This window comes from Uloborus diversus, chromosome 7 (genome assembly GCF_026930045.1).
Source record: "Uloborus diversus isolate 005 chromosome 7, Udiv.v.3.1, whole genome shotgun sequence".
Lineage (NCBI taxonomy): Eukaryota > Metazoa > Arthropoda > Arachnida > Araneae > Uloboridae > Uloborus > Uloborus diversus.
Window position 1 is genome coordinate 70,328,645 of NC_072737.1, and position 144,179 is coordinate 70,472,823.

Sequence of the window (144,179 nt, forward strand, 5' to 3'; positions counted from 1 at the left end):
TATACCCGATTCCGATCCTCTCAAACTTTACACAATCTTCTTTGGCCAAAAACCGCATCCAGAGTCGGAATGGGAAGATTGGTAGCCGTTCGAGTCCCTCTAGGGACTCGAGGCGCCGCCAATCAGGCGCGAGGTCTTTTTAACCTTTGACAACATTTGACGACATTTGGGTGCCGTATGTGTTCAAATACATAGCAAGAACTTCATAGGGAAGAGAGGAGACCGAAGTGGGAAAAGTGGGCGCCGCAGATTGGGCGCCGGGAACATTGGGCACCGAGCATTTTGGGCGCCGGGAACTTTGGATGCCGTGCACTTAGGGCGCCGATCACTTTGGGCGCTGGGAACATTTGGCACAATATGTGCTCGGCGCCCAATATGCTCGGTGCCCAATCTTTCTAGACCGGGGTATATTCGGGATTTCTCCATCGTAAATTTTGTGAAATTGATGATGTTCTAAGGAACCAGTTTTAATTTATTTCTGGTGTTTAAACAAACGGGTGGGGCTGAGGGGGGCGGGGCTCTTTTGGGATTTTTCAAAATTGAAGTCTTAAAGGTTCAATTTCAAGCTTTATTTGGCAAGACTGGGAAAGGGCGTGGATATAGGAAACAGGAATGAAAAGATATTCCCCGAAATTTTTACGATCTTTTTAGAAAGATCCTGGAAGGGGGGGGGGGTTAAAAGTTCTTTAGGTGGCGCTTAGCCACCTATTTTTCACGCCAATTGACAGTAACAACAGTGAAGTAATTAATTTTAGTAAATGAATGGTTAAATGTGTTTAAAAAAGTTTTTTTTTTTTTTGTACTTTTAGGAAAGTATTAAGCATATTCTTTCTAAAAATATTATTATCAGACACAATTAGAGGTAAATCAGACCCATGTGCGCCGACAGAACCAAATATAGGGGGAGGGGTGGAGTTCACTTGCATGCAAATCGCGAAAAAAAAAATTTTTTTCCTCAACTTTTTTTTTTTCGTTTATTTTTAACTAGCTGCATTGCCTGACTTTTTGCACGGTCTACCTCGAAAAAAAAAAGTTTTGTCAAGTGACGCATGTTTAACAATAATATGCTTCTATTAGAGAAAAAAATACTACAAAATTTCCCGTCAAAGTACATTCTGAAGGAAAGAAAACGACAAATCAAAAGTTCCTGGAAAAAATTAAACGCAACTCCCCAGAAATACAGCTAAAATCCTTTAAAAAAAAAACGAAGATAAGTCGCTAAATAATAATCAAAGGGGGGAGGGGGATATTAAGTCACAAAAGAGAAAAAAAAAAGTGGCAACCTTCTGAACGCTAATTGAAACTCGAAGGAAATGATGGAACTCTATGGGTGTTTTTCGCGGACTTTCGAATGGGACCCGAATCAAAGAAATCGGATAATTATTTTGGATGGAAAGAACCATTTAATGCCATTTTTGGGCCTATAAAATTAAAATTCGAACGGTTCAGTCCTTTTTTGGCGTTCAACCCCCGCCCCCCCCCCCCCCCCCCTACGTTCTTTCTCGGGTGCCCAAGTGCCTTCCTGCCAAATTTGGTCGAGATCCGACGTAAACTGTGGTTTTGTATAGAGAACAAACACACATATATACATACACATACACTATATACACACATATTCTTTGTTTTATTTATATAGATTAATTTATTTACTTTAAAGCGAATAAACCAAACCCAGTGAAACGACAGTCCATGAGGGCCCAGGACTAATGTACCCATTTCAGTTTTCCTGACTAAGGGCTGTGGGGTGCAAAAACAGGAGCAGATTTACACTCTATTCAAGGAGGTGGCGGTTGAAAACCGTGAAAGCCCCCCCCCCCTCTCGACCCATCATGTAGAGGGACAAGGAGTCAAATGCCCTCCCCTCTTATCCTGCCTTTTAAATATTAGTCGCCTCTAACGAATTTTCACCCCCTTGTAGTGCCAAATCGCCCCTTTCGGGGCGATCCCCACCAGGGTTGGAAACAACTATTCTAAATCATAGCAATATGTCTTATCATACCGGTATAGTGTAGTCCTGAAAGAAAAAGGTTGAAAAACATATATAGAAGTATAAAAATTATCAAAATTCGAAAAAAGGGGGAAGAGGCGAGCTTAGGTTCAAATTAAAAAATGAGTAACGCTGTCCATCCTCAAATACACTAACTTTCTAAAATTAATTTAAAGCAAATTTGTGGAATGTACTTGATTAAAATTAGTAGCGATTGCTAGTAATTCTTTAAATTCTATATTATTGGTTTCAGAAATTGATGGTCATGGAGGGAGCGGTCGCCCCCACCGCCCCCCTATCCGCCACTGCAAGAGCAGATGCTCAGGTTAAGTGGTCAGCCTATAACGTGGGACCCCCAGTGTTTAGTTCCCAAGCACGCTTGGTACTCATTTTATCAACCAACTGAAGGGATGAACGGCTGAGTCGACCAAGTAAACCCAGGAATCAAACCCTAACCTGTAGCGTGAAAGCGCTAAGCGTTAGAGCCACTGGGCTTCTTTAAAGCAAATAGTGAGTTGTATTTTTATCTTTGTTGAAACTATTCAGCGAAGAGAGTTAAGTAAAGGAAAGGTTTGCAATAAGTAAAAAATAAATAAAAGGAATTTAATATTAAAAAAGTCTAAAAGTGATATTACTTTTTAAAATCAACTAATTTTATTTTTAAAATCCAAGGGTTGAAAGTGCACTCTCTTGAAGCAGCCCACTACCGGTGCTCATGGACATAGTCCAGTCAATAAAGTTTCGTGTCGCAACTAATTTAGTGAAAGCTAAATTTTTGCAGGTTGTTAATATATAAAGTATACACTAAAAAAATACGAAGTCCCGACCCCCACCCCTCTTGCGTCATCTCCCACTCCCTCCGAAACATTGCAAGAGCAGTACTATGATTATACGCTTTTCGTGTCGCAACTAATTAGGGGAAAGCTAAATTTTGGCAGGATGTTAGTACATAAAGTACACACTAAAAAGCCACAAAGTCCCGACCCCCACCCCTCTTGCTTTCCCCTCACCCCCTCCGAAACATTGCAATAGCGGTACTATGATTATACGCTTTTTGTGTCGCAACTAATTAGGGGAAAGCTGAATTTTGGCAGAATGTTAGTATATAATGTATTCTTTAAAAAAGTCCCAAGTCCCGACCCCCACCACTCTTTCTCCCCCCCCCCCTCCGAAACACTGCAAGAACAGTACTATGATTGTACGCTTTTCGTGTCGCAACTAATTTGGGGAAAGCGGATGTTTTTTCAAGATGTTAGTACAAAAGGTATACACTAAAGTAAGACAAAGTCCTGACCCCCCCCCCCTTTCTCCCCCCCCTCCAAACATTGCAAGAACAGTACTATGATTATACGCTTTTCGTGTACCAACTAAATAGGGGAAAGCTGATTTTTTTTTTTTTTCAAGATGTTGATATACTAAGTATACACTAAAAAAAACACAAAGTCCCTACCCCTATTGCTATGTTGCAACTGGTTTCTGAAAAACAGGTTGCATTCAAAAAAAAAAAGGCATCAAGTTATTATAACTACAATTTTTCTTTTTTAAAGGGTCATTTAACAGTTTGTTGGCTTAATCTGAAATATTGTTACAATGCATTCCACTACAGTGTTCACACATAGACGTACAAATCGAACCCAGTTTTACGACAGCTACAGTTTGTAACACAATGTTTTACAGTTGCAAGATATTAGTAGGAGAATTTCACTTGGAGCAGAGAGGTAATTGTCATGATCTTAGGAATCAGTCTGTTGCTTGAAATATATTTCCAAACCCATTCTTCTGCTGGAAGTTTAAAACCTAACCAAGTTTGAATAAAAGTTTGTAAAGAGCAAGTAATCACAAAAATGTCCCTAAAGTCCACTTTTGATTTATCAAAACTTCCATCAACTTCAGACGACGTCACTCATCAACATCTTTTTAAGGTTTCCACCACAGTTTTTAGGGTCAACACCAGATTCAAACTTGGTTAGGTTTCAAACTTCCCCCAGAAGAGTGGGGTTGGCATTATTTCATGCAACAGACTGATTCCTAATTTCATGAAGATTACCTCTGCTTCAAGAGAACTTCTCCAATTAGTATCTTGCAATTGAAAAGATTTATGTGTTTCAAACTGTATCTGTCGTAAAGCTAGGTTCGATTGCACGTCTATGTGTGGACACTGTAGTGGAATGCACTGTAACAATATTTCGGACTAAATCAACAAAATATTAGAAGATGGCCCTTTATTACATTGCTGATCCATTTCAAGAAAATGACTATTATCATATTATTATCTATAGATTTTGTTCAAACATTTCTTTCCAAGATGTAATAATAAAAAGCTATTAATTTATTAAAGTTACTTTTTGGTTTTTGTTGTGAGATTTCTGCATATGATTAAGTTGGTAAAATGGTGGAACTGAGCTATATACATAAAAAGTGTATGTTTCATAATTTGTGTATAACAGTGGTCCCCAACAATGTTTTCAGAAACCAATTTCTAAATATTTGGCTAACAATTTGTAACATTGTCATTAATCGTGCTCTTCGAGTTCTAACATTTCACAAAACAACGGGCAACACGGATCAGCTTCCCGGGCCGGATACGGCACCCGGGCCTTAGGTTGGGCACCACTGGTTTATAATATTGTTGGAAATTAAATAAAAAAGGAAGACCCCGGTAACATCATAAATTTTCAAGCTATGCGCGTATAATCATAGTAGTGAACTGATCAGTGTGCAATGTTTCGGAAGGAGGGGGGAGCAGCAAGAGGGGTTGGGGTCGGGACTGTCTAGGTTTTAGTGTACACATTATGCACTAACATCGCGCAAAAAGTCAGCTTTCTCTTTATTCGCTTTTCTTTTCGCAGCTAATTATCATAGCACTGCTCCTGATGGTCTAAGTGTTTCGGAGAGGGTGTGGGGGGGGGGGGGGAAGCAACAGGGGGAGGGGTCGGGACTTTGTGTTTTTTTTAGTGTTTTCTTTATTTACTAACGTCCTGCCAAAATTCAGCTTTCCCCTAATTAGTTGCGACACAAAAAGCATATAATAATAATACTGCTATTGCAATGTTTCGGACGGGGATGGGGGAGAAAGCAAGAGGGGTGGGGTTCGGGACTTTATTTTTTTAGTGTATACTTTATTTGCTAATATCCTGCAAAAATTCAGCTTTCCCTAAATTAGTTGCGACAAAGCCTATTTTTTTACCTTCATTGACTGGGCTAACATGAAAGTGAACTATATTTTCCTTGATGTATTTTGTAGTTTTCCCTAAGTATTTGTAGACCTTGTTTAATTAATTTCATTTTATTGTTTAAAGTCAACGGGAGTGAGAATGCTCTCGTTGCTGGCGCTCATAGACATGAGCCTGAGTTTAGTAATTTTTGTGATGTATTTTGTAGTTTTGTAGTTATGATTCTGATCCTTCCCCATGCTTGACGAGGAAGCAATAGTCCCCTCCGCGTTAAAAAAAAAAAAAATACATACGCCAAAACTTGACGACCATCCCCATTCCCGATTTATCTCAAAAGCAAAGCAAAAAATGAAAATTGAAAATTATTTTAAAAGCTTTGCTTAAAATAATTACAAACATTTATTTGTTAACAAACACAAGGTGGCATGGTGGCAACAGTTAAAAAATTTAAATCATCGCGATTTCTGGTCATTTTCCAACAATTAAAATCACGAACGGCACGCTTAGATACTACTATGTTAAATTAACTTTCACATTTAGAGTGGAAAATACGGAGATGTTATTTGTATACACTAACAAAGCGATGATTCGACGGTGTAGGAGTCTTCCCACCTTAGTGATTCTGAGAGGATGAAGTCCATTCGCGAAATCAATACTTAGTAGGCCAATAATTCCTTAACGAAAATTTTCTTGTTGCAGGCGAGGAATTCACGTTAGCTCGAAAAATCGTTACTCGGAAAAAAACTCGCGTTATAGCCGTTTCGCGTAAGTCGAATCGCGTTATAGCGCGAGTCGACTGTACAAGTTTTCTGGTTCAATTACACCATGTTTCTTGTCTTAAAGGACATTTTTAAAATTCCATTTTGTGGTGAGAAGTCTAGTGGACATATATTGCTTGTGGCTATAAATAAAAAACAAACTTTTGAAGTTCACCAAACTTCCTCCTCATATTTGAGGAAACGCACCGTCATAGCAGTACTTTTAAAACCAGAAAAGGCAAATCTTGGCATAAGAGAACATCTTTTCTTTTCGTACATTAAATAGGGTCTTCACCTTTCAATATGTGAAATTTCAAAAAGGCCTGCAACCTACAGAAACTTCCTCTAAAACTTTACAATTGTCACTGACACTTCTCAAGTAAAAATAAACTCCTCTTCAATAACGCACTGGCCCCTTCCTCTAAAAAAAAATCACACACACACACACACGCAAGCACAAATTATTGGGGGGGGGGGGGAGAGACTCGAGCCTCCTCAAGCCCCATGGAGTCGGCGCTAGTGCCCTATGTGCCTTTTTTTTTTTTGTCGTCGTGGAAAATTTTAATTTTTATTATATTTTATTTGTGCCCTCGAAGGTGTGCACCTTCGTTCTTTTTTTCTTTTTTCTCTCTCCCTTGTTTCTTTTTGCGCCCTCCAACCTGTGTAACTCAGATCTTTTTTTTTGCGCCGCAAACCTGAGCGTCTTCATTTTTTTCTTTTGTGTCCTCGACCCGTGCATCTTGTCCCCCCCCCCCTGTGCTCGAACCTTTTTTATTTTAATTCTATTTTATTTTACTTTATTTGCGTCCTCCGACGTTTTTTCTTCTTTTTTATGCGCCCTCAAACCTGTGCGAGTTCGTATTTCTTTATTTATGCATCCTCATACTTGCACACTTTCGTTTTTAATTTCTTTTTTAACCGACTTCAAAAAGGAGGCGGTTATCAGTTCATACCGTATGCATGTTTTTTTTTTTTTTTTTTTGAGCAATCACGATTGCTTACTGTTCTCATTTGACTGTTTTGATGTCCTATCTTTTTATTTTCCCACCGCCACCCTCCGCACCCTGTCACCGTCGACCGGCTCCTCACGATGCTGCTCCTCTAGCGAAAGCCGTCTCCAGGTTGCATCCATGTCCTACGCACACGCACATACATACGCAGCTACACACACACCCGCACGCACACACACATACACACAACTACCCACACATTCATGCCTGCACACTGACACAAACACATATGTCTACACACACATACACATAACCCCCCACACACACATACACACATTCATATACACAACTACCCACACACTTATGCCAGCACACAGACAAACACACATGCCTACACACATACACATACCCCTACACACAAACACACATACCCCCACACACAAACACATACACACACTCGTGATTGCGAAAAACATAATTTGAATTCAAGATATCAAAATTCAAATTAATTTTTTTTGTTTTTGTTTACTCACAGCGTCTTACCTAGTGAACCGATTTTGATGATTAATTTTTTTAATGGATAGGGGATGGCTCAACTTAGGTCCCATTGCTTTGTTTGACCATATTTGATCTTTAGAAAAAAAGTTATGGGCAAAAAACAGTAAATTTTATGCAATTTCCCTATTAGATGATTAAAATATGAAACCCATTTTTATAAAAGATGCCATATAACAGTAACATTAATAGTAATTGTAATGGTAATTTTGAATAAAGGCTTCTCTGACGCAATACAGTGATATAGAGCCGAACTTCTTATTAAGTAACTTCTTTCTTTTACTGAAATACGTATCTACATTTACACTAAAAAGAATGAAAGAAAAAAATTTTGAAGAAAAAAATAGAACCGACTTCAAAATTGCTCTAAAAAGTGAAAAATAATCTTATTCTTTAAACACCATCGATAATACTTTTAAACATAATTTTTGAAGTTGGCGCAAAAACGATAGATACGATCATTCATAGCCATAACTCAACTACACCTGTAAATTTAACCAGGCCTAGTTTCTTCACTACCACATACATTATGCATTGATAACAGCATATCTGAGTAAAGATATAAATGTTTCGTTCCTAACTTTTGGATGATTTTCTGAAAAAAATATGAACGAAGCATCGTTACACTGGGTTTTACTTTTTGTTTTTGCGCCAACTTCAAAAATTATGTTTAAAAGTATTATCGATGGTGTTTAAAGACTAAGATTATTTTTCACTTTTTAGAGCAATTTTGAAGTCGGTTCTATTTTTTTCTTCAAAATTTTTTTTGCGCTTTCGAGCTTGTGCGCCTTTGTGTCGTCGTCGTTCCCCCCCCCCTCTCCTCTTCGCCTTCGTTTTTTTTTTATATTTTTATTTATTTTTTTGCTTTTTAGGAGTCAAGGTTAGCATCCTCTTGGGGTACAAAGTCTGCTCCTGGAAACTAATAGTTACTTATTTATATATTTATTTATTTCAAATATTAAATTCTTGAATTATGGCAATCGGTTTGTTTTGGGATGTCCCTTTAAGTGAAGGCCCGAAGCAATTGCTCCATTTGCTCTCAAGCACTATATATTATTTCATACGAATCAATCTCAAAATAAAACGCTCTGGAATATCTTTAAACACCATTTTCAAGTTTGTCGTGCTCAAAATAACCCATCATAGATTATCTTAAACAACTAACTGCCCACGCGATAGCGGGAAAAGAAATATCCAGCCGGAAACCAGTTCTTCCTCTTGCAGATAATTCTTTAATAGCGATGACATCAACTTTGATACTTAGAGAGATGTGTTACTTCGCGCTAAGAAGGATATAGGTCATTCATCTTGATCATCAGAATAATTTACTCTTCTCCGTTTAACATTAAAAGCGCTACTGAAAAAGAAACATTTGTTGGAATCATAATGATGTTAAAAAACAAATAAATAAACAAATTAACTGGAATTTGCAGGTAGCCTAATGAGGTTTGGATTTTTATGATGAAGGAACACACATTGATTTTGTGCTATTACCCATTATCAGCGTTTCTCAACATTTTTTGACGCGTGGTAAGGCAAAAATTTGGAAAAAAAAAATCGCGGACCGGGATGAATGTTTTTTTTTTTTTAAATTAGGAAAGAGGGGTGAAAAAAACTTTGCAACACATAAAATATCTGTTTCACAAGATAAAAAAGAGATTTTCACAATGAATAACTCACAATTTTTAAATTTAAAAAGTTTAAAGATAAGACCCTATTTAGACATTCATTGAAAAGTTTTCAAATCCTGCTGTATAACAGCACCTACCAGGGCTACTAGTACTACTTGCACCAAGACAGAGGAGAGGTTCTTCTACCAATTGTACTGGTTATCTCCAAATTTTCAATTTTGCCACTTATATCCCTTTGCTTCTCACTGCCTCAAATAATGTCATGCTTTGGTTCGTGACATGATGGGGGCGGTGGTTCGTGAAATTGAGACAGAATGTGACAAGGAGGAAGGAGGAGGAAACTAGAAGAGTGACATTGCACATTTTTCAAACAAGAATGTGTCTAAGACAAAATATTTTTGAAAAAAAAAAAAAAAAAAAAAAGAACCGACTTCAAAACTGTATACTTCAAACTGCAAAAAACTTTTAAACTTAATTTTTGATGTCAGAGCAAAAACGATAAGAATAATGATCAGAGTTGGTTGGGGTAAGTGGGACACCCCTTTTGAGATCAATTCGTTTCTGAAACCTTATACAAAAGTTTTGAAACAAAAAAATTTAAACTTATTGTCTTATTTTACCTTAAACATTATTGATTAACAAAAGTTTATCATTATTTTCTAAAATAATGCTTCAAATATTCTTAACGGTTAAATTTTTTAAAATATCAGATGGGTGTCCCACTTATCCCATAATAAGGGGTAAGAAAGTCACCCCCTTTTATTTAGATTTAAACCATCTAAAAAGAAGGGGTAAGGGGGTTTAACTTGATAAATTACGTAAATTTTTAGTATGAATTATTTTTTTGTAAACGCATCTATTTATGAGATATTTACTATCTGTTAAATCTATATGATGGAAAATTTCAAAACAAAACAATTACGTCTGTAAAATTCATTGAAAGCCTCTAGGTTAAAAAAGAAGTTTTGTAACTTGTGATTAGTCGAAGACCAGCCTATTTTTTTGATTGTCAATAATATGAGGTTATTCTAACACCATCCACCTACAAACTACGATAGTCATTTCGTTTGTTTCTTTTCTTAAATTTAAGGTTATAATCATTGAAATAAACGAGCTGATGTGTGCATCACATGACTTCATTTTACTCCAATTTAATGTCATTTCCCCATTCTTGGCAATTTTAATGAGAGTCAGTATTTTACTCTCTAAATATCATCAACAGTGGCCAAATTGAAACCAGATTTAAAAAAAAAAATCGTCGAATTTGTCGCCAACTTGGCAACAAAACGTGGCGACCAAAAAACTGGCGATATATCGCCAAGTGTCCGCCAAATTATAACACCACTTGAGTTTACAGCGAAATTAACAATGACTTCCCCCCAAAAAGGGGGCAAAAGACCCCTTTAGAAACATCCGAATGCAACCAAAAGGGCAAGTGCACAACTAGACCCCACTAGGAGTCTACGTACCAAATTTCAACTTTCTAGGACATACCGTTCTTGAATTATGCGACATACATACATACATACATACATACGTATATACAGACGTCACGAGAAAACTCGTTGTAATTAACTCGGGAATCGTCAAATTGGATATTTAGCGTGTCTTACGTTCTTAGGCACTTATCCACGTGTGGTCGAACCGAAAGAAAAAACTCAACTTTCATTCGGGGGTGAGCAAAATTGAAATTAAAGTTGATTTTTGACTGAAAATTTTTTCCTCGAATACAATACCTTTTTTTACTTCCTTTTACAAAAAGGGAAGTATTGTATTCGCGAAAAAATTTTCACTCAAAAATCGGCCTTAATTTCCATTTTTCTCACCTCCGAATGAATGTTGAGTTTTTTTTTTTTTTTTTTTCGACCCGGCCACACGTCGATATGTGCCTAGGAACCTACAGACACTCAAAATATCCATTTTGACAACCCCCGAGTTAATTACAACGAATTTTCTCGTGACGTCTGTATGTACGTATGTATGTGTGTATGTGCGCATGTGTGTATGTGTGTATGTATCTCGCATAACTCAAAAACGGTATGTCCTAGAAAGTTGAAATTTGGTACGTAGACTCCTAGTGGGACCTAGTTGTGCACCTTAAATTTTGGTTGCATTCGGATGTTTCTAAGGGGGTCTTTTGCCATTTTTTGGGGGAAAATCATTGTTAATTTCGATGTAAACTCAAGTAGTGTTATAATTTGTCGGACACTTGGCGATATATCGCCAGTCTTTAGGTCGCCAACTTGGCGACAAATTTGGCAATTTTTTAAAATTTTAAATTTGATTTTAATTTGGCCACTGTTGGTGATATTTAGAGAGTAAACAATTGAATCACATTAAAATTGCCAATGATGGGGAAATGGCATTAAATTGAAGTAAAAGGAAGTCATGTGATGTGCACATCAGCTCGTTTGTAAAAGGAAGTAAAAACGTGTCTTCGAGCAAAGCAGGTATAGGATTTAATCATATATTTATTTATAATTTCTTGACTCGTGTGCTGACTTAGATTCTCTATTTCAATATATAAGTATAACTTTTAAAAGTTATTTTTTAGGATGGCAATTAATTTGTCTATATTTCTTTATGTTTTGTAAGCAAATGTGCTGATTTTAAATAGGATAAGTAAAACTATTTTATGTATTTTATTTATAATGGCAGATAGCTAGTCAATGAGTTTAATTATTTATATCTTCATATTTGATTGGCAAATGTACTAAATCACAATTAGCTACGCTTACCCGCTTTGGGTTCTCTGGTAGGGCAAAGCGAGTTTTTCAAATGTTTGTAAAGTTTGATGATAATTAAATATTGGGTTTGAAACAATACAAAAATAACTTTTATTTTGAAGTTCAAGAACCCTGCTAGGAAATAAAACCGAAATCGTTGCGATAAAAATCCAAAAACTACAATTTTCGAGCGTTCTTCGAAAACCCACCAGCATTAGGACACCCTCCCCTACAGTTGATCAAGATCAATTTTGGTAAATTAGCCAAAACTATAAGTTGAAAAAGAAATTGGAAGCACTAAATGGCTGCGTCAATTTAAAGTTGATTACAGAAGAATAATCATCACTTCATCCTCAGTAATAATTCCAAAATCATCTGCAACAAGCCAATAAAATGTGTTACTATTTCTACTCGTTCTTGCAAATTCAGCAATATTTTTAAAAAATTGTATCATCAACTTCCAACATTAGACCTATATAATACTTTATGGTTTTCTTTGATGTAAGTTTCACAGATACATAATCGCCAGCTTTATTAGCTTTGTAGCTGAACTATCAATTCTACTAGGTCACCATAGTTGTCTGGTATTTCACTAATACAAATTTTTCTTCAGAGTTGTTTTTGATTTCAAAATTCTCACTATTATGGGGGGATGCACTTACCCCATAGTAAGAGGACCCGCTTCCCCCTTATAGAAAAAATTACGGGGTAAGTGGAACCCCGCCTCTTAAACACCTTTTAAATAATATTTTATGCAAAAATTCTCGTTGTAATATACACTTTAAGTTAAACTATGCATGAAAGTTTAATGATCATAAAAATTAATAACTAACCTGGAAAACACTTCTTTGAAAAATGTTGCTTGAACACGCAAAAAAATACTTTTCAGAAATGTTTTTTAACTAAATTCTATGACCTAGAAAAAAAATCCCACGAAACCGAAGCATATGCAAAATTAATCACTGTGATGAAATATGACATGATCAGTGTAAAAAAGTAAAAAAATCATATTCATATTTCAGTTTTACGGGGGTGACCAGTGTGACCCACTTACCGCAGTGACCCACTTCCCCCCACCAACCATATATCCATTTTTTAACCGACTTCAAGGGAGGTTTTGATTCGTTTGCGGCTTTTTATCTGTATCTTCTGATTTCTCCAAGAAGCCTGGATCGATTTCAAAAAAAAAAAAAAAAAAAATGTTTGAAAGGGTTCACTTTCCAGATGGTCCCAGTGGTAATTTTGTCTGGATCTGATGAGGGGTCCCGGAGAAATCTAAGAAAATTTAAATTTCATACGCTGTGGCTACGTAATTCAATTTGCGTCAGCCGAGTGATACGTCACAGGTCACGTGGTTTTACAGTGAACGATGCATTTTCTCGGTCTTGTGTTGAACAATATTTAATTCTCCAGCCATCGGAATGTTTGTTTTGCACGGCACCGCCTGTAAATTTTAATTATATTCTTACTAATGTATCTATTACTCCTGTAGCAAATCAGTAAATTAAATGTCTTTTGCTACGAAAATAGTTTAATTAATAAATTTACCATACATATATATTTTTTTGCTAATAAATAACTTTATTTCGTCATTAAAGTTTTTTGTTTTTTAAATATTTCAGTTTTTAAATACATTTGGTAATCAATTCCAGGGGAATTGAAGGCAAAAAACCCCTTTCCCCTCTGCCGACGATTGAATTTATGTTCCTTAATAAATATATCGTAACTGGTGTCCGATTTCTGAAGTTTGACAAGTATTCTAGATTTAATATTTCATGACGCCGTCAGTTTAATTTACAGTTATGGCAATACTAATTAAGAGACTACGAAGGAATTTTTTAAGTACTATGCTTCCCGATTACTAGAAGACGCATGGACCGATGAGGAAAATTCTTTTTCTGTTTGAAACGGTATACTTCTCCAGGTTGTCTAATGGTCATCAAGTTCGGGTATAAGGGATCCTGGAGAAATCGAGGGAACTCTTCAAATTTCATACTCGCGCTTTGTTGTTCGTAAATTCATAACGTCTCACTTAGTGAAACTATTTAATGTTTTTTTTTTCGTTTAATCGATAGGGGTGGTCTAACTTAGGTCCCAAACCTTTGCTTCACCATATTTGTTCTTTAGAAAAAAGTTAAGGGTAAAAAAACAATAAAGTTCATTTAATTTCCGTATGAAACGATTAAATATGAAACCCATTGTTTAAGAAAGTTCCATTAAACAAAGGTATTTTCCTTATTCAGTGTTAAGAAAAGTACCATAAAACATTAATATTAATCAGGGGTGCCCATCTAGGGACTGGGAGGGGGGTTTGAGGAGTATTTTCCTTTTTTAGGGGGGTGTTCTTACTTTGGTGAGTCTTCGAGCGACTTTGGGGGAAGGGTAATATTTAAATATCGCCCCTGTATTGATCATTATTAGTCATATCACAAATTTTGAATAAAGATTCTCTAAAAGCAAACTGGAGATTCATTTAGTATCATTGCTCTAGTAGTATTTTGATCTTCATGCATACAACATCACAGTAGATACCCCGTTTTTAGTGCGGTGTTGATCTATAACGGGGCCAAGTAAAGAGAAATGTGACTTTTATCACGAGTGACGTGACACAAATTATTGTGAAATGTAAATTAGTTTGGGAAACCATTAACATTTAAATGTTTCTAATTAAATTAGCACACAAATTCCTGAAGAGGAACAAGTATTAGTTTTTAGTGCCAATCGTATAAAATTTTATGCGCTTTAAGAGTTTTTCTTTTAGTTTCAATAAAGACGTTCTCAATTCGTCGGAATCCTTTTATGTATACCCCCCTCCCTATAACTCAAACACGAATAGAACAATTTGGAAAATTCTTTTTCTTTTTTTTTTTTTGAAGAAATATTCTTTCCAGGTGTCTACTCTTCAAATTTTATGTGCAATGTTAAAGCAATTTCTGTTGTTTTTTAGCTACTCGTGCATTTGCCTTCGGAAACATACTCTGATAAAGTCGAACTGATGATGAAGACGATTTTCTTTGTAAATAATTGCGTATTTGAAAAACCATTTCTTCGCAATCTTCCGAAGTCTCCGAGACGCGGAGCTCTATTTCTTTCTCGGTTGTGCTCATCTTAGCTGTTTTTAGAATCCTGTGCTCGACGCTTTCTTACTCGAGATGTACAAGGACTCTCTGTCATGCACCATACTCTACCCTACGTAATACTCATTTTATATTTACACCACTAAAAAGCAAAAAATAAATTATTTTCAAATAAAAAAAGAACCGATTTCAAAAAACAAAGAGGAACTAAAAAGTAAAAAACAATTGGTCATACTTACATAGGATTTCCTACCCAAACGTATAAATCAAATTTATTTTACAATTCCAGTACAAAAATCATCTAAACTAAACACCCAATTATTAAGTAAACACTGATTTTAATTACTATACTATCAATTGTTTTAATACCTAACTAATTATATACGATCTCTTAATTTTTAATAACCTTTTGAAGTCGGGACCTCCTATAAACTACTACCTAACGTAACTGACAACCCACCGAATCCTGAGTTAAACACTAATTTAACTAAACGCGAAATCTCTACTAATAATAAAGCTGAAAGTCTCTCTGTCCGGATCTCTGTGACGCGCATCGCACTTAAATCATTCTTCCGATTTTCGCGAAATTTGGCACAGAATTAGATTTTAGCATAAGGGTGTGAACCTCGAAGCGATTTTTCAAAAACTTGATTTTGTTCTTTTTCTATTCCAATTTTAAAAATATTTTATCCTGCAAATTATCATAACGTGGAAGAGTAAATTACCAAAATATCATAACGTGGAATCGTAACGTAGGCGAGCAAATGAACATAGCCATATTAGTGAGAAATTCATCATCCATTATTTGTAAATATACAGGCGAACCAAATGACCTTTTAACTTTCTACTACGGGCAAAGCCGTGCTGGTATCGCTAGTTAGTTTTTAAAGCTAAAACCTTTTCAATTACGTTAGATTTTAGTTTATAGGAGGCCCCGACTTCAAAAGGTTATAAAATATTAAGAGATCGTATATAATTAGTTATGTATTAAAATAATTCATCTTATTGTAATTAAAATCATTTTATAATTGGGTGTTTAGTTTAGTTGACTTTTGCACCGGAATTGTAAAATAAATTTGATTTGTAGGTTTGTGTAGGAAATCGTATGTAAGTATGACCAATTATTTTTTACTTCTTAGTTCCTCTTTGTTTTTTGAAGTCGATTCTTTTTTTATTTAAAAATGATTTTCGTTCAAACGTTTTATGGAAACCAGTCAAAATTAAGAGCGAGCATTTATAATACCGTCACACAGATATGTTGATATCACTTTAACGTATAAAAATTCTATTGAAGAACCTGTATCCATTAAAATTAAATTTGTAGTTAAACTGTGGTTGAACATGATTTTAAGTTATGGCTGTGAATGATCGTATCTATAGTTTTTGCTCCGACTTCAAGAATCATGTTTAAAAGTAATATTGATGGTTCTCAAAGAATAATAATAAAAACTTTTTAGAGCAATTTCCAGCTGTAGTTTTGAAGGCAGTTCTATTTTTTTTCCCAAACAAATTTTGTTTTATTCTTTTTAGTGTATTTCAGAAATGGTATGATGTTAACATCACGAAACTTGACCCTATTTTTAGGCAAATGCTATTTATTTGAAAAGAAAAAAAAAATATTAACGCGTCTAAAATTTTGAGCGATTGGCACTAAAAGCTAATCCTTGTTTCTCGCTGGGCTTTATTTGTGAGCTAATTTATTTGAATCATTTAAATATTGACGACTGACGGTTCCCCCCCCCCCCCAAACAATTTTATAACACATACCATACTTACATGTCCCCCCCCCTTCTCCTACCTATTTGTACATAACTGTAATTTATGATTTGGCAGATTGAGAATTTTTTTCCACAGAAAATTTAATTTTGGGGCGTTCCTGCTTTTTAATAACAGTCATCTTGATGCACCCGAGATAGACGGCTGATGCACCAAAAAAGTGGGGAGACAAAAGCATGTGGGTTGGGGGACGTGGCTTCTGAAGATGATTTTTTTTTTTTTTGAAAATTGGGCTATACTAGTGGTTTTTAATATTATTGATAAAATACCTTCTTAAAATGTGAAGCATGGTATCAAAAATCAGGACGGATGGTCACCGTAGACATTCCACTTCCATTTTAGAGTTTCATTCTTACGAAATAAGATGGGAAAAGAATATTTGTTTGAAATTTTTAATTTTTACTTTCGTGAAATAAATAAATTTACTATATACAATTCATTTCACAATCGATCATTAAGTTTTAACTCTGAAAAGTAAGGGCCCTACTTGTGGAAGTGAGGGGGCAGTTGCCTCCCTTGCCCTCCCGTATGAGCCGCCTATATTACCCGATATGAAAACAATGATCAGCTGTTTGACGAAGCTGTGCCTGCTAAGGAGTATCAGCATAGGTTCTAGGAACAGTTACAACCAAACTAGAAACAGTTTAAGCAAGGAAGAGATGTGACACAGATGTGATTACGTGCTTTAAGAGAAGAAAAATGTCTCAGGCTGTTTGGTAACTTCAAGAAGAACCACACAGCAGTCCTCAATCTCTTCAAGATTGTTAAGTATGCCTTCTGCTCACCTGGGACACCAGCAACAGCTGAAAGAGTATTTTGTTCGATGCGCAACGCCTGGACTGCTGATAGGTGTTTAATGAAAGAATGTTCGGTTGAAGGCTTGATGACATAGGTAAAATTAATATCGGATTAGCTTGAGAAGACTTTTACAAGAAAATTTGTAAAAAAAAAAAACTTACAACGAAAAGTACATGTAGATACATTTTTCCAATTATTTCTTCCTTATTCAAAGTTTCTTCCCACTTAAGTAACTAATAAATATCAACAAGAAATAAATTATTCAACTTTAAATGCCTCAGTCATTCCTTGGTCTTTTGGTTGATAATTAGGAACCATTTATTCTTGGCATTAAAAATTAACTACCCTCTAAAACACTCTAAAAACCAGTTTGACACTCTAAAAACCACCCTTGAATGTTCGCAACGGAAGGGGGCATTCCGATGTCCCGTGAACATTTCAGAAATTTGGTCCACCTTTATCCAAAAACTAAATTTGTTTTCTGGTTTTAATAAAAGCCATGCATGAGTTTTACGATTACAAGACGTTGCTCTTGCTTTTGTAACAAACACGGATATAAATTTTCATTATTACACTAAGCAGGATGTAAGTTTTCTTTCGTCGTCCGACCTTCGGAGCTTTTTTATGTTTCTTCCCATGTGACAGAAAATGAAACAGATAACAGTGAGTGAGAAGCCCAAAGCGGGTTCTAGTATAGCTTTTACTTTGAAGAAGTCAAAAGTGGAGATAATTCAAGTTAAATTACATGTAACAAGTTTTCCCAATTCTTGCCAAAATATACGGAGTTAAAAGTTAGTTCTAATGGAAACTGTAATTCTTGCATACAGTGGAGGACTAGATACTTCATGCATTTTGGTTTGGTTAATAGAGAAAGGATACGACGTTGTAGCGTTCTTGGTAACTATTTTTCTTTGCTTTCACAATCCGTATTTTGTTTCTTATTATGTCCAACAAATCGTTTGTTCTCGTGGCATTTCACAACTGAATATCAGACCTGTTGGGTCAGTTGAAGAGTTTCATTAATCATCTGGCCATATGAAAAGAAAGAAAGAAAATTTGTGTTCCGCGAATGTGTAAAGATAGAAAAGTGGTAAACATTCAGATCCATCACTCGAGAGCAATTGTCTCTTGGGTTTGAAGAATGGAATGTATTTATATATTTTTGTGTATGTAGGGTAGACGGGGCACGTTTACGCAGTGCCCCTTTCTCAAAACGAATTATAACTGGAGAGCCAACAGTCATAACAGATTGATGCTGCTCCCTAGCAAATATTCTCACAAGTTTTTGATCTCCAGTCGAGCTTCGGTCTAGCATGCGAAAAAGAAAAAATTTTTTTTTTTTTTTTTTTTTTTTTTTTTTTTACGAAGCAGAGTAAATTTTGTGTTGGACGTTTTGAAGCTTATTGTGAACAAATAATATTTCGTTAAGAAAGAACAAATATATAAAAATGTTCAGAATTTTATCCTCTTTTGAGAATTGTATTTGAATGAACTGAAATGTTAAAATTTTTTGCACGTTAGAAATAAATCCAAACTTGGCGACGGGGCACGTTTAATGCGTTGAGGTCAAAGAATCTTTACGCACGTTCTTACTGTGTCTTACTTAAACATGCCCCTGACACTTTTTAAGCTCAAAACTGTTTCAAACGTTTTTTTGTATTTTCAGGCTTTTAAGTTTTGAAAATCACCATTTCATTTTTAATTAAGTTACAAATTCGTATCTTATAGCTAATAATCATATGTTGTTTTCATGCCCCTATATAAGCTATAACTTTATAAACTATTCAATCTGTAATAAAATTGCTTTATTTTAACGAGGGTAAAACATTATGTTCAAAACTCTAACAAAACCAGTTTAAGTGTCAAAATAAATATGCGTAAACGTACCTCGTGTCCGGGGCAAGTTTATGTAACCGACTTGGGTTCAAAAATATTTTTAATGGTTAAAAACACAAACTGAGAAACAACTAAATATACCAATTTTGACTCCATTAACTGCTTCATAAAACCGCAATGTCTAAAATTTCCTAAAAATGAAAACATAAAAATCAGAAAATTCATTGAAAAAGAATCCTTGTAAACGTGCTCTGGTCTACCCGTTATTTTTAAAATGATATCCACTAAATATATATCCTATGCATACGGGAGGGGGGGGGAATAAATGATGGTCCTGGAGACATTGGCAACGGGCCTTGATTGATCCCAATTAACAATTGAGACATTCAGGGGCGTAGCTATGGGGGGGGGGGTTTGAGGACAACCCCCCCCCCGAAATGTTTGTCTCAAAAAAAAGGAGAGAGAGAGAGAAAGAAAGAAAAGAGAAGAGAAAGAAAAGAGAAGAGAAAGAAAAGAGAAGAGAAAAGAAAAAGAGATGAAAAAGAAAAAAAAAATCAAAACGACTTTTTTTCTGAATAACAATGGTCAAAAATTCACTTCGCTCCCCCCCCCCCCCCAGTGTCATTGAAAATCAGCTCTATGAGTGACCCTCAAGCGTAAAGACGCCTCACTCCTCACTCTGTTGCGACATTTTTTTGATAATTGAGTGAAATTTCACACTTTGCTGTAGAAATGAGATTGATTAGTTAAATCCACGTATATGTAGCCTTTTTTTTTGTCATAGATTCTGCAAATTGCTAAATATGTTTAATTTTATGAGCGGCGCAGTGGGAATATTACATACAGTTGAATCTATATCTCGACTTTCACAGGAAGGAAAAAAATCGAGATAAAGAGGTTTTAAGATACGGGGCTTTGAGAAACTTTATAGAAATTTGGAATAAGATGCTGAAAATTCGAAATCGATACTAAAGACAATATGGGCTCTTAATCAAAATTCCTCTGTATTAGTTTTGTTAGGTCTTTATTCTGTTATTACATTATTAAGTGCTTTATTGCGAGTTTAAGGAATCATTTTGACAGTAAAAAAAACTTTAAGCATATCTTTTTCAAGAAAAAGTCTTTTATTGCTTTTTGGTGCCTGATTTTTTTTCTTTTTCTTTTCTTTTTTTTTTTTTGATTAATTATTTATCCTCTTGAGGTTAGCAATTGCTGCAAATATAACCTGGCCAATAATCTAGGATTTTCCCTTTTTCTTTACTTGAAAAAATCTTAAACTTTCTTTTCACTCCTATCATCTCAGTTTTCTATAAGGAATCATAATTTTAAGAAAGAGAGCTACCAAAGAACAGTACTAAGCCAGATAACAGAGCAAAATGGCTTTTAACTTGAATGACCTTTAACCATGAACTTGAAATACTCATCCATAATGCAACTAATACTCAACCTGTGAATTTCACCCCTTTACTCTTCTTCCAACAAAGTGCTCGAAACGACTGTCCTTTTGTTAATATTCCTAGAAAATTTCTCCCTTTTTTGCCCCCTCAGCCTGTTTCGAGTTGAAGAAAATGCTTTTGCTTGCTGCTTTAAAGATCATTGGGCTTCGAATCCGAAAATGATAGCATAGCCAGAATTCGAGACATAAGGTTTTTGTTGGCGTTGTGCTGTCATAGTCCAAACGATCTTTGCTAACCAGAGTATCCACCGCAATCACATCGATTTGTCGAAAATGTCAGCCAGTATTTACTGCGTATTCTTTTAAAAACGTACGGTCTGAACTATTTAGAATAGAATGATCTAAGCGAACGTTGTTGTATAATGAAGCGAGCAAAACCGATAACAAGCTTTTTAAAACCCAAAGAAAAAAATGTAAATGACGAAAATGGTTGCTCTAAAAAGAAAGTTAACGTCGTCTGAAGAAAACGAAGTACAGTCTGCTGAAGCAGCATTAATCCCATCGAACCCTTCTGAAGGGAATTTTATTTTAATTTAAAAGAAAAACTGCATAGCATTACAGGAATAAAATGTTCAAAAACGAAATGAATCTAGACTGTTCTGTATTATTTCTGTTAACTTAGTTCGCATTAAAAAGTAGAAAATAAACAAGACTTCTGTTTATAACACTAGAAATTGCTGTTACTCTCTCAAATAGATATTTTTGAAAATTCTAAAGTAGCTAATAAAATTTTAAATAAAAACTTGAGAGGAGAACAGATGGTATGCAGCTTTGTGCAAATAACTTTCTACCGCCTATATTTCTTCCCTGTTTTTTTAATTCAAATTTTATTAACTGCTTTAAAATTAGCATAAATGTAAATACATATAAAAAGCAACATATATATATAACAATATGAAAAGCCTTTTCATTTTTTGTAGGTTATAATCAAGAAGTTTTTTTATTTTATTTCATGCTTTTAGTGCGAACAAAGTTAGTAAAAATAGTCTGACCACCGATGAGATTGAAAGTCAAACATCCAGTTTACAGGCGGAAATGGATGCATCTATTAGCTTTCAGGGATGCCAGCTTTTGTAGATGTGTGTTAGCCTCTAAATTAAGCAGTCACACTGAAATGAACGGAACACGCTCATCAGATATTTGATTTTCCCCCTGATCTGGATAGACTAGTTTTGACAAGACCCGTTGCTAGAAAGTTTTACTTTAAATGAAATGGAGGAAAAAGAAAAAAAAAAGTTAAATTTTCTAAAACATTAAAATAAATAAATAAAAATTCTTTGCTTTTGTTTTGTTTGACACAAGTATCGAACTTGGGGCACCCCATTCCAAAGTATATAAGATTCACCTCCCTCTTATTATTATTTTTTAATACTAAAAAAAGTTTACACACACACACACACACACACACACACACATATATATATATATATATATATATATATATATATATAATAAAAGAAGTAACCCCCCCCCCCCCCGAAACTCGGGTCTAGCTACGCCTCTGGAGACATTGCACAAGTTGTAAATCGTTTACAAATTGAAAAAGTTTACAAATTGTAGAAACCTTAGCATTAACTGCAATGCTAATGTCAGACCACAAGAGCAGGTTGCGTAGAATTTAACTTCTGGGAGGAAGCGGAAATCCATCATAACAGTTATTTTCCTTACATGTATATAAAACTCCATACAAGGAATAATGTGGCTTAAAACCAAGTACTCTGGTAGTTGACTCCACCAACTTCATTGCGTTCTTGTTTCATACTGACTGCAACAATGATCAAAGTTTTGCTGCAAACCTTGTCATTTAATAAATGCACTCTCGTACTTACTCATTGAACTGCATTTATTCTATCACCAGCAAAAATATTTGACGTTACCTGGGTCAATAATATTTGTGCGAAACAATCGCTACTTTCATTCGTTTTTTTGTTTTAACTGAAAGAACTCAAACCACACCGCTTTGACGGGATTAAAAATCGATTTTCTTCCTTACCCATAAAAGTAAAATAGCAATAAGTACAAAGAACAAAATAGTATTCAATTAGAAACAAAGGAACAACGTTTAAGCATATAACAATTTGAAGAATTTATAAAATATAAAATTAGAATTTATCGGTGAGTAAGTATATATTCCCCCCCCCCTTGTTTTTTTTTTTTTTTTTTTTTTTGAACATAGTCTAAAACTTTTTCCATATGGTTATTGAAATACCAACGGTTTTAAAAAATGTAGCCGCCCGTAATCCCAATAGGAAATTTCAATTATTGTGGGTTCTTGGTGTGTCTTAAAAATGTTACCAAATTTGCGGAAATCATTTAAAGATACCTTGGATAATACTCCTCTTTCTTGCTTTGTAAAACTGTCTGTTATTAATTTTCGTCAAAGATATACTGTCGACAAATACTGAGATATTTTTAATGATCATAAAATGATGCTAAACTTTTCCATCCGAAATGTCTCTGAAATAAGTAGTAAAATTTGGCGAGTGTTTGAAATTGTGCACAAAGACAAATTAAAACAAGTTTTCGTCATGGTTATGGATTTGCCTAATTTAGTTAGCGGATTTTTTTACATTTTAACAAAAGTTTTAAAGATTCTTTTAATGGCGATATTTTGATCACATGGTGAAAGTCGAGAAACATTATTACGAACTCTTTGGCTTCAAAAACAGCGCCATAGTTGAATAAATTGCCTTACGTTATAATTGAATCATTATGATTTAATAATTGGTTACTGTTCTAATTACGATGAAATTAATGTGTATATTTAGTAACTGATATCCAATTGTATGTTTGATGCATAAACTCGTTTGCAAGTAATAAACTTAGAAATATTTTCAAAAGACTTAAAAATACGCTTTTCTGCTCTATGTTAAAGCCCCAATTGGTGAAAATCTCTCATGTGATTGAGAAAAATTGATGTCTTACTTGAAATTAGTGTATTTAGTAGAATAAAAGTCACTCATTATACTGTACAATAGGGTGGAGTGAAAAAATTTTTTTTTCGAATTTTGAAACGCCTGGGGTCTCCAAAGTCGCATTTTAGTACCAATAGATCACTCCTAAAATTTTAACCTTCTAGGATAATATCTTTAGGTCCCAAAATCGTGCCAAAAATGTAAAAAAATCGATTTTTAAAAATTTTGTTTACAAAATTTAAAATTTTTTTGCGGGACAATGTTAACTTTTGGCAACATTAATATATCAGAAAAGTTTTACTTCAATAGAGTAATTTCTTGAAATTTCTAAAAAGCAGCAAAATAAACCAAAAATAAGCCTGTTTTTCTCCCTATTTACAGGACCTTACAAAACAAAAATAGGTTAAATGCACAAAATATAAATATTTAAAGACAAAATCTAAACATTTTTACAAGTTAAATGCTTAATTTTTTATTTAGATAATTTATTATAACATAAAGGGGGAAAATAGTATTTTGGAATTAAAAACATACTATTGCATTATCTCACTTCCCACGAAATTGGGTGCTTCATAATTCATGAATATATGTTCGTAAAGTACCTAACAAAAACTTAGCAAACACCCAAAATAAACAATAGATTAAGCATGAAAGTCTGATTTAGTGTCAAACTTTTTGATTTTGGTGCATTTTTGACCTAGACTCGAGTTTGCTCAAGATGAAACCATCACGTTTTTCTTCACCACAACAGCTTCTGAATCCTCTGTTACCAGTCTAACGCAGCGTTCCGTCGCTTGGCTGTGACATGGATATTTATGGTATTTTGAAAATACTTTCTTTCTCTCAGAATAGGAAAAAAAATAGTCATTTTTGCCTATATGTTGATGCCAATTGGTGGAAATCTCTTATGTGATTGCACAAAAGGATGTCATATTTGAAATCAGCGCACCTAATAGAATAAAAGTTTCTCATTACCGTACAATCACTTATTCATGGCTCGAATTTTTCAGGTCTGTGTGATTTTAGACTACAAACAATTTCTACCTTCTAACTATTGCCAAACTCAAATGTCTTTTTACTTAGCACTGTTATCGATTATTGGCATAGATGAGGAAAAAAATCCTAACACAGGAATAAATTTCATGCTTGCTCCAGAGAAGCCTTGGTTCAAAAATTTCTTTATGATAATTCTAATAATACTGCTGTTTTAAGGCAACAAATTGTTGTATTCAATCAATTGATGGGGAAATCACACGAAATTTACTGTTTTCCATAATAACTGTTTTAAACTAAGTTTTTTTAGAAATAAATTATAGCTTATGTTTCTTCTTGATAATGTAGCTATCTATGGTGAAAAAATGGTTAAAATTGGTCCGGTAGTTTTGAAACTTACCCCGGACGATCATACGTGCAGAACAGAAGTAGCAATTTATCTACAGTAGACCCTCGTTTTACGCGGGTTCGTTTTACGCGGTTTCGATTATACGCGGTTTAAGATTTGACACCGTTATTTTATTTTAAGCTGAAGAGTTTCGGTTTTACGCGGATTCGGCAATGCAAACAGATAAAATGTCCCCTCTTTCAAAATCCAAACTCCTAAAGATTGCAGTTTACACGTAATCAACTGCATTTTGGCGTGCTAATAATCGAGCTTGGGCCACTGGAGACATTTTATGCGATTGGTTCCAAAGCTCTTTAAAGAAGTAAAGTTATTAAACTCACACAGTTCAGAACTCACTGGAAGAAGAGCTTTTAGGAGTGACAAAAGAGGACAAAAGCAACGAGGATACCGACATCGATGACACAGAACGAAAAACGTTAAAATTGAAAATTTTGAGTCATTCCTTGACAATAGAAATGATGTTTCTGATTTGTTCGTGAAGGTTGATTCCATCATGGAAATGACGAAAGTGATCATGGATGCGTTAATGCTCAGCAAAGAACTACATAGAAAAAATCTTAATGACTGCCAAAAGACTATCATAGCCAGCTCCTTTTTATTAACAGAACACGAAATTAATTTATGTTTTCTTTATACATGTTGGGCATAGAAATCGATATAAGTACACATTAAATTTATTATACAATTAGTCACACTAGAATGAAGGTTTTTTTTATCTACGGAACACAACCCCTATTTTGACACTAATATTAAGTCTCAATTTACGCGGTTTTGACTTACGAAGCATTTCTGTGGAATGTAACCCTCGCGCAAAGCGAGGGTCTGCTGTAGATAAGATATGGCTTAATCATTGGCTGCCATTTATTCCATTATTGTATATTATGTAGTGTTTATAATGTTAAAAAAAAAAAAAAAAAACTACAATTTTTTTTTACTTTGAAAGAATTTAATTTTACAACAAGCCTTACTTAGTTTCCTTTCATACATTGGATTCATTCCGTTTTTTATATATTAAAGCTTTAATTACCTGCAGTTTGTACAGTCATTTTATAATCTATTTTTATGCAAAAAGAAAATATTTTTGATTTTTTTTCCTTTGAGCACGAAAATTTTGGAAACATAAAAGACTTGATTACGCACATTTAGTAAACCGGAGTACAGTAAGAAATAACAACAATGTCAAAAAAATTGCACAAATTGCAGATTATTGCAGACACGTGTTTCAGCGTTGCAAGGAACGCCTTCTTCAATGTAAAAGAAATGAGAAAAAACATCAGACAAAAGCTTTCCTTATGCATTTCCTTATGCACACGAATGAAGTTCATAACATTTTAACACGCAGAAAAAATATCAACGAAAATCATGCTTTTCATGAAAGAAAAATAAAGAGACTCGTGTGAAAATTTAAGGTGCTCAGTGGCGTGACTATGGGGGTCTAGCTTCCTTGGTGACTTTTAAGGATAGCGTCCTCCCCCCATACCGTTGCATAGAAATTCCTTAATGAGAATAACATTAGTAATTCATCATTGAAAATTAGAACCTAATCATAACTAAAGTATTCAATCAGTCATGGGCGACCATATGCAAAATTCTAAGAGGGGGCTCAGAAATTTTCCCAATGGTTTAACCGAATATTTTCCTCATGGAAACTGATTTCAGTAAAGATTAGAGATATCAAAATTTGACATTTTTAATAACTTATTCATTGATGGATAGAAAAGAGATTTTTTTACATTTTTGCTAAGAAAAAAGCACTAAAAGTAAAGAAGTTCTCATCTCAAAGGGGGGGGGGGGCTTGAGCCCCCTTGCCCCCCTATATGGGCGCCCTTGTCAAGCAGTAGTAGGGAGATCCGGGGATCTTCTAGAGTCGAAATTGTAGTTGTAAAACGCAGTTTATTCTTTGATAATCTTAAGTCATGGGGAAGGAGAGGTTACACTGTTAAAACTACAGGATGCATTCGGCACCTTTCAGGGGAGAAACGCTTGTTCACCAGCGGCACCCAATACGGAGCCGAAATCGCACCTCTAAATAGGGTGAAAAACAGGCACCTTTTAAAAACTAGACAGCCGGAGTGAAAAAAAGGAACCTTCGGAGAGAGAAATGGCACCCTTACTATAGATCCTCCTCCCCCCTCCCCCGTATTGTGTGCGTTTTTGAATACAGTTGTATATTTTTTTTTTTTTTAAAGTTTTGTTTTGATTTATGATATTCTACGTTTTGGACATTTTCACATTGAACTCGGTATTGGAAATGATTAAAACATGTAATTACAGCATTTGATCATATTTCAGAGCTTTCAACATAGTTAAGAAGTGCTCATAGCTTTAATTCATCTGATCGTGCTCTAACTCAGTGTTTCTCAACCTCTTTTGACCCACGGGAGCGGTAAAAGCAAATGAAAAACTTTGCGGACCGGTGAAATCTTTATCGTTTTCTTAAAAATTCATAAAATAAATAATATGAATAATAACTCTGGGGCCGTTAAAAAACATGTGAAAAAATTCAGGGTTCTGATGGTTTTTTTTAACAAAAAGTAATGTTAAAAATTAATAAAACAATAAATATCTACCCCTCCACTTGGTATCAAAGATCTGTCACAAATACGTCATAATTTAAAAACGAGTAATTATTTAAAACATGTGAGAAATTATACATTTACTAAAACATGACGTATTCCGAAAATGAAGCATAGCTGTACTTATGGATTATTTACATGATGAGCCAAAAATATTCAGGGATATTACAATTACGGAAGAAAAAAATCGTTTCATAAACGCTAATCAAGAGTAACAAAATCAAATGCACATAAAGTATTTCAACCAGTTAAATAAAAAACCAAAAGGAATTTCTAACGCTATCGAGCGTCAACCGCTAACAGGAAATGATTCTCACACTTGAATGAGAAAGCAAAAAAAAAAAAAGAGCTAGACTGAGAGAGATTTTTTTTTCTCGCTAGCTTTCTGTTATAATTACGAAGCACAAGAAACATTTTTATTAAGGTTCTTTTGGTGATTAATAAAAGCTGCTTATCGAGTATTCAAGAAAGTAATGACAGATATTTTTAGTAGCGTTTTGAATGATGTTAATTTCACGATAGTAACGGTAAACGGGAACTAGAAGACTAACGGTTACTGAAAAGCAATAAATGCACTTTTAAACACTTAACTATGTTTGAAAGCCCTAAAAGCTACAAAGTGATCAAAAGCTGTACTTACTTGTAATTTCGGATAATTAATCCTAGAAAAGTTGTGTTTTAATCCAATAGTGTACTTCATTCAATGTGAGAGACACACAAACGCAATCATTATTTGTCCGCCATATTGAGGTGGTTGAATGTATGTCTAAGGCAAAAAGCGCATGCGCAATGAGTTTTTCTGCGATTGCATGCTGTTTTGGCTCCTCTGCTCTATTTTCTGGCCTGCATTGCTCCTTCAGGCACTATGCTTTCACCTTAGAGGGAATATTTTCACTCGTCTGGAACCCCTGGTTATAACAGTGTATAGGGTTCCCTCTCTTGGCAAATATTTCAATTGAATTTTTAACAATGAAATTGTAGATTACTTGCAGCTGTTTTATAAAAATGGGACTACGGCGGGGGGGGGGGGGTCTCTCCCAGTAATTTTTGAAAGTGCATACAAGGGCCCTCTCTGGAAACGAAACGTAATTTTATCTCCAAAAAGGTTATTTTAGTCGATCTTTGATATTATTAGAGGAGGCGTTTTCAGGGTTCGATCTTTTGTAATATTTATGGTAGAAGTTTGCTCCCCTTTTAGTTTGTAATGTGTATTCTATCTTATTTGAATAATTTTTCAAACACCTCTTTTCCCAATCAGAGTTAAAATGCATTTCCTTTTAGGAAGAGAGGGATTATCCAGGGCGAAAGTTGTCTCTCACCCTTCCGAGATGCACTACTGTAGTCTAGAAGTATTTAGCAGACCCAAGAAATACAAAATTCTTCTCTTTTTTAGGCATTTTTCTTTTGGAGGGCGGCATTAGGAATTGCCGCCCTCCGCTTTTTCCTTTAAGATAGCACTATTGTATCTAATTTCCTTTGAAAAAAAAAAAACATTAAAATATTTAACTTAAAATTCATATTTTTTCGAAATAATCTCAATAAACTACGGATCCTCTTCGTGCTGCACCCATGGTTAGTCTACAATGTTAAACGTATTTTTACTGGGACAGCAAACGCTTATATTTCAAACAAATAAAAATATCAGGCTGGAAAATAAAAATGCCAATATTTAAAACTAAAGCACTCAAATGGTTTTGGAAAAAAAAAAAAAAAAAACTTGGGAAGCTGTTACCATCATATTTTTATCAATAATTAAAACAAAAAAGAAGATAAGGACATAGCAAAGAAAGGGTAGAGAGGGAAGTCCGCAGAACTTATCCCTTCATTTTATGTCACCAAAGGTAGCCTCGAAGAGCGTTTATAAAACTTTGATTTTGAAAGAATCCCGAAGAGGGGCCCAAGCTCCATCCTTTCCACTATCTTCATCAGACATGGCTTACAAGTGCATAGTTAGGACTTCAGTTACGAAAAGCTTTGAGGGTAGCTCTTCCGCTCAAATACGGGGGATGTGAAACCTATTCATGATTAATTATTGTCTAAAATTTTCTTTTCAGGACCTCAATTTTTAAAATTTTCCGGGGATCCCCAAACAAACCCTCAACTTTATATCAGAAGCAATCGTCTAAAACTTCTATTTTTGAGTTTCAATTTCGAAAAAATTCCGAGGTTGCTCACCTGAACTCCACGACAACATCATTGAAGATCATTTGCAATTGCATTTCTGAAATTTCAATTTTGGAAAATACCAACGGAGGATCAAACAAGGGACAAGGGACTCAAACTTTCCGCCCACTTAAATTACGTAAAAACTGCACTCTTAATTCAAAAGAACGAAAAAATAACTCTTAAAAAGAGTGAAATCTATTGCGGGTGCATTCATTCTTTCTGAGTGCTAGCTTTATCGAAAAAAGACGCTTTACGAAAAAAACCAAGACTAAAACTTTTCCTTATTGGCGTGAAATTCGGAAACACTCTTTTGAAGAGCGAAAAATAAAAACATTCTTTAAAAGAAGGACTCAAAAGCATTTTCATTGGTTTGATTCTGTCACGTGATTTTGTTTAGAGAGAATCTTCTATACCTCCACGTTAGGCTTAACTAACATTGGTCGCGAATACCAAGTGGATGTCGCTATCTGAATGTCTTCATTTAATGAATTAAAACACTATTTGTTGCCGAATGAGGATTCTGAAGGAAATGCACAAAAACTGAATGGTAAGTGCGAAGAATTTTCTTTTTTATTAAAACTTGTAACTGTTAATATTTCTTGAACTGCTATATCGTTACAAATCACCCACGTGCAATGTTACGGCGAAATTTTTGTAACTTTTTCTTCCAAATTAATGAAACTGTTATCAACAATTTTATTTCGGTCATCGAATAAAAAATATGACATTTGAAACAGTCGTTACCATCTTTGGTGTGTGTGTACTGTATATATATTTTAGGCAGGTGTTACAGATCCGACCATGCGCAAATCTATAGGTCTGATACCGAATCCGCTCCCGATGGTCGGAGCTCCAACCACTGCGTATATTTTAAATTAATCAAACATTGTTTTTGTGTATAATAAACTTTAAAGAGTATCATAAACTTTGTATAATACACTCATTCATATGTGTAACGGGCCATTCATTATAATTCAGGGTCCTGAGGGGGAGGGGGGGGAATTCTCTACATACCCTTGCTTGGAGAGGGGGGTTGGTGGATCCATTCTTACGTAATATTTTCCAAGCCGACATTTTATATTAGAAATCCGCGGTCAAGTGGTTTGGCAAATATTATATTTCATTTGCTTCAGGAAGGTAAAAGTATATGTATTATAGGATGAGCTGTTTTTTACTTGTGTTTCAAAGAATGAAACGTGTAAAATATAATAAAAGAATCGCACTGTGTTTTGCATGTGTTATTTTTAATTATTATCGCATCATATACAAAAATTATTTGTCGAAAAACATTCGGTCTAGATTCCTTACAGTAAACATTTCTTTACTCAAAAATGTTTTTGAAAAAATTAAAAAAAAAAATGATAGTTAATTTAAGAACAATCCCAGTGATGTAATATTTGTTATTATTGTGAAGAAAAAAAAGAATCTTACGTAAGATGGGGGGGGGGGAGTCTTATATACCCTTACATAGGGGGAAGGGAAGGTCAAAAATTGCCAAAATTGTCCTTACGTAATTAATGAATGGCCTCGAAGAAACAAAATTGAATTCAAACGTATCTTGTCACAATTTATGAGTGACTTTTTAAATTAATTTGAACTGATCTAACTTTTAAACATTATTAATGTTAAAAGGCACACCGAGAATATCAATATAGAGTTTCGAAATTTTAAATCTATTTATTTGGAACTGTGTGGGTTTTTTAGTTTTATTTCAATCTTTAGATTCGGAAATGTACGTAATATTGCACGTGGGTGATTTGTAACGATATACGAGTAGTTCAAGAAATATTACCAGTTAAAGTTTTAATAAAAAAGAAAATTCTTCGTACTTACCATGCAGTTCTTGTGCATCCTCTTCGGAAACACTAAAAACATTTTTTTTTTTTCATTTTTTAAATTGAAAAGCTAATTTTTTTTTTCAAATGAAATAAGTTTTAAAAACAGTTTTAAATTCAAATACACAGCATAAGCTCATGAAAACACGTTTAAAAAACAATTTCACCAAAGGAGAGTGAAATGATTTTACCTATTTTATTCTAAAAAAAGAGTGAAATAGCTGCTTTCCAAAACGGAAAGCAACCACTCATTTAGGATGTTAATTTAGTCTTAAAAAGAGTGAAAAACACTTATCAAAAGGGAGTGAAATTAGCTTATCCAAAAGGAGTGAAAATAACCGCTCCGCAAAAGGAATGAAATTCACTCCTATAAGGAAAGTGCGTTTTCGACACTGGAAAGGAGTGAAAATTTACTCAGTCTGAGTTAAAATCGCTGGAATTTTTAAGAGAGTGCGTTTTAAAAGCTAACTTCAAAAATTTTCCGGGAAGAGCGTCCCCCTATCATCGTCAACATCGGTGAAGACCGTCTTAAACTTCGTTTTAAGTTCTTCGATCAATTTCGAAAACTTTCCGAGAGCCCCTGAATCTTACCCCCCCCCCCCCCCCGCAGCAAAGATCGCTTAAAATTTCATTGTTAGAGCAACAATTTCGAGCAATTTCTGTTAGATAGCCCCTTTCTCAACGTAATCGGAGGTAAAAGCTGCGTTTTCAAAAGTTTCAATTTCGAAAAATGAACGGAGAAAGCGTCCCAGAACCCTTTTCTCCTAAAATTATCAAAGATACTCTAAAATGCATTTTTAAGATTACAATTTCGAAAAAGTCAACCTGAATGAATATTATGCTTCCGATTAAATTCATATTCCTGTTACTTAGATCCAGTTTTGACTCCCTGACTCTATTTTAAACCAGAAGATAAATTATCTCTAAATTTAAGATGCTTAAAAAAAAAAATCTGATGCCACCAGTTTCATATACTCACCTAATTTTTCGGCCTCACCACTGCCCCTTTTTTGGTACCCCCATTACTGAAACTCTGCGCACGCCCCTGTCCTCGATCATCCGCCGTACTCCCCTGATCTGTCATCGTGTGACTATTTTCTATTTCCGAAACGGAAAACTACAATGAAGTAGCAGCATTTACGATGACCACAAGCGCAGCCGCAGGTAAATGCCATGCGCAGGATGTTCCAGCCATTGAAGCAGACGTGATGCAGATGCTAAAAAACATTCCCAAAACCGAATTTTAAAAGTGGATAAATTGTTCGACTGTTCGATAGCTTTCTACGGAGACGTGTGGGAATGGTTCCACCCCTGGGTGGCACCCAAACTGAAACTAAAGATTTATACAAAATATAAATACTTTAATTCTGAAAACTTTCACAACATGTCTTTACACTTAATCTAGCAAATTTTAACGAAAGTAGAGCACAAAATTGCAAGGAGGAGGCCGTTATTTATGCATTTAAGCAAAATTTAACAAAAAATGCATTCGTAAAATATCTTGTCTTTTACTTTGAGCTTTCGTTACACTGTTGCAAAAAATAAAAATGAGTTGTTACTGAAAATTGTACGCAGTCCTGCACAAGCTAAGCAAGCTATAGCTTAGAACCACCGTTTCGCTAGGGGACCCCAACTCTCGGAAATTTGTATGATTCGTTCCAAAAAAAGGACTTGAAAAAATATTTTAATTTCTAGTGCTTTAAAACCTTGAAAATTGGGAAAAGTGTGGCTACAAACAACAAATGGGAGGAGGTAGGAAGAAGGGATGCCAATATATATGTCAAATTCAGCTCCTTGCTTTATCCTGCACAAAAAATGTAAAAACCATGGTTCTTACGTTTCTGAAACGTATTACATATTTTTGTGACACATGTTTCATATCTTGCTATTTATATAACTCCGAATGCAGATTTTTTGGAAATTCTTTTGGTGTTGCTTGCTTTTATCTTACTTCTTCTGCATTTTGTCAATCTATTTAGCTCAGAAATAAAATTACGCTACTACTATTCCTCTTTGTTTTCTATCCCACTTGCAACCGAAGAGAAGTTGTTGTAATGAGAAATCTATAAGTTTTTTTTTTTTTTTTTAAATTTAAAACAGCTGTTTCTTACAAAGTTAGAACAGGAGTTTAAAAATTTACAATCACGTACTAAAATATCAGACTGGAAAGTACAAATGAAGGGAGTTAAATATTTTTAATTGTTCTAGAGTTCTTGAAAATAATTAGTAAGTCTTTGAAAATCGAAAGCAAAGTTGGGCTCCAATTTTATTTCTTATCAAGTGTATAAATTATGAATTGTTCAATCGAGCAGTATGTACTGTCCTGTTACCTATTTTCTAAATCTGTACCATATCTTTTAAAGCATTTTTTTTTACAATTGATCATTTTATATATTTAATTCATTGTATTTGTCGGTGGGTTGGAGGGGTGATTAAAAACTAATTGTACCGAGAGCCAATGTGAGCAAGTAACAATGCATTGCCTTTTCTCTTCCCACGCTCTTTCTCTCTCAACTGCTGTCATTGATTCGTCAAATAAAAAACAATTTTTACTGTGCATTATATTAATTTGCGAAAGAGTACAAAACTTTAAAAAAGTTTTATTTGCCTATTTCTGTCCTGATATACTTGTAGTTCCAACTACATCTCTTAGGCTTCAAACTGCAGAATTTAATATCAATTTTTCAAACTTTCCTCCGGGGGAGAAACACCCGTACCCCCTACAATTGAAGATATTCTATACTCCACTTAAAGGGGAGTCTTGCCGAGACCCACGTGATAACAGGCCAGACAACTCCTCTCCCCCCCCCCCCCCGCTTCGTTACGCCACCAGTCGTAGATCTATGAACTTGGCGCGAAACTTTGAAAGCAGTGCAGTTTACCAGTAAACAGTAGTGCTGCTTGCTCTGGTTGAAATAGATGAAATAGGAAATATGTCACTTCGGATGCACATTTTGAATACAATACTGTTGGATTTATCTCATCCTTTCCACGTACCGGAATGTAGAGGCAATTAATATATATATATATATATATATATATATATATATATATATATATATATATATATATATATATATATATATATATATATATATATATATGTCTTGTAAGTGTCTGAGTGTCTGTTCAGTGAAAGTGAGTCAGCAATTTCCACTTCCGAACAACCTGCATTCAAAGAAAAAAATTGGGCGCCTCATGGAATACATTTTTAAGTTCGGAGGTAAGTACTTTTCTCAGATAAACAAATTTACATTTTATGCATTTGAATTCATGCAGTTAAGGTTACTTAACTTTTCCTCCATTACACAAACAATTGTCAGTTTCCTTTCTGATATCTTTGTCTGTAATTTGTAATTTCAGCATACTGCTTTTAAATATTTGAAACGGTTAACTTGCAACTTTTTATTTCTTCATTTTTTCAACTTTGTACACGCATTTATTCGAAATGGATTTTCCAAGCTGGCAATATACATATGTCAAAATCTTCTGCGAATCCTACTTGTTGCTATCAGAAGCAACGCAACTTGGTGTTGATATTTAGTTAATATGCAAACAAGTTTATTGAAACATGCTTTTAACTGAACTAATCTTATATTTTCGGTTTCGATTAAATTGTTTCATACGCTAGCATGTGTTATTTTGATCAAAAAACATTCCTTGATGGGCTTCCGTTGTTCTGAGGTAGAAGATTAGCTTTGAACGCCGGAGGTCGTGGGTTCGATACTCAAACATTTCCCCCCAACTACGCCCCTGCAATATTATTCAAACAAGCTGGTTCTGTACGCAAATTAAAAAAAAAAGTTTTTTTTTCCACTGTTGTCTTTAAGTTTTATGATATTTATGCACAAATTGTGGTTGAGTTAACGGTATTCATGATTTCAGAGCTTGTGAAAGATTACTTTTGAGCAGTGGATACACAACGTGTTTTTGCCAAATGCTCTATGCTTGTTTGTTATGCTTAAAAAAGTCAAAATTTCTTGAACTATATATTTTTTGAACTACTTGGGTTTTCTGTTAATAAGCTTTCAGGAACTCTGAAATTGTAACATAAATTGAATTAAAGGGCTGTCCATAAAGGATGTTGCAAATTTTTGAACAAATCCTCCCCCCCTTCTTGTTACATGTAACGCTGTTCAACATGAGCATATTGTGATAAACGACGCGTGATGTCACACTTCTTGTTATCCTCTCCCTTCCCCCTGTCACAAAAATGTCACACTGAATTCCTAAAAGAGCCTACTCAGCAAAATGTTGGTCTAAATTTAACATATATGAGGTTTTAAGTATTGAAGAAAGTTGCTAAAATGGTCATTCTATGAGAAGTTTTTTGAAAAAGGTACTTTGTCATCAATTAATGCTTTTTAATTTTTCAAAAGCCTAAAATGATGAACTATGAAAGCCCCCCCCCCCCACACACACAAGAATCATTTGCAGCAGAAAAAGCTAAAAATGGAAAAGTAGCCAAATTCCAAAAAAAATTTAAAAAAAGGCTGCTTAGATACTGAATACATTTTTTTGATGTACAACATACAATATTCATGATGTTGTATAATTCATTCTTTAATTAACGTTTTTCAAGTTGAATTCCTGTATAACTTTTCGAGAGTGCCCACCGAAGGGGGAGGGGGTCGGAATTATAGTCTCATAATAATGATAGCTTTTCAACAGCTATAGTTATAAATAACTGTGCCCTTGAAATTTTAAGGGAGATGGGGAGATGTTTTTGGGGTATTTTTCTTGAAGTTTTCATAATTGAAAGAGGCAGGGCACCGTTTACTTTGGGGAATGGCACCCAAGCATTCATGTCTTTTTAAAAGTATAAATTTGCCCAGCTAAGTTAACATTAATAATCTATTATTATGTACTTCAATTTGATGTTATGTCTTTGAAACATATTACAGTCATGTTTCCCGTTTACTTTAGTAAAAATGTTTATTTATTTTTTAAAATTTCATTTAATTCTTATTCAAATACAATGGTAAAATTTTTCTTTGTTTTGATGTAATTGTAAAATGAAAGTTCATTTATTTATTTGAATACTTCTTAAGACTTAATGCTTCAATACAATATACGAGTTGTTAAAATGCAATTAGCTTTAAAAAAAATTTCAAATGAAAAATAAAACTATGTTTATTTATCACTTCCTTTTAACAAGATTGTAAAATAAAATCGTGTTTAGTTATTTGAATACTTTGTGAGACTTATAAATGTTTTTATGTGAAATACTATGAATTAAGCTTAGTGTATTTTTTAATGTATGATTATTGGTTCCTTTTTATGTTTTCAAATGAAAAAGTAGAAGTTTTAATGCTACTAAAATAATAGAAAGCAATAATAAATAAACCAAATGGTTTAATTAAATCAAAATACTAATCGAAGCGCTCACTTGCCAATATCATTGTGGATCGACGAACGATGACGTCATTTGCTAGTTGGATGGCCTTCCTATCTCGAAGACCTCGGTCTTGCTGGGTCACTCTCTTGATACCATTCCCCTCTTAAGGCCAATCCAAAAAAGGATACCAGGAAAAAAGCGATCAAAAAGCAAAAGTATTACTGTATGTAGCAAAGGAAAGAGGCAAACTTAGTAAAAGGGAGAAAAAATGTCTCTTACACCACCAAGAGGAATTGTTCAAACTACGATAGGGGTCCCCATACCTGAAACAGCTAAGGGCCCCTCTAATTCAAAATCCGGCCCTGATTGTACGAACTTTATGCTTATATAAGGTATGAAACTTTCCTTTTCTTTTGGTGGGTTGGGGGGTGGGGGAGGCTGGTCCCACAAATTACCTTCCCGGATGATACCCGTACTAGGAACGCCGCTATATATATATAATCTTTCCCTTTTTTTTTTGTTTTGTTTTTCGCAGGCTGATGTTGGTCAAGATGAAGACTTTGAAGAAGCCAAGGAAAAGGCAGAAAACCTGGGAGCAAAAAAGGTAAGTAAGACTTATCTCCGGATATTGATATCACTGAAGCATTTTTCACTGTTTTTCAGAATACTATTCTATTGATCAATATAACCTTTGGCAATTTTTACAGCTTCATATTGATGATCATTATGTATTTTCGTAAAATGCCAATTCAACAGTTTATCACTGCATTTGATTAAACTGTACTGTGAGCAAAAAAAAAATAATAATAATAATTTGAATTTTGACATCTTGAATTCAAATTATGTTTTTCGCAATCACGAGTGTGTGTTTGTAGGCATGTGTGTTTGTGTGTGTGTGGGTATGTGTGTGTGTGGGTGTAGACGTGCGTGTTTGTGTCTGTGTGTAGGCATGAGTGTGTGGGCACGTGTCTGTGTGTGGGTTGTGCGTATGTGTTTGTGTATGTGTGGTATGTGCGTGTAGGTTGGTGTATGTATGTATGCGTGTGTGTCTGTGCGCAGGCATGAGTGTGTGTATGTAATGCGTGTGTGTGTAGGAGATGGACGCTCGCTAGAAAGGCAGTATCGTGAAGGGCCGGCCGACAGTGGTACTGCAGAGGGAGGCGGGGGGAAAATAAAATCATAACACATCAAAACCGTCAAGCGAGAACAATAAGCAATGTGATTGCTCAAAAAAGGGGGGGGGGGGCAATTTCGTATTTGTTTCAGAAAGTACCTTCCCTCCTTGCCTAGCTTCGCGGATAGATATTCATTTGATTACTTTCACTTCTGGATTCGCAACGTAAAACGTCTGACGTGACACTATAGGACAGATGAAATAACATTAAAGGTTTATGATGACTAGCAGAGAAAACAATCGGACAATTTATGACATTAGGAATGACTCGCGCGTCTTTATAATCTTATAATGCTGTCACTTTGGAGTTAATTTTGTGTATGTTTGAGAGGAAATGAGACCGTCTGATAGAGTGTGATGTATGTGATGAATGTGTTCCCTAGGAGTTAAATAATAATAAAAATATTTTTTGACATCTTGAATTCAAATTATGTTTTCCCCAATCACGAACGTGTGTGTGTGTGTGTGTGTGTGTGTGTGTGTGTGTGTGTGTGTGCAGGCGTTAATGTGTGCGTTGACGTGTATGTGTATGTAGGCGTGCGTGTTTGTGAATGCAAGCATGTGTGTGTGTAGGCGTGTGTATGGGTGTGTAGGATATAGACTCAACCGCCCAGGAGGAAAGGATCCTGTTGGACAGTGCTGCTGGTGGATGACGAGCACCAGAGGAGCAGCATCTGCAGGGATCCGTCGCATTTCAGCATACCATACTCGATTTTGAACATAGTGAATAATGCGAGCTTATCATTGGTCAGATCGTTTTGTCAATCAATCGCCTTTCGCAGGGGCGTAGCTAAGGGGGGAGTTTTGGGGACAACCCCCCCCCCCCCCCAAAACGTTAGTCTAAAAAAAAGAGAAAAAGAAGAGGGAAGAGAAAGAAAAAAAGAAGAAAAAGAAAAAAAATCACTATGACTTTTTTCTGTGTAACAAAGGTCAAAAATTCACTTCGTCCCCCCCCCCCAATGCCATTGAAAATCTGCTCCATGAGTGACCCTCAAGTATAAAGATGCCTCCTTCTGCTGCGACAATTTTTTGATAATTGAGTGAAATTTGACACTTCGCTTTAGAAATGAGATTGTTTGTTAAATCCACGTATAGGCAGCCTTTCTTTGTTATAGATTCTGCAAATTGTTAAATATGTTTAATTTTATGAGAAGCGCAGTGGGAATATTGCATACAGTCGAATCTGTATATTTCGAATTTCACATTTAAAAAAATCGAGATAAAGAGGTTTTGAATTACGGAGGCTTTAAGAAACTTTTCATAGAAATTTGAAATATGATGGTGAAAATTTGAAATCGATACTAAAGACAATATGGGTTCTTGATTAAAATTCCTCTTTATTAGTTTTGTTAGGTATTTATTCTATTATTACATTATTGAGTGCTTTATTGCGAGTTTAAGGAATCATTTTGACAGTAAAAGAAACTTTAAGCATATCTTTTTCAAGAAAAGTCTTTTATTGCTTTTTGGTCCCTGATTTTTTTTTTTTTTTTTTGGATTCATTATTTGTCCTCTTGAGGTTAGCAATTGCAGCAAATCTAACTTGGCCAGTAGTCTACGATTTTCCTTTTTTCATTACTTGAAAAAAAACTTATACTTTCTTTTCACTCCTATCATTTCGGTTTTCTAAGAAATCACAATTTTAAGAAAGAGAGCAACCAAAGAACAGTACTAATCCAGATAACAGAGCGAAATGGCTTTTAACTTGAATGACTTTTAACCATGAACTTTAATGTTCATCTTAACATGCCAAACCTATGAGTTTCACCCTTTAACTCTTCTTCCAAGAAAGTGCGCGAAACGACTGTCCTTTGGTTAATCTTCCTGGAAAGCGCATTTACTGTCTGAAAATGAAAGCTAATAAGTTATGATTTTTTCCAATCCAGTCTCAGATCAAATCAAAACTAAATTGGTGTTTCTTAAGCTGAACCAAAAGTTAAACTACAGTTTCAGTTTATTCATACGGCCGTGCTAAGCACAGTAGTAAAAGTAGTCATACCAGCACTTTTGAACAAATTTGAGTTATTATAACCAAGTTGTTCTCTGTTTTGAATTTTTCTTAATAAATAAAATGTTTTAGGGTCATTTAATCAAGAACTATTGTTTTGAAAAATTCTTTAAGAAAAAAAAGACATCTGATTCAAATATGTGGAAGAGCCACACTTTAAAACACAATATCTCAGCTCGAGCCCAACTGCAAATTCCCCCTTTTTGCTTAGCACGGCAGTATACAGGGGCAAAAAATATATCGGACAAAAATTGTATCATCGAATGGAAGAAAGGTAATTTCATTTTAATGAGTTCTTAGTTTATTTCTGTTTCTCACTTTATAAGAAAATAATTAACAATATATTACCTAGTTTATGTATTGTTTTTCGATTTTCTTTCAATTTTAAGCAAAATACCCCTGCTATTTTAAGTTGTTTAACCAAGTAGAACGACAGTTCGTTTGCTTGTTGTCCCTAAACAGTATTTGAAACGGCATGCCGTTTCAAGTGGCTTGGAAATGATAGTCGGAAATGTGTACAAAAACGAACAGTGAACATTCCAGTTAATCGTCAGGTCATCCAAAAGTGAGTTCAATGAAATCCTTGGGTTTCCACGAGAGAAGTCGTTTGTAAGATGGGAATTAGTGAACGATAAGTGCGGCTAAGGGAAAAAACACCTCACACAGAAATTTTACGAGTTCCAAAAAGGTCAGGCATTCGTATGACTCCAAAAATGCCAGAAACGTTTGAGACGGGCCGCAAGTTCCGCAGGAAGAGATACCTTTCATTGATTTACCGTTCAACCCGCTCACATCCCCAGAACCATAGGAATTGATCTGTAGACACTCCAAGCACCTTAGAAAGTGTTAAATATCGCCAAAATCCGAAGTCAGGCTTGGTCTGTGATGGAATCAGCACAAGCGAAAAAAATCTCTATTTTTTTGTGGATGATAGCCGTAAAATGAATTAAAAAGTGAACCAGAAGGACATTTTAAAAGTTATTGTACTTCTGTGGGCCTAAGAGCACTTCAGCATTGTAAGCTGGACATTTTCCTTTAACTCCACACCGATTCATATGGCCAAAAAGACAAGAGTGGTGCAAAGCGCATTGTTTTTGACATGATAGACTTTAGAATGGACGCTCTACTCGCTGGACCTCAATCCCATTTGTTACACTGTATGGTCTGTTTCAGAGTCAAAGGTCTACCCTAAACTATACATAAGTTTGGACTTTTTAAACCAATCGCTTTGTAGGGAATAGGATTGATTAATGGACTTCCTGCCCTTGAATGAAAATTTCAATAAGCAGTCACATCTCTGTATTACTGCAAAAGGCTGGCAGTTTGAAACCAATTAAATTTATTGATTGCTAAAGATCTTCTCATATTATTTTTTGTGTTTTGTTAATTTATTTGTTTTTAATAGAGTTTCTTGGGAAATTGCTTGCCCGTTTTTTTTTTTTTTTTTTTTTTTTTTTTTTTTTTTTTTTTGCCGCACCCTGTACATTTGGTTTGCACAGTCAGCAGAAACATAGTTTTATGATTAAAGTTATGCTTGTTTGTTTTATGAAGAAGGAAAATAAATTCTTCACTAAGGTAATTGGTTTAAGCTTTTATGCAAAAAGTATTATTAAACATTTTTTGATCTATATGCAAATTATATTGTCATACAACAACTGGCATTAATATTAAACAGTATTTTAACATAAAACGGAGGGGCGGGGGGAGGAAATTGCATCAGAATTCAAACGTGAGAAATTTCTAATCACTTTTTGCTGAAAATTTCAATTAAAACCCCGAAAAGTTGAAAAATTTATTTTTTTTTTTATTTTTCCGAAGTGGAAATTTACTCCTTCGAAAAAAACGGTTTTTTTCCGTTTTTTTCGGAAATTTTCCGGTTTTTTTCCGACTGTTTTCATCTCTAGTCATAGGTGTCATAGTCAAAACTACCTTTGCTAATCAGAGTATCCATTGCAATCACATTTATTCTTCAGCCAGTATTTACTGCGTATTCTTTTGGAAACGTACAGTCTGTTTAAAGTAGTACATTCTAAGTGAAAGTTGTTGCATAATGAAACGAACAAGACCGATAACAAGCTTTTTTCAACTCAAAGAAAAAAATTAAAATGACGAAAAGGATTGCTCTAAAAAGAGAAAGTTAACGTCGTCTGAAGAAAACGAAGTACAGTCTGCAAAGCAGCGTTAGTCCCATCGGAGCCTTCTGAAGGTAATTTTATTTTAATTCAAAAGAAAAACTGCATAGCGTTTTAATACTGCATAAGTTCATACATGTTCAAAAGAAAAACTGCATAAACGTTATTACATGAATAAAATGTTTAAAAACGAGATGAATCTAGATTATTTCTATTAGCTTGGTTCGGATTAAAAAGTAGAAAATAAAAAATACTTCTGTTTATTATACCCGAAAATTGCTGTTGCTCTCTCAAATAGATATTTATGTAAATTCTAATAGCAGCTAATAAAATTAAAAGTAAATATATTTATAGATATATCTTTATAAATATAATATCTTTATAGTATGACCACCGATGAGATTGAAAGTCAAACACCCAGTTTACAGGCGGAAATGGAAGTATCTATTAGCTTTCAGGGATGCCAGCTTTTGTAGATGTGTGTTAGCCTCTAAATTAAGCAGTCACACTGAAATGAACGGAACACGCTCATCAGATATTTGATTTCCCCCTGATTTGGATAGACTGGTTTTGACAAGACGTTGCTAGAAAATTTCACTTTAAATTAAATGGAGGGAAAAGAAAAAAAAGTTGAATTTTCCATAACATTAAAAAAATAAAAAAATCTTTGCTTTTGTTTTGTTTGACACAAGTATCGGAATTGGGGCACCCCATTCCAAAGTATGTTAGATTCACCTCCCTCTTATTTTTTCTAATACTAAAAAAATTTACACATACACACACACACATACACACACACACACACACATACATACATACATACATATATATATATATATATATATATATATATATATATATATATATACATATATATATATATATATATATATATATATATATAAAGACCCCCCCCCCCCCGAAAGTCGGGTCTAGCTACGCCTCTGGCCTTTCCCCATCCATAGGCTCGGAAGTACCAGAAGTGAGCTGAAAAAGCGAAACCAAATGTCATCAGTTAGGGGGAGGGGCTTACATTACTGCTGAATCAAGGTGTTTTGGGTTCGTAACAATGTTTTAAAAATTAAGCAGTAGTATTAATGATGATCTGAGGAAAAAATATTTATTGCTCGACAAACAGGGAATTGGAGCAGCTGAAAGGGTTCGCTTGACTCCCCGGCAGGTACAAAGACAGGAAAATAGGCAACTACCTTAACATGAAAAAAATAAATAAAGGAACCTTTAAGTAGTAAAATCAAGCTGAAAATTATTTAAGCTGTAAAAGAAAAGCTCTCAGAAATAACTGGTATATAGTCATGGAGCTATCGTGATCCAAAGTAGATCTCAACATACGTAGTAGTACCAGCTATATGTGTAATGCGAAAGGCAATTTAAAAAATGCAAATTTCTCTTTCACTTAAAACCAGTACTAAAAATGTGTTACTGTTCTAGAGAAGTTAGAAAAATGTTCGTGTGTTTTTCTAAAACAGTTAAGAGAGTGCTGCAAAAATACTGTATTATTTTTTTAAATATTTTTTATTGTTAGTTATTTGAAGCAAACGCAACATGTAGTATCTTGCACAAATCATTTTTTAAGTAAAAAAAATCATTTTTAATGTTTAAGGTCTGGATGTTTATTCTTTTATCATTACTCGTATAATATGGTATACCTTTACTAGCATCTGTTTTACAAGTGCAAGAATTATAAATTAACAGATAATTCAAAATGTGCATTACATTTTCCATAAAAAGCAATTTCTATAAAACGTTTTCAGTGTTTGTCCGATTTATTGTTGGATGATTTTCAAAACGATTGACAGTTTGGTGTCCTGACTTTTTCCATTCAATTTAACGTTGATAAAATTATTTATTTATTTATTTATTTATTTATTTATTTGGCATTGCATAAGCATGTTATGATTCATTGTTTTACATTAAATTCATTGCATTCAGTGCTTTTTTTCATGGTTGTAAATTAATAAATCTTTTCTATTACTGTAGTTAACTAGTAATGGAAATTTCCCTGTCCTGACTAGAAAGTTCACATAAACTTTATCTTTTTTGTACGCTTTCAAGAAGCTTTTTATTTATTTATTTATTTATTTATTTTTTACATTAAAGAAAGAAGTAATATTTTTTAGTTAAACACAGCTTAAATGGATTTTACTGAGCTGCTCATCTAAAATTTCAATGCAGTTTGTGTCCTTAAAAGCAACTCATGAGTGTTACCCCATGGAATTAAATGTTTTTTTACGTAAAATATTTCTTTATCGTAGTTAGCAACAGTATTGCGGAAGCCATATTTGTTTCTCCTAGAATGTGTAAGTCTATAAAACATATATATTTATTCCTTATAAATTGTATATTGAAATGTATAACTCAATGTGAAGAGTATTTTAATCGTCTCTCATGAGTGTTACCCATTTATTTTGTAATATATTTTTTAAAGTATAGAAATATACAATTAGGCAGTAATGTATTTTTTGTTAAGAGACCTAATTAAATTTTCAAAAATACCGAGAGAATTTATTTCAGCAAAGAATTCTTCTATAAATCACGAGTGTTACCGGTCACGAGTGTTACTTGGAACAGGTAACATTGATGAGAAGGGAATAACACTCATGATAAAAGAAACCCAAATGATGAGCACATCCATAGTTATAGATATTGTATTACCTTTACGCATACCTTACTAAAAAGTTTTTTTTTCACGCGCATATCTATACTAATATTATAAAGAGAGAGGACGAATTTTTGTGTGTTTATATGTTCGAGGTAATTTCTAGAACTGTTGCAACTACTTGAAAAATTCTTTCACTGTATGAAAGATGCCTTCTTACCTGCCTGAGTAACATAGGCTATAATTCGAAAAAAAAAAAAAAAACGATAAAGTGTTCTTTTTTAATTCCAATTCAGCCCCAAATTTCTCGTAAATTGCCTATTATTGGCTATTAAAGGGTTGAAAAATTACTTGCACATATTAATGTGTTATATCGTTGAAAAGGGTAGAATTTTCCGCTTTCTAAGCAATTTGTTTCAATGCTCTAACTTCATTACGACGACAGCAATTTGCGTTTTTACCTTGAACTTTTTTAGGCTTAGCTGAAATTTTGGTAATACTTTCTTCATTAAATCTATCAATAAAAAGTGAAGGAATTGTCCCACAGTTTTCTTTTTGACACCGTTGGAAAAAGCGACATTTTTTATTCCTGAAATATCTCGACCTTTGGTCGAAAAAATAACTTTCTATCTTCAAAGGAAAAAAAGTTACAAGCTGTTAAAAATAAAGTTCGAATGAAACTAATCTCCATTAAAATTAGTTTTGTTTCGCATTGCCATGGTTACGTCTCTTAGTTCTGTACCTCAGAGCCAGAGGAACGTAAGTCACATTATGATAATTTTGCAGTAGAGAGAAAAAACAGAAAATAATGATTTTGTTGCCTAGTTGCAAAGCTATTATATGAATTACGCTTCACAATATGACTGTTAATAATAAAAAAATGTCTTCTTCATCCCTTGTTACTTAATTTTTGCACCATTTAAAGAAACTGTGATCATCTATAAATTGCAGATGATCTCAAAACATTAGTCCAGAGAATTTGAATCATCTTCAGGAAAGTTTCCTTCGTTTTCTCCGTGTGAAAGATTTTCAAAGTCAGGTCTATAACTCCAGGTAAAGCCTTTGAACCTTCGCCATTCCCTTAAAGCCGCTAAAGATAGCTTAAAATTTCACTTCAAGAAATTTCCGTGGGAGAGCTCCGTAACCCTTTTATCTATCTGCACTATAGCCTAAAATTGATTTCAGTTTCAGAAAAAACTAGTGTTTCTCCCAGACCAAACTAGTATGTTGTGGCCATCACGAAACTTTCTTCTATATTTTTTCTTTTTCTTTTTTTTTTTTTTTTTTCTGATCCCTCCCCATGCTTGACGAGGAAGCAATATTCCCAACAAAAACAAAATTACACATGCAAAAACTTGACCCAATGTCTGAATTATTGCAAAAGCAAAGCAAAGAGCGAAAATTGAAAGTTATTTTAAAAGCCTTGCTTGAATGAATTACAAATATTTTATTTGTTAGCAAACATAAGATGGCAACAGTTAAAAATTTTAAATCATTGAGATAATATTTCCGATCATTTCCATTCAATTAAAATCACGAGAAATACGCAGACGACAATCTATTACGATTTATCTTTCTTATTGTTGCATTAATAAAAATATTTTTATTCGCAAAAAAAAAAAAAAAAAAAAAAAAAAAGAAATCAGCACCTCTTGGAGCGATCGGCGTCAAAATAGAACCAAAGCCTGTTTACATATGGATTCACATATATTCCAAATTTCAACCAGAACGTAGCATTACTTCTTGAGATAGGGCACTCAAAATGGAAAAAAAGAACGGGTGATTGCGCTACCCCCTTTTTAGCTGTTGACACAAAAATAAAATCAGTTCTTATACCCACTAAGGGCTACTTGCCGATAAATTTTTCTTTCATTCCGTTCATTATTTCTTGAGATACAGCAGTCACAATTGACGACAAAAAACGTTCTATAGCTCAACCCCCGTTTGAGTTATTGACACCAAAATTGAATCAGCACCTGTTCCTGTTAATACCAACATATGGACCAAATTTTGTTTGATTCCGCCAGTAACTTCCTGAGGAATAGCAAGCACGCGTAACTCGAAAAACGTCCCATTGCTCCACCCCCCTTGGAGGAATTCGCGCCAAAAACTAATGGGCACAAGTTCACATAGGGGCACATATGTGTACTAAATTTTGTTCGATTTCATGCGGTAGTTTTTGTTGTAGAGCGGCCACAAAAAACTGGTCACACACAGACGTGACACACACACATACACACATACATACACACACACAGACAGACAGACATTTTCCAAAAATGGTCGAAATGGACTCAGCACACCTCAAAACGTTCGAATCCGTCAAAATTCGAAATTCGAAAATTTGCACGAATCCAATACTTTCTTCTATATATTAGATATAGAAGAAAGTAAAAAGGGGCAGTTCGCTTTTAGATAAAAGGGCACTTTTTAATAGAAGTTTTATCATATTAAAAATGTGCTTTTTTTTTACTTTTTGCTATACTAGGTGCATACAAAGTCGAGGTGTTTTCGATAGTAACTATTTTTACTTTCTTCTATATCTAATATATAGAAGAAAGTATTGGATTCGTGCAAATTTTCGAATTTCGAATTTTGACGGATTCGAACGTTTTGAGGTGTGCTGAGTCCATTTCGACCATTTTTGGAAAATGTCTGTCTGTCTGTATGTGTGTGTGTATGTGTGTGTGTATGTGTGTCACGTCTGTGTGTGACCAGTTTTTTGTGGCCACTCTACAACAAAAACTACCGCATGAAATCGAACGAAATTCGGTACACATATGTGCCCCTATGTGAACTTGTGCCCATTAGTTTTTGGCGCGAATTCCTCCAAGGGGGGTGGAGCAATGGGACGTTTTTCGAGTTACGCGTGCTTGCTATTACTCAGGAAGTAACTGGCGGAATCAAACAAAATTTGGTCCATATGTTGGTATTAACAGGAACAGGTGCTGATTCAATTTTGGTGTCAATAACGCAAACGGGGGTTGAGCTATAGAACGTTTTTTGTCGTCAATTGTGACTGCTGTATCTCAAGAAATAATGAACGGAATGAAAGAAAAATTTATCGGCAAGTAGCCCTTAGTGGGTATAAGAACTTTTCTCCGCACACACCCCACCTCTTAGCCGTGGGCCTTAGGTTCCACCGCCCGGGGGGTTCGCATAGCGGGCCCCCCGCACGGCTGGGTGCAGCGGTCGATAGTCGTATCATGCTACGGACGTGCTTGATGCTTATTGCGCCGGGGAAGGTCCCCGTGCTGGGCGTCAGCCCAGCTGGGAGTTTACCCCTTGATGTGTGGGTCTTGCTCACCGTGAGATACGGTATATCTCCCCGTACCTCGTTAGTGTGCCGTGACCCCCAGTGGGTATAAGAACTGATTTTATTTTTGTGTCAACAGCTAAAAAGGGGGTAGCGCAATCACCCGTTCTTTTTTTTTTTTTCCATTTTGAGTGTCCTATCTCAAGAAGTAATGCTACGTTCTGGTTGAAATTTGGAATATATGTGAATCCATGTGTAAACAGGCTTTGGTTCAATTTTGACGCCGATCGCTCCAAGAGGTGTTGATTTTTTTTTTTTTTTTTTTGCGAATAAAAATATTTTTATTAATGCAACAATAAGAAAGATAAATCGTAATAGATTGTCGTCTGCGTATTTCTCGTGATTTTAATTGTATGGAAATGATAGGAAATATTATCTCAATGATTTAAAATTTTTAACTGTTGCTATCTTATGTTTGTTAACAAATAAAATATTTGTAATTAATTCAAGCAAGGCTTTTAAAATAACTTTCAATTTTCGCTCTTTGCTTTGCTTTTGCAATAATTCAGACATGGGGCTGAATTATTGCAAAGGTCAAGTTTTTGCATGTGTAATTTTGTTTTTGTTGGGAATATTGCTTCCTCGTCAAGCATGGGGAGGGATCAGAAAAAAATAAAAAAAAATTAATTTGAATTTTGACATCTTGAATTCAAATTATGTTTTTCGCAATCACGAGTGTGTGTATGTAGGCATGTGTGTTTGTGTGTGTGTGGGGGAGGTGTTTGTGTGTACGGGTATGTGTGTTTGTGTCTGTGTGCTGGCATAAGTGTGGGGGGGTATGTGTATGTGTGTGTGGGGGGTATGTGTATGTGTGTAGGCATTTGTGTTTGTGTCTGTGTGCAGGCAGGAATGTGTGGGTAGTTGTGTGTATGTGTGTGTATGTATGCGTGTGTGTTTGTGTAAGTATGGGTAGGTGTATGTGTGTGTAGATGTATGTGTGTATGTGTTTGTGTGTGTGTATGTGTGCGTGTGTGTGTAGTTGTGTATGTATGCGCGTGTGTGTAGGACATGGATGCAACCTGAAGACGGCTTTCGCTATAGGTGCTGCATCGTGAGGAGCCCGCCTGTCCACGGTGATGGTGCAGAGGGTTGCGGTGGGAAAAATCAAAGGAACGTCAAAAACGGTCAAATGAAAGCAATAAGCAATCGTGATTGCTCAAAAAAAGAAAAATATAGAAGAAAGTTTCGTGATGGCCACAACATACTAGTTTAAATATTGAAAAGCTGTTAGATGTTTAGTTTTAAAAATAATGCAAAAAACATTCAGGTGTGTTCTAATCAGATTCTTGTGGATGAGTGATTGAAATGAGGGAGTGACGTTTCAAGAACAAGCTTGTGTGTGACCTTTCAATTTTTTTTCTTTTTACTTTCTTCTATATCTAATATATAGAAGAAAGTATTGGATTCGTGCAAATTTTCGAATTTCGAATTTTGACGGATTCGAACGTTTTGAGGTGTGCTGAGTCCATTTCGACTATTTTTGGAAAATGTCTGTCTGTCTGTGTGTGTGTGTATGTGTGTGTGTGTGTATGTATGTGTGTGTGTATGTATGTGTGTGTGTATGTGTGTGTGTCACGTCTGTGTGTGACCAGTTTTTTGTGGCCGCTCTACAGCAAAACCTATCGCATGAAATTGAACGAAATTTGGTACACATATGTGACCCTATGTGAACTTGTGCCCATTGGTTTTTGGCGCGAATTCCTCCAAGGGGGGTGGAGCAATGGGACGTTTTTTTAGTTATGCGTGATTGCTATTCCTCACGAAGTAACTGGCGGAATCAAACAAAATTTGGTCCATATGTTGCCCCTAACTGGAGCAGGTGCTGATTCAATTTTGGTGTCAATAGCTCAAAAGGGGGTTGAGTTACAGAACAATTTTTGTCGTGAATTGTGACTGCTGTATCTCAAGAAATAACGAACGGAATCAAACAAAAATTTTTTGACAAGTAGCCCTTAGTGGGTATAAGAGCTGATTTTATTTTGGGGTCAACAGCTAAAAAGGGGGTAGCGCAATCGCCCGTTCTTTTTTTCCATTGTGAGTGCCCTATCTCAAGAAGTAATGCTACGTTCTGTTTGAAATTTGGAATATATGTGAATCCATACGTAAACAGGCTTTGGTTCAATTTTGACTCCAATCGCTCCAAGAGGTATTGATTTTTTTTTTTTTTTTTTTGCGAATAAAAGTAGTTTTATTAATGCAACAATAAGAAAGATAAATCGTAATAGATTGTCGTCTGCGTATTTCTCGTGATTTTAATTGTATGGAAATGATCGGAAATATTATATCAATGAATTAAAATTTTTAACTGTTGCCATCTTATGTTTTTTAATAAATAAAATATTTGTAATTAATTCAAGTAAGGCTTTTAAAGTAACTTTCAATTTTCGCTCTTTGCTTTGCTTTTACAATAATTCAGACATTGGGATGGTCGTCAAGTTTTTGCATGTGTCATTTTGTTTTTGTTAGGAATATTGCTTCCTCATCAAGCATGGGGAGGGATCAGAAAAAGGAAAAATATAGAAGAAAGTTTCGTGATGGCCACAACATACTAGTTTTGCTTTCTTGCCATTGAAAAGTTTAGTTGAAACTTTTCAGCACAGCACCCTCCTAAAAAATCTTAGGGGAAACACTAAGGAAAGCTACCCCCTTTCCTTTTAATGTTTCCAAATATATTATAAGATTATGTTTTTAAAATTTCAATGTCGAGAAGTTTAGAAGCAGAGTCACCGGATTCCTTTCTAGTTACCAAATGAGGCAGCGAGAAGCAAAGGGATGTAAGTGGACATTTTCACGTATCGAGTGAAACGAGTTTAAAGATAACGTCCTAGGTAGACTTTCACTGAAAAGTTTTTCTAAATCATACTGTATAACAGTACCTACCAGGGCTACTAGTACTATCTTTTGCCCCAAGACAGAGGAGAGGCTCACCTACCATTTGCACTGGTTATCTCCAAATTTTTAATTTTGCCACTTACATCCCTTTGCTTCTCACTGCCTCAAATGTACTTTGAAATTGGGTCGAATAGACTTCAGTTTTGAAATATTTCCAAAATGAGATCACTGAGCCTCCTTCTCTCTCTAAGTGACCAAAAATAGTTTTACGTTTTTTAATAGTTCAACGTCGAAACGTTTTCGCAGAGAGCCCCCGATGCTTCCCTGTTCCATTAATTTTACCAAGGGAAGTCTAAAATTACATTTCCAAAACTTCACATCTGGGAGAATTTTCGGGAAGAGCCCCCGACGTTCTACTGTAAACAAAAATAGACAAAAATGGACTTCAATTTTGAAGAAAAAAAAAAGAATAAAAACAAAATCTTGGGGGAACCCCTTCTTTGCCCTTTCCTATAACGTTAACGAAAATTGTTAAATTGCGGTTTTTGACAACAATTGAAACCCCTTCTCTCCTCATTCTTTTCTCATTAAGTCTATATAGATCAAACTATTTCGAAAATTTTCCGGGGAAATTTACCTGATTCCTTCCTTTTCTCGTGTCCTTCCTATGTTGTCAGTATAGAAGTCTAAGGATGTGCCTTTTAAAACTTATAACCATTAGTATCGCTTCTTTCAAGGTAGCAAGGCACATGAAAAATGTGTTAGTGTAAGTTTCATTTTACGTTTCACAATTTTCCTTTAGAAACTTAAAGAAAAATAAGAACTAACGATAGTTTAATGTCTTTGATCGACTTCAGAAGAATCGAGATCTGGCAGTTTAATTTAAGTTTTTTAATTTACAGAAGCGGGCTAAAATATTCTTTAGCCGACTGGGCAAATGCAGCCAGTCCGCCCCCTCCGAGCGAACTGGATATCATAACTTCTTTTCTTTTCCTTTTTTTTTTTTTTTTTTTGGTTGAAAGAGTTTATGGTCCTTTTGCTAGGAAAATGTTTACAGCAGGGTTTTGTTTTTGAGGAGATATGGCTCACCGTGTAAAATTCAGTATTCCTGGATTATTTGAGACATTTCTGCTAAGCCTTTTTTCTGTCAGTCTATTACAGAGTTATTTTATTGCGTTTCTCTTCATTTAGGTGATTATTAAAGATCTGAAGAAAGAGTTCGTGGAAGATTTCATCTGGCCAGCCATCCAAGGAGGAGCAATATATGAAGATAGATATCTGCTAGGAACTGCTCTAGCAAGACCATGCATTGCAAAAGCTCTAGTTTCTGTTGCCTCAGAGGAAAATGCAACGTTCATCTCTCATGGCGCAACAGGAAAAGGAAACGATCAAGTTCGATTTGAGCTGTCTTGTTATGCTTTGAACCCTAAACTGAAAGTGAGAAAGCCTCAAATAATTTCTTATAGTGCTTAATCCTTAGTTTTAAAACAGTTTCAGTTTGGAATTGAAACGCATTTAAATAAGACAATTTTAATAAAAGAATCTAACAAGGTGACTGCGAATGGGAAGGTTCTGGGATCGAATCCCGGTTCCGGGCATGGATATACTTTATCTCTCTTGTGTCCTTGTCCTTTCTTCATGTAATTCTTTTATTGTGCTGTGAACGGTTGCCTACCCTAAAAACGACATGTGTGTGCTGTGGAAGTCGAACTTCACACCAAATCCCGGTACTGTTGGAAATGTGAAGCAGCGCACCCAAACTTATTAGCTGGCACAAGTCAGAAACAACAACCAGGTGTCATGAACAGTTTCTGCACAGAAAATTTTGAACGATAATTTTCTATTACTGATTGAAGTCTTCTGCAGTGCTGGCCAAAATATTAGACTAAGACTGTTTTAAAAGCAAATTCTTTATTGATTACATAACTATAGACACATTAACGAACAGTGAAATAATTATGTAATATTTAGTATGCATTCCCTTGTTCTTGATGAGCATTTTAAGTCTTTTTGGCATACTTTTCACAAGGTTTACACCATTCTTCAGCTTTTTAAAAAAGGAGGTAAAAAATTGTTTATACTCACTATTATATATACTCACATGCACATACTCACCAATTACCTAAAACTAACTTTAAATATAGCAGAAGACACTGATAAAAAGAACTAGTGAACTATTTAAGCTGATTGAGGTTATGTTCCTGGTAGGTAGTTAAACAAAGAACATAAACAAAGCAGACAGTGCTGCCACCTGCAAACATTAAATTATGCTAAAATAACGTAATAATCAGTGTACAGCATGCACCGTACTTTAACAGTAAAATAAATAGTATTTTGGTACAAATAGTGTACAAAAAAAAAACTCTTTAGTCTAATAATTTGGCCAGCACTGTACACAGAATGAAAGTTATAGAATATAAAATGTTTCAGAAACAAAGAACAGTCTCTGTTTTCTTATCTGTACTACTGAACAGTATGGTCTTGCTCTGATAAGTAGACTTTCGATCGGATGAGGCTAAAACGATGCCATTTGTTAAAATAGGAGTGAGGAGAGATTATTATTACTGACGTTGTGCCAATTTAAGAATTTCCAGGGGTGCCCACCTGGGGGGGGGGGGGTCACGGCTTAGACTGCGCCATTGGAATTTTTAGAAGGGTTGTTTTGAGGGGAATTTTTCTTATTTGCGGGGGGGAGAGCTCTTGAATTTGGGGAGTGGTTTTTGCGATATTTTTTTAGGGGGGGGGCGCCCTTGCGCTCAGGAGGTGGGCACAACTGGAATTTCAACCCATGTTTGTAGGTTGCGGTAAATGATCTCGTCCAAGGTCAAGCCTCCAAAGACACACTTTATATTTGCTGTCTGTTTAACGATGCAATACGACTCGTGCATTGTTGAGGTTGAGTAAGTATGAATTCAACACTTTGATGTGCGTTTTCTAGCCCATCAAGCCGTACAACGCTAAGAAAGATTTAGGTTTTGTTGAAGCGAATCCTGGTTTGCATCTATTCTCTTCGAGAAGATTAATACTACTGGGAAGAGGGTTTCGGAAAACTTTGCAGCTATTATTTAGCATTTTGTTTGTAAGATAACTCTGATTACTGTGATTGTGTCATTGGTTTAAAAATGAGCTGTCAATTGGTTCCATTTTTCAGGTTATAGCACCATGGAGAATGGCAGAATTTTATGAACGTTTTCCAGGCAGACAAGATTTGATTTCCTATGCCCAGGTATGAGCAAGAATTGTGCAAATATAGTTTTTTTTTTTTTTTTAAAGATAATTGTGTTATTTTTGATATTTTAAATTCAAACTATGTTTTTCGCACTCACAAGTTGCGACAGGACCCTGTTCGTTGGGTTTCTTGTTTCTACAAATGGCTGCTGTCCCATGGAATCGACTTATTTATACTCGACCCGAGTGGGCAGGCTCTTGTGTGTGTGTGTGTGTGTTTCTGTGGGTAGGATTGTGTAAATAGGCACGCGTGTGTGTATAGGGATGTGTCTTTGATGCTCAGTAATTCAAATAGGGGGAATTTTGCCATAAAATCCGTGAAACGTAGTTTTAACACCTGTTAATAACTGCGACTGAATTTTTGGAATTTTAAAAAACTCCAAAGAGGTCTGGATTTAAATTTTGCGTCATAAACTTACTTTTTTCTGCACATTTAAATTTTGATTTTTTTTCTTTTATTCAAGCCTGATTCTTGAACTTGCGTCGCTTGACACAACCGTTATTTACGAGGTGGACCGTGCAAAGTCAGGCGATGCAACTAGTAATGAATATGAAACCTAACAGCTCTTGAAATTCATGAACTATCTTTTTCTCTATGACGTAAATTAAAATTGTTTTTAAAATAATTTGTTTTTTTTCCTTAGGAAAAGAATATTCCGGTACCAGTGACCCCAAAATCACCATGGAGTATGGATGCTAATCTCATGCATATCAGGTAAGAATTTAATTTCACATTTTGTGTATTAAAAAAGATTAAATAAATTTTTCAGTAAAAATATTAAGAAAATTAATTGTCAACGCTAGTAAAGCATGCAAAACGTCAGTAAAATTCATAACATAATATTCATCTCTATATATTGAAAAAAGGTAACGTCAAAGAAATTCTGAAAGGATGTCTGTGGCGGGCTTGCCTCCACGAAACTCCACAGCACCTACAGTCATGAAATTTTGTACAAAATCCCTTAGAGCCTCGAGGATTTGCTCTGCGGTTTTCAATTTAAATTTCGAATTAGTTTTTTTAGTAATTAATTTTCATACGAAAATTTCACGTAAATTGATTATTAAAGGGATAAAAGATTTCCCACATCCCTTAACATTCTGTGTCGTTCGAAAGAGATTTTTTCTGCATCAAATAAAACTAGTTCCAATTTTCCCAGTTAATTAGAACACTAGATATAGGGGTTTCTATTTTAGCGAAAAGTCCTAGGCTCAACTCAATTCAAGCCCAGAGCTAAAGAGCAAAATACATTATTAGAGACCACGAATTTGAAAGCAACTTTTCAAATGTACAAAACTGCCGTTTTGCAGTGCTCAGGATCTTTGCGGATCAAACAAGATTGCGAAGCAACATTCGGGGGTTGGTGAGCGCCAACGAACACGGAGCGGAGTACACTACACTTTTGAAACAAAACTCAATGCAAGTCTGAAACCATAATAGATGTGCCAACTAGTACCAATATGGGAGTTAAAGTTCGATATACTCTAAATGAAGTTGGACGGGGATTGGTACCACCAATTTAAGTTTTTCTCTCATTAGTTTAAGTCTCTCTCTAAAATTTAAGTCTCTCTCCTCCACTCCCAATATCTTTTTGCTGATAAATTAAGGTTCTTAGGTGATAAACTCTAAGTATACTTGGAAAAACTAAGTGTTGCTTAATGTCAGCTATTTAAAACTGAGATTCAGGCCATGTGCCATCAAACCACGAGTACCTTTTTACTTCCTTTTACAAAAAAGGAAGTATTGTATTCGCAAAAAAAATTTCACTCAAAAATCAATCTAAATTTCCATTTCACTTCCTAAATGAATGTTGAGTTTTTTTTTTCTACTCGACGACACGTGGATAAGTGCTTAAGAACGTATAGACACGCGAAATATCCATTTTGACGATTCCCGAGTTAATAACAACGAGTTTTCTCGTGACGTCTGTATGTGCGTATGTACGTATGTATGTCGCATAACTCAAGAATGGTAAGTCCTAGAAAGTTGAAATTTGGTACGTAGACTCCTAGTGAGATCTAGTTGTGCACCCCCCCCCCCTTTTGGTTGCATTCGGATGTTTCTAAAGGGGTCTTTTGCCCCTTTTTTGGGGGGAAATCATTGTTGATTTCGATGTAAACTCAAGTGGTGTTACAATTTGGCGGACACTTGCCGATATATCGCCAGTCTTTTGGTCACCAAGTTTTGTCGCCGACATGGCGACAAATTTGGCGATTTTTTTTTTAAATCTGGTTTCAATTTGAACCACTGTTGGTGATACTTAGACTTAGAGAGTAAACTATTGAATCACATTAAAGTTACCAATAAAGGGAAAATAACATTAAATTTGAGTAAAAGGAAGTCATGTGAGGCACACATCAGCTCGTTTATTTATTAGTTTAAGAGGAATAAAAAAATAGTCAGCAAAGGTACTGTCATTCAAGGTAACTTTGATCCACAATTTCTTTATTTTTAACTGCTCCACTCATATTTTTAAAGTGTTCTTGCATTTTTTGCATAAAAATCAAGTCCTACTCATTACTTACTGCTTACTGTATGGTTATCCTATAAATGCTAATTTTAAAATTTTCATCCTAAGAAATAATAATAATAAAATCTATTTTAAGTGTATCATCAACCTGGTTCAAAGCAATGCCGCTACTTACTGCCACTTTGAACTATGTGAGACATTTAATGTAAAATACGTTTTTTTGAACACAAAAACGCAATTTTAAACCATTAAAATGAGATATTTTAAGTGCAAAAAACTCCCATTTTAATTTTATTGCAAAACAAGATTTCTATAACTTGTTATCTAGCATATTATGATACAAATAGAAAATCGCCCGACAAGGTATGACGGCTGAAAATTGTTTCTACATTTGAACGAAGCAATTGCCTGTTTGATGATATTTTGATAGTTGAAATTTTAACCCTAACTCCAGTGGATTTACCTTAAACGCCAGTAGATAGCGTTCGTTGTTGACCACTTTTTCGTTTCTTCGTTCTCCTAAAATGACAGTCTTACAGTAAAACAGTTAAGTTGACGAATCCAGTTCAGCCTTATCAAAATAAAGCATTTCTTGCGGTGATTTACAAAATTAAAGAAAAGGTAAAACATTGCGTTCCACGTGTGTCTGTTGATAAACATAGGCAGTTTGTTATGAGTAGTTATTAACACATTCGATGTATCTCAGATTGCTTTCAGCTACAGAAATTGTTTCGTCCCGTTATGGTATTCTCAATCGTCTCAAAATAATGTTAGTTTGCATTATTTCCCTCTAAAAAGCGAGTTGATTTTTGTAAATGGTGAAAGCGTAAACACAAGAAAACTATGGATTAACAAACTTCGCATTATCAACGAACATGCTCGTCTATTTGATGCATTTTTTTCTTTTTTTGAAAGAGGATAACGTTATACCAGGTAAATTTATTTTTATTGTTTTGTGTGAATTTGTAACAATATGGATTTTTTTTAATCTTAAGCTCGAAAGAAGGATTTGATAACATTAGCAGAGGAATTAGGACTTTCATCTTTGCCTAGTTCAAAAATAAGTAATTTAACTAACCTTATTTTACTGCAGCATTCAGTTGGAATGGACACTATGCAAAATATTTTCTTGAATATCTTACGGTAGAACAAAATGAAAAATGCTTAACCAAGACAGAACGTTTAAAATTTGAACTAACAAATACAAAAGGTAAGAATTTTCTTCGCCAAATTGTTTAGAGTTATAGTTTAAGTATTGTGCGAGCAAAGAGCCCTTGGCGAGATTTTGCATGTCAGTTGTAAACCATTTTTATTTTTTATCATGTGTGGTAGAAAGATTACAGAATTCGACAAGTTTAAAGAAATAATCGAAGATCAATTAAAAAGGAAACTACCACCATGTATCCATGAGAATTTTATTGATGATGCTTGACGGAAATTAATTCATAATTCAAAAATTAGAAACATACGAAACAGAGAAAAAATAAAATTAAACGATTCAGCAATTTGAGAAATAACTCAGCTACAAATGTAGAACAAACAGCGTTAGGTAAACTCGACAAAGAAGTATCATCTTCCTCTTTTGATAACACTGGTAAACAAAGGTTTTGTTACATGAAATATTTATAGTGTTCTTATTGCCACAGTGAAAATGTAGTTACATCAAGAATGGATAAATATCGAATTCAACATCGTGGAAATGGCTGTTTACAACTACGAACTGCGAAATTTGTATTAATTTCTAGCGTTTAGTAATGTTTCTTGAATTCTCATTTCTTTCTACGTGAACAAGAATATCCACAAGACTTTAAAACCTAATTTAAAAAGAATAAAACAAAAAAAGTCATGCATACAAGCAAAAATTACTAGGCTTATTAGCATTTTCTACGCTACGGCGTGCGTTTGTTTTACCTTTTTTATCCGTCATTAGACGGTGGCTGCAGTGCCCCCTATAGTTTGTCGGAGTTGCGAATAACTTACTGAATTTTTGGTGCTTCAACAATTAAATAATGCTGTCGCTGTCACGCATGCTATGGCGCTAGTTTCATTGTTGATGACGTCAGAGCATTACTCTATCAGTGAATTTGCAATTATTCTTATGAGGATGTAGGACGAGGGATTTCAAAAACCTCACGTGAGCATTCAAGAAGAGCTTCTGAACATAGAATTATACAATTAGCTGTGCTCAGTTTTACCAACTTAATTTACAAAATAAAAAGTAGAAAACTCGTATGACAACGTCGGCAGGGTGCAGCACTGGGCCTGTTTCAGTTTCTTTTGAAATCGAATATTCTAAAAAAATGAAATGGTGCAAAGTTACCCTGCGTTTTTTAAAGTTACCCCCATTGATCGAAGTTTTGTATAAAAAACTTTAATTTAACTGTTTAATTGAAAGTTAAGTGACGATTCACGATGGGAAAAAGCATTACGGTGGGAGGTTTCCATAAAATGTGGGGAAATATGGTTGTAGCCCCAGATGCTTTTGCAGTATAGTCAGAGCTTTCCGGCTGACGGAGCTCGAGTTCACAGAACTCCGATGAAACGAGTAGCTATGGTAATAACCTGAGTCAACCAACGATGACCGGACTAACTCCTGCTGGGACACATCGACATACAAATTGAATAATGAATCTCTTCGAGTTTTTTAAAGACTTTTTAAGTAGCCGGACACCAAAATTTTCGAGGGGAAAAAAAGAAAAAGAAGTTGATTTTGAAAAATGTAGATAGCTAAAATGTTCTTTCCAAATTCGCAAAAATTATTTTAATCGATAAATTGTTGAAAAAACTATAGTTGGGTCAAATCGTTGACTTTTTTTTGGGGGGGGGGGCAAGTTGTGGAGGACTTTAAATAGCAACAACACACCTTCCACAATCTTAAAACAAAAAATTAGGATTCCTCCCTCCCCCTTTATTTTATAAATAATTCAGAAATGAAAATGAAGAGAATAATGAATGTACTTTTTGAATGGGAGCATAGCTAAACACCATACATTGAATACAAATAATGAAGCTGTTACAGGGGTGCTAAAAATGCGTCCAAAATGACTATTTTAAAGTGAAAACTCTTAATGCATATATAAATGAAAATATAGGCTAAGCGAGCTATGCCTTCAGCTGAATATTTAAAATACAGTAGACCCTCGTCTTTCGCGGGGATTAGGTTCCAAGAAAATGCCGCGTAAATTGAGAGCTAATAGTAGTGTTAAAATAGGGGTTAAGTTCCGTAGATAAAAACCTACTTCATTCTAGTGATGACTAATTGTATAATAAGTTTAATGTGTACTTATATCAATTTTTATGCACAGCATGCGTAAAGAAAACATAAATTAATTTCGTGTTCTGTTTATAAAGAAGAGCTGGCAATGATAGTCTTTTGGCAGTCATTAAGAATTTTTCTCTGTAATTCTTTGCAGAGCATTAACGCATCCATGACCACTTGCGTCATTTCCATGATAGAATCTTCCTTCGCGAGAACAAATCAGAAAGATTATTTCTATTGTCTGGGAATGACTCAAATTTTTCAATGTGAACGATTTTGGCTGTGTGTCACCGATGTCGGTATCCTCGTTGGTTTTGGCAGCCTTTGTCACTCCCAAAAGCTCTTCTTCCAGTGAGTTCTGAACTATGTGAGTTTAATAACTTTACTTCTGGAAAGAGCTTTGGAACCAATTGCTTAAAATCTCCCCAGTGGCACAAGCTCGATTATTAGCAAGCCAAAATGCAGTTTATTACGTGTGATCTGCAATCTTTAGGAGTTTGGATTTTGTAAGAGGGGAAAATTTTTATCTGTTTGCGTTGCCGCATGCGCGTAAAACCGAACCACATCCGCGTAAAAGAAAATAAAGGCGTCAAATCTTAAACCGCGTATAATCGAAACCGCTTAAAATGAACCCGCGTAAAACGATGGTCTACTGTAATAGATAGTTTCTTTCCTTTCTTTTGAGAATGTTTATAACTAATTTGCATGATTTCAAAAGCGAGATATTTTGGGTTGTGAAAGACAAAAGATTTTGAAGAACCTTCCAGTTTCATATGTTCAAATGAAATTGGCTGATTTTAAATGAATGCTATTGCAGTATAAGTGCAGGACTAAACGATGTTTGAACAGAAAAATATTATTAAATATAACAGTTTACACCATACTCAACGACTTTATGCAACAATAAAAAAAAAGAAAAAATGGAAAAATAGTCCAACAATGGGGTTGTTTCCTTCAGTCAAAAGTAATACTTTTAGTCAGTGAAATTGATAGAATAAGAGAAAAAAAAAATAACATGGACCCAGAAAATACTTTCATTTTCCCAACAGTTATTTTTTGATTAATTTTTAAATGTCCGGTTTTTCAAACAAGGCGTGGTCTTCATGACGTCACATGTGATGCAATTTGGCGCATCATTCCACCGCATTTCCACGTTATGATAATCAAGAAGCGAATTAAAATTGCGCTCTACGCTTGCTATCAACCATATCGTTGCCAATACACGTGAGTAAAGATGCGAATTAAATATTTTGCTCCGTGAATGGCACACGAAATGGCATTTCATCGTTTGTGATGTCATCGGCAGAAGCTTAAACAATGAAAGCGCGCCGATTTAAGTAATTTTTTTAAAATATTAAACTTAAACAAATTATTTAAAAATGGTCAGGTCCTACGTTTTTTAGCATGCTCGTTCAGAAAAAAAATACTTTTAAAATTTTGGAAACGACTCCATTGCACAAACAGAAAGTGAAATCATTATGGAATTAAGCGATGTGTAGGTTTTTTAGAAAAGAATAAGGATCTCAACCTCTAGTAGTTCAAAACTAAATTTCAGATTTTCCAGAATCATTCAATGCAGAGAAAACGTCTGTATAAAAGAAAATGTGAGGAAGGATGCATTTCCGGCAAAAAAAATTCGGCACATTTAGTGTAAGATCGCTTTACTACTTGATGAAGTGTTTTTGAAACTGTGTTTTTCTTATTTTTTTAAAGGAGAAAAATATGTAAACGAATTAATAGTTATAGCAGTGATTAATGTGTTCATTTTTTTTTCATTGAGAGAGAGAGAGAAGAAGATTAAGTACTTGGCTATAGCGATCCAAAAATTGCAATAACTTCAAGACTTTCTTACCTATTGTTCTCTCAGCAAACACAATGCTTTACAATGACCTTTTTCTTCAAAATACCCTAGCTTAAGCCATATTTCTTACGTATTGTTACTTAATCAATCAATGTTTTTATCAAGAACATCCAAAGTCAACGGGTTCTGAGACGGGGGGAAATGAATTATTTCTGTAAAAGTTGTTTTTCTGCTAGCACAGTGTCGATTATCTGAGTGTTACGATTAATTGAATAACGGACAAATGAGATTTTATTGTATTTCTTAATTTTAAGATGTTCCACAAGTGTTTTTAGCGAAAGAATTAATAATTCGAACTTTTTTAATGTATGGAAGTAAGTAAACAACATGTTATATGGAAATTAAAATTCCACTTTAACAGCACTCCATTAAATAAATTTAGGTGATATAGCTAATTCTTAATTGAATTTTGTAATAAATGGTGTAATTCCAGAAACTTAAAAACGGCGCTTATAAGATGTTTATGATGACTTCCATTAGCATTATAACTAAAGCTCAAAAGTTTTGAAATTTCTTTTTCAAAATAATGATATTACTCAATATTTTTTTTTAAAAGGTTTTCCTTTTTTTACAAACATTTTTAAAACAAAAGTTTATTCTGAGCGTACCTTCAAATGAATGGTTCAAGCCAAAAATATTCAAGTTGACTTTCTAATACAGTCGAACCCCGTTATAGCGTACGCGTTACATAACGATCCCCCGGTTGTAACGAACCTTCTAATTGGTCCGAACTGAAACCCTATGTCATTAATGCAATTTCAAACGTTTGTAATGATCCATTAACACTTGATAATTGGCTATAGCGATCCAAAAATTGCAATAACTTCAAGACTTTCTTACCTATTGTTCTCTCAGCAAACACAATGCTTTACAATGACCTTTTTCTTCAAAATACCCTAGCTTAAGCCATATTTCTTACGTATTGTTACTTAATCAATCAATGTTTTTATCAAGAACATCCAAAGTCAACGGGTTCTGAGACGGGGGGAAATGAATTATTTCTGTAAAAGTTGTTTTTCTGCTAGCACAGTGTCGATGAAGGAAAAACAGCGTGTCCTTGTCACAGTACAACCTGTGCGACAATGATGGCAAAGCATTGGTGTCAGTAGCGGATTTTAGGGGGGGGGGCAGTGGCCTGTGCACCCCCAAAAGGATGAATTAATTTTACTATTTTATTTATTACTTTTTAATTGACCTTTCTTTTGCATTTTTTTACGTAATCCATCAAAAAGAACACAAAACACACACAGCATATTTTGAATAAAAGCATTTTTGTTTGCTAAAGAAGTATTACTAGAGTCAGATGCCCAGAGTTTCAGAATACATTTAACTTACTGGTTTCGAATTCAAGGGAACGTATTATCGCGATTTGTCCACTTTTTTTTTTTTTTTTGATGGAATCAATAATTAACATTTTTTTTTTTTTAATGTGTAGGAGCACCTAAAAGAGTCATTTTGATCCAGGAACCTTGCGAAATAATAGATTTCTTTTTCAGCTTATAAAAAATGCAAAATGAAAGAAATCATATAGTAGTTTCTTGGGAAAACCATGATTTTTAATGGAACACCATGTGGTATCAGTATGTTATCTCAACTGTATCACGGCTTTAAGAATAAATCAGCAACTGTTTTGAAATTCACACAGAAATAGTTTTTGAATACTTCAGTAAAACTTATATGTTATGAAGTGTGTGTGTTATGATTTTCTTTATAAATTAATTTTAAAAAACTCAAGTGAGCTATAGGTTTATTTAATAACCTTGTCCTTGTGTTATAATTCTTATGACAATGTTCCTAAGTAAAGCCGCTCATTGTCTAGCATTTCGGTGACAATATATTGAGTTTAGTATCTAAATAACTTGAAACGTTAAAGATGTTTCCCGTCCACATTAAAATTATATTAGTGCATAATTTTCACGTACTTAGAAGTAGATTTATTAATCTGAAGAAATCCTTAAAAAAAAAAAAATACCACGTACATTTAAAAATAAAGTTACTAAAACTTTGTTATGAAACATCAAATGAAGGGGAGGAGGGGGGCTATTCAATTTCTCGTACCCCCTCCAAAAGATTTTTCTGTGTCCGCCCTTGATTGGTGTTCAAAATTAAAACATCGATACATCAACCCCAAAACATCGATGTTCTGAAACGTTGATGCTTTTAAGGTAAATATTTAAGCATTGTGAGTAGTGGTACGACATTGATGGTAAAACGTCGATGTGTCAAAACATGGAATGGAAAGGTTAAGAGTCTGGATTGGGCGATTTGTATTTTGCTTAGCTGAGGATTGAAAATAATTCTCATGAATGCCCAATACCCAATCAAGTTTGGTATTTCCATATGATTTCATGGATTACAGGCAAATATTGCACTAAGCTAATTTAGATGAAGTGTTGGAGAAATTCTCCAAATGTCACTTTAGGTGGCATAGCCGAACTTCAAGAGCGTTTTGTCACTAAACAAATTTTGTAAACAAATTTTGTATCATAAAATACTTTTCTCAAAAAAAAAAAAAAAAAACCAAGAGCAGTAAATTTTCCGTCACTACAAGAAAAGAAGCACTTCAGCAGTTGGTGTTAGCGCTTGGTGTCTCAAACTAATTATTACTACCCCCACCCTCATACACAACTCAACTGCAAAAAACTATACAAATCAGACCGAAGAAAGTTTTCCCGTCACCGTTCGTGTCTGTATTACAGTAAAATCCCGATTATGCGTGAGTGGATTATCCATGGGGCGGATTATCTGCAAGCCAGTCAACAATCAGAAACAAGTATTTTCGCAGCAAAAAGCGATAATCAATAGCTTCTTTTTTTTTGACGAAAAATTCTAAATTTAAACTCTTGTTTTTGCATTTTTGTAAAAAATTTATTTGCTTATTTATTTCTTTTTGCGCTTCCTTCGTCGCCATACACTTGTTCTTTATTGAAGCTAAGTTCTGTTGTGCTAAAATACAAAACATTTTTACTGTACTGTATATAAGGGCAAATCAAAAAGTCTTTGCGCCTATTTTTTCCACCCAAAATACGGCTGTGAATACAAAGCGAACATATACATTCCCAACAGTTGAATGTTTCTTGAACCGTACCTGCCGTATCTGCTTTTTGCTCCAATGAGCGGCGCTGCTATCAGTCATTTTAAGATGGCGGTTGTTCTTCTGACGTCCACAGCTTAAGAGCAGCGAAGTGTTACTCGTCTTCAGTGGAGCAAGGAAGGAACGCCCATAACAATTCACAGAGAAATGCACTTCATGTATGTCGAAAAGTGTCTCTCTTTGATTTGGACTACGTGGTTATCTTCCACGACAATGCAATGCCGCATGTGGCAGTCCAGACCGTCAGAAAGCTCCAGTCTTTTCAGTGGGAGAATCTTTAACACCCACCTTACAGTCCAGATCTTGCCTTCAGTGATTTTCACGTTTTCGGTCCACTGAAGAAGTTTCTGGCAGGACAGATATTCACATGTGAAGAAGAAGCCAAGAACGCTGTCCGACGGTGGTTCCACAGGCAGCCGGAAGAATTGTACCACAGGAGAAGCTTTAATTTAGTGCTGCAATGGGACAAATGTCTGAACCGGTGCGGTACCTATGAGGAAAAATAATTCAAGGTACGTAGCACACTACGTATATTTGTAAATACCTGTATGTACCTGATTTTGGCGAATAAAAAATAGGTGCAAAGACTTTGATTTGCCCTCGTATTTTAACTGCTTGCAGAAATTATTGTGTATTAATACAGTCAAGTTTTTGAAGAAGAACAAGTTTTATGTTAACTAGTCCATCATTTCACTTTTTTGCGACGTATCAGCGATTCTTATTATCTGCGGCACTTGTGCCTACCAATTCCATGGATGATCGGGAGTTTAGTGCACGTTGAAAAAAATTGCTTTTTTTAGTTGCATTCATTACTTCGTTGAAGTTGTAATAGTTTTGTAAATTCCATATAATCGAAACAACGGCAACAGCAAACTTTTCTTTTAATTTTCGACATCGATGTTTTGACAGATCGATGTTGTTTCTCTATTATATAGTTTATTAAAAATTTTATTCAAATTTAAAACATCGACATCGAAAAACTATAGGACGCAAAACATCGACCTTAAAACATCGATGTTTCTAAAACATGGACATTGATGTCGCAACACTAGTACAGTCGTCTACAACAGGCCGGAATTGATTTTGACGGTGGAAAATAGTAGTTAGTTCTCGAGAAAAAACATTGAGTTTACTTGACAAGATCATGTTAAAGTTAATTGAGAAAAACTTGTTGAATTTGACTGTGAAAACGGTATTGAATTCGAGTGAGAGAAGAGAACCAAGTTGGATCTAAACGTGAAAAAAGTGTTGACTTTAATGGAGAAAAGCATGTTGAATTTAGTTGAGAAAAACATAAATTTAATTGAAGAAAATCTGTTCTTTATCAACTACAGTAAAAAAATTGTCACCGGTTACAAAAATTTTGCAACGCTACATAACTATCTTTACAGTTCCAAAAAACGTATCGACCATATTTAATTCAAATGTATTTTTCTGAGATTTTTTAAGAAATTTCACCTCACCTTTTAATTATTGAGAAGTTTCTTTTAGTTTGGCCCCTTTTACTCACAATTAACAAGTTTTCTTTCCTATATTTTTTGTTTTTCAAAGTTACGAATCTGGAGTACTGGAAGATCCATGGAGTATTGCTCCTGAAAACTTATTTCGGATGACGAAGGATCCTGCTAAATCGCCTGATGAGCCAGTCACTTTAGATATTGAATTTGAGAAAGGTTACCATTTTCTAAATCATTTATTTTACTGATGTCTTATACCGGCATATGTTGTGTCCTCTAAATCTTTGTAACTTTCAATCATTTTTGAACATATAAGTGAAGCATTTAGTAACAAAAACAGTTTTATCAATTTCAAAAAAAAAAAAAAATATTGGATAGATAAAAAGAACATTTCTCGCTCTGCCCAGTTATTTCCAGTTAATTTTTCCACACGATTTATTTATTTATTTTTTGAAAAACATTTAGTGTACAGCTTCATTCTTGTTTTATTTTCAAATTTGTCTAGTTATTTACAGATAAAAATTTCTTTCATAGATCTGGGTTTGAAGTAAATCGGCACTAATTGAATTATTTATTTATTTATTTATTTACTTTTTTCAAATTTCAGTTAAATCCACGTGGTTTCCCACTTTTATGCCGTGTGCTAGCCTGTACAGCCAAAAATGTGAATTGATTAAACAATATTGTTGCTGATGTTACCCGTTTGTTTTTACAATGGCGACATGTGGTAAAAGTAGATTGAGCAGATTTGGAAGCAAAAGAGGGATTTGGTAGCAGTTTTTTACCTGATTGAAGGGTATTCATTCTAAATCGCTTTTTTGCCGAGGTAACATAGACAAAAAGAGTGAAAAAAAAAGAACACTTTTAAAATTTTAAGAAAAGAGTTGGTTTGGATACTAAATGACTTAAGTCCTCGTATTTACATGTTTTTTACGCGCTTAAAGTTTTAAAATTTTTTTTTTTGTTTTTTTAACATAAAAAAGAAGTTTTCGTCAGATTATAATTATTTGTTTTTATGGGCTATTTTTAAAAATTCGTTGCCATTTGGAAACTGAAGCGAAGTATAAAAATATATATTCCATAAATAAGGTTTTTTTTTCATACTATAAAAACAAACGTTGTTTCTCTCTTTTTTTTTTTTTTTTTTTTTTTTACAAATTATGCTCCTAAGGGATTTTTCTATTAAGATATGATGAAAAATGTCAGGTATGTTCCCGAACATTTATTTATTTGTAATACTACATGCATTTGTCACAAAATAATTCAAAGTGACAATTAAAACGAGTTAAACTGAATACCATTTCTTGTTATACAGGCTGCGGCAAAGCAAAGCAATAACAAAAGCAAATTGAACAACTTCTTCACACTTTTAAACAATAATGGTTACAATTAATGTTACATACTCTGGATCACTTCGTTTTGAAAATAAAACCGTCTGAACGCCCACTTTTATGTCCTAACCATTCCTTAAGTTTCTCGCTGAAGTTCAAGTTCTTCACTATCTTCCTAGCATGTACAATGGATATTGCTGCGATTTATGAGGGATGGCAGCTTTCATTTCTTGTAATGCTCTTTCCTCACGTTACGTTGGTAGACTTGTAAGTCTCCAAGTCTGCAAATATTTCCCCAAGAAAGAAAACGCCAGGAACACGATTGTAGGACCTGGAGTCTCACCTCATAATGACGTCATGTGCGCAGATAACACTTGTCAGAGGAAGGTCGTCGATGCCTATGTTGTGCGTGCAGCAGGGGCGTCCATATGGGAAGTCACTGTGACCTCCCAAAAATTTTCTTATTCGAAATATTTTGTCTGACGATTCGGCAAATTTGGAGACATAACTGCAATGTTGAAATTTTTAAATGTCCGAATATCCCTTTTCATTAAATGCACGTAGATTTCGGGGGCTTGCTGTCACACAAAGATAACTACACCCACCATAAATTTTCAATAACACGAAGTAGTATCATCCGTTACGATTTTGTACCTGTATAAACAAGATAAACATAATACGTAGATTCGCACGCACAAATCAGAACTCGAGACAACTGGACACACGCTCTTGTGACTCTTAAATAGGTTGATATGCCTGTACCCAAAAGTAACGAAAATATTTTTTAAAATGTAGTTACATTTCTGTGACCCTAAGCCCCCGATTTGTATACCCGTATTTTAAAGTTTGGACCGCCCCGATGTGCAGTCACACGGCATTTGGTCACACTACGTAGTTGGGACTACAAATCGAGGACCCCTGTAGTTCGTTGCGTCTTGGTTGCAGGAGGTTCCGTCCCCCCGTCAACGAGAAGGAGGAAGTTACTGTTATGTTCTCCTCTTCAAAAGAGTTTGGGTTCATATCTTCAAAATCAGCATCAGCACATCATACAGTAGCAGATTGGCCGTGAAGAGGTAGATCATGGACCTGTAGGCCCAAGTACCAGAAATGTCGTCAGTTGATTCAACGCAACAAATGAAAAAAAAAAAGGGAACAGGTTTTCATGCCCTGAAAATAGTCGCAAAGTTAAATTTTTGCGTGCAGTTACTCCCAGAGGTGATCAAGTATTGGATATATTGCATGAAAAATCATCTCTCAATTCATCTAAGAGTTGGGGAAGGATATAAAGCTGAAACATTGTTTTTTTTTCCCCTTTTGTTATCCCAATTGATCCTTCAGTTAATGGTATTCATGTATATCAATTGCTCACTCATGCAACCATCACTATTAATATATTAAAAAGATTTCTTTTTCTTCTTTTTTGTATCTGTATTTCGTTTACTATCAAACTTTTCTTATTCAGGTGTCCCTATGAAAGTAACAAATTTAGAAGATGGAATAATAAAAGATACTTCTCTTGAGCTATATCTATATCTGAATCATATAGGGTAACTATCTTTCGTATCCATAATGTATACATATATATTTGTGTTCATATGCAGAAAATATATTCATTACAATAATTAAGATGGAGAATAGCCCATGCCAATTCAGGCAGAAAAAGAAAAAAAATCTTCATAGTCTCGGACGTTTTGAGTTTAACATATGTTAAAATACAGAAAAGTTTAACTTACGGGCTTATTTTCGTTTTTGACCAAAAACATTCCTGGTCCGAGATACAGCCCGCCAAAGATGGCCACCTGGACGCCATTTCTCACTTGCGATTTATGACAAATATTTCCAACTTCATTATCTCCAGGACGGTGCACGATATTTTGTTGCTACAGTTTTGTGAATTTAAAAGATAATTATTTTCTTTTTAACACGATTATGCACCACTTGGTAAAGAGCAGTAATGGCGATCGGGGGGGGGGGGACAAGGGGAGCGACTGCCCCCGCACTTTTTTCATCTTCAAAGATTGCCTCATCGTTAAGATTTCAATTTCAAAAAATTCTGGGTGAGATAACCCGAACATTAACATCATCAAATATTGCTTAAAATTTTAGTTTTAAAGCTAAAATTTTTTAAAAAATTCGGAAGAAATTCCCCGAACGCACTCCCTCCTTCCTTTAAATTCAAAGATGACCTAAATCTGCGTTATAAAGACTGTAGTTTAAGAGGGGGAAATCAGGAAGAGAATACTCCTAGATAGCGTAAAACTGCGTTTTTAAAACCCCAATTTATTAAAAGAAAATACTGGGAAAACCTCCGAACTCTTTCATTTCTCCTAAGTCAATAAAAGAGAAATCGTTTAAAAAAATGTTTTAAGCTCTGCAAAATTTCTGGGAGAGAACCCCAAACCCGTCGCTCTAAGTTTGCAAAAGATGGCTCTTAGTGTTGCATCTTGAAGCCATCAGTTTGAGTTTTTTTTCAGGGATGAGCCTTCCTTACCCTTACGTTACCAAAGACAGTCCAAACTTCTTCGTTTTTAATATTATTATCAATTAGACTTTATTAAAAAAAAAAAAAAAACATTACGGAGACAACCCTTGAAACTCCTCTCCATTCCCCAAACGTTGACAAAACTACTAAAACGGTGTTTTTAAAACTACCAACTCCAAAACATTTTCGCGAGAGAACATCAGAAGTCCCCCCCCCCTTCCTCCCTAGTCACTCAAGATAGCCTAAAATAGTCTCCAACATCCTAAAAAGATTTTGCCCCCGCACTTATAAGCCACACTCGCAGCCTCTGATAATGTGTGTTTAATTTTCTTGCTACAGCGTCTAAAAAAATATTTTGAAGTCAATTTTTGATTTTTTTTTTCAAAAACGCCAATTTCAAAACTTTTGATTTGTTTACTGTTGATCAGTACTATTCAGTACTGCATTTTCGGAAAAGGAGAGCTTTCAAGTTTTGAGTTTAACAGCTTTTAGAGGTATTTGACAAAAAGAGGGGTTTTTTTCAGGAACCCCTTTTAATGTATGTAATGTATGTAAAGGAAATCCCTTTTTAATGAATGTAAAGGTACACTTGAAAATCCAAACTTTTAATTTAGAAGCAAGTGTCCAGTGGACACTTTTAACTAGCCCGTTTTAATTTTATGCAAGAATTTAATTTTCGCTAAAAAACTAGAACGTAGTTTTTAACCCATTCGGAGACCGAAGTGTCTTCTGACCACTTGCTGCTATCCCACATGATGCTAATTTGAAATAAAAGTGACTATTAGAAAAATGCTTGGAATAATTATTTTTAAATGGTTGCAAGCGAAATTATTTTAAAACTATACTTCATTCAACACGATATATTTTATCGAATGAATTGTTTTTCTGATATTTTTTTAGAGAAGATAAGATATTTTTAAAAGAAAGTAGACTTAGTATTTCTTCTCAAAAAGTAATTTCATGAACTAGAAACTATATATCAAACTATGAGTAGTTATAATTTATGTCCTCTCCTTCATTTTCTTTTTTCTAGCACTAAACATACTACTAACCAGTCAATAGACCGGTTATGAACTTCTACGCTAAAAATGCGAATACCGTCTTATCGCTTTTGCGCATTGGACTTCAGGACTTTTTTTTACAAATTATATACAATTAGTATTTTATTGCTTTTGTATTCGTATTTTGTTTATTCTGAGTAATACTTGTCGTGTAGCCAGGGATGTCCACCCCCTAAGGGCAAGGGCGCACCCCCTCAATATCGCAGAAAGCCCCCCAAATGAGAAAAATACCCCAAAACCCCCCTAAAAATTTCAGTGGCGCAGTCTGCGCCATGACCCCCCCCCCCCTAAGTGGGCTCCCCTGCGTGTGCCGTTATCTACCGCAACCAGTCATTTGGCAGGTATTAGTATATGTTTAGTGTTAATTCTCTTCCTTCGTTTCCTGATTTTCCGTTCAGCAAAACTTGTAAAGCTTTCAAAATAGGTCATTCCTCACATAACTTTTTCTTCAAAGAGCCATTCGTCGTATATCACTTTTTTCATTACGGCTGTCACTGCATTTGGTGTAATATTGACTTTTGGAAATTGATATATTTTTTATTTTTCGTTCCTTTTCTCTAGGGCGATACACGGAATTGGAAGAATTGACATCGTAGAAAATCGATTTATTGGCATCAAATCTAGAGGTTCGTAAAGTAAATGTTCAGTATGAATAAAAACATAAATTCGTTGATTTTTTCAAATTTCAACAAATTTTCATTGTTTAAGAGGTGGTGAGAAAATAAAGAAACATTTTGCAAAACGTGGGTCTTTGTTTCTGTATGTAATTGAATGGTTTTTCATGGCAACTCTAAATTAAAATATTACGAATGGAATCAAACAAAATTTTTTACTCATACTTATCCCTCATGTGAATTGGAGCTGATTTTTAGGTCCACCATGCTGCGATGTTTGCTGCGCAACCGAGCGCTATTCAAGAAAAACGTAGCGTATAGCCAGATTCTTTCCAAAAAGTTATTTTTGAAAATTGGTTCGCAGACAATTATTTAAAAGTATCCCGTAAAAGTGGCATTTTTATTTTGTTCTACTTGTAATATGTATTTTAATTTGATTGTTCCCAACAGACAATTTAAATCTTCGCAACCCGAATAAGACTGCGAAGCAATCTTTGGGGGTTGGTGAACGGCAACGAGCAGGAAGCGCAGCCCCCTACTGAACTAAAAAAAGTAACGAGTTGTAAAATTTACTTTGAAATTACCTCTATATTCATTATAAAAGTTAGAAATTTCAGTAAAAGTTGACTAATTAATGTCATTGCCGCTAATCGATAACACAGGTGATGTATGGGAACACGGTGACCGGGTGGTAAAGAGGCCATTTTTTAAAATTATTTATTTAGTCGCTACGTGGCGAATGGTGACCGCTAATCTTGATCTTTACGTTGTGACTGAGTGTTAAAGATTTTGTTGTGGTAAGACGTTTTTTTCAGTAAACCATTATGAAAGTGTATTCAGTCCTCGACTGGAATTGACTGAGCTGGCGGTATATTTCACATTATGAAAGTGGTTTAAAGATTTATGCCTTTCAGTACAATTATAGATCTTTCATAAATTTTAATTGTACGGCAAACGTGATGGCAATCCAATATATGTGGGATTTCTCGATCAAAAACCAAAATGAAAAATTTGTACCTGTATTTTCGAAGAATTAGAATAGCAACAATTTGCAACTAATTTATTACTTCCTTCTACAAAGTAAAGGAAGTATTGCATTAACGAAAAAAATTTTGACCCAAAAATTTGCCTTAGTTTCCATTTTGCTCGCCCCCTAATGAGTGTTGATTTTTACTTTCTTCTATATCTAATATATAGAAGAAAGTATTGGATTCGTGCAAATTTTCGAATTTCGAATTTTGACGGATTCGAACGTTTTGAGGTGTGCTGAGTCCATTTCGACTATTTTTGGAAAATGTCTGTCTGTCTGTGTGTGTGTATGTGTGTGTGTGTGTGTGTGTATGTGTGTGTGTCACGTCTGTGTGTGACCAGTTTTTTGTGGCCGCTCTACAGCAAAAACTACCGCATGAAATCGAACGAAATTTGGTACACATATGTGCTCCTATGTGAACTTGTGCCCATTGGTTTTTGGCGCGAATTCCTCCAAGGGGGGTGGAGCAATGGGACGTTTTTTGAGTTAGGCGTGCTTGCTATTCCTCAGGAAGTAACTGGCGGAATCAAACAAAATTTGGTCCATATGTTGCCATTAACAGGAGCAGGTGCTGATTCAATTTTGGTGTCAATAACTCAAAGGGGGGTTGAGCTATAGAACGTTTTTTGTCGTCAATTGTGACTGCTGTATCTCAAGAAATAACGAACGGAACCAAACAAAAATTTTTTGACAAGTAGCCCTTAGTGGGTATAAGAGCTGATTTTATTTTGGTGTCAACAGCTAAAAAGGGGGTAGCGCAATCGCCCGTTCTTTTTTTCCATTGTGAGTGCCCTATCTCAAGAAGTAATGCTACGTTCTGGTTGAAATTTGGAATATATGTGAATCCATATGTAAACAGGCTTTGGTTCAATTTTGACTCCAATCGCTCCAAGAGGTGTTGATTTTTTTTTTTTTTTTTTTTGCGAATAAAAATAGTTTTATTAATGCAACAATAAGAAAGATAAATCGTAATAGATTGTCGTCTGCGTATTTCTCGTGATTTTAATTGTATGGAAATGATCGGAAATATTATCTCAACTAGCAAAAATACCCGGCGTTGCCTGGGTCAGTAATAATTATGAGAAAAAATCGTTACTTGCTTTTGTTTTCTGGTTTAAGTGAAAGAATTTAAAACACATCTTTTTGACGTGATTAAAAATCGAGTTTCTTCCTTACCCATAAAAGTAAAATAGCAATAAGTATAAAGAACAAAATAGTATTGATTTTGAAACGAAAGCACTATATTTAAGCATATACAAATTTCCAAAACATGAAATTATTCTTCTCATGTTTAAAAAGATTAATCTGTTGATACTTTTTTTTTTGTTACATGGAGTCTAAAACCTTTTCTGTATTGCTATTGAAGTTGCTCGTAATCCCCTTATACTTGCTTTAGTTATTTTGGGAAATTTCAATCATTGTGGGTCCTTGGTGCGATTTTACTGAATTTGCGGGAATCGTTTTGGGATACCTTCGATGATGCTCCCTCCTTCTTTCCTTACTTTGTAAAACGATATGATATTAATTTTCGTTACAAAGATATTATCGCCAGGTGCTGAGATACTTTTGGTCACCATAAAATGGTGCTAAAGAGTTTCATTCGAAATGTTTCCAAAATAAGTAGTAAAATTTGGCGATTGTTTGAAATTGTGCAAAAAGGAAAATTAATGGAAGTTTTTGTGCTGTTTATGGATTTGCCTAATTTAGTTGCTGGATTATTTAACACAGTAAAGAAAGTTTTTTTAAAGATTCTTTGATTGGCGATATTTTGTTTACATGGTGAAAGCTGAGAAACATTATGACGTAGTCTTCGGCTTCAAAAACAGCGACGTTGAAAAAAACTGCCAAATGCATCAGCTACGGAAATCTTTCTGCAAAAATTTTGGCGATCTGCTGGTTGAATGAATAATGAGTAAGTGTTCAATCAGCATAAATAATAATAAAAATCATTAATTACATTAAAGTTCCGTTTAAATGGAAAATGATCAGCCAAATCATATATTATTTGCCAATAATGTGCAAAAATCTTACTTCAAGATTTGACTTGAGAAAAGCCTTGAACAGTCACGAAAAGCAAAGATAGTCAACAATACAACAATTGTCGCTATCGACAGGGAGTTGAGATGATACACTAAATACTGTATTAAGTTTAGGAAAGCCTTCGAACATGGAACTAAAAAGCTCATAACTCGTTTTTTATTCTACTTAAAAATTTCGAATAGGTGCCATCTTCAGCAGAAAAATCAGAGCTTTAGATGGACATATAATGTAAATATGTGCAAGTATTTTTTCATCCCTATATTAGAGAATTTATACGAAAATTGTATTTTATTGCTCCCCTAAGGGGGTTTTGCGCCCCATAACGGGACAAAAACTACCCTATGTGTTATTCTGATGCATAAGCTATATTATTGTAAAGTTTCATCAAAATCCGTTCAGTAGTTTTTGCGTGAAAGAGTAACAAACATCCATACATCCATCCATACATCCATACAGACAAACTTTCGCATATATAATAGTAGTAAGATGATTTAAAATTTTTAACTGTTGCCATCTTATGTTTGTTAATAAATAAAATATTTGTAATTAATTCAAGTAAGGCTTTTAAAGTAACTTTCAATTTTCGCTCTTTGTTTTGTTTTTACAATAATTCAGACATTGGGATGGTCGTCAAGTTTTTGCATGTGTAATTTTGTTTCTGTTAGGAATATTGCTTCCTCGTCAAGCATGGGGAGGGATCAGAAAAAGGAAAAATATAGAAGAAAGTTTCGTGATGGCCACAACATACTAGTTTTTTTTCAACCCAGCCACACATGGATATACAGTCGAGCCCGCTTATTAGAATATCGGTTAAAAGAATATCCCGCTTAATGTAATACATTTTTAACGTACAAAACCGACGTAATGTGTTGTTTTGATCCCGCTTATTAGAATATTTTTTCATGGAAAAATGGCTATTCCATTAAGCGGGTTTGACCGTATGTCTAAGAGCGTATAGACACCCGATCACCCCATTTTGACGATCGACGAAGGAATTAAAAAAGTTTTCTCGTGACGTCTGTATGGACGTATGTATGTGCATATGTGTATATGTGAGTATGTATCTCGCATAACTCAAAAATGGTATGTTCTAGAAAGTTGAAATTTGATACGTAGACTCCTAGAGGGGTCTAGTTGTGCACCTATCCTTTTGGTTGCATTCAGATCTTCAAAAGGAGGTCTTTTACACCTTTCTGGGAAAAATCATTGTTAAATCAATGCAAACTCAAGTGCTATTATAATTTGGCAAACACTTGTCAACGTAACGTCTTTTTTTTTTTTTTTTTTTTTAATTCGGTTTCATTTTGGTCACTATTTGCGACATTTAGAGAGTTAACCATTGAATCATATTAAAACGTCCAATATTGGGAAAATTAACCTGTATAAAAAGTTTTTTTGCTTCAGTTCGCACCAAACTTGGGACAAAAATATTTAAAGTGTTTCTTTGCTTACTCCAAGGCACTACAATTACCATCAAATTGGCGTAAAAGGAAGTCATGTGATGCACACATCAGCTAGTTGTGTGTTTGTATTACCGCGAAGCAGAATCGAAGTGGATGAAATTACAGTAGAACTCCAATTATTCGAACCGAATAGGACGTCACAAGTTGGGATAATTGGAATTTCCGAAAAAAAAAAGGTCTATTTTAATCAATTATTGTACATATGTTGAAAATGAGAAAAAACGAGCTGATGTGTGCATCACATGACTTCCTTTTACTCCAATTTAACGTCATTTCCCCATTACTGGCAATTTTAATGTGATTCAATAGTTTACTTTAAAAATCACCAACAGTAGCCAAATTGAAACCAGATTTTTTTTAAAAAAAATCGCCAAATTTGTCGCCAAGTTGGCGACAAAACTCGACAAAAAAAACACTGGCGATATATTGTCAATTGTCCACCAAATTATAACACCACTTGAGTTTACATCGAAATTAACAATGATTTCCCCCCAAAAAGGGGCAAAAGACCCCTTTAGAAGCACCCGAATGCAACCAAAAGGGCAGGTGCACAACTAGACCCCACTAGAAGTCTACGCACCAAATTTCAACTTTTTAGGACATACCGTTCTTGAGTTACGCGACATACATACGCACATCCGCACATAGAGATGTCACAAGATAACTCGTTGTAATTAGCTCGGGAATCGCTCGTATCCACACGTGTGGTTGAATCGAAAAAAAAAAAATCAACATTCATTTGAGGGTGAGTAAAATCAATGTAAACTAAGGTCGTTTTTTGAGTGAATTTTTTTTCGCGAATACAATATTTCCTTTTTTGTAAAAGGAAGTAAAAATACACATTTTTAAAGAATAAGAGCTTTTCATGCTGAGTGTGTACTGCGACTATTCCATGTGACGGAACGAGACATTTGAAGTAGATTCGTGAAACTAGATTTTGTTTCATAAATTACAAATAAAACAAGCTCGATTTTTTTTTTTTTTTTTCGGATAGCAACAGTAAAGATTGTAGAAATAGCAGATATGTAGAACATTAAAATTTAAACAATTTGAATTGAACGATATGCAATAAAATGCCTGTGACGAGCGAAGAGTCCCGTTCCGTCACGGGCATTTTATTGCATATTCTTCAATTGTTTCATTAAAAAAAAACTTCCTACGAAAATTTAATTTTCTACGAAATACTTATGCCAAATCTTTACTGTTGCTATCAAAAATAAACATTTCTAGCCTCTTTCATTTGTTTATGAAATAAAATCTACTGAGAAAACTACTGTAAATGTCCCGTTCTGTCACATCATGAAATGGCCCACTTACAAGAGCTGTCTGTACGTCTGCAGCTGTACATTAGTACAGTATGTACGAACGAAAAATGAACGTCATTGCTTGCCTAAGATTTCGGTCAAAGTAAGCTATTTGAATAGCTACGCGGAGGAAAAGACAATACGCTCACAAACAGAATCAGTATTGTTACAAATTCTGTAAACAGTAATTATTTTTGTGATTAATTTGTTGTAATCTAGCTAAATTTGGCGTTTATTCCATTATCTTTCATCTAAAATTATCTTAGTAACGTAACCTGTAATTAGTTTCTTGTAATGTACATACAACCCTTAACATTCGACTGAAGAATACGGTCCCCCCCCCCATTTCTGAACGATAAGATTTGTGAATGGAATAAAAAGAAAATATGAGAAATTTGTAGAACTTTGTAGGATTTTCTAGACATTTCTTCGTTTGGAAAAAACGCCGTGCGTCTTGTGAATGAAGGAGTCAGTTTGTTTCTTTTCTAACTGTGGAGTCTCGTTTCCAGCGTTCCGCTGGAAGTGTGTATTAGCCTTTGCGCGGTGTTTTTGCGTATTTTGATGTGAATACGTGTGGGACCGTTGAGTTTACGATGTTAATTGATATTTGCCTAATTGCCATGATTAATTTAGCAGTTGCTAAGGATATTTCTTGTATATAGTTGTAAATAAATCTCCTGTGTTTTCTCAAGAACTGTGTCGTCATTAAAGAATTTCTTGAAGTGGCTGGACTCGTAACAGTATTTTTCGTATCGCTGTACGTCTCGCCTATTTTTGTTTTCTGAAACTTCGGGAAGCCGGAGTTTAGATAATTGGAATTTTATTGCTCTTAATCTCAATTTGATATTGTAGGAGTATACGAAACACCTGCTGGAACGATTTTGCATGCCGCTCATACAGATCTTGAAATCTTCGTTTTGGACAGAGTGAGTATAGCATTTAAGATCTCATAGACAAATTAATTTATTATTCTTCTCTCTCATTCATTTCAACTCTTGAGCTCTTGAGAAAATATTGTTTCTTAAAACCGTTTAATAACCGGAATAACCATCAAATTAATATAAAACTTTAAAAAATTATTTGCTCATTATTTCTTTTCTTTATTATTATTATTGTTGTTATTATTACGATAACTGACTTTTGGGGTAGTGCTGCCGCCATGGGAGAAAAATGTGAGCAAAAATTAAGAAAAAAAAAAGCTATACTTTTTCTCACAAGATTTTTATTTATATATTTTTTTCTTTTCAGGAAGTCTACAAACTGAAAAAATATCTGGCAGTCAAATTCTCCGAGCAGATTTACAACGGTATTTCTTTTCTTCCCCTTTTTTAAAGGAAGTAATAAACTTCGTTTAGTAATTTTAACGTCTTTTAATCACACTGGATATACAGGGTGTTCCGTTTTAACCTGAAAGACCTTTATTTTTGCAATCGTAAGTCCTAGATGTATACTTTCAATTGCAACAAAAATACAAAATTTAACTTTTGATACGGGCCCCAGGTCCCCAAACTTATATTTAGGAAAATAATCTCCATCGAAAAATAATTCCAACACAAAAAGTTTGAAATTAGTACAACCAATATTCACTGAGATATGAAACGCAGCGCTGACTTACATCACTTTTCACTCGCCGTCAATAACACCTTTTAGGGGAAAATATAATGGTTAACAAGTGTTTAAAATTACATGTGTGCATAGAGGGTGTGATTTTTCAAATTAGTTGAGGTTTTGTAGTGTGTTTTTGCGGATCATGGCATAAAATTTGCATTTATTTTTGAATTGCAATGAGAAATATAAATAGTTTCTTTTTCTGACTTTGATGACCTGTCATTCTTCTGAAAGAGCGATAAGTTCCAACCTCATCTTCTGTACGGTCCCTTAAAACTTTAAACTGGAATATATCCTTGAGTTTTGGTCGCAAAAACTTTTTTTGTGCTAGTTATAGTTTTCAATGGAGATTATTTCTCTAAATATTAGTTAGGGGACCTAGGGCCAGTATAAGAAGTTAAATTTCGTATCTTTTTGACTCATTTTTATTTTTGCTTCTAACTTTCAATATTTTGACTCTGCATCTGATTTTGAACATTTTTGCAATTGGAAGTATACATCTAGTACTTACGGTTGAGAATATAAAGGTCTTCCAGGTTAAAACGGAACACCTGTATAATTAGAAAATTCTAAGAACTAGCTGAAACCATGATACTAGTGTCACCTCTTCGGTATCGTAGTAGCTTTAGTAATCAGTGGATTTAGTTGGTCGGAAACCCATTCTCATAATAATTTATCGATTACAGTAAAACCTTTATTATACTTGATTGATTGATTTATTAATCTGAAATCATACAGTATTTAATAAAATTAAAAAATGATCTTGGAATCATATTTTGGTTGATTAAGGGTGACAACAATGCCTTGAAGAAATCACAAGACTACTTTTAGCAATTAAAGTTGATAGAATGAACAAAAAAAAAAAAATGAAACGAGGAAAAACTTTTATTTTCAAAATGTTTGTTTTAAATTAATTTTTTTAAATGTCCGATTTTTCAAACAAGGCGTGGTCTTTACGCCGTCAAAAGTGATGAGCTTTGGCACGCTGCTCCACTGGCGCACTGAATGCTGACGCTTGCTGTCTGCCGCGTTTTGATTAAATGTTGCGCTCTACACTTACTATCAACCATATTGTTGCCGGTACATGTGAATGTGAGTAAAGAATCGAATTAAATATTGCGCTCTGTGCTAATGGCATCAGTGAATGGCATTTCATCACTTGCAGAAGCGTAAAAAATGAAATTGAATCTGCGCACCGATGAAAATAATTGCTAAAAAGTATTAAAATTTGCCAAATTGTTTTAAAAATGGTCCAAACCTATGTTTTTAAGCATGCTCTTTCAGAAAAAAAATACTACTGAAATTTCGGAAACGATCCCATTACCATTGTTCTTTGCGTAAACATTTCACCAGATTTCCTCTTCAAGATCAGCGCTTCTTTTGACCTGCGGACCGGCAAGTACATGTGAAAAAAATTCGCGAAACGCTGTTTTTTCCCCCAAGCGGGGGGGGGGGGCGGAAAAAACGAAAGTAAGTGGGAGCAATGAGGGCTTTCCCCCAATTTTCTTTTCTTTTTTTCCTGCAAAAAAAAAAAAAAGGAACCGCGAAATTCTCGAAAAAAAAAAATAAATAAAAGAAAAATGCGAATGACTAAGGGTTTCTTTCTTTTCTCACAAAATATTGTGATAATAAAAGCCATGTCCCCAACCGGGGAACTATCAATATAGCACAGCAGAGGATAAGGGGCGAGGCCAGTGGTTGGAAATAGCGCGCTACATGTAGCGACGCTACTTTAGTAGCTACATTTTTTTTGTAGTTTGTAGCACACTACGTTTTTTAAAAAGTAGTATAGTGAGTTTTTCGATCCAAAAAAAATGTAGTTTGTATCGATTTCTAGAAATTACTTTTAAATAAATTTTTAAAAAATCAGGAAATTTGAATTTTTGACATTTTGAGTTCAAATTATGCTTTTTGCAATCACGTCGTGTATGTGTGCATGTGTGTGTCGATGTGTAGGCGTGTATTTGTGTGTGTGTGTGTGTGTGTGAGTGTAGACGTGTGTGTGTATGTAGGTGTGCGTGTGTGCGCGCCGGCGTGTGTAAGCGTGTGTTTGTAGGGCGTGAACGCTACCCCCCGAGCGGCTCGCTGAAGGAGCAGCATCGGGAGGGGTCGATCGACGGTGGTGCTGCAGAGGGTAGCAGGGGGAAATAAAATCAAAAGACGTAAAAAACGATCAAATGAGGACAATGAGCAATTCATGATTGCTCAAAAAAAAAAAAAGAATCGAGGTTCAAACGAATTTCACTGGCGCAAATTATACGCAAGTACATCAGCGGATGGAATGAGAAATAAGACTTATAAAACCACGAGCTGACATCAGGCATATCATTTTGACGCCATACGTTCTATTTGAATAAAATATGACAACGTATATAAAGTACAAATTCAGAATGAAAAAAGGTTAAAAAACCAGCAAACAGCTGTTTCGGCACTCTAAAATACAAGTGCCATCATCAGTGCAATTAAAAACGAAGACAGGTTCAACCCGACTAAAACACAGTCGAGGCGAACATTGGAATGAGAGACGAGTTGTAAAAGATATGAGAGCAGTACCGGAAACGATGACGTCAAGGTTACGTCAGAACTACAGAGGACAGTTGCACTCAGGAGAAAACGTCACGGACAAAAAATAAATCAAATAACAGACTTCCAAACATTAGGAAAAGGGGGAGTGCTAGACAAATCATTGACGATTAAATTAGCATTTTTCCATATGTAATATGACTCCCAAAAATCTAAATCATGAATGGACGAACACTCGTGAATAACTTTGGCGGAAGAAAAAATAAAATTATGGCCGCAAGACCAACAATGTTGAGCAATAGAGGAGCGTTTGAGATCCTGTTTTTTGACGTAATTTTCATGTTCTTTTATCCGGAATTTGAGGGATCGTCGAGTCTGCCCAATGTAGGCCAATTTGCACTGGCATGAAACAATATAAATGCCCCATTTGTCAAGGTTCTGAACAGGGTGTTTAAGCTGTGAAAATTTTAATTTATTAACAGGAGAAAAAGTGACGGAAAAATGAAACTTTTTTAAGATTTTGGCAATTTGTAGACTGATTTTAGGAAAAAAGGGTAAGACAACGGAACTCGAATAGTTCACAGGAGCAAGTGATTGATTTTTGTTAGCTGAGCTACATAGCTTCTTATAAATGGTATCAATAATATCTAATGTGAATCCCCGATCAACCGCAATACCTCGTAGGTAATTCAGTTCTGATGAAAGTAAATTGGAATTTGAACAAATGGCTAAAGCACGGTAAATAAAAGATCTAAAAGCAGCCAATTTTTGTTTAGGAGGGTGAACGGATAACTTGTGGGGGGGGAGAGAAACAGCAAAGGGTTTACGGAAAACAGTAGTTGTAAACATATTGTTATGACGAGTGATGGACACATCAAGAAAAGAAAGATGATTTCCAGATTCCAATTCAACAGTAAATTGAATATGTGGGTCAATAGTATTTAGGATGGATAAAAGGTTATCAAGGTCACTGACAGACGAGTCCAAAAGCACAAAAATGTCGTCAACGTACCTGACGTAAAAATCAAATTTACCGTGCTTTAGCCATTTATTCAAATTACAATTTACTTTCATCAGAACTGAATTACCTACGAGGTATTGCGGTTGATCGGGGATTCACATTAGATATTATTGATACCATTTATAAGAAGCTATGTAGCTCAGCTAACAAAAATCAATCACTTGCTCCTGTGAACTATTCGAGTTCCGTTGTCTTACCCTTTTTTCCTAAAATCAGTCTACAAATTGCCAAAATCTTAAAAAAGTTTCATTTTTCCGTCACTTTTTCTCCTGTTAATAAATTAAAATTTTCACAGCTTAAACACCCTGTTCAGAACCTTGACAAATGGGGCATTTGTATTGTTTCATGCCAGTGCAAATTGGCCTACATTGGGCAGACTCGACGATCCCTCAAATTCCGGATAAAAGAACATGAAAATTACGTCAAAAAACAGGATCTCAAACGCTCCTCTATTGCTCAACATTGTTGGTCTTGCGGCCATAATTTTATTTTTTCTTCCGCCAAAGTTATTCACGAGTGTTCGTCCATTCATGATTTAGATTTTTGGGAGTCATATTACATATGGAAAAATGCTAATTTAATCGTCAATGATTTGTCTAGCACTCCCCCTTTTCCTAATGTTTGGAAGTCTGTTATTTGATTTATTTTTTGTCCGTGACGTTTTCTCCTGAGTGCAACTGTCCTCTGTAGTTCTGACGTAACCTTGACGTCATCGTTTCCGGTACTGCTCTCATATCTTTTACAACTCGTCTCTCATTCCAATGTTCGCCTCGACTGTGTTTTAGTCGGGTTGAACCTGTCTTCGTTTTTAATTGCACTGATGATGGCACTTGTATTTTAGAGTGCCGAAACAGCTGTTTGCTGGTTTTTTAACCTTTTTTCATTCTGAATTTGTACTTTATATACGTTGTCATATTTTATTCACTATGCAGTACAAAGTTCTCGACTACTTTTTATGTATACGTTCTATTTGTTTGACGCCATTAATTTCTTTGCCACCGTAATTTTCATATTTTGCCAATATTAGTATTGAATAGAGCTTGACTTGTAATATTCCATGTTCAGATGAGCTAATTAATCAATCTTTTTTCGTCCAATCCTCTAACGGTGTGTGCGCGTGCATCATGGTGTTCCAAAAAATCGAAAGTTGATTTTTCAAGTCGTACACCCTCTTATATTTTTACATTTACGCCAAAATAATTGTATCGAAAGTTTCATATAATTTGAACTACGGCAACCGGTGCCGACTTCCGTATGTAAGTGTGAAACCAGAACTTGTATAATGCTAGGCCAAATCCTTTTTTTTACCCGACTGCGCGTGCGCGACGCAAAGGAGGGTAATGTGTTTATCAGTCTATGTATGTATGTCCGTTTCTATGTGGCGTTCTACAGGCTAAACGCCTTAGCCAATTTTGGTAATTCTTACGTTAATCGATTTGTTTTAACCTTGGGAGTGTCACTAAACACATGACAGTAATCAAAAGTACCATTTGAAAAACCAGTTGCCATTTTGTCAGTTTGGGATCGGCGCACGCTGGGTGTCGCACGCTACCTGCGTGCTAAGCGATTGCTTCTCCCACTTGAGGCGGTGGGTGAAGACACCCTCGCTCCGAATGTACTTCTCTTCTATGTGATGTAAATTCTTTCATGTGTTCTGTATATGTATTCTGTACTGTAATAAAAAATATATCATGCGTAACGAAGGCAAGACACTCAGATTGTAGTCCTCATCAAAATAAACCCATGCAACAAGCACCAAAAAACAGAAAGTCTACTAATTCGATTTTCATCGCTGACATATGTTGCATTTGTTTTTGCCTCGATTCAAAGGATTGAGTTTCGCGACGTGTACTTTCTTGAGAGGCTTTTTTAGTTTTGCGAGAAAGATTTGACTGACGGGGGGGGGGGGGGGACGCTTCCGATTTCGCGTCATCATGAGTTAGACAGACTGTTTATATAACTGTGCTGTGGTTGACTTAAGTTCGCTCATTTTTGCCGAAGGTCAAACACATGTAGCTTTAAGCCTAGTTAGGTCCCTAGAGGGACTAATTATCAGTAGTTTAGACCACCGCAAGTTACTTAATAAACCTCCCGATACAAACTCTCAATGAAATGACAAGGTTGTGAAATGTACCGTCTTATAATCATAATAACTAAGTCAATGAAAATTAACTAAAAAGTGTAAAATAAAAAATTATTAAATAAAAACAAAAAACCCGACTGCGTAAAAACCAAAAAAAAAAAAGAAAAATGTATAAGCCCAGTAGTTTAGAATGTAATAAGTACTACTGAATAACTACACCGTTGAAATAGTTTTATAACCGTACACAGATAAGACAAATCATAAATTCAAAAGCAGAATAGAAGGATCAACAGGGCCGTGGTAGCCCGATCGGTAGAGTGTCGGATTCGGGGGTCGGAGGGTCCTGAGTTCGAACCTCGATGGTCAAAGATCCACCGCCGTCATTAAAGGGGACTGGGCGACGTTAAATATGCTCGTGGTCTCAATGTCCTCCAAATGAAATGATACCAGTGTTGCCAGATTGGGGAAAATTTGCGCATTTTGGGGAAATCTGGTGCTCTCTGGGGAAATTTTGGGAAAATGAGTTTTGAGGGGAGTTCTTTGGGAAAAAAAATTTTTCTTGTGGAAAACCTGGGGAAAAAAAACCTCGGGGGAAAAAAGAATTTTTTTCGTATTTAGATTTGCGTCAAGAAGTAGTAGTTACATAGTTTGTATCAAACAGGGTTGGTTTAGCTTTGCTCAACTTTATGGAATTCGCATTTCGCATTATGTGAAATATTATGCTACGGAATTTGCATTAATGTTCTGTGTGAGTAACTAGTTGATACGTGAAACAGGTAAAAATAAGTGTGATGAAGAATGTTCTTGGATAAATATATACAAAAATCATAGTTTAAATGTACATACAGAAGCAGTAGAGTAGTAAATGCAAGTAGAAAAAACATTTGGTTATTTCTTATCTCTCTGTCAGGTGCTTGTATTTAGGACTAGTGGCACCCACATGGCTTTGCCCATAGTAGAAAATTAAAAGGTCTTTTGGTTCCCCTGTATATTTACAAATAATGCATGATGAATTTCTCGCCAATTGTCTTGCTCACGTTACTATTCCACGTTATGATAGCTTGGTAAATTACTCGTCCATCTTATCATAATTTTGCACGGGAAAATGTTCTTAAAATTGGAATAGAAAAAGAACAAAATCAAATTTTCGAAAAATCGCTTAAAGGTGCACACTCCCATGCTACAAACTAATTCTTTGCCAAATTTCATGAAAATCGGCCGAACGGTCTAGGCGCTATGCTTGTCACAGAGATCCTGACAGACAGAGAGACCTTCAGCTTTATTATTAGTAAAGAAAGATAAAGAAAAATAAAGATAAAGAGGACAAAAAAAAAGCGAAAAAAATTGGGGAATTTTATAAGAAAATTTGGTTATTTGGGGGAAATTTTTTTTTTCAAGAGACAAAAATATTAGAGGAAGTCGATTCATTTTATGAAAATATTAGTGGAAAAATAATTTTTGAATTTGAGGAATTTTGATAGAAAACATTGCTTTTTGGGGAAAAGTTGAAAGGGAATTCTGGATTTGACCACATGGCAACACTGAACGATACCTCTGGGGGTGCTAGCACCAGGTAGCTATTAGCTCCTGGTCTAGTTCTAAATTCTCATTAACTGTTCGATCCGGTGATGGTGTTGCCATCTATCGGTATAAAAAATAATGGAGGCAAGGCACTTAGTATGCAGTCCTCGACATAAATACAGTTGTAGTCAGTTGTGACTCGGAATCGAAATCGAAATCGAAGGATCAACAGTCGGGACCCATTCCTTTCTGATTCAAGGAACCCCGTAAAATTTGAATGGGCCCCGACTGTTGATCCTTCTATTCTGCTTTTGAATTTATGATTTGTCTTATCTGTGTACGGTTATAAAACTATTTCAACAGTGTAGTTATTCAGTAATACTTATTACATTCTAAACAACTGGCTTATACATTTTTCTTTTTAGTTTTTTTTGGTTTTTACGCAGTCGGGTTTTTTTTGTTTCTATTTAATAATTTTTTATTTTAGAAACTCGAAATTTCTGTTGATAATACGTTGCCCCTCAAAAACATTTATTCAAATGAAAAAAACATTTAGTTATCCAACATTTGGCCTTAAGAGTTTATAATTTTCTTCAAACAATTGATTTTTTTTTTTTTTTTTTTGACACATATTTTTAAAAATGTAAAGTAAATTTTACGAAACTATGAAGCTGAAAAATATTAACAGTAACGCAGGTAATTAGCGTTAAATAGAATTTTGTGCTCCTGTGCAGTATTTAAGTCTTCCACATATTACTCAAAGATACATATTTTTTCAAGTTTAAGTTAAATTTTTCATTTTAAATACATTATTTTTTTATTATTCATTTGAAAATGTTGATCTGAAAACGTGTTCGCTAATAATTTGTGAACTTGATATTTTATTTAAATTTATATGAAATTTTTTAAATGATAAATAGAACAAAAAAAAAAAAAAACAAGTTATAAATTTTAGGCCACGTGCGGGATATCTAATCTGAATAAATGCTCTTGTGGTATATGTGAGGTGTGGGGTATAGGGGGCAACGTTTTATCAACAGAAATTTCAAGTTTCTAAAAAAAGTTTTTTTTTTCGATTTGGCCTAGCATACAAGTGCAGGTTTATATTTTCAGACGCAAGTCGGCAGGGGTTGATGACGTTGTTAAAACTTTTGAAACTTTTTTTCACAATTGTTTTGACATAAGAGGAAAAATATAAAAGGGTCTATATGCGACTTGAAAAATCGACTTTCATTTTTTGTGGGACACCCTATGCTTTTTATTACCTATTTTTACTTTCTTCTATATCTAATATATAGAAGAAAGTATTGGATTCGTGCAAATTTTCGAATTTCGAATTTTGACGGATTCGAACGTTTTGAGGTGTGCTGAGTCCATTTCGACCATTTTTGGAAAATGTCTGTCTGTCTGTGTGTGTATGTGTGTGTGTGTATGTATGTATGTGTGTGTGTGTATGTATGTATGTGTGTGTGTGTATGTATGTGTGTCACGTCTGTGTGTGACCAGTTTTTTGTGGCCGCTCTACAACAAAAACTACCGCATGAAATCGAACGAAATTTAGTACACATATGTGCCCCTATGTGAACTTGTGCCCATTAGTTTTTGGCGCGAATTCCTCCAAGGGGGGTGGAGCAATGGGACGTTTTTCGAGTTACGCGTGCTTGCTATTCCTCAGGAAGTAACAGGCGGAATCAAACAAAATTTGGTCCATATGTTGGTATTAACAGGGACAGGTGCTGATTCAATTTTGGTGTCAATAACTCAAACGGGGGTTGAGCTATAGAACGTTTTTTGTCGTCAATTGTGACTGCTGTATCTCAAGAAATAATGAACGGAATGAAAGAAAAATTTATCGGCATGTAACCCTTAGTGGGTATAAGAACTGATTTTATTTTTGTGTCAACAGCTAAAAAGGGGGTAGCGCAATCACCCGTTCTTTTTTTCCATTTTGAGTACCCTATCTCAAGAAGTAATGCTACGTTCTGGTTGAAATTTGGAATATATGTGAATCCATATGTAAACAGGCTTTGGTTCGATTTTGACGCCGATCGCTCCAAGAGGTGTTGATTTTTTTTTTTTTTGCGAATAAAAATATTTTTATTAATGCAACAATAAGAAAGATAAATCGTAATAGATTGTCGTCTGCGTATTTCTCGTGATTTTAATTGTATGGAAATGATAGGAAATATTATCTCAATGATTTAAAATTTTGAACTGTTGCCATCTTATGTTTGTTAATAAATAAAATATTTGTAATTAATTCAAGTTAAGCTTTTAAAGTAACTTTCAATTTTCGCTCTTTGTTTTGTTTTTACAATAATTCAGACATTGGGATGGTCGTCAAGTTTTTGCATGTGTAATTTTGTTTTTGTTAGGAATATTGCTTCCTCGTCAAGCATGGGGAGGGATCAGAAAAAGGAAAAATATAGAAGAAAGTTTCGTGATGGCCACAACATACTAGTTTTGAAAAGTAGCGAAGTAGCTACTACATTTCAAAAGTAGTTTGTAGTTGCTGCATTAAAAAAAGTAGTTATAGTTGTAGTTATAGTAGGTATAGTTACCTTTGTAATAAAATAATTATAGCTGTAGTTCGCTACACTGGTGCCGGTCGCTAGACCACCGGTTGAGAATCGCTGCTCTAGATGAGGACATTATTTTACGGACATTTATTAGGACATTTTTCTTTACCATTTTCGACGACTAATATTTCTGTATATCTGAGAAAGAGTAACTTAAGTCCAGAAACAGTGATTTTCAGATTATAACTACATTTTATGCAGAATCTAATTCGATTGGATCTAATTGGATATGGTATGCAGAATTTTTTGCGCACATTTTTATGCCATAACAACTTTATTCTATAAAAAATATATAAATACTAGCTGTACCCGACGCGCGTTGCTACGCCAACAAAAAAATACATCATTATACTGATTTTCATGACAATCGGTTGAACGGAGCAGAAGTTGCTACTCTGCAGTGCCACGTGCCACCTGGTGGCGAGTGGCTTCAATGAGCATATTATGCACCTTCTCCGTGGAAAAATACATATATATATAGCAATTTTCATAATAATCGGTCCAGGTATCAAGTGAAGCCGTGACTATACTCAAATTTTGTACTCACGCAGTTTGCAAGATCAATCAATAGCTAAAAATATCAAACAGAAAAAGTTTTAAATCCCCCCGTTGCATGAAAAGACATAAAGCAATAAAGAAAGAATTTATTTGTTCAAACTCAAGAAAAATGGCAACAGCTAACTTCTTATCAATGAGATCTTTCACGCGAATTAATTTCTGCAGCCGATAATTTTATTCGTATTTATCCAATGGATTGTGATTTAAATTGGAATAAAAAAGGAACTATCGATCGGATTTTTTTCGAACTGGTCTATAAACTTTCCCAGTACCAAAAATAACAAACGGTGAAAGATTCAGTCAAATCTGCCGGGTAGTTTTTGAGTTCATAGATGACATAAAGACAAACATTCATTTATATATATATAGATGATTATTTACCAGTGTTATAAGAGCGCGGGTCCCAACCTCCACATGCAGCAGGCAAACGTTTTTACGCTCTCCTGCAATGCAGGGATGATGTAACTTACGTTTGTCTGGCTTTGAGTTACATATTTGAGAGAGAGATATTAAATAAGGCTTTTATTTATGTGTTTCATAATTTGAAAATAAGATTAAAAAGATCAATGCAACATGATTTATCTTCAACTAAAGTTTTTCTTTATTCCCCAGGTCTGTGGTTTAGTCCGGAAAGCGAGTTTACTTTGTCTTGCTTAAGGTCAAGTCAGAAAAACATGAGTGGAACCGTGAGGGTTCTCTTATTCAAGGGGAGCGTTTGCATTCTGGCTAGGAAATCAAATTCATCGACTTACAATCAAGATTTAGCAAGGTAAGCTGATAAAATCCCTTTCCTCCGATTACTTACAAAAAAGTATAAGGTTAATATTCTAATAACGGGCTACTTAAGAAAAGTAAGTCTTTTAAAATGAAATTGTTCAAGAACTCTGTCATGTGATCATAAATCCATCAGTGTTTGAACCTTCAAACATCATTATTAATACATACATAAAATCATCATAAGTGTACCTTCGTTAAAAAAAATAATAATATGCATTTTAATCTTCTCGTAATTGGTCTACTAAATTTCAGTCGTACCATTAATAGAATCTCTAAATTAGACTGCTCAAATATGGATGATTATTCCAAAAAATATTTTCCTTTGTTGTTTCTCCTTTTTACTTCCTTTTACAAAAAAGGAAGTATTGTATTTGTGAAAAAAATTTCACTCAAAAATCGGCCTTAATTTCCATTTTGCTCGCCCCCAAATGAATATTGTGGTTTTTTTTCGACCCGACCACACGTGGATATATATATGCCTAAGAACGTATAGACACCCGGAGTATCCATTTTGACGATCTCCGAGTTAACTACAACGAGTTTTCTCGTGTCGTCCGTATGTACGTATGTATGTGCGTATGTGTGTATGTGCGTATATATCTCGCATAACTCAAAAACGACCCTAGAAAGGTCGTATGCCCTAGAAAGTTGAAATTTGGTACGTAGACTCCTAGTGGGGTCTAGTTGTGCGCCTCCACTTTTGGTTGAATTCGGATGTCCTAAAGAAGGTTTTTTACACCTTTTTGAGGTAAAATCATTGTCATTTCAATGCAAACTCAAGTGGTGTTATAATTTGGCAAACAGTTGGCTACATATCGCCAAGCTTTTGCTTGCCAAGTTTTGTCGCCAACTTGGCGAGAATTAACCATTTAATCACATTAAAACTGCCAATATTGGGGAACTTACCTATATAAAACGTTTTCTTTTCTTCGGTTCCGAACAAACTTGGGAGAGGGGGGGGACATTTTAAATATTTCTCGGCTTTCTCCGAGGCACTATTATCATTAAATTGGAGTAAAAGAAGTCATGTGATGCGCACATCAGCTCGTTTTCTTTCAATATCTGTAAATAATCAAGCAGCACAATCTTCCAGAATATAATTAAAACCACTTGGTTATATTAGCTCCTTCTTCTTAGATGGAAAACTCTGCGTGTTATAGGCCAAAAACATGCGAACAAAATCGGTATTTTTAAAAGAAATGCTTTTATCTTCGTGAATAAAAATGATACTTTCACGAAAATGCATAAAATTATTGTACATAGTAAGTAAACTAATGGCTGAAATTTACAGCATTCATTTATTTATTTTTTCATTTATTTTTTATTCATTTATTTTTTTTCATACATAATTTAATTTATTTATTCATTTAGTAATTCATTATCTATTCATTTATTCATTCTTTCTTTTATTCACACCTGATGATCAAAAGTATTTTCAATAATCAAATAGAAAATATTTCAGTAGAAAAATATTTTATTTTTCGTTTTGCCCCACGGAAAAAAAAGTAAGAACTTCTCTCTAATATTTGAAGGTGCAAATTTACAGGCAAAAATAAATGTAGTTTTAAAATAATTTTTCAATGTTAATAAAATTAAAAAAATTTCTTTCGTTTTTCTCTTTTGAAGCATGGACATTCAAGGAGACTGTACTCCAAGTGATGCAGATGGGTTTATCAAAGTCAATGCTATAAGGTACTTATTTTACTGTTAATTAAATCACAAACGTTGAAAAAGTTCCTGATAACAATATTCTTAAATATTCTCTCATTTTATTGGGGGGACCTTAGTGAAATTCAATGCGAATTTCGAGCAAAGCTTTCAGAGCATAAGTTTTGCCGCAAAGATCTTGGGTTTCCCATAAAGATCTTGGGTTCTTGAGATTTTGTTGTCATTCATTGTTTTTTCCCTTATACTTTCATTTTTTTAACTCTAAATTATCAAAATGCTGTGATTGATTTTAAATTTTCTTATTTCTTTCAGATTGAAGGAATATTTTCGTACGCAAGTTTCAGAAAACAACCTTTGATTATGAAGCCAAGGAGCAATAAATAAAAATTTTAAATTACGAAATTATCGACTTTGTAATCTCTTATGACTTTTGTCTTAGTTGTTTTTGAACTAAAATTTGTTTCACACCAATTAAAAAAATTAGAAATGCTGTTCTTATATTTATAGCATTTTTACATCGGCGTAGTACAGGAAATGTACGATACAATAAATATGAAGCACTTTTATTAGAATTATTATCTGAAATCCTTTATGACGAAAATTGTTAATTATTTCACAATTACTTTCTCACTACTTTTTTTTTTCAAGCATTTAACCCCTTCAGACCTGGTGTCCGGTATACCGGACATACCCTTTAAACAGCTGCTAATCATTTAATAATTGAATAAATTCTTGGATTTATTTGTTTATTTATTTATTTATTTATTTTTTGTAGTTGATTCTTTAATTCTGCTTATTATAATCAGTGAAATAATTTTTTGTTTTGGGATTGACAACACTGACATATAAGGATTGGGAGATAGAGAGTGACTCATTTTTCTAACCATGGTATCTCGTCTGAAAAGCGAGATTTTTTTTCCTGATTTTTTAAAAAATATATATATAATTTTTAATTAATTGTTTCAAACGCTTATGTTATGTTTTATTATTGTTTGAAGAACATTTTATAATGAAGTTTGTTTAATATTTTAGCGTTTTTTACATAAAATATTGATTTTAAAAATATAAGTCCGGAATATTGGACGTGCCATTACTCTTTTAATTTTTCTCCTACAAACTGGAAATTTTTTCTATAAATTTAACAATAATCCATTTACCATAGTACACGGTGTACCAAATATAAACATGTTTGGTCAAGTATTTCCTAATTGCGACTGAAGGGGTTAAATGTGTATGCCACATGAAAGCATGATTGTTACAACTCGTTTTTGCTTTCTTCTGTATTTGGATTCACGACCATTTTCGAATTTCAACGAATTTATACATTTAAAGTGTGCTGAATTCACTTTGACAACTTTTGGAAAAGCCTTTTTGGTCAGCCTAGCAGTGTTGCCAGATGGTCAAATCCAGATTTCCCCAATTCCCTTCCAACTTTTCCCCAAAAAGCGGTGTTTTCTACCAAAATTCCCCAAATTCAAAAACTATTTTGCCACTAATATTTTCATAAAATGAATCTATTTCCTCTAATATTTTTGTCCCTTAAAAATTTTTTTTTTTTGCCCCAAATAGCCAAATTTTCTTATAAAATTCCCCAGCTTTTTTTTCTTCCCGTCTTTGCTTTTTTTTAAAATCTTCTTTATCTTTATCTTTACTAATAATAAAGCTGATAGTCTCTCGGTCCGGATCTCTTTCTGTCTGTTAGAATCTCTAACGCACATATAGCGCCAAGACCGTTCGGCTGATTTTCACGAAATTTGTCAAAGAATTAGTTTTTAGCATGGGGGTGTGCACCTTTAAGCGATTTTTCGAAAATTTGATTTCGTTCTTTTTCTATTCCAATTTTAAGAGCATTTTCCCGAGCAAAATTATCATAAGATGGACGAGCAAATTACCAAGTTATAAGTGGAACCGTAACATGGGCAAGCCAATTGGCGAGAAAATCATCATGCATTATTTGTAAATATACAGGAGGACCAAAAGACCTTTTAATTTTCTACTACGGGCAAAGTCGTGTGAGTGCCACTAGTCATAAATACAAGTGCCTGACCAAGAGATGAGAAATTGCCAAATATTTTTTTTTCTCTTCGCATTTAATACTCTGCTTCTGTACGTACATTTAAACTATGATTTTCGTATATATTTATCCAAGAACACTCTTCATCACACTAATTTTTACCTGTTTCACATATTAACTAGTTACTCACGCAGAATATTAATGCGAATTCCATAGCATAATATTCCACATAATGCAAAATGCGAATTCCATAAGGGTAAGCAAAGCTAACCAACGCTGTTTGATACAATGTTCCCACTACTTCTAGAAGCAAATTTAAATACGAAAAAAATTCTTTTTTCCCGAGGTTTGCTTTTCCCCAGGTTATCCCCAAGGAAAAAATTTTCCCCAAAATTTCCCCAGAGAGCACCAGATTTCCCCAAAATGGGGAAATTTTCCCCAATCTGGCAACACTGCAGTCTAGCTGAAAATGCACTGCATGGAATCATACGAAATGTAGTACACATGTACTCCATGTGAATTAATGCCGATTTGTTTTGAGCGTCAGTCTCAACAATGTGGGTGGAACAATCAAACGTTTTTCTCATTTAGCGTGACTGCTACGCTATATCTCAAAAAAGTATGCAACGATTAAATTAAAAGTTGGTCCTTAGAAGATCCCAGAAGCCAGAAGGAACAGGTGCTGTTTTCATTTTGGAGCAAGAGCCAATAATTTCAGGGGGGGGGGTGCCCTTGATTTTTCGTGTAAACTGTAATTGCTATATCTCAAGAAGCTTTAAAACAAAAGCCAGAATTTTATTTGTTCATATTTGAGAAAAAAAACGGCGACAGATCTTTCTTCTCAATGATTTTCTTCACGCTACAAATTTTAATAAATGTATTGTTGCGGAAAGTTGAGATGAAGCACTGAATAATAATTTGAATGGAGGAAAGCCTTCGAAAAATAGGGATTTTCTGTCGAAATCTAAATGTCATAACTAATAGTTTTTAATTGACACCTCCGCTAGTTATTATTGGAGGATTATGCTAAATAGCCAAACATAAAGACGGGAAGATTTTGAATCCATCGATACGCGGTTCGATGGTCAGTTCACTGTCGTTCGGGAGAAGTAACTTGGACATAATAGATACATACATAGATACATATTAGATAAATAGCTACATACGCTCAGTTTTTAATTGTATAAGATAGAAACGAATATACTTTGCGGAATTTAAGAAATTGCATTTAGAGGGTAAAAATGATGAACGAGAGTGACAGTCAAGAAAATGTCAACGACGGAAAATTTCGTTCTTTTTTAAAACTTAGAATTCCTTCTGATGATTCAGCAATAAAGAAAACATCTAAAGTCCACTTCAGGAAATGCACAATGTGCAAATCTATTAATTACAAAATCATTTAATTTATATTTGAATATTTCAATAAAGAAGGAACTGAAAGAAGCAGATGCTGCGTAATGTTTCACAGTGATGGCTTGTGAAATAACTGACATTTCTCAAAAAGAAGATACAGCAATAGAGGGTACAATTTTTCAAGTGAAATTGAAAATTGTAATAATAACAATAATAATGTTTCAGTTTTTTTTTTTTTTTTTTAATATTTTTGAAAATTTTTGGAGGGGGTTTGAACTTAAAAAAAGGAACCTTTACTTACTGCCCTGAGTGGACCTAAATGGAAGCAGATGTTTGGTCATTTTTGGCACCAACTGCCAAGCTTGGATCCAAGAGGGTGGGGTCATGACCCCCCCCCCCCTTAGCCAGACCAAACATTGCACAACAGGGCCTTTTTTATCTTCCTGTTACTGAATTTTTCGAAGGAGAAATTGAGGACCACCCAGTTTGTGAGCAAATTTAAATTATATCCAAGCACAAAATTATGGGGGATGGCAAGTGTGGGTCAAGGGGGAGGTCATGGGATCATGACCCATGAATATCTTGTTTGAACAGATCATTGCTAAACCTCTATTGCGGTTACTCTATATTTGCACATAAACAATTAATATTCGCAAAAGAGTTGTTTTGCGGAAAATAAATTTCTTTAAGTGTGCGTAAAACAGTGAAACCTCGCTTAACGTACACCCCTCATTTCGGACAGTTTTTTTTCTTTTATTTCCTCCATTTTCTAGGATTAAAACATAAAATTTCCCTTTATTAAAATAGGAGACTCTCAAACTCGGTCACGGATACAACTTTTCTTGTAAAAAGGATTTTTACTCTCATTAAAACGGACACTCTTTGACAATTTTGGTATTCTGAACACATTTTGATGGTCCCGCGGGAATCACGTATGCATTACTTCCGTCTCCCCCTATACTGAACACCCTCTTAAACTGAAGACTTTCGTTCGTTCCAATGAGTGTTCGGAATAGAGAGAGTCTATTGTACTTCCTTAGCAAGATACTTTTAATCAAGCTTTGTGTGTTTTGTGTTCTTTTTCATGACTGAAAGTTTTTTATTTATGTAAAAGAGAAGTCAATTAAAAAATTGAATGAAATAGTTGCGTTAATTTATTCCTTTGGGCAGGGCCGATCCTAGGGGGGTGTTGGCCGCCCGCGTGCGAAGACCTAATGTGCCGCCCCTAAAGAGTTATTTGCATATTTTGACTAATCTTTAACGTCCATATAAATCTTTCTTCAAATTTCTATCCCAAGTTCTAATTTAAAAAAGAAAAAAAAAAAACAGAAGAATGATGAACTTACAAAAAGAGAGAAAAGTTTTATAGTAAATTTCTTAGGTACAATTTATATCTTTGAAGAAAGTGATAGATGCCAAAATTTACTAGTCGTAAAAACGCATTTTATAGTCTGTATTCGTGACATCAGAGGAAGGACGTACGAGGGGGGATTGCTCCGAAAAAATTATCGAAATTGGCTTATGAAAAATAGTTTTAGTTCATCTTTGGTTGTGTTCGGTTGCAAGGACAAAAGAGTCGGATATATTCAAGGTGCACGGAGAAGTTTTCAAAATTGACGTCAAGTATCGCAATTTTAGGAACTTTTTCGAGGACTTTTTTCGGAAAGTAATGTTGGAGTTCTTTCCTAAAATTCTTTCAAAATTGAAATCAATTTGCAGCTATTTTTGGTGAGCGTAGTTTAGGAAGGATCGGCACTCATCTCGAAAATTTTCCGAAACTGAAGTTTCAAACAAGCAATTTTATGTTACCTTTGTTGACGTTATTAAAAATTTTCAAAATTGAAGTTTGAAATGCAAATTTAGGATGTCTTTGTTTACGGAGGTTTGTTTTAGGAGATCTTTCGGCTTTCCTCCGGGAGTTTCTTGGCACTATTGTTTTAAAAACCCATTTTTGGCTATATTTGAAAACGATAGGAGTTACATGAAAATGTTCTGAACCAAAATATTTTTCCGAACTAAAATGCATTATAAGCTATTTTTGGGAAGGAAGGGTTTTGGGGCTCCCAAGCTCATATTTCTGAAAGCGCAATTTTATAATCTTTGGTGACGTTAACGAAACTGGGAAGCTTCGGCGGATCTTTCGGATATTTTTCGATATTAATATCTAAAAAATACAACTACTGACCTTTTGTCCACCTCACCACGATGATTGATGGGTATGCCCTAGCGCAGTGAAAAGTTACATAAGCCAGGTAGTTCTAATCCGGAATTTTTTTGAAATCGTATTTTAGGCATTGTTTGATAACGATGGAACTAAGAGCGAGCGGGGGTTCAGTGTGCCCTCACGAACTGTTTCTTGAAACTGAGGACAATTTCAGGATAGTCAGTTCGTCATTCAAATATGTTTGACTTTCAGGGGAGTCGTAATTTTCTACTTTCTCTCCACTCATCCACGATTGTTGAACACAGAATTTGTTGTTTGAAATGCTTGCGAGAGTATCTAATCAGTATAGCTTTTTTTTAATACATAAAATATGACTTCATTGTTTATGTCTATAAAAGTTTGGGAGGTAAACATTAGTGGCCGCCCTCAGTGCTCCTTTTAGAAGGCACCCTTTCATGCTTCAGGAGGAGGCCATTTCCTTCATTTCCCCTCCCCTGTATCCATGCCTGATTACCTGTTCTGTCACAAATTTTGCAACCAAATGAAGCATGTGTGTAAAGAGTAGATATGAATGGGCAATAAACCAACAAAATGTTCCCTAACATTCTATTTTTCTTGAACTATGCTATGTTGTCGGGAAATCGACACTTACTTTGATAACTGAACATTTAAAATTCAACATATTTATTCGACTTATTATAAGTTATCTTGTGAAAAATTCTTGAGGAATTTTGCTTGATTATGAGAATTATCTGATGCGGCCCGCGGCCCCCCCTTGCTTTGGCCGCCCTTGTGCGGTGCACACGCTGCACACCAGCTAGGATCGGCTCTGCCTTTGGGAGGGGCCTGAACCCCTGGACTTCCCCTAAAATCTGCTACTGACTATTTAGTATGATATTTGTACAATTTGAAATTCTTGTTCGTTTTATAATTTTTTCATTTTCATTTTAGTATAATCTAGTGCATTGACCAACATAAATGACTGCTGCTGCTCCTAGTTCAAATTAGAAAAATCAGGCCTCCACAAAGTTTAAAAATTGTAACATTTTGAATATACATAGTTTTTTTTTTTTTTTGAAGCATATTGTATTTTCTGTTTCATATATGCTAATAATGCAACAACGATTTGTTGGTAAGTAAGAAACAAGCACAAGATTTCAATACCAACGTTTTCATTCTTCATACATAACGAAATATGGTAAAACTACGATTTAGACCGAAGAAACCCCCTTTATTTTGACGAGCATGTCGTAACCTCCCCCCCCCCCACCAAGATACCATTGTTTGTGGGTACACGTTTGGTGACCCCCCCCCCCCCCTTAACCGGAGCCTGGATCCGCCCTTGCCAACTGCTTCAAGACAGCTGCCGTCGAGAACCGTTTTTCTCATGAATAAATCTTCAACTTATATTTTTCCCATCGTCTTCAGGAGTTATAATTCAGCACGAAAGAAAAATCAACATGAATGATGATTTACTTTCATCGGCCGTCGGCCGTCTTCTAGAACGGCCGACTGTTAAGGGTTAAACTAGATTTTTAAGCGTTCGAAATTTTTCAAGGATCTCATTTTTCTTGGTCTCATCTTTGTCAGTTTGACAATAACGGATTAAAATGACAGTTAAAATTCTTTTGCGAATTTGTTGGTGAGAACATACTTTTGCAATTTTTATACCAAAAGGAAGAGCGAATTTTCTTCGTCAGATGGAATTTGTTCAGAGCTCTTAAAGTTACTCAAAACTAGATAAACAACCTTCTTTGGCTCAGATTGAGAGCCTATCACAAATTCTAATTCTTCACTATGAATAGCTGACATTTCTTTTTTTACAGAAGAGCTAAAAAGGCTCAACGAATGCCAACGATTCTGAGGTGGACTGTAATTGATATCAGTGCACACTTAGGCTTAACGAGAGAACAAGAGATTCTGACTCCTAATTATATGGTAAAATCCATTCATGCTCATATATCAAAATTAACATCGATGTAATTCAGAGACATAATGTGTTTCTGTTTTTATACACCACGTTTTACTGACATTTTGATTCGACATGATTGTACTTAAAGGGCCATTCATTAATAACGTAAGGATAATTTTGGCAATTTTCAACCTCCTTCCTATGTAAGGGTACATAATAGTTTCCAAACCCCTCACCCGGGGGGGTATTCTTACGTAAGATTCCTTTCCGTTTTGCAAAATAATAAAGTAACGAATCTTACATTACTGGAATTATTATTAAATTCACTATTATTAAATTAAACTTTTTAATCTAAAGAAATATTTACTAAAAATTTAGAATCTAGACTGAATGTTTTTTCGACAGTTTTTCTTTGTATATGATGCGATACTAATTAAAAATAAAACATGCCATACAATAGTGCGATTCTTTTATTATATTTTACACAATTCATTTTTTGTAAAACAAATACAAAACAGGTCATCCTAATACTTGTTTACCTTCCAGATGCAAATGAAATATGATCCCTGCCAAACCACTTGATTGCGCTATTTCTAACGTAAAATATTGCGTAAGAATGGGTTTGCCCCCCCCCCCAAAAAAGTAAGGGTATGTAGAGATTTTTGAAGCTCATCAAGACCCTTACGTAATTAATGAATAGCCCCTACAGCTCGATGCCCTGGAAATATTACACCTTTTGTTTGACCTTCCTTTTAGAAAGGACTCTGCATGTTACTGCCAACCATTTTTCATGTGGTACCACCAAAGAATTGGTACCACTATCAGCGGATGCCATATCCTCTACAGAATAGTGACGCCCAACTTTCCATCAGATTCGCCTGAGCACATGGGATGCGAATCGCACAAAGAATTAAATTTAGCCAAGAGCGTTCAAGTCAGACCCATGGTCAAGAGATTTTTAACGTACTCACACAATATGACCGCTGATGATTTTCTACGTCTTACAAATCTACCGACTTGGGCCAAGTTCACTTTGCCACCCTGCAGACCTTTGTTAGTTATATTTGAAACGCAGAAAATGCAGCGAAAACATTTTGTCTTACTATATACTAAATATTTATTAAGGTTTCCTCAGACCATTATAATACACCAGATCTTTATCTCGCAATATCGAACCAGCAGATTGACCAAACGTTTCTCCCGAACAACAATCTCGATAACCTGCAAAAAGAGAAAGAAATATACACTGAAAACAGACGTTCTTAAAACAAACACCAACACAATCATAATGAAAAGTACTCAAGTTTACCAAAAGTGCACCCACGGAGGAGGCTAAGGGGCTGAAGCCACTCCCAGAGGCCAGAAGAAATTCAGGAAGTGCCATGTTTTACCAAACCAAAGAGAAGGCTTAAAACTGTTTTTTGAACCGTTGGAAAGTTTACAAAATGGTTTAATATTACGTGTCTTAAAACATTGCTGCTGCAAACATCTTTTCCCGGGAAACTTATCCACCACTGAAGAGTCAACTTTTTTTATATAGTATTTGTAACCTAATTCTTTCTTCAATGTTTCTTTTTTTTTTAATTTGAGCCTAATTAGATCGATGTGTTTCATTTATCAGTTACAAATTCAAACTGAGTTTGTAGTTAGATAGAGAAAGAGAGCGTGCACGAGTTCTGAGAACAGGAAATGGAGGAGGGAGCACTAATTTATTCTTCCCTGAAGTTTTATAGAGTCGGTATACAATTAAAATACAAACTGTGTAATAAAACTTCACTAATGCGGAATTAAAAAAAAAAATTCTCATAAATCCGAAAGAGGGGGAAGGTTGTTAAAATTTCACTGATTTTGTCTCTCACTTCACGTATTATTAGAGTTCCTTTAAAAAATTCGAGCCCCTCATAGTAAACAATTCTGAGTGCGCCACTGGAGTGGACCCAAGATAATTTCGTTATTTCTGGAGCCAAGCAAAATTTAAAACTGATCGTTGGTGCCTTTGAGTTCACATGCATTAATGCTTCTAAACAGTGCTCCATTTCCTAGGAAGTGACTTCTAGGGTGGTTGTTCCCTAACAAGAAAGGCTGCAGAGTCATAGGGAACCAAATTCGAATCCATTGCACCAAAATCAGTCCGACTTCGACTCTGCACTCCTCAATTACCGGAAAAGATAAACACCTTCAGTACTTGATGGTATAAACAGGAAAAGAAAAATCCTTTGCTCAAATCGATGCTTTTTTGTTTGTTTGTTTGTTTGTTTTCCCTTCGCTTGAGTTCGAAATTTAAAAGGAGCAAAAAGTTTACTCTCTTGTGGGAGGTAATGAAAACGCGAACAAATAAGCAACACAGTTGCATATGTATTTCGTTCTGAAATGATCCTCTTTATGAATACCTAAGTCTGTGAACTTTTTGATGAAAGTCATCCAAGGAGATATTCATGTGTGTGAGCGTAGAAAGAAATACATAAACCTTTGACGAAAGTTTGTTTAAGATTTAATTAATTCATTTGGAAAAGTCAATGTTCGTTTGTGTAATCTTGTCTATGTCATGATTCCCAGACGGACCCTTATCATATAGTCACGAAATCAGTTATACAAATCGTATTAAAGGTCTCGCGCACTTCGGAGACTAAAGGAGACTAAATTTCAAAATCCCCCCCCTCAAAAAAAAAGTTTTGAAACATTGTCAATATTCTTGACATTGACAATATTCATATAATGAGCTTGCAGGAAAAAATTGTGGGCTGAGTACAGGGGAGCGCCGATTGGGGGTCACTGTGAACTCCCAAAAATGTCCTTATTCGGCAAAACTATTATCATTCGGCAAAATTTGGAGTTCTATTCTGCAAAATTATCATCATTCGGCGAAATTTTGAGTTCTAATCATTCGGCCAAATTTGCAGTTCCATTCATCAAATTGGGAATTTCCGCCCTCCCGAAAATTCGAGTTCGGGGCTCCACTGGCTGAGTACTAAGGCCATGTAACTACAAATGTGGCTAAAATAAAATGCTTAATTTTTGTTGAAAATTTTTGTTTGAAAAAAAAAACATGAATATTTCCAATAAAATAAAATTCAGAAATGGTAGCTAATTTAAATCCAATCTTCACATTCTCCAAAAATCACGGAAAAACAATTTGTTGAGTGTTCTTCGAAACAGAATGAATTTTGTAGTTCCCTATAGTTGGGGCCAAGACTATGGATATTCTAATTACAGCATCACGACGCTGCCAGGTTAGGTTTGCCCCAACTATATAGCTCTAGCTTCAACCTGCCAGTAGGTTGTTTCACTACAGCCATCGATGGTGAGATTGAAGCTATTGCAGTAGCTGGTTGAGCAACCATTACTGAGATCGGACTTCGATAGGTAATCTTTTCAGACTCTAAATCAGCATTGCAGGGATTTTTACAATATTTATGTGATTCACAAAGAATTTCGGAATGCAGATCGTTGTTAAAAGATTTTTCTCACAAGATCTCCTTCCAATGAATTCCGGCGCGTTGCGACATTGCTGGAAATGAACATGCTGACCTGCTTGTGATAAATGTGTCCCAAAAAGGGACTGTGGCTACCTTTAGATATTAACAGGGCATGACTGTCTGCGGTCCCTTCTCTACAAAATTGGAATTACTGATTCTCCCCAATGTACTTCGGTCAGGCTATGACCGCTGATCATTTGAACGTGTCTACTGCGCTTGCACTGAGTGATTTCAGTTCCGGTATTCAAAAGTATTTGAGAGCACGTGCACTGATGGCAAGCCATTTTTAGTCAGTGGCATTTGCAAAATAATTAAATAGCTGTAGCATGCACCCCACAAAGTATAAAATGGAATTTTGGAAAAGGTTTAGCTTAGTCACAACGAGTTTACCTGGTACATGGCCTGCGTATCCAGGAACAGGCTTGGATGACTGATAGGCAGGTGGATGGTATCCGTCCAACGGATAAGGATCAGGAGTCCCAAAATTTGGAGAGCGGTACCAGTCGTCGATCTTCGGTCGTCTTTCTGCGACCATGCGCTCCCACCTAGAGCTACTCAAGTCACATAGAGTTTGATTCGCAGCCTTACCACGAGTAACTCCAACATCACAGTATTTACCTGAAAGAAAGGATTTTATTTTAATGCATCATTTCCTTAGTCCTTATATCCAATTTTACAACACTGAAGTGTGTTGCTGCAAAAGCAGTTAATATCCAATTCTAAGTTTTGTACAAACGCGTTTTTCTTCACGATTTTTCCAGTGCTAAGGTAGGCGAACAGCCTGAGACAATGAGAGAGTTTCAAAATAGTCTCCTAAATGGTTCAAACAAAACAGGAAAAGTTATTGTAACTCATATCTTTTAGTAGCGACAGATATGTGAATTTTTCCTAAAAAATCTTTTTTTGTAGGCACCTACTTCTGCAGCCATACGCTTCAAAAACTAACTTCCAAAGCAGAAGCTCTAACAAAGTTCATGAACATCATTAAAAAAATTAATAATAAAAAAAACTGTAGTGGTTACGTTTATAAAAATTAGTTCTAAGATAAAAGATATTGATATTTATCATATTAGAAAAAGTTTTCTATGGTTACTTCTCTAAAGAAGTTCACTTTAATTGGAGAAAAGTTTTCAATCTTTTCTCTCCAGCATACTAACTAGAATACTGATACTCAAGGAATAGGAGAAAACTAATACTGAAGGTTATTAGTTTACTCCGATTCATAGTTTTCTCTCAATAATTAATATTGCTAATAGTATACGTACTTTCATTTTAAATATGTACCACACTATCAGCAGTATGGTACATATTTCAAATGATTATCAGTATTTTGTAATCTTGAAACACATTTTGTGTTTTAAATATAATTTGCTATTCTTTGCTGGAAATAAATGTATACTAAAACATCTATTTATTTTTATAATTAATTTTTCCCTGTATTATCTAGTTGGAAAAAAATATTACTAATTTATCTGGTTAGTTCACATTAATCATTTGATTTTCATTTTACTAGGGTGAAAAATTAGAATTGTTACGAACAAGGGCGCGCACAGAAAATTTTTGGCCCGTCACAAATGACTTTTACGGGCCCCCCGCCTTGTTGTTTGCCACTACGTCCCGGTATCTATTTCACCCGTCATTTTAAAAATCTCGGCCGCGGATCAACGGTTCCCCCCCCCCCCTCTCTCTCACACTCACTCACTCACTCATATGCACACATCTGATTAACAAATAACATCTATAAACTCGGATTGATGTTTAAATGTTTTTTGTATTGAAAAGGAAAGTTCTTTTGTTCTTTGGTTTTTTACTTTATTAGAAAATAAATATTTCCATAACTCATTATTATTCCTATCATCATCATCATAATTGACTTTGCTTAGGTAGCTCATACAACATAGTTATAAATAATTAAATGCAAGCTGTGAATTGACTTCTCCCATAAAACAGTATGAGTTCACTATATAGTGTGTTAAAAATTACGATGTCTCTTCTCAAAATGTCAATAAATTTCGGACGATGTTTTAGTTTCGAACATCAATGTTTCAAAGCACCGAGATCAACTTCTTGCCATCGAACAAGTGACTATCATCGTCAGAAATGTCATTTCAAACATATAATCATTCTGTTAATTCATCTAAGTCAAACTTCATACATACTAGTTAAAGATGTTTTTCTTGGGTCCAGATCACTCATATCAAAGACTGACATTCCATAATTCATTGGATTAGTAAAAGTAGCGTAGGAAGGTATACTTCTGTGTTCAGGTCTTTCACAGAGTCTCTTAGGAAAAACCAATGTTCTTGGCTAAATAAAGTTTTAAAAAAAATAATTAATTAGAACAAAAAAAAAAAAAAAAAAAAAAAAAAAAAAGAGGAAGGGAAAAAAAAAAAACTCATTCGTTTATTTGTTTCCTATTGAGGTTTATTATACAATTTTATTATGTAATTTTAAACAACAAATAAATTATTTTACGGACACCAAAATTAAAGATGAAAAATGATGAGCTACTTTATTGCTGCAGTTGATCATATTCCCAACAAAATTCAAATGAATTTTTCTGTTACCAACCTTTAAATATATTTTCTAATTGCTTTTAATGATAATCCATAAAATATATCTCAGTTGATGTTGAGCCAAGCACATGAAGGAATATTCCATGCATGACAAATTTGTGGAAAAAGAGATCAGGTCGCAGTTTACTTTTAGCACTAAATTCTTACCAAATGGGATACGTTACCAGAAGATCCTCAGGTGGAAAATATTTTGTTCTGGCTTGTGTATCTCGCCTGTCCATCTGCAGTCTTTCGAAATCAGCAATTCCACGTCTGCACTCTTCCTGATAACCTTTTCCACAGTAAAAATTCCTCCTCGGAACATGACCTGGATAAAATGGAAGAAGGCACAAAATCCAGTTTAAAATAATATTCATAGTGTTATTTTATCTGTTGGACACGCAAAACGAAATACCATATGGAACAAATGATACCAATATCTATAAATAAATAAAAAAAAAATAATAATAATAAAAACTTTTCCGAAGATTTTTTAAAGCAGAAACGAAGTTACTTTTAAATAACAAAAGCGCGATGAAGCCGTTGTGTCGTAAGATGGTCACCCAATTACTTACACAGATCAACCAGAAATTGTACCACATTCGAGCTCTAGCCACTTATATTAAATGCCCCAAAAATGGCATTTTTGGGAAGCATAATTTTTTAAAGAAGATTTATCTTAGAATTAATTGTCTTTTTCGCTGTTTTGAAGGAAATCTCGTGAGGGGGGGGGGGGGAGGGCTGACACTCGCTGTACCACTGATCTTCGTCTGATATTTAAGTCTATCAATTTTCCCTCACTAAGTTTCCAAGATTTTTACCATTCAAAAAGAAAAATATCACTAAAAGGAATTATGATTTCATTAGGGTCTTGGGTTGCCTTTTGGATAAGGTATCGGACTCGAGATCGGCGATGAGCCCCACGCAAAATATCCACCGGCTATCATGTCCGTTAAATCAGAGGGTCCGAAAGCCCTGTGGTATGTCGGGGTAACTATGAGAGCAGGGTTCTGCACTGCATTCAAGGAAAAGCTAGACATGATGTAAATTTAAAAAAATACGCTAAGGCGCGGCGTCAATCACGTGTTTGGCGTGGACAGTACACATCGGTGCCAAGCACACGGCGGATGTTGGTTTACTTTTTCTATTTGAGCAAAAATTTCCAAAAGTGGCAAACCTTTTGGCAACCCATTTGCATACTTTCGATCTATCTTTCAGATGAGAGTATCGAGACACTGCCTCCCCTTCAAAACAAAGTCTAACTTTTGAAAGTGATGATAGAAGGTGCTAACATCTGCCTGGTCGAGACCAAAAATTGGAATTCAGCCCTTATTGAAGCTTTTCTTCGCCAGGAGCGGCTACCTTCTGCTTTAATTTTTACCAGCTGCCAGAAAAGGACTTGCAGCTTTCGAGTCCCTGAGTAGTTCTAGTAACAACAACGACAAAATTTCTTACAGAATCCAATTCATTAAGGTACCTGTATATCCGGACATCTTTTCCCGATCGCTCATTTCATTGTTGACAGATCTGTTGAACTTTCGTCTTGAACCAGGTTCATTGGAAGATTTGCTACCATGTGAGCAATGAAGAATGTTGCCGAATCTTTGCCCAGCCACAGGATGGCTTTCCATTATATCGTGAGTCATCCTGCCATAAGTTTTTCCAAACTGATAAAGTTTGTGTGGGCCGAATCCTGGAAGGTAACCTGTATAGCTGAAATAAATCAAAAATACGTGATCAATATAAAAGGAAAGAAAGGCAATAATGAAGAAGCAGGTGGTTCAGTGGGTGGTTTCAGTGATTCCCAACCTTTTTCACGTCGCGACCCCCTATGTGTCCTCCACATAAATATGAATCGATTATTCCAGAAAGGACATAGGTAACATTTTTTGCAAAATTGAGTTTGCTGCGGTTTTACCATATTTGTATGTAGAGAAATCGACTAGTGTAGAAGAGAAGTCAATCCTTGTACAACAAAGCACTTTATTTAATGGCCACATTTTTCGTTTAGTGCAGTCCCGGATTTTGCCCAGTCAAAAAAGGCCAAAAATGACCAAATGTTGGAACAAATTAGGGACAAGCTGAATTTTTGTCAGGTGTTAGCACCTGGGGAGGGGAGTATTTTTTCAAAAGTTCCCGCCTCTCCCCCTTGCTCCCCCCTTAAGTGTAAAATTATAGGTTTTTAAACAAACGCCTTTATCTCCGTTAAATATCATTCAAATCTTTTAAACTTAACATATTTTTAATCATTATAACATGGCCAATGAGAATTTACCACTAAATTTTTTTATAAAATCTTTTTTTTTCTTGGGCAATCACGATTGTTTATTGCTTTTATTTGACTGTTTTGATGTGCTATCATTTTATTTTCCCACCAGCACCCTCTGCAGCATCACCGTCGACCGGCTCCTCACGATGCTGCTCCTATAGCGAAAACCGTCTCCAGGTTGCGTTCATATCCTACACTCACGCGCATACATACACAACTACGCACACACACACACACATACACTCACACAAACACATACGCACACTTAAACCTACACACACACACACAAACACACACAAACACATACACACACGCATACATATAGACACCTACACATACACACACAAACACATACACACAACTACCCACACATTCATGTGCCTGCACACAGACAGAAACACATATGCCTACACACACATACACATACCCCGCCTCCACGCGCACAAACACTCATACACACAACTACCCACACACTCATGCCTGCACATAGACACAAACACACATGCTTACACACACATACACATACCCCCTACACACAAACACACATACCCCCACACAGACACACACACATCGCCCCACACATAAACACACACGCTTACATACACACACACACACACACACTCGTGATTGCAAAAAACAATTTGAATTCAAAATGACAAAATTCAAATTAATTTTTCTTTCTTTTTTTTTGAGCAATCACGATTGCTTATTGTTTTCACTTGACTGTTTTGATGTGCTATCAATTTATTTTCCCACCAGCACCCTCTGCAGCATCACCGTCGACCGGCTCCTCACGATGCTGCTCCTATAGCGAAAACCGTCTCCAGGTTGCATCCATAGCCTACACACACGCGCATACATAAACAACAACACACACACACATATACATATATACACCTACACACACACATATACATATATACACCTACACACACATACATACACACCTACACACTCACGTGCACACAACTACCCACACGCACATACACAAACACATACACACACACACCTACACACTCACATACACACAACTGCCCACACACACATACACATACAAACACACACACACCTACACTCTCACATACGCACAACTACCCACACACTCAATCCTGCACACAGACACAAACACACATACACATACCCCCTACACACAAACACACATACCCCCCCACACACAAACACACACACCTACATACACACACTCGTGATTGCGAAAAACATAATTTGAATTCTAGATGACAAAATTCAAATTTTTTTTTTTTGCAATTTGAGCAATTACGTCATTTTTCATAATTTTTTTGCTTTTAATGATGTAATCTTGGAGGCTTCTCATAACTAATATTCATTATTTTAAAAAGTCTTTCCAAAGATATATACATATACAGAATTATACAGACAACTTTACGCATAGAACGCGTGACAAGATGGGAAGCACTAACTTGCTAACGCACTATAGACGCTTTCTTCTTACAACAGTCAATTAAAAGGTCAAACGTTATTTATCATTAAGCAAGACTATGCTCGAGATCAGTGTTGCCAGATTGGGGGAAATTTCCCCATTTTGGGGAAATCTGGTGCTCTCTGGGGAAATTTTGGGGAAATGGGTTTTGAGGGGAATTCTTTGGGGAATTTTTTTTTTCTTGGGGAAAAGCTGGGGAAAAAAAACCTCGAAAAAAAAAAAGAATTATTTTCGTATTTAAATTCGCGTCAAGAAGTAGTAGTTACATTTTTGTATCAAACAGCGTTGGTTTAGCTTTGCTCAACTTTATGGAATTCGCATTTCACATTATGTGGAATATTATGCTACGGAATTCGCATTAATGTTCTGCGTGAGTAACTAGTTGATACGTGAATAAACAGATAAAAATAAGTGATGAAGAACGTTCTTCGATAAATATATACAAAAATCATAGTTCAAATGTACATACAGAAGCAGAGTAATAAATGCGAGTAGAAAAAAACTATTTGGCTATTTCTTATCTCACGGTCAGGCGCTATTTATGACTAGTGGCACCCGCACGGCTTTGCCCGTAGTAGAAAATGAAAAGGTCTTTTGGTTCCCCTGTATATTTACAAATAATGCATGATGAATTTCTCGCCAAATGGCTTGCCCACGTTACGGTTCCACGTTATGATAACTTGGTAATTTAATCGTCCATCTTATAATAATTTTGCTCGGGAAAATGTTCTTAAAATTGGAATAGAAAAAGAATAAAATCGACTTTTCGAAAAATTGCTTAAAAGTGCACACTCCCATGCTACAAACTAATTCTTTGCTAAATTTCATAAAAATCGACCGAACAGTCTAGGCACTATACGCGTCACAGACATCCTGACAGACAGAGAGATATCTACAGAGATACTTTTAGCTTTATTATTAGTAAAGAAAGATAAAGACAAAAAAAAAGCGAAAATGGGAAGAAAAAAAAGTTGGGGAATTTTGTAAGAAAATTCTATTTGGGGAAAAAAAAATTTTTCAAGAGACAAAAATATTAGAGGAAGTCGATTCGTTTTATGAAAATATTAGTGGAAAAATAATTTTTGAATTTGGGGAACTTTGATAGAAAACATCGCTTTTTGGGGAAAAGTTGGAAGGGAATTGGGGAAATTCGGATTTGACCATCTGGCAACACTGCTCGAGATAAGTAATGCAAAGGTTCAAAAATTGATACATTAGTGGACCCACAGTCGAAACCGCTTTTGTTTCGGGGAGGATTTTACAGAACACACTTGAAATCTGTATCATCAATCAAAATTGGTTTCATTCGTACTTTTTATTGCTTTTTGTTTCAATAGATTATTTAAATAACAGGGAGATATTTCTGCTTTATGGGCATTAAAAGTAGCAAATGATGTAGGCATTTAAATGAATACTAGCTGCGTCGCCCGGCTTTGCACGGTCTACCTCAAGGGTCAAGGATAAAAGTTACGTCAAGTGACGCGTGTTCAACAACCACGCTTGAACAAAAAAAAATCAGTAAAATTTTGCAGCAGATTTCGGAAAAATAACCAAAAAGTAAAAATTTTCAATCCCCCGATTACAGGAGAAGCCTTTAAAACAAAACCCAGAAATTTATTTGCTCATATTCGAGACAAAAAATGGCAACAGATCTTTCGTCTCAATGCTTTTCTTCACTCCCGCTATAAATTTTAATGAAGGCATTGTTGAGGAAAGTTGAGATGAAGCACTGAATAATAATTTAAACCTATTAAAGTTTCTTTGGAATTTAAAACATTTCGTCGAATCATTAAAATAGATTTACAGTTGCTTTGAACTCTATTTACCGCGAGTGAAGCGGTTTTTACTGCAATTTAAAATATTTCGCCAAATAAACAAAAAAAGACATCAAATAATATCTTTCAAATGTAAAAAATGATTCTGCAACTCGATTGTTTATCGCCTAACTCGCCAAACAATTACGCTATCATAATGAATCCGTCTAATGAAAAAAAAAATATTAATTTGAATTTTTAACCGACTTCAAAAAGGAGGCGGTTATCAGTTCATACCGTAGGTATGGTTTTTTTTTTTTTTTTTTGTCCACTCACAGCGTCTCACCTAGTGAACCGATTTTGATGATTCTTTTTTTAATGGATGGGGGATGGCTCAACTTAGGTCCCATTACTTTGTTTGGCCATATTTGTTCTTTAGAAAAAAAGTTATGGTCAAAAAACAGTAATTTTCATGCAATTTTCCTATTAAACTAGCTGCGTGCCCGGCGTTGCACGGGCTACCTAAAAAATGAAAGAGCAGTCCAGTTGATGCTTTTGTAGTACACTGACACTAGTTTCTAACGCGTTAAGGAATAAATAAATGCGCGTAAAGCAAGGTTTGCAAAACACCAGTAAAACATATTTTTGCCAAAACACCTCATCAACGTTAATAATCGTTATCAATGATACAAGTTATGAGTACGTTTTCAGTCAGCACAAAAGGGGAAAATATATGCATTATCAACTATAATCTTTACTCACGTTAAACTGAATTACATCTGATAGACTATATCGGAAATATTTATGCACAATAACAATCCGCTTTTTACATAAAATAGTCTACTACCCGGCGTTGCCCGGGTGTTTATTAATGCAACATACCACTCAGATAAATATTTGGATGGATTCTATCCACATGGTCGAACAAGAATTACATCAATCCGTTTTCCAGGTACAAACCCTCAAAGAACTCAAATAACTTGTAAATCACTCATTTACTTTACGACGTGCACGGTCCTCCTCGAAAATGAAAGTTATGTCATGTGACGCGTATTTAACAATCAGGCTTGAACAAAAAAAAAAAAAAAAAACAGCAAAATTTTGCTGCAGATTACGGCAAAATAATCGAAAAGTAAACAACTTAAACACCCTGATTACAGGAAAAGCCTTAAAACAAAAGCCTAATTTTATTTCTTTATATTCGAGAAAAAGAAATGGCAACAGATCTTTCATCTCAATGATTTTCTTCACGCTGTAAATTTTAATAAAAGCGTTCATCCGGAAAGTTGAGTTGAAGCACTGAATAATAATTTGAATGGAGGAAAGCCTTCGAAAAATATGGATTTTATTTTGAAATCTAAGAGTCATAATTAATAATTTTTAATTGATATCTCCGCTAATTATTATCGGAGGATTATGTTAAATAGCCAAACATGAAGACGGGAGGATTACGAATCCATCGATACCTGGTTCGATGGTCAGTTCACTGTCGTTCGGGAGAAGAAGCTTGGACATAGATAGATAGATAGATAGATAGATAGATACTCAGATTTTATATGTATAAGATGATTAAATATAAAACCCATTGTTACAAAAGTTTGATGCCATCCAACAGTAACATTAATAGTTTTTGTAATGATAATTTTGAATGAAGGCTTCTCTGAAGTAAGCATCAAGTTTCTTCAGTGTCGTTGTTCTATAGTGGGGGGTAAATCTAACGTGGAAGCGAGGTAATGCAGTGATTAGGATTTGCTTAGCCTCCATAATGCTACTAGTTTAGGTTTGCCTCAACTATAGTAGTATTTTTATCGTTATAATCTATGCCAATAGCAGATGATCTGGGCTAAGTAAGGAAATACAGGATTGCATCACAAGCAACTTGTATTCTGTAAAGTGTAAATTAGTTAGGGAAAACGTAAAATTTAAATGGTCATAATTAAATTAACACACAAATGAATTCCAGGGAGGAACAAAGATAAATTTTTAGTGTCAATCGCTTAAAGTTAAATGCTTTTTTTTAAAGCATTTTTATGAAAAAAATAAGGTGAAGTATCGTTATGATAAATTCTTAACATTTCTGAAAAACATTTGCACTAAAAAGAATGAAATAAAAAAAAAAATTTGAAAAAAAAATAGAATTGACTTCAAAATTGCTCTAAAAAGTGAAAAATAATTTTATTCTTTAGACACCATCGATAATATTTTTAAACATAATTTTTGAAGTTGGCTCAAAAACGATAGTTAAAATCATTCACAGTCATAACTCAACTACAACTATAAATTTAACCAGGCCCAGTTTCGTCACTGAACGAAGCATGGTTACACTGGATTTTACTTTTTGTTTTTGCGCCAACTTCAAAAATTATGTTTAAAAGTATTATCGATGGTGTCTAAAGAATAAAATTATTTTTCACTTTTTAGAGCAATTTTGAAGTCGGTTTTATTTTTTTTTCAAAAATTTTTTTATTGGCATCTTGAATTCAAATTATATTTTTCGCAATCACGAGCGTGTGTGTTTGTGTAGGCGCATGTGTGTGGGTGCGTGTGTGTGTGAGTGTATGTATGCATGTGTGTGCGTGTTGTGTTTGCAGTGGTGTGCGTGTTGTGTTTGCAGTGTTGTGCGTGTAGGCGTTCGTGTGTGTGTGTAAGCGTTCGTGTTTCTGTGTAAGCGTTTGTGTGTGTGTATGTAGGCATGTGTGTTTGTGTCTGTGTGCAGGCATGAGTGTGTGTATGTGTAGGTGTGTGTGTGTAGGTGTGTGAGTTTGTAGGTGTGTGTATGTATGCGTGTGTGTGTAGGATATTGACGCAACCTGGAGACGGTTTTCGCTAGAGGAGCAGCATCGTGAGGTGCGACACCCGGTCGACGGTGATGATGCAGAGGGTACTGGCGGGAAAATAAAATCAGCGTAAAAAAACAGTCAAATGAGAACAATAAGCAATCGTGATTGCTCAAGAATACCGTGGAACATTCAAAATCATCGTCAGAAAAAAAGAAGAAAATGTCGTACATTTCACTCGGATAAAAACAAATCAAAAGTTTTTTTTCTTTCAAAACAAACTGCCAAAACAATGAATTACATTTACGGTTGCTTTAAAACAATAATCCTAGAAAAGTATAAAATCACATTAACAGTAGCTTTCAAATCTTTATATATTAAGAGCTGCGTTGCCCGGCTTTGCCCGGTCTACCTTGAGAATAAAAATTGTGTCAAGTGACATATACTCAACAGTCAGGCTTAAATAAAAGGAAAAACAAAAAGAAAACACCATGCAAAATTACCTTTCAAACAAAGACGAGACGAGAGATTAAAATAATGATAAGAAATTAAAATGTGAAAGATGGATTTTAAAAGCGTAATCATGGAAACACGAAATAAAATAAGTTTTAAGAAATTAAATGCAAATAAGGAAAGAAACAATGGATTCAAAAAGAGCAAACGTGAAAACGCGAAAATAAAATGGTTGACAATTTGAATCAAAATAACATTTTTTGAACTTGATTTAAAAACGCTTGTAACTTTTTTCCTTTGAAGATAGAAGCTAAGTTTTTCGACCATAGGTCGAGAGAGATCTGGAGTAAAAAAATGCCGTTTTTTCCAATGGTGTCAAAAAGAAAACTGTGAGATAATTCCTTCAGTTTTTATTGATAGATTTAATGAAGAAAGTAGTGCCTAAATTTCAGCTAAGCCTAAAAAAATTCGAGCTAAAAATGCAAATTAATCCCGCCGTAATTAAGTTAGAGCATTGAAACAAATTGTTTAGAACGCGGAAGATTCTACTATTTTACACGATATATAATATTAATACGTGCAAGTAATTTTTCACTCCCATATTCGGGATTTTATGTGAAATTTGGGCCTAAATAGAAATAAAAAAAGAACTATTAATCGGATTTTTTCGAATGATAGCCCATGTCACTCAGTAAGAAAGCACCTTTCATATTGTCAAGGAATTTTTCAGATAGGTGCAGGGGTACCGGAGATTTCCTCGAACATATAAACACACAAAAAACCGCCCTCACTCTTTATAATATTAGTATAGATTAGTCTAGATCTTAAAAGCATTACTGTAATAAGTAAATATATTGAATTTCACCGCCATCAGATCGATATATCATGGTTGTTTAGCGACTGAATATCGGGATTGCTGGACTGGGATAGCTTTCCTCTAGACTTGTCATCCAGAAGCTCACACTTCTTTGCATTGAAAAAGGGGTTCCTTGCAACCCCGAAACACGTGCCTTCAGTAATTTGCAATTGTTGTGCAACGTTGGTAATTCATTCTTTTAGTTTTCAAGAACAAAGGGCATTTACTCGTTATTTAGTTTTATTTATTTTCATTTTTATTTATCAAAAACTTTTGTCAGTCGCGACTCAAAAAAGGTTGAGAAATGCTACCAAACCAAAGTGCATTATGATGCAGTTCTCACATCGACACCTGCACATGCATCCAACCCCCCCCCCCCCAAAAAAAAAAAAAATTGTTCAGAAAAAGTGAATAGTTAAATTGAAATTGGCTGGGTTATGGTAACCTGGTCGCTTAGCAAGATTGGTGTTTGTTGCTGTTGAATTTATTTGGCAGATTATTTTATATTTTATTGATATGGAACGTTGGGGACTTTTTGGCTTGACGACATTTTTTGACGGCAAAAACTTAAAACAAAACAAAAAAAAAAAAACGCAGAATGGAAACAGAAGATGGAAAGGACAACCAAAATACAAGAAAGAAACAAAACTTAGCGAGTCATCACCAGAAAAAGTAGAAAAAAAAATAGCCCCAACTCGGGAATTATATTGAAGCTATGCCTTTATATTATTCAACGACTTGTTCTATTCATTTGCACGATTATTTTAAAGTCTAATGAAATTTTTAATTGTTTTTGAAGCCCTAATTTATTTTTTGACTGCATCTTGACATTTTACTTGAACTGTTAGATTGGATGAGGCATCAAGTTTTTTGAAAACTCGCCACGACCACGTTACTGTTACTCTGCCGTGAAAGTTCATGATTTAGTAAAATATGTTTTACATTTACTTACCCGGGTACGCAATGGGGCTCAGGAGTAAAATGCGGGTGCATATATTCGTAGTCTTCAACGCGAGGCATAATGAATGAGAGGAAAAATAAAATAATTTAGGCAATACACGAAACCTTCCTTCAGCTATTTGTTTTTAAAAAATTTCTTCCATAAAGCTAATCTACTGCATGATTTTTCTGTGACTGAATTTAAATCTGAGACTAATGCGCGCAGCTAACTTTATAACCGCGAATTGACCTAAATTTCATGCGCTTCGAGAGCTGAAATCTCGTGATCGAACTTGATTGATACCTTATACTCACGTAATCAGACAATTATGAAATGCGAAAATCAAAGGAACCAAAGAAATGGAAACATTGGAATAAAAGTTAAGTGTATTAGAAGAACCAAAATTCGCAACTCCAACGAACTATAGGGGGCGCTGTAGTCACTTTCTAATGGCAGACGAAAAAGGTAAAACAATCGCCCGTGGTAACGAAGAAAATGCTAATAAGCATAGTAAATTTTGTTCGTATGCATGATTTTTTCGCTTTATTCTTTTAAAATTAGTTTTCAAAGTTTTGTTGATATTCTGGCCCACGTAGAAAGAAATGAAAATTCAAGAAGCATTAATAAACGTTAGAAATTAATGCAAATTACGTAGTTCGTAGTTTAAAGCAGCCAGTTCCACGATGTTGAGTTTGATATTTATCAATTCTTGATAAAACTAAATAATAATTGTGGCCTGACAAGAATAACAATAATTGCTAGAAAATTTAATATGACATTACGAATTATTATCAAAAGAAGATGATACTTCTTTGCCTTGCTTGGCTAGCGCTTATTGTTTTGCATTTGTAGTTGAGTTATTTTTCTCGAATTCCCGAATCAGTATTTAAAATTTTTCTGTTTCGAATGTTTCTAATTTCTGAGTTATGATTTAATTATGTCATGTTATGCAAATCATTAACAAAATTCTTGCGGATATATGGTGTTTTCTTTTCAGTTGATCTACCATTCTTTCTTTTTACTTATCGAATTCTGTAATCTTTCTATACCATTTTATTCCACTCATATGATAAAAATTAAAAATGGTTTAAATGACATGTGAAATCTCGCCAAGGCTTCTTTGCTCGCACAATATTAAAACTATAACCCTAAACAAATTTGGCGAAACCTTTTAGCTGAGAATGTGATCAATAAAGTAAAGTGGCTCCCAAAAGTGTTCGTACACCTACGACTTTCAATGAAATAGGCCGCTATGCATTGGTTAGAATTAATATTTAGGAATAGGTATTTAATTATAAGATATATGATCCATTTTTAACAAAACTACACGATTTTTTTTAAAAAAACATGAAAACTTAATTTTTTAAAAATCGAAAACCGAAAAGTGCCGGAAATTTTATCTCACAAAAGTCTTCGTACACTTTGAAAAAATGTCAAAAAATTAGTAAATAATCTAACTTTTTACAAAATTATTATTTAGTAGAGTATCATGGAGTGTCAACAACAGCTTTTAAACGTCTAGGAATAGATTTCATTGTTTTTTCTTTCTTTTTTTATGCAATATCTGAGTAAGTATTCAGCCGCACTTCGAGTCTTACTGTTTTTAGTTCGCTTTTCGTTTCAATGGTGTATTTTCGTAATCTAGCCACCAGATGTTCCAAATATGTTCCATTAAGTTTAAATCTAGCGACTGAGGAGATATTTCTAAGTTTAAGGACATTTTTTGAGGCTCCAAACGCAAACGTGTACTTCTTATTGTTATTTCGATAAAAAACAAACTTGTTTCCGATTGCCAAATTTTGGGCTAATAGTTTAAAATTGTTTTTTAAAATGTTTAAATGAACAGCATGATTCATTATTTCATCAAAAAATTCAAAATTTCCAAGTCTTGCTACAGTTATGCACCCAAGAACATCTCACCGTCCTGATTAACTGATCCAGCGAAGTTCCTAAAATTAAATTCCTCATTTTTTTCTTTTATTGACATTTATACAACAATTTAACCCAAAATATTGAATTTATTTTCCTCTATAAGTTAGATGTTGTTCCAAAACGTTTTGAGCTTATTTATCATTTATTTTACGACGGAAAGCGTGAGCTTTGTGTTTTTCGCATGACCAAGAAAATTTCTGCGGGATGAGGTCCCCTTCATAGGCGGATTTAGGCCGAAATCTTTGGGGGTGCAACAATAACAGGGATCTGGGGGGGGGGTATTCCCAGAATAACAAGGCAGTGGCGAAATCAGAAAATAATTTTAGGGCGGGACACACTTTTAAGTCTAAAAAACGCGATGTAAACCATATTTAGTAAGATTAGGGGATGGGCAATTCTTAACATTTCAAACTGCAGAAAAAGTCTTAAACGAAAGTCGATATTAGAAGCAACGGGTGAATCCAGCTACTGGTTTGGAATGGGATTCACGCCCCAGAAAAAATTTGAAATAGTAGTTTTGAAAACGCAGTTTTACAGTTCTTGGTGATATTTTAGGGGCAAGAAGGATACTTGTGGTTAAAAAGCTATTTTTAGAAATTTTAGTCTTATAAATGTGATTGTAGTCCATATTTATAGTTTGGGTTAGGAATAAGACTCATAGACTGTCGCCAATCGATTTTTTGAAAAGCAGATAGAAATACGTACCCCCCTCCTCTCCCCTACGCTACCTCTTTAAATTTTCATAATTGAAGCTCCAAAAATTCTACGGAGGACAATTTTCGATGCTGTTACCGGACGGGGTCCGGGGTGTTCTGGAGCTCTCTCCTGGAAATTTTTCGAAATTGAAGTCCTAAAAAAAAAATTTTGAAAAAAAAAAAAATAGAACCGACTTCAAAATTGCTCTAAAAAGTGAAAAATAATTTTATTCTTTAAACACCATCGATAATACTTTTAAACATAATTTTTGAAGTTGGCGCAAAAACGATCGATAAAATCATTCACAGCCATAACTCAACTACAAGTATAAATTTTACCAGGTCCAGTTTCTTTACTACCACATGCATCACGCATTGATGACAGCATATTTCAGTAGCGATATAAATGTTTCGTTCCTAACTTTGGATGATTTTTTGATAAAAATATGAACGAAGCATGGTTACAATGGTTTTTACGTTTTGTTTTTGCGCCAACTTCAAAAATTATGTTTAAAAGTATTATCGATGGTGTTTAAAGAATAAAATTATTTTTCACTTTTTAGAGCAATTTTGAAGTCGGTTCTATTTTTTTTTTTCAAAATTTTTTTATTTCATTCTTTTTAGTGTAAATGTAGATATTTCAGTAAAAGTAAGAAGTTACCTAGTAAGAAGTTTGGTTCTATATCACTGTAATGCTTTAGAAAAGCCTTTATTCAAAATTATCATTACAATTACTATTAATGTTATATGGCACCAAACTTTTATAACAATGAGTTTCATATTGTCGCGTAGATGAAGATAGCGAAGACAATGTGAAAGCCAAATGAAGCGAATACTTGAGAAAGTGCTGGAACTTTCCAGACTTGGAAAGATACAGAAATTAATAGAACAATCGAGAAAATACGGGAAACAGTAGAAACGAAATTTTAGTAAAATTCACTTTGTCCTAGTCGGGATTTGAACCCGGGTCCAACGGGTGGGAAGCGAGATTCTACCACTGAGCTACCGTTATCCACGGATGAAAAGTGCGAACTTCGCTACAATATCATTTTAATTGCATAAAATTTACTGTTTTTTGCCCATAACTTTTTTTCTAAAGAACAAATATGGTCAAACAAAGTAATGGGACCTAAGTTGAGCCATCCCCTATCCATTAAAAAAAGAATCATCAAAATCGGTTCACTAGGTGAGACGCTATGAGTGGACAAACAAAAAAAAAAAACATACATACGGTATGAACTGATAACCGCCTCCTTTTTGAAGTCGGTTAAAAATGAAGTTCTTCTGCAATGCTCCATGGTATTAAAAAAAAAGGATTCTCCCACTTAAATATTTCGAAATAGTAGTTTTCAAAACAAAACTATTAACACACTTTGAAGATATTAGAGAAAGGGGTTCGGAGACCCTAGTTCGAATATTTTCCAAAATTAAAGTCTTAAACACATGAGTGTAAAACCATATTTAGTAACGTTAGGGACACTGCAGTTTTCCAAAACTGAAGCTCCAAAAACGCAATTTTAAACGATTTTCGATGTATTTAGGTGATTAGAAGATCTTCCTTGGAAATTTTGTGAAAGTGAAGCCCAAGAAACGAAATTTGAGTTACTTTGTACTAACTTTGGCTGGAGAAAGGGCTTTGGAGAAGAAACATTTTGAGGACTAATAGAAAAAAATGAAAACGAAATAGAAAAAAAAAAAAAAAAGAAAAAAAGGGAGGGGGAGATATGAAAGGAAGAGGATTGTGCGAGGAGGGGGGAGGAGGCACACAATTTGCCGCGAATAATCTGAAGCTGTTGAAAATTTTAAATGTCAATATTTATTTTTGAAAGAAAGTAATATTTTTTCCCAACATTCTTTTTTTTTCGTAAAATAACTGTGTTTTCCCAAAATAAGATCATTTCTTCTCTTCAATAATAAAGAATATTTTTTTAAAAACATCTACTCATCATTTTGTGGGGAGGGTCACCAGTCTTGTGCCCCCCTGGATGCACCACTGCAGCAAAATGTCCGGGAGTCTTCCTTCAAAAATGTTTGAAAATTTACATTAAAAATGTTGGTTTTCGGTTGATTTCGGTGTATATTTTATTGATAAAGTTTCTAGCAATAGCCATGTTTTTTTTTTGGGGGGGGGGGGGCTTTATTAGCCATTGTTGTTTCAAAATAGAAGAACTGGTGTCGATATACGAATAAATACCCAATTACAGAACATGCAATTATTCTCTACAATAACACAGCACTGAACAAAAAATTGTTTGAGAAGTTTCTTTACTTACATGAAATTATTTATTAGGTTTTTTTTTCTAAATGGATAAAATTACTTTAATTCTTAATATGAGCACAGTTATGTTTTTCTTACACTAGCGACTTGTGGTGATACACTGGATTCAAGTAAATTTACTAGTATAGCAGCTTTGAATTTTTTCCCCCAACTGCGTTTCTGAGTGAAATACAATAAACTAATTTTTCCAAAACCCAACCAAAAATTTTGGGGGTGCGGCGCAAACCCCTGGCACCCCCGTAAATCCGCCTATGGTCCCCTTTAATGCAACTAATCAGAGAACTTGGCGAACAATTTTAGGTGAAAATTAAACGTAAAATGTTTCATTCAACTATGCAGAAACTTTTTCAGCACTCAAATGCGTATTTTTCATAATTTCTTTAACCGTAAACCTCCGATCACGCTTTGTTAACTTTGCCAGTTGACCTTTTCTTACCTTGTTTTCGATTCAATTCTTGTCTTAAAAGCATTTTATCAAGCCCTTCACTATAGAATGGTACAAATTAACTAATTTAGAGACATTTCAAACCAATTTGTGGCTACTGTGAGGGGAAAAGAAAAAAAAAATTCGAATCGTGTTGGTTGTTTTCTACGCATACCAGCCATTTAAAAATAATAAGCAGAATATTAGGGAATAAATAAACAAAAATTTGAAGCCAAATGGCTTTTAAGGGTCAATACAATGCAAAAATAATAAAAAAACGACATATGATAATTTTAATCATGAATTTATTCGAAAATATTTCAGTGTGCGATGACTTTTATGGCGTATTTTTTCTCTGGGTCTCTTCGTTTTTTGACAAATTTCAAAAATAAATCTGGCAATATTTTGAAAAATACTACTGGGTTTTATTCGGAATTTCATAGGAATGGTGCGAAAAAAAAATTTGACTTCATATTCGAATTCAGTTTTGCGTTATTTTAGTTTTACTACAAAATCTCAAGGTGTACGAACACTTTTGGGAGCCACTGTAAATTCTTTCTCGGTTAAATGTTTTTCATTTCGTTCTACGATAATTTTGCATACTGTCCATTCCAACTAAATGCTGCTGTAAAATATGGTTAGTTAAATTAATTTAAGATTAAAAAAAAAAATCCATATTCTTACAAATTCACACAAAACAATAAAAATTTTTATCTGGTATAACGTTATCCAAATTTGGTAATCCAGAGTTTTCTTGTTTACATTTTCACCATTTAACACTTTTTTGAAGGAAATAAGGAAAACTAACATTATTTTGAGAAACTCGAGAATACTACTAAGGGACGAAATAATTTCTGTAGCTGAAAGCAATCTAAGACACATCGATTGCGTTAATAAATACTCAGAACAAACTGCCTGTGTTTACGTCTAAAGCCCTCGATCCGTCTCTTAAGTGGTGACACGCTCCAGCGTCCGCCATTTTGTGTCGTTCGGCCACTTTTCTCCCAATCTCAATAGTAGAAAAATACAGAGTTTCGCTCATTGAAAAGTATCTTTTTATCAACAAATGTTTACAGATTTTTAATCGTAAATTATGTAACTGATAATATACATACAAAAATGTTGAATTTTACCTTAGTGAAATATTTTTTTATTATTAAACCGAATATTAGTAAAAAGGTGTTTTGAAGAAATTTTCGACCATTTTTAAGAGTAATTTCTTTTTTCCCCCCATATAGACCTTCTGAGTTACAAATTACTTGAAGGTTTTAAATATGCGTTTTATTACTAGAAAGTTGATGTAGTAGAACCAGGGGTGGATACAGAAAAATCTCTCGGAGGGGGCTCAGGAAATTGAATAACACCTCCTCCTTCCCCCTGCCACATACGATGTTTCATAACAAAGTTTTCATTACTTTATTTAAAATGTCTTTTTTAAAAAATTTTTAGGATCCCTTAAACTAATGATCCACTTCTAAGTACATACATATTATGTACCAATATACTTTGAATGTGGACGTAAAACATCTTTAACGTTTCAAGCCAATTAAATACTAAACCATAATAATATTACCGAAATGCTATACAATTAGCGGTTTTAATTTTAGGAACAATGTCGTAATGATCAAAACACGAGGGCAAGGTTATTCAATAAAAAAAAATACCCATACCTCATTTGAGTTTTTAATATTATTTTATAGTATTTTAACTATAAAATGTTATTTAATTAAGAAAATCATAGCTATTAAACATATAAGTTTTACTGAAAAATTCAGGACAATTTCTGTGTGGATTTCAAGGCAGTTGCTGATTGTTCTTGAAGACATGATACAGTTTAGATAACATATTCATATTACATGCTGCCTCCATTAATATTATGGTTTTCTCAATAAACTACGATATGATTTCTTTCATTTTGTATTTTTTATAAGCTGAAAAAGAAAAAGCTATTATTTCGCAAATAGCTTCCTGGATGAAAATAATTCTTTTAGGCACGCCTGCACATTTTTTGAAGAATGTTAGTTATTGATTCCATCAAAGAAAAATTAATGGACGAATCGCGGTATTACGTTCCCTTGAACTCAAAACCAGCGAGTTAAATATATAAATGTATTCTGCCACTCTAGGACTCTAGTATGACTTATTTAGCAAATAAAAATGCTATTATTTAAAATATGCTCTATGTGTGTTTTGTGTTCTGTTTAATTAACAATATTAAAAAATGCTATGGAGAAGTCAGTTAAAAAATAGTGAATAAAATAGTTAAATAAATTCATCCTTTTGGGGGGGCGTGGGTCTCCTGCTCCCCAGTTAAATCCACTACTGAGTGGAACAGTAGTGAGCTAAATTAATTATGTCATAAATTATTTGTGGGCAACAGTTTGAATTTATTCATGCAAAGCAGTATCATTTATATTATTAATGTGTGTAGTTTTCTTATAGAAAATTATTCACTTCTAAAAAATTGTAAAATTTCTTTTTGTTTTAACCAATAAGGTTTTATTTTCAGGACACTTCCATGTTTTTTATTTATTTATTTATTTATTTCATTTTATTTATTTTTTTTACATTTTACCAACACTTTCTTGTTGCTCATGACGATTTTACATTAAAAAATGCCTTTCATTTAAACCTGATTGTTAAGGATACTACTAGTTCTTTAAAATTCAACGAACTGATAATAAAACGTAACCAGTTTTAAATCAATATTTTAAAAATAATAATAATAATTGAATTATTTGATACCAATAGAAATTGAAATAAAAGAGTGCAGATTACATCTGTGACGAACTGTTATAAATAGTAATAATGAATTTATAAATTAACAGATACTGGGATAAATCATATATAATTTTTTTTTATTAAAAAGGTTTTCACATCAAAATAAAAATTAAACGAAACCAGATTTTTTCCGGGCAAAAAAAAAAAAAAAAAAAAAAAAAAATCTTCACGTAATTATATAACTTGGCTTGAGTTACATGTTACTATAATCTCAAAGAAGCTTAATTTTTTTAATGAATAATTTTATACTTTTGATATCTTAATTTTTATGGGCAAAATAGATAAATAATTAACTTGGCAACACACTGAAACACATGGCTATGACACAATTAAAAGCAAAACGACGTGTTCTTAAAATAATTTTGCTACAGTTATTGAGACATTTTGAAACTAACTAAACGATAGAAAATTTACATTAAAAATAAATTAAATAATTTGTATGTTTAAATTTGACGGCTTTGTTTTCTCAAACTCAGAAAAATCAGTTTTAAAAACAGGGCAAATATTTTACTACTGCTAGCAATTTATTAGGTGCCGTTACATAGATGAGCTTTATAATATTTGAAGGAACAATTCATGATGATTTTAGTAAATGTCCTTATTATCCCATGAAAATTAACAAACCATCAGACAGTTTCATGAAAAGTAAAAAAATATTACAATTTCAACGAGAGGTTCAAAAAGTAGAAATTGCACATAGACCAGTGCCAATAGCTTTGAAAATGGTAAAAAGTCGAAAAAATTTAGAACAGTATAAAACCAGTTAGAAAGGTAAGAAAATCTAATAACATTAATAGGAAAAATAAATTACGGGCGAGCTGAGTTCGGGAAGGGGGGTGTAGGGGGGGGGGTTAAGGGGGGGGGGGGAAACGGTTTATCACGATTTCCGGAAAAACTAAGAGTCCTATCGAAAAAAACAAAGTTGCAAAGTTGTTGGTAATAAAAAGATCTACAACTTTTGTATTTGCACTTTTTTTCTATAACCTCAAAATATATGCGAAAAATTCAAAAAACCGACTTTTTGGTTTTTTATTTTTATCTCCCACAAAAAAAAATTTTTTTTTTTCACTAAATTTAATGAAAAGTTACCTTATTATGTCCCAAATACACTGTAATTTTTTGGGTTTAAAATATTTATTTTTTCTCCTTATTTTGATTCAGTAGTAAAAAATCATCAGAATTTTCAATCAAAAATTCTCACGTCAAAATATCTGATTTTTTTTAAAAATCGGAGCAAGTTTTTTTCGTTGGAATCTCTACTTTTTGATGGTATAAAAAACAATATACAATACTATAGAAATTTTTCGCAAAAAATAAAAAAAATCAAAAAACTCGAATTTGAAAAAAAAAAAAAGTCATAACTATGTAAAAATTTTAAGCTCCTTATTAAAATGTACACTTTAATTACTCGAAAAATGAAATTTTCCATGTGACACTGTCACAAACTGAAAATAAAAATATATTAAAATAATTAAAAATCAAGCTACAGCATGCATTTGTTTTATACCCTTCTCATCCATCATTAGACGGTGACTGCAGTGCCCCCTATAGTTTTTTGGAGTTACGAATAGCAAGCTACACTGTAGGATGGGATAAATGAGTAATTTCCGCAATTTCGAACTGTGTAACCTTGAATATTATGAAAAGTAATCAGTTTTCCAATTGTGTTTGCTGTTAATTATTGTATTTGCTGTTAATTTAATAAATAGCTTAAAATTTTACATAGTGATGATTTTTTTTTTCAAATTCGAGTTTTTTTGATTTTCTTCATTTTTTGCAAAAAGTTTCCATAGTATTGTATATTGTTTTTTATAAAATCAAAAAGTAGAGATTCCAACGAAAAAAACTTGCTCCGATTTTTAAAAAAAATCAGATATTTTGACGTGAGAATTTTTGATTGAAAATTCTGATGCTTTTTTACTACTGAACCAAAATAAGGAGAAAAAATAACTATTTTAAATCCAAAAAATTACAGTGTATTTGGGACATAATAAGGTAACTTTTCATTTAATTTAGTGAAAAAAAAATTCTTTTTGTGGGAGATAAAAATAAAAAACCAAAAAGTCGGTTTTTTGAATTTTTCGCATATATTTTGAGGTTATAGAAAAAAAGTGCAAATGAAAAAGTTGTAGATCTTTTTATTACCAACAACTTTGCAATTTAGTTTTTTTCGATAGGACTCTTAGTTTTCCAGAAATCGTGATAAACCGTTTCCCCCCCCCTTAAAACCCCCTACACCCCCTTCCCAAACTCAGCTCGCCCGTAATTTATTTTTCCTATTAATGTTATTAGATTTTCTTGCCTTTCGAACTGGTTTTATCCTGTTTTAAATTTTTTTGGTCTCAAACATTATTGGCACTGGCCTAACAGCAGTATTGATGAAAACATTTAAAATAAATAAATAATCTTTCAATGTGTTTCGATATAGTAATTTTTAGCTGTTAGAACATTTTAATGCACTACACCAAGGCATCTTCACATTAAAGATAGCGTTTAATGAAAAATACGAATAGCAAAGAGAAAATATCTAGTATTCCGCACAGTGAAATCACACAGGCAAGGACACAAAATGGCGGACTGAACCCACGTGGCTGCCCGCCTCCAATCGCAGTTGAAAGCGGCGCGCAGTGCATGGATCAAAGCGTGTCGCCACTTTTTACGTCAACAGACACTCGTGGAACGCAATGTGGCATGTTTTAGTTTTTTCCGGCAGTTTTGTAAATCACCGCAAGGTAGCGTATTAGAGCACTGGAGTTGCGAATAAGTTACTAAACAGGAAACAGATTTATTCATAAGAAAATATCAATACCATAATTTGAATATCCGACCATCCAAGTTATATGCATTTTTTAAGCAAATAAAATGTTTCCTTTTTGTATCTCTCGATATATAACAAGGAAAAAAAAACAGTTACGTCAAAGAGATTGTGAGAGGATGTCTTTGGCGGGACACCCCGTCTAGAAGATCCGATACCACCTACAGCCGTGAAATTTGGTAAAAAATTTACTTCAAACGAGTCCCGGGGGTATGTACCTCGAATTTTCATTTTTTTTTTGTCATAAATTTTTAAGTTAAAATTTCTAATAAATAAAATTGCCCGTTGAAGAGATGAAAGATTCCCACACCCCTTAACATTCTATATCATTTGAAAGAGCTTTTTTTCTGCATCAGATTAAGCTTGTTCCACTTTTCTCAATTAATTAGAACAGCAGATGCAAAAACTTATAATGTCGCGAAAGTCCTGGGCTCAACTCAAATCAAATCCGGAGCTAAAGAGCGAAATGCTACAAGAGACAACGAATTTGAAAGTGACTTTTTAACCATCACCGCACTAGATTCAGTACGGTGATGACTCTAGTACGGTGATGTTTTAACCGACTTCAAAAAAGAAGGTTATGACTTCGGCTTTTTATGTGTGTTTTCGTATTACCTCAAGAATACTGGACCGATTTGAAAAATTCCTTTTTTGTTTGGAAGGGTATGTTTCCCAGATGGTCCCATGTTAATTTTGTCTGGATCTGTCGAGGGGTCTCGGAAAAATCTAAGAAACTTTAAATTTCACACGTTGTGGCTACGTAGACCAGCTTTAGTCACTGCGCGATCCGTCACAGGAGGTCATGTGGTTTTGGCGTGAACGGTGCATTTTTTCGACGGAGGTATCTTGTTTTGAACAATACATATATAATTCTCTCGAATCGGGGTTTGATTTTCACGGCGCCGCCAGCTAATTTTAATTTTGTCTTACTAATGTATTTCTTACTCATGTAGCAAATCAGTAAATTAAATGCATTTTGGGGGCCGTGGTAGCCCGATCGGTAGAGTGTCGGATTCGGGGCCGGAGGGTCCTAAGTTCGAACCTCGATGGTCGAAGACCACCGTCGTCATTAAAGGGAACTGGGCGACGTTAAATATGCTCGTGGTCTCAATGTCCTCCAAGTGAAACGATACCTCTGGGGGTGCTAGCACCAGGTAGCTATTAGCTCCTGATCTAGTTCAAAATTCTCATTAACTGTTCGATCCGGTGATGGTGCTGCCATCTATCGGTATAAAAAAATAATGGAGGCAAGGCACTTAGTATGCAGTCCTCGACATAAATACAGTTGTGACTCGAAATCGAAAATGCATTTTGCTACGAAAACAGTTGAATTAATTAATTTATTATATTTTTTTTTGCTAATAATTTAATGATCAAAGTTTTTTTTTTAATATTTCAGTTTTGAAATATATTTAGTGTTAAATTCAAGGGGAATTTAAGACAAAAATCCCCCCGCCGCTCCCTCCGAAGTATAAATTTATGTTCCTCAATAAATATATTGTAACTGGCGTCCGATTTCTGAAGTTTGACTAGTATTCTAGATTTAATATTTCATGACGCCGTCAGTTTAATTTACAGTTAGGGTAATATTAATTTACAGATTCAGTTGGAATTTTTTTTATGTACTATGCTCCCCGATTACTAGAAGACGCCTGTACAGATTAGGAAAATTCTTTTTCTGTTTGAAACGGTATACTTCTCCTTGTCTTCAAGTCCGTGTATAAGGGATCCTGGAGAAATCGAGAGAGAGGATAGATTTAAAGACTAATTTCGCGTTTAGTTAAATTAGAGTTCAACTCAGGGGGTTGTCAGTTACGCTATGTAGTAGTTTATAGGAGGCCCCGACTTCAAAAGGTTATAAAAAATTAAGAGATCGTATATTATTAGTTCAGTATTAAAATAATTCATCGTATAGTAATTAAAATCAGTGTTTATTGTATAACTGGGTGTTTAGTTAGGTTGATTTTTGTACTGGAATTATAAAATAAATTTCATACTCGCGCTTTGTTGTTTGAAACTCATAGCGTCTCACTTAAAGAAACGATTTTTATGTGTGTGTTTTTTTTTTTTAATGCATAGAAGGGATCTAACTTAAGACCCAAACACAATTTTTGTTCTTTAGAAAAAAAGTTACGGGCAAAAAACAATAAACTTCATTCAATTTCAATATCAAACGATTAAATATAAAATCAATTGTTAAAGAAAGTGCCCCCCCCCCCCATAAAATAAAGGTACTTCCTTTAATCCGTGTTAAAGAAAGTACCATAAAACATTAATATTAGTCAGGGGTGCCCCCTTATGGGCGAGGGAGGGTGTTTCGAGGGGTATTTTTCCTTTTTAGGGGGACTCTTCCTTTGGGGGAGTACCCTCCTCCCTAACTATTTCCCCTGCATTAATCATTCGTAGTCATATCGCAGTTTTTGAATTAAGACTCCTCTGAAGCAAGCAGGAAATTCATTTAGTATCATTGTTCTAGTAGTATTTTGATCTTCATATATACAGCATCACAGTAGATAATCTGTTTCTAGTGTGGTATTGATCTATAACGGGGCCTAGTAAAGAGAAATGTGGTTTTTTTTTCAATAAAATAGTTAGGAAAATCATTGACATTTAAATGGCTCTAACTAGATTAACTCACAAATAAATCCTGTAGAGGAACAAAGATCAGTTTTTAGTGCCAATTGTATAAAATGTTATGCGCATTAAGAATTTTTCTTTTTTTAACCGACTTCAAAAAGGACGTTCTCAATTCGTCAGACACGGATAGACCAATTTGGAAAATTCTTTTTTTTTTTTTTTGAGCAATCACGATTGCTTATTGTTCTCATTTGACCGTTTTTGGTGTCCGTGCCTTTTCCAACTTGAATCAGAAGCCTCTGCAGCACCACCGCCCACCGTCTTCTGCTGGCGACGCGGCGCGGCTGCTCCGGTTTTGAGCTATCCGCTTCTCCTAGTCGGAGGCGTCCATGTCCTACACACACACGCCTACGTGCATACACACAGGTCTACGCACACACACAAGCCTACACACTTACACACACGACTATGCCCACGTAACCGTCCAGGAGGAGAGGCAAGCTTGGGGGGGGGGGGACAGGATCCGTTTCTAGAAACAGTAACTCCAATGAGTAGGGTCCTGTCTCAGTTCGTGATTGCGAAAAACATAATTTGAATTCAAAATTTCAGAATTCAAATTAATTATTTTTCCCCCCCTCGTTTGAAAAGGTATATACTTCCCAGGTGATCCCATGGTCATCAAATCAGTATCTGAAGCTGGAATCCTTGAAAAATCAAGAAAACTCTTCAAATTCTATGGCAAAGGTCAAAGCGATTTAGGTTGTTTTTTAGTGACTCGTGAATTGTTTTCGGAAAGCATGCTTTAATAAAGTCAAACTGATGATGAAGACAATTTTCTTTGTAAATAATTGCGCATTTGAAAAAGCATTTCTTCACAGTCTTCGGAAGTCTCAGAGACTCTGTGCTCTTTTTCTTTCTCTATTTTGTTCATCTTAGCTGTTTTCAGACTCCTGTGCTTTCTCACTCGAGATGTACGTACAGAGTGAACCACATATTCTACCCTACGCACTTATTTTATATTTACACCACTAAAAAGCAAAAAAATAAATTATTTTCAAACAAAAAAAAAAACCGACTTCAAAAAACAAAAAGGAACTCAATTTTTACCCAAACGTACCCCAAGAACGATTTTTTACCCAAACGTATAAATCAAATTTATTTTACAATTCCTGTACAAAAATAAACTAAACTAAACATCCAATTATAAATTAAACACTGATTTTTATTACCGTACGATGAATTATTTTAATACCTAACTAATTATATACGATCTCTTAATTTTTAATAACCTTTTGAAGTTGAAGCCTCTTAAGGTAACTAAGTAGGTTTAGATTTAAAGACCAATTTCACGTTTAGTTAAATTAGTGTTCAACTCACGTGGGTTGTCAGTTACGTTAGGTAGTAGTTTATATGAGGCCACGACTTCAAAAGGTTATTAAAAATTAAGAGATCGTATATAATTAGTTACGTATTTAAAATAATTCATCGTATAGTAATTTAAATCAGTGTTTATTTTATAATTCGGTGTTTAATTTAGTTGATTTTTGTACAGGAATTGTAAAATAAATTTGATTTATACGTTTGGGTAAAAAATCGTATGTAAGTATGATCCATTATTTTTTACTTTTCAGTTCCTTTTTGTTTTTTGAAGTCGGTCCTTTTTTTATTTGAAAATAATGTATCAAATGTACAAAACAGCCGTTTTGCTATGTTCAGGAGCCCCCTTCTTAGCACCTACGGTTCCTTTTTGGTCTACGGACTAGACTGGAATTTCAATATTATCTAAATTTTTACTGATCTCTTTATTAAAGTGTTATTTTCTACTGTAAGGGAAAAGGAAAAGCATTTTAATTTTGTTCTAACTTTGGAAAATTCTGGTTGTGTCAATGTAAGTTATTCCATTTTGTTAGTGTTATTCCAGCATTTTACGAATATTTGTTTTTCTCCTATATTTCACTTCTATCCCCTATACAAGGTGTTCTCAAACTTTTCCGACTCGCGGCACCCTTTGAAGAGTAAGAACTTGTTCACGGCACCCCTGTTCATCTCTATTATATAAGATAAGTGCACCAAATAAAACCCTCCTGATGTTCATAAACTAATATCTAGCTCAATTATGATAGAATTGACTCCAGATTTTGCGTGCTCATCAGATGACTCATGAAAACTAAGAAAAAAAAATGAAACAAGTGAAAATTTAAGTTTTAATTGTGATTTTCAGTAGTTTTAACAAAGAAAGACGGTTTAGCCTTATTAGAAACATAAATTAGGCTTCAAGAAGAATAAATACCTTTTTTCATACTAGTAACCTATAGTGATCCAAAATAGTGACCTTACAGTGACAATACAGTGACCTTAAAATAAGTTCAGGTAGTACTGACATCACTCTTCTGTAATAATTTTTGTTACCTGGTTTCTGTTGCCTGGTAATTAGAAACTGCTTGTTGATAACACTTTAATCATCAGTTAATGCTTCAAAGTCACGATCTAGCAAGTTTTTACTGTACTACATCAATGAGGGGATGCCCTTATTTTACATACCCACCTTTAAATATACATCGATACTATAGACACTTCGCGGAACCCCTTGTCTCTTCCTACGGCACGCTAGGGTGCCGCGGCACCGAGTTTGAGATCCCCTGCCCGATACAGTAAACTCCCGATTATCTGCGGGCAGCTTATCCGCGGGGCCTTTCGCACTTTGAAACAAGCTGATGTGTGCCTCACAAGACTTCCTTTTACTCCAATTTAATGTCATTTTCCCATTATTGGTAATTTTAATGTGATTCAATAGTTTACTCTCTAAATCACCAACAGTGGCCAAATTGAAACCAGATTTTAAAAAAAAAAAAAAAAAAAAAAAAAAAAATCACCAAATTTGTCGCCAAGCTGGCGACCAAAAGACTGGCGATATATCGCCAAATTGTAACACTACTTGAGTTTACATAGAAATTAACAATACTTTCCCCCCAAAAAGGTGCAAAAGACCCCCTTAGAAACATCGAATGCAACCAAAAGGGGAGGCGCACAACTAGACTCCACTAGGAGTCTACGTACCAAATTTCAACTTTCTAGGACATACCGTTCTTGAGTTACGCGACATACATACGCATATCCGCACATACAGATGTCACGAAAAAACTCGTTGTAACTAACTCGGGAATCGTCAAAATGGATATTTCGCGTGTCTATATGTTCTTAGGCACTTATCCACGTGTGGTCGAGTCGAAAAAAAAACTCAATATTTATTCGGGGGTGAGTAAAATGGAAATGAAGGTCGATTTTTGAGTGAAAATTTTTTCGTGAATACAATACTTCCTTTTTTGTAAAAGGAAGTAAAAAGAAACTTTTCTTAGCAATGATTAACTGAATGTAGATAAATGCTCACATTTCAACTTAACAAGAGCAAAGTATTTTTTTTTTTTACACATTTCTATTGCTTTTTTCCCCCTCCCTTCCAATGACATCAAGCCTTTAAGGTCACCGAAACCTGACTTGTTGAAATTTGATCTTTAGTTCTACACTATTTGCTGCTTTAGACCTTCACTACTTACTGGTTTGCACACCAACCCTACTCACTGATTTTTTAATCTATGCCACTTACGTGCGTAAATGAGTGAACGGACCAGTCTTGAAAAGATTCCTCTCGCGTCCTTTGCTCGAGTATGTGTGTAATCCGCTTGTAATAATGAGCGATTCTTTTCTAGCTTTTGTATGCATTTTTTACATACACTCTTATCATTTTAGCTGTACTTTAAAATGCATGCTAGTGTTTTATTGATCTTTTTAAACTATTGCTTACACTAGCATTGTTTTTACCTAATTTGCGGACTGTACGCGAAATTCACTTATCGCGATTGCCGTGCCACCCTATTCCGGGGATAATCGGGAGTATTCAATGCAGGTATGGGTTCAAATACAGAGTATGTATTCAATACGTGGGGAAAAACAACAAAATACATACAATAAACGCGGAATTTTACATTATGTTTCATAAATCCAGAGGAGGGGGGGGGGCAGATCAATGTCGTCGCGAAATATTACTCCTTTGAATATCTACATTGGTGGCTGGGGCACCAAAAAAGTAAGGGGGGGGGCAAAAGAAGTGTGGGAGTTAGAGGGCGGTGTCCCTGAAATTGACGTTTTTTTTTTTTTTTTTCAATTGGGTTATAATATTGAATTTTAACATTACTGATTAAATGACTTTTAAAAAATGTGGAATGCGATCACAAAAATCGGGACAGATACATTGTTATAACTAGAGGTTCCAGACGAGTGAATATATTCCCCCTAAGGTGAAAGCATGGTGACCAAGGGTGCCATATTGGCCAGGAAGTAAAGCAGAGGTGCGAAAGTAGCAGACAGTCGTAGACAGGGGTGCCAAAACAGCAAGCAATCGCTAAATGACTTGCTGGCGCATGCGCTTCCGGCATACATTCACCATTCAACCACTTCAATATGGCGGACGAATGATAGGTTGCACTACGCGTGGCTTCTACGTCTTTCACATTGAATGAAGTACACTATTGGATTAAATCTCAAGTTTTGTAGGATAATTCTTTAAAATAACAAGTAAGTACAGCTTTTGACCACTTTGTAGCTTTTAGGGCTTTCAAACATAGTTAAAAGTACGTTTAATGCTTTTCAGTTACCGTTAGTCCGTTACGATACCGTAATACCGTTAGTTGTTTATTTTCAGGTTACCGTTACTATCGTGAAAATTCCATCATTCACACAAAACGCCTACTAAATGTATCTATCATTATTTTCTTGAATACTCGATAAGCAACATTTAATCACCGAAATAGTAACCGCAATGATATTTTCAATAACCAACAAGTGAGAACCTAAATAAAAATGATTCTTGTGCTTCGTGTAGCGAGTGCAAAAAATAAAAAAGAAATCTCTCTCCGTCTATCTTTTTCTTTTGCTTTTTCGTTCAAGTGTTTGAATCATTTCCTGCTAGCGGTTATTCGATAGTGTTAGGAGTTTCTTCAAATTTTTAACTGTCGAAAAATTTTATGCGCATTTTATTTTATTGTTATTTTGATTGAAATGTTGAACCTTTGAGAAACGATTTTGTTTTATCGTAACTTTAATATCCCAGAATACTTTTGGCTGTTCATGTAAATAATTCATAAGTACACCTACACTTTACTTTCGGTGCGGTTATTTCTCACAAATGATCATTAACTTAACTATGATTATTCAAATAATTACTCGTCTTTAACTTTAAATATATTTGTGACAACTCTTTGATACCAAATAAAGTCTACGATATTTATTGTTTTATTCATCTTTAATATTACTTTGTAAAAAAAAAAAAAAAACTCATCAGTACGCAGAATTTTTTCACAAGTTTTTTACCGCCCCGAGAGTTATTATAATTATTATTATTTATTTTATTTATTTTTAAGAAAAGGATAAAAATTTCACAGGTCCGCAATGTTTTTCATTTGTTTTTACCGACCCGTGGGTCAAAAGAGGTTGAGAAACACTGATGTAGAGAACGATCAGATGAATTAAAGCAATGAGCATTTCTTAACTATGTTGAAAACTCTGAAATATGGTCAAATGCTGTAATTACAAGTTTTAATCATTTCCAGTACTGAATTCATGCAATGTGAAAAGTGTGCAAAACGTAGACTATCATGAATCAAAACAAAACTATTAAAAAAAGAAAAATACACAACTGTATTCAAAAACGCACACAATACGGGGGAGGGGGGGGAGGATCTACAGTAAGGGTGCCATTTCTCTCTCCGAAGGTTCATTCTTTTCACCCCGGCTGCCTACTTTTTGAAAGGTGCCTGTTTTTCACCCTAGTTAGAGGTGAAATTTCGGCTCCGTATTGGGTGCCGCTGGTGAACAAGCGTTTCACCCCTGAAAGGTGCCGAATGCAACCTGTAGTTTTAACTGTGTAGCTACCGTAGCCTTTATCCCTTGCTTCAATTCAAAGTACCATTCTTCTGAAATAACGCGAAAAAAATTCTTTGGGAATTTTTAGTTTTTATTTTCGGTAAATAGATCAGTCCTCCCTGTAAAAATCTTTCTTCAATCGATCATTAATTTTTAGCTATAAAAAGAGAGGTGGCACCTTTACTTTTTTAATTACTCCGCACGGTTTGTGGGAGCCTCTGTGATTGCGCCATTGGTTGACGCTCGATTTTATGAACTTCTAATTAACGACACTCACGGTTTTCCGAACAGCTTACCAGAGGTCTGAAAAAATATTCGTCGGATAAATGCTTTTCAATTTTACGAAATCTCGTTTTTATGAGCATTTTTAACGGTTCTCAGGAGTTCGTAAAATAGAGCATCAGCTGTATAAACACCATAAACAGAAGATGCTCAACAAGGGAAGAAGGAACGGAGTTCATGTGCAAACTGCATCTTTGAAATTTTTTAGTGAGGTTTTTATTAGGGGCAAATTTTTTTTCAAGGGGGCTCTCGCCTCTCGATTTCGGATATAACCCTCGAACCCAAGGGTGATTGTGAGTTCATCAAAAAATACCTGAAAGTTTCAAAGCGAGACCGGGGGGGGGGGGGAATCTTTGGCCCCTATTACTTAAGTGCACCTTTGCCATAGTGTTAAATAGTTCTGAGCCAAAATATTGTGTACACATGTGATTAAATTTTTAATGGGTTAAAAAGTTACTTTTGAGCTGGTGTTATACAAATTATCTTGACATTTATTTGTCCATCTTAAGGGATAGGTGTCCATCTTAAGGCTCTTGCAGGTATATTTGATGAGTATTATATAATTTAAAAAAATTGCGGAGGTAGGGAGATAAAAGCATAGCAAAAAAAAAACATAATTCCGGTATTTTCGGACATAAAAATACCGGAAATACGTCCGAAAATACCGGAAATACGTCCGAAAATACCGGAAATTCGGTAAAATACCGGAACACAATCACCCCTGCGAACCCTTTTGCAATTCTTCAACTTTAGCAAAGATATTGTTACAAATCCTGTAAATAGTAATTATTGTAGTAACGTAACCTGTAAATAGTTTCCCGTAATGAATATACAACCCCTTAACATATGGCTAAAGTATACAACCCCTATTCTTTTTATTTTCATTGATAAAGTTTGATAACGGTCTACGCATTTCTCGAAGCAGAAAGAATGTTGTAGAAAATTCTTGGATGTTTATAAAAGCCGTTAGCGATGGATAAACGGAGAGTTTCGATTCAGATTTCGAACTGAGTGTGTGTATTAGCTCTGTTTATAGCGAGGCATTTCGCTGTGTTGTTTTCGTATTTGGAAGTAAATACGTGTGTAAACGTTGAGTTTACGGTGTTGCGTGATAATTGCTTAATTGCTGATGAATAATTTTGCAGTTGTTGACGATCTTTCCTGTACATAGTGTAAATAAATTTCCTGTGCTTTTATCAAGAACTGTGTCTTCATTTCAAGAAAGTGGAAGTCGCACCGAATCCGTAACAATTTGGCGCCCAACGTGGGGCTTCTTCTGGACTTTCTTGGAGTAAGTCTGACTTTGGACATTTTTTTCATAAAGACTTTTTGAATTTGGACTTTATTTTATGGTGATTACTCGCGCAATGGATGAACAATTAAAACAACTTCTTGATGCAATCAACTCTGTTAAAAATGAATTAGCGGCTAATCAAGACCAATTAAAAAGTGATTTGACTGCAAGTTTTACTGCAAATCAAGAACAATTAAAAAATGATATGGCGACTAATCAAGAACAATTAAAAAATGATATGGCGGCTAATCAAGAACAATTAAAAAATGATATGGCAGCTAATCAAGAACAATTAAAAAATGATATGGCGGCTAATCAAAACCAATTGAAAAGTGATTTAACGGTGCTGAAAAATGACCTAGTTTCTAACCAAGAGGAAATTAAAAACGATCTTACTTCGGTAAAGACTGTGATGGAAAATAAATTTAATGAGATAGAGCATCGAGTTGATGCTATTGAAGGAAAGTTTGAGGCAGTTGAAGGCCGATTCATCGCAGTGGAAAATAAAATCGAAGAGAAATTTGAAGAAAAATTAAGTTCCGTTGAAGGCCGATGCAATGCTGTAGAAAATAAACTGGAAGAAGAAGATAGAAAATTTCATCAACTTAAAGAAGACATCTTTAAAGACCTGGAAAGGAGATTGGCGACCGCGGAAAGCAGCTCTGTACAGTTTGGCGCTCCCACATCGGTTGCTCGACCGTCCATTAAACTTGCCACATTTGATGGGAAAACTTCGTGGCAGGTTTACAAAACTCAGTTCATGATAGTGGCGGAAGCGAACGGATGGGACTCTGCTACCAAGGCCTGTCATCTTGCAGCATCCCTGAGAGGTGACGCAGCGGACATTCTCCAGACCCTTCCGGACAGCCAGCGCCTGGATTTCGCTGCCCTCACATCTGCGTTGGAGCTTCGCTTCGGTGAGAAGTGCCAGAAAGATTTCAGCCGACTCCAGTTGAAGTCCCGTTTCCAGAAAACCGGGGAAACCCTGCAAGAGCTAGCGGCGGACGTCGAGAGATTGTCTCATCTTGCTTTTTGTGACTGTCCTGCGGATGTTCGAGACAACCTGGCACTCAACTACTACATCGACGGGGTTCGAGATCCGGAAATCCAGAAAGCTCTACGGATGGCGGATGTCAAAGACCTGAGTTCTGCTGTTGTGTATGCGATGAAGTTGGAGGCCGCCCAGCAAGCAACCCGCAAGGATCGCCATTCAATCCGCGGCGTGAAAACTGATGAGCCTGATCCGGTTTCGTCACGTTTTGCTGAACTGGAAAAGCAAATAAAAGAAATTGCAGGAATCCTCAAAAGGACTTCGGCTCCCAAGGACCATAATGGACAATCACTTAAGTGCTGGAAATGTGGTGGCGAGGGTCACTTACGAAGAAACTGTGAAGCTCGCCAAGAAACCAGAGGGAAGAGCACCTCTCCCTCGCAGGTCCAGGAAAACTAAGCCATGGCAATCTCGCGGGGCGGAGGTCGCCAAATTGGAATGAGCCCCATCTTAAAGTTTTCCAGATTTCATCGACGAGTGGCGGCAGTAATGGACTGTTTGTTTACGCATATGTAAACGGGTTTCCCTGCGAACTGATTATTGACACTGGAGCCAATGTTACGATCATTAGAACAGATGTGGCTCGTCAATTTGGACTCAACATTCTGTGGACGCCGCCCTGCGTTACCCTCCAAACTGTGACAGGTGACAAGATCGAGATTGAAGGTAAAGTGAACTTAGAAATTGTGTTTGGAAATGCCATTTACCATCATACCGCATTCGTTGCTGCTATCATAGACCCCTTCATTCTCGGATTGGACTTTTTAAAGAAGTATGACTTCAACCTCGACTTCAAGACTAACGAGCTGCACTCGACGAGAGAAGACATAGCAGTCTTTCCCGCAGAAAGTGATGTAAAATCCGCTCATCAAATAATTGCCCAAACAGATTTATCAATTCCCTCAAGGTCAGAATCATTAATACCCGGCTCCATTGAAGAAAGCAATAGTTTTAGATTTGGACTCATTGAATACCCCAACTTAAGCAATAACCCAAAAGGAGTGCTGGTAGCATCTACGCTTGTGGACCTTTCTAAGGATGTAATTCCAGTGAGAGTCGCCAACGTGAGTGAAAGGCCAAGGAATATCCGGAAAGGCGAAGTGTTAGCAACTTGTACTCCCGTAAACTGCATCATTAGAAGAAACAATTCCCCCGAGACTGTGTCTTCTGAGTCCTTGACATCGAAGTTAATTGGGAGTGCACCCTTATCGAAGGATCAAAGAACTGCTGCGGAACAATTGGTGGACGACTTCAAGCATCTGTTTTCATCTACATCGGAGGATGTGGGTCGGACGAATTTAACGCAGCATAGGGTCTATACTGGAGAACACCCCCCTATTAAACAGCATCCAAGACGACTACCGTTCGCCAAGAAGGAAGAGGTTGAGACCCTCCTGAAAGAGATGAAGGAGAATGATGTAATCGAACCCTCATCCAGTCCTTGGGCCTCTCCCATCGTCTTGGTCCGAAAGAAAGATGGCTCCACCAGATTTTGTGTCGATTACCGACGACTGAATGAAATCACCAAGAAAGACAGTTACCCTCTTCCACGGATAGACGACACCTTAGACACTCTTTCCGGACACAAGTGGTTTTCGACCCTGGACTTGAAGAGCGGCTACTGGCAGGTTGAGATACACCCTGATGACCGAGAAAAGACAGCATTTACAACTGGACAAGGCTTATGGCAGTTTAAAGTGATGCCCTTCGGCCTCTGCAATGCACCAGCTACGTTCGAGCGTCTTATGGAGACAGTGTTAAGAGGACTTTCTTACGAATCCTGTCTGGTCTACTTAGACGATATCATCATCGTGGGACGCAGCTTCGAAGAACATCTGGCAAATCTTAGGAAGGTGCTGCAAAAGCTTAAGGAAGCCAATCTGAAGTTAAGCTCGTCCAAATGTAATTTGTTCCGCCGGGAAGTGAACTACCTTGGTCACATCATCTCTTCTGAGGGTGTGCAAACCGATCCAGAGAAGGTATCTGCGGTCAGGAGTTGGAGTCGTCCCGAAAACATCCATCAGCTGCGAAGTTTCCTGGGGCTCTGCACCTACTACAGGAAGTTTGTAAAGGGTTTTTCCAACATCGCACGACCTTTGCATAAGCTGACGGAGAGCAAGCAAAAGTTTGAATGGTCCAAAGAATGCGAAGATGCGTTTCTACGACTGAAGGAGGCTTTAACATCAACGCCTATCCTCGCCTATCCTCAGCCTGAAAAATCCTTTATCCTGGACACTGATGCGAGCAACGAGGGCATCGGAGCTGTTTTATCCCAAGAAATTGACGGAAATGAACATGTCATCGCTTACTGGAGCAAATGCTTATCAAAGTCGGAGCGAAATTACTGCGTCACCAGAAAGGAGTTACTGGCCATAGTGAAAGCTGTAGAACACTTCCATCATTACCTCTACGGCCGAAAATTTCTGCTTCGGACAGATCATGCCTCATTAACTTGGCTTTTGAACTTCAAAAATCCGGAAGGTCAGATAGCCAGGTGGATTCAGCGGCTCCAGGAATATGACATGGAGATCAAGCACCGAAAAGGGTTGTCTCACGGCAATGCAGACGCTTTATCAAGGAGACCCTGTCCTGAGAACTGCAATTATTGTTCCCGAATCAAGAAACAGTATGGAACGACTAGCCCTAATGCCTATCAGGTGACAGTGACTCCAACTTCATCAGAACCTGATCCATGGAGTGATGACCAAGTTCGAAAAGATCAACTTGAAGACCCCGACATAAAACCAATTTTGGAGTTCATGGAAAGTGACAGTCGACGCCCTCGCTGGCAGGACGTTTCCACCTTCACTCCTGCAACAAAAAGATACTGGGCTTTATGGAACTCGCTCCATTTACGGAACGGCGTACTGTACCGAAAATGGGAATCTGACGACGGCAAAACATCTAGGTGGCAGTTACTACTTCCCCGATCAAGGATTTCAGATGTTCTGAAAGAAATACATAGTAGTGCGACTGGAGGACATTTTGGTGTCTTGAAAACCCTCAATAAAGTTCGGGAGCGCTTCTTCTGGAGCAAGGCGAAGGATGACGTGGAGAAGTGGTGCCATTCTTGTGACGCCTGTGCTGCTCGTAAAGGACCGAAGAAGAGAAGCAGAGGGAAGCTACATCTGTACAACGTTGGAGCTCCTTTCGAACGAATTGGGATCGACATCCTGGGTCCTCTTCCAAGAACTGCTGATGGGAACAAATACATTCTTGTTTCCATCGACTACTTCACCAAATGGCCGGAAGCATTTCCCATTCCAGATCAAGAGGCTACCACCGTAGCAGAGACTCTAGTCCAACATTGGATCTCGAGATATGGAACACCTTTGCAGATTCATTCCGATCAAGGGAGGAATTTCATCTCTGCTGTGTTTAAGGGCCTATGTCAAATTTTCGGAATTGAGAAAACTAGGACAACACCACTACACCCACAATCGGACGGCATGGTGGAGAGATTTAACCGCACAATCCTGAATAATCTCTCACTTATGGTATCCAGAAATCAACAGGATTGGGACAAGAAGCTACCTTTGTTCCTGCTGGCCTACCGCAGTGCTGTCCACGAGACTACCGGATTTGCCCCATCTCAGATGCTCTTCGGACGAGAGCTTCGGCTACCTTGTGATCTCGTCTTCGGTCGTCCTCCGGATGCGCCTTCATCGCCTGAGGAGTACATCCAGGATCTCCAGGCCCGGTTGGAAGACGTTCATAACTTCGCACGAGAGCGAATCAACATCGCGGCGGAGAAGATGAAGACCCGATACGACACAAGGTCTACTGGACATGAATTCAACGAAGGCGACAAGGTTTGGTTATGGAATCCCATCCGACGGAAAGGTCTGTCACCCAAATTGCAGTCGCATTGGGATGGACCCTACAAAGTCCTTAACCGACTAAATGACGTCGTAGTGAGGATCCAAAAATCACCTAATGCAAAACCTAGGGTTGTACATTATGATCGGTTAGCCCCATACTATGGCCATAGTTCATGAGTATTACGTAAACAACCATGGTTGATAACATAAAAGTTGTAGATAATTTTTGCTTTTAATGTTTAGTAATATTTCTTGTTATTATTGTATTTTCTGTATCTGTTAGTTATTAATTAATGTGTATATTTGTGAACATGTGATGAAGTTTGGCACCCTTTCTGGGGATTGTACTGCCCGGGACGTGCAGTCCTTAGGAAGGGGGCAATGTTACAAATCCTGTAAATAGTAATTATTGTAGTAACGTAACCTGTAAATAGTTTCCCGTAATGAATATACAACCCCTTAACATATGGCTAAAGTATACAACCCCTATTCTTTTTATTTTCATTGATAAAGTTTGATAACGGTCTACGCATTTCTCGAAGCAGAAAGAATGTTGTAGAAAATTCTTGGATGTTTATAAAAGCCGTTAGCGATGGATAAACGGAGAGTTTCGATTCAGATTTCGAACTGAGTGTGTGTATTAGCTCTGTTTATAGCGAGGCATTTCGCTGTGTTGTTTTCGTATTTGGAAGTAAATACGTGTGTAAACGTTGAGTTTACGGTGTTGCGTGATAATTGCTTAATTGCTGATGAATAATTTTGCAGTTGTTGACGATCTTTCCTGTACATAGTGTAAATAAATTTCCTGTGCTTTTATCAAGAACTGTGTCTTCATTTCAAGAAAGTGGAAGTCGCACCGAATCCGTAACAATATCTTAAAATTTTGCTTTTGAAAACATCAGCGCGAGTGCTTAGGTAAAAATTCTTGTTCTTTTCTTTTCTTTCCTTTGGTATTTGCTTTCGGATTCGACATTCCTGTACTTGTTATTGTTCCCGTACATTTTTGTCTTGACCCACAGATATTTAAATGAATTTGTTTGCTTCTATTTAATACTAACCGCAACCTGCTAGATGCGCAGTTTGCTTTTGATACACCTTTTTACGTCAAGACTTACTTCTCAAATAAATTCTGCGGTGGTATTTATCAATCTATATCTATTCATAAATAGTCATTTGACTAAAACATTTTATTTCTCTTTTACTGTCCGTTTAGGTATATTTATCAATCTATGCATAACTATAACTTTTTTATACATTAATATATAGACCAAGAGCTGGCTACACAAAAAAAAAAAAAAAAAAAAAACGATCATAAGGTACTTCATGCAAAAGACCATAAGGTCTTTTGCATGAAGAGAAAGTGCATACATAGACAAGCATTTATCGCCCGGTCTGCCAGGGCGGGTAAGGGACTGGGCAGGGGACAGGTGGTTAAAAAACGCAAATTTTCAGCACAAAAACTGTAGGTTTCATCATGAAAACTGCACTTCTTTAAAAGGTAACGCCTTAAATCTTAGAATATCTTCAGAATTCCTTAACACTTATGCAGATTATTGAAGAAGATTCAACACATTTGGCTTCTCTTGTTTAAAACTAGGCTTTTTCGCACGAAATAAAATGTGATGCTGATACGATTACATTCGTTACATCGAGTATTTAGAAACATGAATTTTATTTGCAATTATGACATGTGATTAATGTATTTACATGTATGTGGGCGTGTTTTCTCCTGTTTTGCGAAATTAAAAGGGGGTGGTCTCTCAGTGGTTCAAGGTGCACAGTGCGCTCTTGAAATTTTTAAAAGTGGGGGGGGGGGGGTATTTAAAATTTTTAAGGACACGACTGATTTTGCTATGGATTTTAGAATTTTTTGCTGGAGTGATTTTGAAGATGGCAGATGGATTATCCCTATTGTATTCCACAATTTTCAGGAGATTTAGCTGGGGGGGGGGTACTTCCCCCCAAAAAGATATCCGCTCAAATGTTGCAGAGTACCCCCTCCCCCCAAAATAGAAACATCCTTTTCAAGAATAAGACTATAGCCTTGTGCAAGAAAGTATTAGCTTGTGAGGATTTTTATAACAAGATTAAAACCAAAAAACTGGCTTTCTAATAAAAGTCCTAGCCAATGATAAATACAAGTAAATATTGTTCAACTTTTTGAAAGATTTCCTCCTTCGTAAAGTAACTTATAAACAGGGGCGGACTAGCCAGGTCGGCTAGTCGGGGATCCCCGACTGGGCCAACCGCCAAGTGGGCCACTT

General features: G+C 35.1%; 2 protein-coding genes across 2 annotated transcripts; one reads left to right on the plus strand and one right to left on the minus strand.

Annotated features, from left to right (window-relative positions):
* Nucleotides 1-18,087: 18,087 nt before the first annotated feature.
* LOC129225555 (argininosuccinate synthase-like) lies at nt 18,088-92,466 on the plus strand. The gene is made up of 13 exons (XM_054859999.1): nt 18,088-18,328; nt 37,491-37,559; nt 52,226-52,471; nt 54,186-54,260; nt 54,907-54,977; nt 66,496-66,617; nt 69,195-69,279; nt 71,837-71,901; nt 78,579-78,652; nt 78,975-79,032; nt 90,232-90,388; nt 92,023-92,088; nt 92,377-92,466. The coding sequence occupies exons 1-13, from the start codon at nt 18,233-18,235 to the stop codon at nt 92,420-92,422; spliced, it is 1,230 nt and encodes a 409-aa protein (XP_054715974.1). The 5' UTR covers nt 18,088-18,232; the 3' UTR covers nt 92,423-92,466.
* Nucleotides 92,467-100,627: 8,161 nt separating this feature from the next.
* On the minus strand, nt 100,628-107,184 carry LOC129226731 (uncharacterized). Its single transcript, XM_054861360.1, has 5 exons — nt 107,016-107,184; nt 105,724-105,866; nt 105,143-105,290; nt 103,374-103,601; nt 100,628-100,728 (listed from the first exon to the last, which is right to left on the minus strand). The coding sequence occupies exons 1-5, from the start codon at nt 107,182-107,184 to the stop codon at nt 100,628-100,630; spliced, it is 789 nt and encodes a 262-aa protein (XP_054717335.1).
* Nucleotides 107,185-144,179: the final 36,995 nt, after the last annotated feature.

Coding starts and splice junctions, on each gene's coding strand:
- LOC129225555 (XM_054859999.1), top strand. CDS start 18,233: ATGGAAACTGTAATTCTTGCATACAGTGGAGGACTAGATACTTCATGC. Junction 18,329..37,490: donor ACGACGTTGTAGCGTTCTTG/GTAACTATTTTT, acceptor TGTTTTTCGCAG/GCTGATGTTGGTCAAGATGA. Junction 78,653..78,974: donor AAATCTTCGTTTTGGACAGA/GTGAGTATAGCA, acceptor TTTTCTTTTCAG/GAAGTCTACAAACTGAAAAA.
- LOC129226731 (XM_054861360.1), bottom strand. CDS start 107,184: ATGACTCACGATATAATGGAAAGCCATCCTGTGGCTGGGCAAAGATTC. Junction 105,291..105,723: donor TTCCACCTGAGGATCTTCTG/GTAACGTATCCC, acceptor AACTTTATTTAG/CCAAGAACATTGGTTTTTCC. Junction 100,729..103,373: donor ATACGCAGGCCATGTACCAG/GTAAACTCGTTG, acceptor CTCTTTTTGCAG/GTTATCGAGATTGTTGTTCG.